At 42.5% G+C, this 124,033-nt stretch overlaps 3 protein-coding genes across 4 annotated transcripts; 2 read left to right on the forward strand and 1 right to left on the reverse strand.

Annotated features, from left to right (window-relative positions):
* Positions 1 to 15,587: 15,587 nt before the first annotated feature.
* LOC133421557 (golgin subfamily A member 6-like protein 24) lies at positions 15,588 to 24,221 on the reverse strand. Its single transcript, XM_061711211.1, has 3 exons — positions 22,455 to 24,221; positions 22,109 to 22,247; positions 15,588 to 15,598 (listed from the first exon to the last, which is right to left on the reverse strand). The coding sequence occupies exons 1-3, from the start codon at positions 24,219 to 24,221 to the stop codon at positions 15,588 to 15,590; spliced, it is 1,917 nt and encodes a 638-aa protein (XP_061567195.1).
* Positions 24,222 to 52,282: 28,061 nt separating this feature from the next.
* grapa (GRB2 related adaptor protein a) lies at positions 52,283 to 87,763 on the forward strand. 2 transcript variants are annotated; one of them, XM_061711314.1, is made up of 5 exons: positions 52,283 to 52,619; positions 61,232 to 61,329; positions 64,324 to 64,443; positions 75,186 to 75,354; positions 86,607 to 87,763. In XM_061711314.1, exons 1-5 carry the CDS (start codon positions 52,542 to 52,544, stop codon positions 86,790 to 86,792), a joined length of 651 nt encoding a protein of 216 aa, XP_061567298.1. In that variant the 5' UTR covers positions 52,283 to 52,541; the 3' UTR covers positions 86,793 to 87,763. The 2 variants fall into 2 exon arrangements, with proteins under 2 accessions (XP_061567298.1, XP_061567299.1); XM_061711315.1 differs by lacking the exon at positions 64,324 to 64,443.
* A 7,138-nt stretch (positions 87,764 to 94,901) lies between these two features.
* Positions 94,902 to 117,398, forward strand: LOC133422350 (mucin-2-like). Its single transcript, XM_061712313.1, has 5 exons — positions 94,902 to 95,498; positions 99,638 to 99,805; positions 104,921 to 105,045; positions 107,173 to 110,293; positions 114,539 to 117,398. The coding sequence occupies exons 1-5, from the start codon at positions 95,040 to 95,042 to the stop codon at positions 115,154 to 115,156; spliced, it is 4,491 nt and encodes a 1,496-aa protein (XP_061568297.1). The 5' UTR covers positions 94,902 to 95,039; the 3' UTR covers positions 115,157 to 117,398.
* The last annotated feature ends 6,635 nt before the right edge of the window (positions 117,399 to 124,033 follow it).

Genomic DNA, 124,033 nt, shown 5'->3' on the forward strand with positions numbered 1-124,033 from the left:
AGAATTGGAGGACATTTGGGCTTTAGAATTTTGGGAAAAAAAACTTGATATTTTACCATTTTCTGTTATGTACACATCAATACTAGGTAATAAACTATCAAAATCTTGATTGGCTCAGCTCAGACATTAAAGACACATTTTTTATTAAATGTTAAATTTATTGTTTGCTATAATTGGCGCAACCCTGTTACTAACAGCCAGGGACCTGAAAAAGTATCACAATTTAAATAAATAAATATAATTCCTTTACCATTAGGTGAAATAAGTAACATTCTCTCTAAATAACTATTTGATTTCAGATATGAGTTGATTTAAATTCATTTAAGAAACTTTCAAAATCTATTGTACTCAACTTTTCAATAAGGACATGTTTCACTTTACTAATATCAGTATGTATTTTAAGATATTTGCTCTACAACTTCATGCATATTGTTGGTTAAAGAGCTTAAATGACAATAGGTCAAACCCTTGTAAGCTGAGAAAGCCATTTATTATTATTTTTGATTAAAATTATATGGTAACAGGGTTGAAATTAGTGTAAGAGGGTTGTGGTTAAGTAACTGGTTTGCCATCAACATTATTTTTCAGCATAGATCATTAAATAAATGTGTAAAGTAAATGCTCAAGACAACAAAGATATTCTTTGAATGTTTTTAATTCTTTGAATTTTCTTTTTCTCATGAAATAATATAATATTTGCTTTTCTAGCCCCCCAAAAAAGTGCGGAAAAAAGTGCAAAACTGGAAACAACAACAAATGGTACACATTCTGTACATTGGCACATTGGTGCATTGGCACTGTAAACATTGGGGTCATGGTAGAACGTCCCACAGCAATTATCTCAACTTGCAAACAAAAACAGACAGTTTTTCAACAGATCCACATTAACACTTGGCGAACTTCTGCCACCTCATTTTCAGATTTACTTTTCATGGCTGACCAGAGTATTCCATATTTCGCTTGCAATGGCCAAGTGGCGGGAGTTGACCTTCTCTGGTGGAGGAATTATGGTCAGCATATCCTCAAATGGATACCAATGGAGATCATCCCTCAACGGCCAGAAAAATTTATTTTCACCCACTCTGTGCATACATTTCACCTGGCCGTGGGACTCATTCACCTCTTGGATAATCCCTGGGTATATGCGGACATCATATAGCAGGTCACACCATTTCCCAACAACCTCTGGAGAGTTCCACTGCTCTTCGTCTGGTCTGCTGTGTGTGGGGACTTCGGTGTGGTCATTTGCGGAATTAAAGCTGAAGTTGTTGGTTTTTTGGCGAATTTCGCAAACACACTCCAGATTCCCAGTTGCAGAACACATGCAGCTGACATCGCGGTAGAGCATTTTCCCGGGTGAAAGGGAAATCACCTGGAAAGATAGATTTAAAGAAAGATAGTAAGATATTTATAGTCCACAGTTCATGCACAAATCTATTCAAAGTGCTATACCAAAATAAGCAACATAGAAAAATAGTGAAGTGAGTACCTGGTGAAGTTTCATTGTGGATGGTACTGCAGGAAGGTCACCTGGCATATTCTTCACCGCATCGTCCACATCTTGCTCCTGAATGAAAAACAATTTCACCTTTGATTTTCGATCATTCAGAGCTTGGTACAGGGACATCGCTGTGGGGATATCAACTCCTTGGCTGACAAGTGTGTCTGCTGCCCTTTTCAGTGTGCACCCTATGCCATCTGGGGCACCTTTGCCATGACCGGCTTCAAAGAAATTCCAGGTTCCTCCTTTAAACCCCTTTTTAAAGATTTCAGTACAAAAGAGGTAAAAGTTCCCACGCTGCTTGTACTGTGTGCAGGGCCCATCGCTAAAGAAATGAATAGTTGTCACATCCAAGAACCTCCTGTGCCATCCCTGTCACATCTGGGAATTTTTCTTGGATTTCTTTTAGGATGGGCTCCAGGTGTTTCCATATTGCAGGTGGTCCCTTCAATCTTGATGATGATATAGTGCAGAAGGAGGTAGGAGAAGATTCTCCACCCACGTAATACACACCAGTGTGCAAGGTGGCCTGTTGGTGTGACGCTCCAAAATGGACAGATTGAACTTCTGTACTGTATTTGCAACCATAGTTTTCAGAGAAGTCGATGTGCACTGCACATTCACTTGCAGGAAGACTTTTCTTCAGGGCCCGTGATAAGGCATATTGCTGCCTGATGTTATAAAGATGGCGCCGGAATTTAAGGAGCAAAGTTCCAAATGTTTCCACCAGCTCTTCTTGTGTGGATTCACATTCTTTTTTCAAAGTGATCTTTGCAGTGGCTTCAGAATCTTTGTGTTTTTTGTCTTCAGTGGCCCACTGAAGGTAGGAGACATGTTTGGTAGCATCATAATGGCTCGTGAGTGGATAGGTGTTATTTTTGCATTGGTCACATTCTCCATACATGCATTGCTTGCTTTTTGTGTCGCAAGTGATGGCTGCTGTCAGACTCTCCAAATTAAAATTATCAATGACTTGAATCTGGTGAAGCTGTTTGGCAATAAAGCTAAGGTTTTCATGTTGTTTGCACAAACATGTGTCACGATCTGCCAATGTTGGCTGCACAACCCAGAAGGGGCGAAGTGTGCAAAATAGGGAGTATGACACATAAGGGATGCTGGGCTGCTCAGCTAGGAATTTCAGATGGAGGTTCTTAATTGAATCGAGAAGCAGCCTTTTCTGCATTTTCTTACTTCCTTCTGTCACCGTTTCCTTTTTCCCAGTCGTGATCCTGCTCGAATCATCACGTAGAAAGAGACAACCTCTTCTCTTAGTTTGGCACCTTTTCCATTGTGTTTCTTCCTCTTGTAGCAGCCGACATTTTCATTTCCCATGGTTTTCCATCTTCTCCTTGAAAATCCAAGAACCTCCTGTGCCATTTTCTGCAATTTGTACTTTTTCAGGATTTTGCTGGTGATTACTCCTGCGATGACTTGCCTGTGACTCTCTCTCCTTGAAGTTTTGTACTTTGTACATATTTCCTCAGAAAGCGCTGTATGGAACAACAGGTTTCTTCTTATTGATGTCTGCGAAGCTTGCCGAATCATATAGTTAACTTTGGATCTTGGAGATGGATGGGTCTTTTTCAATCGCTGGAGCCGTTTCCTGTATTTTTCTGCTCTCTGTTCTGCTCTTTTCAACTTTTCTTCTAGTTCCTTTTGTTTCCTCTGTGATCTTTTTTGACCAGCCCATCTTATTCGTCTCCCGTCACGTTGCCTAAAAGAAACACACAAACATAGATTATTATTCCTTAACCATTTTACATGTTGCAAATTGAACATTGCAACCATTAGCAGAATGTGCTTACAATAACATGCATTCCTCATTTACTTTATTGTACCCTAACCTTGAAGTCCCAGATTGAGAGGTGGAGCTAGAATCTGGCAATTGGGCCCTCAATGGGTTTTCTGGTGTGACTGGAGATTCAGGGCTCATAGGAGAGGTGTTCAATGCTTTGAGCGTCTTCTTCCTTGCGTTGCACCTCTCATGTGCCTCTTTCCATCCCTTTCGCTGGGCACGCTGTGCTCTCTCCGTGCGGTCTTTTTGCAATAGCTTCTTCCCTGTTTTTAAGTCTTCCTTCCATTTCTGTTTCTCTTTTTCTAAATATTGCTGTCTCCTCTCTGGATCAGCATCACGCCTAGCGCGATAGCGCCTTTGCTTTTCAGCAGCACTGAGGGGTGGACCATCACTCTGAAAGAAAAATAAAATAATACAATTGAATTGTTTAAAATATGTAGACTAAACTCAATTAGTTTACTATGTGTAAAATATTTATTTGGACCATGAATAATGGTTTTGAATTCTGAGTAAACTGAGGAGTTGCAATCCTGTTACTGCAGGGCAATCCTGTTACTCTAATCACAGCAACAGGGTTGCCCCTCACAGTAACAGGGTTGCCACTAACAGGGTTGCAAATCCATGCTAATGTTAGCTTTTTCTCAAAAGATGAAGCTAGCTATTTAGCTAACTGTTAGCATTTACCAAGAGAACACTCTTACATAAGTAAATAAGTAAAAACTTTTTTTTAAAGTATTCATATTATACTGGAAATATGCGTAACAGGGTTGTTGGTGGTAGATTGAGACATCCAAGCAAGAAACATAGAAGAGAGGACATACCTGTGCTCTACCCATGCTGAAGGTAAAGTGTTTAATGATGTAATTTCCAATGGATGATGTAGATTCCAATTTTCTTCTTCTTCTACCATGCTAAAAAGCTTAAGGTAACAGGATTGCAGCCAAAGTGTGGGACACAGATTACATTCGTAATAATGCTTATTTAAAATATTTTTTTGATAAAAAAATTGCTTTCCACATCTACAAGAGACATCTATGGACAAACAAATACAAAAGAAAGTAGATTTAAATGTAATTTTAACAGTTTTATCTGATATTCAATTTGGTCACCAAGGGGCTGGGACAAGGGGAAATGGCATATTAGGGGGTACTCCCAACTTATTTGGTATTTTTAAAAATATTTTCAAAACATTGTTTCTCCCAGATGATTTAGATTTGGTCTAAGGACTAGTAAAACTTACACAAAAACTTGATGATTATGTATTTTGTACACAGTTTATTTGAAATTTCATGGGTGGGACGTCAAATGTCCTCCAATTCTGGAATGACCCACGTCTTAGCTATGTTTTTTTATTTGTCAGATACCTGAGAGCTTTTTAAGGTATTTAGAAATAAAATATATTGTTCTTTTTCTTATTTTATCTGTGAGTTTTCATGAAATGAGAGGTAATAGTGTGTGTATTTATTTCAATCCTTGAATCCTTCCCTTTAAACCCAGAAAAAGTCAATGCAGACCTTAGAGATGAAAAGTCTTTGAAGTGTAGGCAATAACGTTTTGAACAATTTTAAAGGATGTACATCTGAAGATATGGTGGAAACTGACCAAAATAGCTTCGTATATCAGTGTTTGAGTCTGTATGAGTGAATTAATGTAATAAGTAACCTTTTTATTTATGTATTTACAGTAGCCATCTGTATTTAGATTAAAGCACTCTGACATTTTGTTTCTGTGGCAGGGTGCAGGATTGGGGCGTAGTCTGCAGGGGAGAGAGGGAGTGCGGGGGAGTGGCGCACAGGTGACGCGGCTGGAACAGCTGACGGTACACAGGTGTGTCTAATCACTCTCTGTGTATTTCAGTAGGGTGTGGGCTCTGGAGACGAGAGAGGACGGAAGCAGAGCGGAGCAGAGGTGCAGCTCCGATGACAGTGCATATGCACAGAGATCCTCTAAAAAGACGTGAAAACATTGTAGAAATAAAGATACATTTCTACAAATATCCCGGTGTCTGCTGTCTGTGTGACCCCCGTAGCAACGAACCGTGCTACAGTGGCACCCAACGTGGGGCGTTGTTGGGCCGCACCCAGTGATCATCTGGACTTATAAATGTATGAATATTTTGTGATTATGAGGACCTGTAAAACCAGACTTTGCCCCTTCTTCCTGAAGTCCTGCGACCCCCTTCTGCTAACTCCTGGTTATCTCGGCCTGGGTCGAGATAGTCCGTTTACGACCCCCACTGCATGGCCGGAGATCAAAACAAGGACCCAGCAGGGTTTCTGCCAGGGAAAACAGACTTCCTTGGGGTTTTATGACACCTAAGCAGGGGTCGGGACGCAGCGGAGCCCTAAAACCAGGCCTCTTTGGACAGACACAAAACCTATCAGCAACCCCCCCAGCATGCCTTGCGGGATGGGGCGGCGCCTACAGGAGGCCAGCACCCAATCCCGAGTGAGGCACCGATGACGTCACCGCAGCGCGCGTAGGATCAAAACCCCTGCCGCTGCTCCTTTTCGCTCTCTTCTCTTCCGATCAACCTCTCTTCCTGAGCAGCAGGACCAAAGATCCCACCTCCTCTCCCCCCGGGCTGGGGGGAGGCAGGAGGCCCGCACCGGACCGGGCCCTGCGGGGTCCGGCCGTTGAAGCCGCTGCTCCCCTTCTCTCTTCTCAACAACATCTCGTCCTGGAACAGCTGGATCTTCTTGGCTCTCGCCAAAGATCCCACCTCTCTCTCCCCCCGGGCTGGGGGGAGGCAGGAGGCCCGCACCGGACCGGGCCCTGCGGGGTCCGGCCGTTGAAGCCGCGGTCCCCCGGGAGGCTCCGATTTCTCACTAAACTCTGTTCCTCTTTAAGTTCACAGATCCAAGCTTCCGACGCCCACGCGCTCCCGGCAACCAGATCGGGACACAGCTGCGATTAAGTGCTCAGACTGAACCCCCCCTCCCCGCTCCGAGCCCCTGTCTGCGAACCGGCGCAGGGATCGGGGACGGACGGCCGGCGTCTCGCCCGGCGTGAGCTCTCCCGGGGCCCGGACGGCCGCGCGTCGGCGACCGGCGCAGAGAGGGAAGCACGGCGGAGAGACCGGTCCCCCCGCCGCGCCTAGGAATGCGTGTGAGCCTCCGTTTTGGTCCGGAACCACGGCCCGGCACGAGGCGGCCCCGCCGCTGTCTAATCCGTTTCAGGGGAAGGGACGGGACGCGATAGCCTGACTGCGAAACCCCAGCAGGACCGCAAACCCAGTCGACAAACCCGCAGGCACCCGATTCCGGATCCCAGAGGAGACGTGAGCCCGCGTAGCAGTGATCAGTAGGATTTAAGAGTGTTCAGAACTGTGTGTGAGATTGTGAGACCTGGGTTATCAGTAACTTAAGAGTGTTACAGAGCTAAATCTGTGTTCAGAGCGGAGATTACATCATCATTGTTATCATTATCATCATTGTTATCATTATCATGGTTGATTAATTTGTAGTCACTACTTTCTGCTAGTCATTCATGTTTTAAAGCGCTGTTTTCTGCAGTTGATCACGGTTTAACACCGGGATCACCATCCGGTCCGATTGCACGTGGCCCAGAGGGCGCGTCCATCTTTAAAAGACCACAGGAGCCTCGTTTGAACTGTAGATGTTCTGTATCTTCATTATTATTACATTTGATTCTTTTCTTTTCATTCCATGCATTTAACGTTTATGTTTCATTTTATTGATTGTTGTTTTTCTTGTTAGTTAATGGTTTTGTAATAAGGTAGTTTTGCCATCGGGATTTATTGGGTATTTATTTACCATCTTTTGATACCCGTATGTGAATAAATCCTGATTGATTTTTTTTTACGAGTGGTTGTTGTTATTTCATGCAAGATTTGGTCACAAATTGATTTGTTTAAGCAGAGCCTAGTGTTCGGACATCACGCCTTCACTGTTATTCTGTAAGATTTGCTGTCCTGCAGGATAATTCAAAAATCATATGAGACTGATTTTCTGCTGTTTTAGTTATCGAATTTCTCCGGATTTAAGGCAATCGGAGTGGTGCCCCGACGAGAATTATTATCATATTGGTCATTCAATTTGATAAATAGTCCACTTTATTAATTATTAATAATTCTTTAATAGAATTATCATTAGCCTTGATAACTGGACAGCCAAGCTACCTTGAGTTGCACAACAGCGTTATGACAGCGGAACGCGGAGGGGAGATGGAGCGGGCAGTGGCGTCTCTCGCCCAGGCGATGGCGGAGATGGCGGCCAGGCTCCAGGACCAGGCCGAGCGGCAGACGGCCACCCTGGAGGAGCTGGCGGCTAAGCAGGCAGGCAGGGGGGGTCGGGGTGGTCGCCCGCCCGCTCCCTTTGCGGGGGTCGTCCTGCAGAAGATGACTGAGGCGGACGACCCCCTAGCTTTCTTGGACACCTTCGAGGCGGTGGCGGAGGCCTGTGATTGGCCGGCGGCGGAGTGGGCGGTGCGCCTCCTGCCGCTCCTGTCAGGGGAGGCGCAGCTCTCGCCCTCCCGCCGGCAGCACGCGCCACCTACGGCCCGGTGCGGCGGGCGGTGATGGACCGGCTGGGGCGGTCCCCGGAGGACTACCGCCGCCGGTTCAGGGAGCTCCAGCTGGGGCTGACGGACCGCCCCTTCACCTTCGCCCACCAGCTCCACGACGCGGCGGTGCGGTGGCTGCGACCCGGCGAAGCGGAGGGGGAGAAGCGGCTCGTGCAGCAGGTGGTACTGGAGCAATTCGTCCAGGGGCTCCCCACCCGGACGGCGGCGTGGGTCCACTGCCATCGCCCGGGGACCCTGCAGGAGGCCATCACCCTGGCCGAGGACCATCTGGCGGTCCATCCGGCGGCCGCAGCCGCGGCGGGACCCGCAGCGCGTCCCACTCCTGCGCCGCGCCGGAGGTTCGCCGCGGCCGGGGGTCTGCCCACAACGAACACTCATGCTTCTCCTTTTTCTCCTCCCCAGAGCTCGCACCCGGTTCCACCCGCGCCAGCTGACCCGGCGGGGGCCCCTCAAACGCCTGGGCAGGGCTGCTGGCGGTGCGGCCAGCCCGGACACATCAGGCGGGACTGCCTGCTGATGGAGGTGGGCCAGGGTGATCCGGGTGGCCGGTCCGCCAGCATCCTCCCCGGACTAAGGAGGGACATACCGGGTTCCGGTAAGGATCCGTGGGGGTATACACTCGGCCTTGGTGGATTCTGGCTGCATGCAGTCGGTAATTCACCAAAGCCTGGTGCGACCCGAGGCTTTGATGAATGTGTCGTCCTGGGTTGAGGTGGTGTGTGTTCACGGTGATGTGCATAAGTACCCCGTGGTAGTGAATTAAGGGTGATTGGGACATAAGGTCAAATGGGACAGTTTAACTATACATGGTTTATTTTCTCACCTGATGAGTGAAAATAAAAAACCTTTATGCTGAGCCCTAGCTGTGAAACCACATTATCAAAATTACATGCCCTCATTGTTGTGACATCACGTAAGTGGGCGGGGCAAGCATCAAACAGGAAGTTGACCCTGCAATGAATGAGGTGAGGAAAATGACATAAGCTTTAGCAAGTTTTCATCATAAGGTCATAACATTGTCATAGCAAATATATTGCACAAACCTTTGATGGAAATATGAATATGATGTACTACTGCAACAAAATCAGTAAAAAATGTGTTAATATCATGTTTATATTTTTGAAATTAGGTTATTTTTATTTTTTTATTTTTTATTTTTATAACCTAATACTAGATTTAGCCTGGACCTCTTAACCCATCCCTAACTAATCCTGATTAATCTATTGCAGAGTAGAAGGCACCAGTGAGACAGGAAGAGAGATGCAGGAAGGCAGCAAAAGGGAAAGCACAGGGAAAGAACAAACAAACAGCAGGGAAAAAATACAACAATTGGAGTGAGGACAGGATGAAAGGAGCGATTGAAGAGTACAAGGAGATAGTGGAGGCAGGGAAAACACCCAAGTTAAGGTTCTTGGCCAGGGCCTGGAACGTGCCAAAATCAACTCTGCAAAGGCGAGTGAAGGGAGTTGTCAAGGGCTATAAGCACATTGCTGGGAGTAAGCCCTGCATTCCCCCAAAAGATGAGGCCCAGCTAGCAGAGCTAGTCAAGGATCTGAGCAAGAGAGGGTTCCCTATGAGAAAACCAGAGATACAAGTTCTTGCCGCCCAATTTGCTGAAGCCAATGGAATAAAAGGCCTTGCCCCTAAAAAGGCAGGTCACTACTGGTTTCAAGGATTTCTAAAAAGAAACCCAGGCCTCAGTATGAGGAAGCCAGAGGCACTCTCCTCTGCCCGAGCAGCCTGCTTTAACCCTGTTTCTGTGCAAAAGTGGTTTGCTTCTTACAGTAAAATTATTACTGAGCTCAGGATCGAGGACCTTCCAGGACACATCTGGAACTGTGATGAGACAGGTTTACAGGACCACTTCCTGTCTACAAGAGTTTTGGCTGAAGTAGGATTGCCCTGCTTTGAAATCACTGCAAATGAGAGGGGAGAAACAACAACGCTGCTAGCATGTCTCAATGCAGCAGCATGCTGACCTGGTAGATGTTCCCATCCGTGAGCGTGCTACCACAAGTAAGCGGTCAAAGCCCCCAAGCTTCCACCTCACAAGTGACGCACACTTTGAATACGTGGCAAGTAAGACCAAGGGAAAAGGAAAACAAACAACCCAAAAACCAAAAAGCCAAAAAGCCAAAAAGAAGAACGAAGAGTCATGTGTGTTTGTTTGCAGCAATATGGGGACACAGAGGATCCTAAAAAAGCAGAGGAATGGATCTCATGTCTAATCTGCCAGCGGTGGTTTCATGAATCCTGTGGAGAAGACAACGGGGTCATTGATGATGACACCTCCTTCACCTGCAAGGACTGTCTGTTTTTGGTCTGATGGATCAGAGGTCATTTTTGCCTGAGTTAAATGATGTGTTCATCAAACAGTTTGTGGGAGTGGGGGACAGTTTTTAATGAATTTTGGACCTGACACATTTTTTACTTCACTTAAACGTATTCAATGCATTTTGGACTTCAAGTATTTTTTAACTCAGTTAAATGTATTCAGTGAATTTTTGAACTTCAGGCATTTTTGTTTTACCTCAACTAAAAGTGTTCAATGAATTTTAGACTTCAAGCATTTTTTTAACCTCAACTAAAAGTGTTCAGTGAATTTTAGACTTCAAACATTTTTGTTTTACCTCAGTTTAATGTGTTAATGAAGTTTGGGGGGAGAGAATTAGCTGAGGGAGTGGGAGGGAGGGGGTTGTTGTGAGAAAAGCAGGTTTATATTGTATGAATTGCAGACGGATTTTCAAACCTTCAATAATAAAGTTTAACAGAAATGAACATGGAGTCTTAATTCATAATGCTGAACAGCAAAGGGAAAATGTGCATTTGAAATTATACCGAAGTATGAATTAAATTGTGCAGTAAATATGCTTACACTAGCCTAAATCAACAATAAGATGCTGTCCCAATCACCCAAAGGTCCTGTCCCAATCAACCAAAGGTCCTGTCCCAATCACCCAAATGTTACAAAATAAAAAGGTTTTGGGTCAGATTACACAAAAGGGTATGCCACTCCTCCTTGGAATGGTAAATGGCTTACACTTATATAGCGCTTTCCAGCTGTACTCCTACAGCCCCAAAGCGCTTTACACTGCAAACACTCACCCACCCACACACACACACACACACACACACATTCACACACCGGTCGTCGGCAGAGCTGCCATATACAACGGCGCTGGCCTGACAACCGGGAGCAACCGGGGGATTCAGTGTCTTGCCCAAGGACACTTTGGTGGACACAGGAGGAACTAGGGTTCGAACCACTGACCTTCAGGTTCATGGGCGAACGCTCTACCAACTGAGCCACCTACCCCTCCAATATGATATAATTGGAATATGATATAACCTTCTTTCCTCCTCAAATGGATAGGTAACATCTTCAGTATTACAGAAATGTATCATATGTTGGGCTATTTCTCTTCATTTAGGGCAAGAAAGCTTACACAAGGCAGAAATTCAAAAATTGTCCCAATCACCCTTAATTCACCATACCAGTGGAAATTAGACACAAGGGGAAAAAGCATAGATTAAAGGCCGCGGTTAGCTCCCGCCTTTTGCATCCTCTGATTCTAGGACTCGATTGGCCAGGGTTTGGAAATTTGGTGAGTCAGTGTGTGGGGATGCAATCACGGCAGACAGGGACATGCGGTATGTGCGCTGTGCTCAGCGGTGACGCAAGGTTGTCCGACACTGCAGACGGAGAGGGAGAGGGACCCGCGGAGGCTCCGGCGGAGGCTCGGCGGGACCCGCTGCACTCTATGGAAGATTTTCCACTCGAGCAGTCTCGTGATGATACTCTACGCTCAGCCTTCGACCAAGTGATACAGATTGATGGTCACAAGGTGCGCCCTGATGCAGCGCTCACATATCCGCACTTTGCATTGCATAGGGACAGGTTATATCGAGTGAGCCGTGACACTAAATCTGGTCGGATTATTACCCAGTTGTTGGTACCAAAGAACCGCCGGGAAATGGTTTTCCAGGCGGCTCATTATAACCCGATGGCTGGTCACATGGGGTGCGACAAAACACTGGCCCGCATAATGGACCGATTTTATTGGCCGGAGATTTGGGGGGAGGTGCGCCGCTGGTGCGCCTCCTGTCCCGTATGCCAGCTAGTTAACTCCCCGGCTGTGCCAAAAGCGCCTTTGCAGCCGTTGCCATTAATGGAGGTTCCATTTGAGCGGGTCGCCATGGACCTCATCGGTCCATTTCAGCGGAGCGCACGGGGATATCGTTTTGTACTAGTCCTGATGGATTATGCAACACGTTATCCAGAGGCAGTGCCGCTGCGCACCATCTCGGCAACGAGTGTGGCGCGGGCGCTGCTTCAGGTCATCTCCCGCGTCGGGATCCCGAAAGAGATTCTGACGGACCAGGGCACGCAGTTCATGTCACGAACACTGAGGGAACTTTACGGATTACTGGGCATTACGTCGGTTAGGACCTCCGTTTATCATCCCCAGACGGATGGTTTATGCGAGCGTTTTAACCGGACGCTTAAGGCCATGATCCGTAAGTTCATTCACGAGGACGCTCGGAATTGGGATAGGTGGCTTGATCCTCTGCTGTTTGCAGTGCGTGAGGTTCCCCAGGCCTCGACAGGGTTTTCCCCCTTTGAGCTGCTGTTTGGCAGAACACCACGTGGGGTTTTGGACCTGGTTAAGGAAAACTGGGAGGATGGTCCAAGCCCCAGTAAAAATGAGGTTCAGCACGTCTTGGAGCTGAGAGAAAAACTCCATACACTGGGGAGGCTATCACGGGAGAATTTGCTCTCAGCCCAGGAGCGGCAACAACGGCTGTACAACAGAGGAGCCAGGCTGAGAAATTTCACTCCGGGAGACAAAGTACTTGTATTGCTGCCCACTTCTAGCTCCAAATTACTCGCCAAGTGGCAAGGGCCCTTCGTGGTCACACGGCGAGTGGGGGACGTGGACTATGAGGTGGTGCGTCCTGACAGGGGTGGAGCGACACAGTTATATCACGTCAACCTCCTTAAAGCCTGGAGGGAGGCGGTGCCGGTCGCTCTGGTGACGCAGGTAAGAGAGAGAGATGAGTTGGGGCCTGAGGTGCCAAACTCGGCGAATCCAGCCTCGCTCGCTTGTGGGGACCAGCTCTCTGCGTCCCAGAGGGCCGACCTGGCCTCGTTGCAACAGCGGTTTGCTGATGTGTTCTCTCCCTTACCAGGATGCACAAACCTCATAGAGCACCAGATTGTGACATGCCCGGGGGTGACGGTGCGCTCACGTCCCTATCGTCCGCCTGAACACAAACGCAAAGTGGTGAAGGCCGAATTGGACGCCATGCTGGCAATGGGGGTAATAGAAGAGTCCCACAGTGGCTGGTCTAGTCCCATCGTTCTGGTGCGGAAGAAGGACGGGTCTATACGCTTCTGTGTGGACTATCGCAAGGTGAATGAGGTGTCACGTTTTGACGCGTACCCGATGCCTCGGGTCGACGAGCTACTGGATCGGCTGGGCACGGCTCGCTTTTTCACGACACTGGATTTGACCAAGGGCTACTGGCAGATTCCCATGTCTCCAGAGTCTAAGGAGATCACGGCTTTCTCCACTCCGTACGGTTTGTACCAATTTCGCACACTTCCGTTCGGCTTGTTCGGAGCCCCTGCCACGTTTCAGCGTCTCATGGACAGAGTGCTGCGCCCGCATGCTGCATATGCTGCCGCCTATCTGGATGACGTCATCATCTACAGCGACAGCTGGGCGGAGCATGTGCGGCAGGTGGGTGCGGTGCTCGGTTCACTGAGACAGGCGGGGCTCACAGCCAACCCGAAGAAGTGTGTGGTTGGACGGAGGGAGGTACGGTATCTGGGGTACCACTTGGGAGGCGGGCAGGTGCGTCTCTAGGTAGACAAGACAGCTGCGATTGCGGCCTGCCCAAGACCCAAGACCAAAAAGGAGGTTAGGCAGTTCTTGGGGCTGGCGAGGTATTATCGGCGGTTCATTCCGGACTTTGCCGATCTGTCCAGCCCCCTGACTGACCTGACCCGAAAGGGTGCCTCAGATCCGGTCCAGTGGACGGAGCAGTGCCAGCAGGTGTTTGAGAGGGTGAAACAGGCCCTCTGTGGGGAGCCGCTCCTTTATACTCCTGACTTTTCTCTCCCTTTTGTTCTGCAGACTGATGCCTCGAACAGAGGGCTGGGGGCCGTTTTGTCCCAGCAGGTGGAGGGGATGGACCGCCCCATGCTATACATCAGCCGCAAGCTGTCGGAGAGGGAGGGGCGGTATAGCACGGTGGAGAAGGAGTGCCTCGCCATTCGGTGGGCGGTCGGGTCCCTGCGCTACTACCTGCTGGGGCGCCCATTCACCCTCTGGTCGGATCATGCTCCCCTCCAGTGGCTCCATCGCATGAAAGATACCAATGGGCGGATCACACGTTGGTATTTGGCTTTAGCCCTTTAATTTCAGAGTGGTTCACAGGCCGGGGGCTCAGATGGCGGTCCCTGGGGGGGGGGGGTGTGGATGGCTAGGCCAGACGGTCCCCGGCCTGAGTCGGGCGATGGGGGTATGTGGCAGGGTGCAGGATTGGGGCGTGGTCTGCAGGGGAGAGAGGGAGTGCGGGGGAGTGGCGCACAGGTAGAGTAGGGTGTGGGCTCTGGAGACGAGAGAGGACGGAAGCAGAGCGGAGCAGAGGTGCAGCTCTGATGACAGTGCGGATGCACAGAGATCCTCTAAAAAGACGTGAAAACATTGTAGAAATAAAGATACATTTCTACAAATATCCCGGTGTCTGCTGTCTGTGTGACCCCCGTAGCAACGAACCGTGCTACAGTTTCAGTCTCTGCTGTAAGTTTTTTGATCATAAGTGATCATCATTTTGATCAGTGCTTATATCCTTGTTCAGAAAACACTTGTTCAACTCCACTTGAGTAAAACCTTCACATCCAAATTGGTGGAATGTAACCAAATTGTGTACCGAGTATCAAAAGCACAGTTACCTGGGCCTTGATATGGTATATTTTATATTATATGAATTATTCATTAAATCCAAAATAATAAAAGTGTTCGATATTGCAGGAGACCTATTATGGCATTTAATGTATATTTTAAACAGGCCTTGAATGTCTTAAGTTTATTAGTGTCAAACCACTTTTTCATAAAATCCAAGACCAAGCTTTTAATATTTGGAAACCAAAAGATCAATGAAGAAATTTCTATCAAAATCAACAATATTCCCATTGAAAGAGAAACAGAATACAAATTCCTTGGAACACTCATTGATCATAAATTAAAATGGAAATCACACATTAATTATGTCAAAAAGAAAATGTCTAGAACCATTGCAATTGCAAATAAATCAAAATAATTTTTAAACTCAAAGTCACTCAACATCTTTTATTGTTCCCTTGTAGTTCCATACATGTCTTACTGTGTGGAGATGTGGGGAAACACATACAAGACCCATCTAAAACTTAAAAATACGTATAATAAAGAGAAAAGCGTTCCATGAGCCCACCAATGCTCTTTTTATAAATTTAAATACTCTCAAATTCTGGGATATAGTCAAGTTGCAAACCTTATTGGTCCCATTCAAAGTTCACAACAATCTCCTTCCACGCAGCATCCAGGAGCTGTTCGAAATCCAGGAAAACAAATATGAACTGAGGAATGCTGGTTCGTTCAAAAACTAAAAGGCAAGAACAAAGTCAAAAGAACATTGTATTTCAGTAAATGGTGTAAAACTATGGAATTGTTGATAAAAAAGGACTTAAGAATGTGTAGTTCAATCCATACCTTCAAAAGAATGTTTAAAATTAAGACTATCAACGGGTATAAAAAAATACTGTAATAAACTGTACGGATATATTGTAATTCATTGACACCAAATTTCATAGTGTAACTATTATTACTGGGCTTTTGTTTGCTTCTTCGCACCCACCACCATATAATATACTGTATGATGGTCAGTGGTGTAAAGTAACGAAGTACAAGTACTTCGTTATTGTACTTAAGTAAGATTTTTGAGAATTTGTACTTTTATTGATACTTTCATTTTTCTGTACTTTTACTTTTACTTCGTTACATTTTCAAGGAAAAAAATCGTACTTTTAATCCGCTATATTTAAAATTGGACACGTCGCGTTACTCGCTACAAATTAAAGAACAGCACAGCGGGGTCTGATTTATGGTTCCGCGTTACACCGGCGCAGAGCTGTAGTACGTAGGGTACGCGGCTACGCACAACCTACGCCGTAAGTTGTGCGTCGATTTAACGCGGAACCATAAGGCGGACGGGAAGGAAGGGGGGCGCATGAATATACCGAGAAGGAGCCGCAGCTCCCGGGAGAGTTGCGCCGCAGAGGCGGGCCGGAAGGCCGGAGGAACCGCTGTTGCGTCGAGTACCGATGAGGACTGAAGCCTGAATTATGGTTCCGCGTTAAATCGACGCAGAGCCTCGCCGTAGGGTACGGGCCCTGCGTTGGTGTAACACGGAACCATAAATCAGCCTTGAGCGGAAGCCGACGCGTGTCCATGCGCACCATTCTTTGATTCCACCCCTTCTAAGGTGGTTTTGGCATTTAAAAATTCAAAAGTCTCATCCTTTATCAGCTGGGGTTGCTTAATTTTGTCACTGCATATACAGGCTGGGGGTGAACCTGTCAGCGGGGCCAATGGGGTACAGCAGCAGTGATGAGCAAAGGGAGAAATTAAAATGGGGTAATGGAAACAAACGCTAAAGGGGTCAGAATAATATCACCATTATTTAGAGTTGTAAGCAAATTCTTGGATTCTTCATTTCTTTGCAATCCTTTTGAAAATAATTTTGTACTTTGAATTTTGTACTTTGTACTTTGTAGTTTGTACTTTTTACTTTTGTACTTAAGTACATTTTACACCATGTACTTTTGGTACTTTATTATATTTAAGTTGAGGTACTTTTATACTTTTACTTAAGTAATGTTCTTAATGGGTACTTTTTACTTTTACTTAAGTAATTTTCAAGCAGAAAATTTGTACTTTTACTTAAGTGCAATATTTTTGTACTTTTTCCACCTCTGATGATGGTGTAACAGATGTATTATTGCAGTGTGTGTGTGTGTGTGTGTGTGTGTGTGTGTGTGTGTGTGTGTGTGTGTGTGTGTGTGTGTGTGTGTGTGTGTGTGTGTGTGTGTGTGTGTGTGTGTGTGTACTGATTGTATGATAATAGGGTAGGCATCCATCACAAGCTCATGCTTCAGCCTACACCTTTTCCCAGGGCATGTGGGAGGAAACCGGAGTGTCCGGAAGAAACCCACTCAACATGGGGGAACACCTGACTCCCACAGGTGGACTGTGAGGCTGCAGTGCTGATCACTGAAACCTCCATGCTGCCCGGGATTTTTAACATTTTTTATTTTGGTGTGGGGTTTATGGGAGGGTGGAGCCATACACATAGTTTAATATTTCTATATATTTGTACACACATGCCCATATAAATATTTATATAAATATAAAATCAACTGCAATATTTCAGTTGATTTGTAATGAATCCAGAATGTATGACATTTTTGCATTACAAAAAATAAAGGACTTTATCACAATATTCTAATTTTCTGAGACAGTCCTGTATATTAACTCAATCTGCTCTATATATATCTACTTACACACATATTCATACATACACACATATATATATATATATATATATATATATATATATATATATATATATATATATATATATATATATAATATATATATACATACATACATACATACATACATACATACATATATATTATATATACATAGGACGAGCGTGAGGTGAGGCTGCTGATGTTGGAGGTCAGACACAACCGTTGCTGCGTGCGTGGCTGCGTCGTATGACGTCTGATAACCACAATGCCCAGCCTTTTGAAAACTATTAAACCATCTACATTGTTTATACAACAAAATTCAACATTTAAAAAATTTCTCAGTCTTTATTTTAGTCTTTATTTTTTATTTCTGTCTTAAGCCTTGTACAAGTTAAGCCATTTTTACAAAACAAAAAATGAAAAAAGTAAAATAAACATTGCTTTTGCCGAAAAGGTGTAGGCTGAAGGTGTAGGCTTATACCCTTTTTATCTTGTGATCAACTTAAATCTGAAACATTAGCATTAATCCATGAAAACAAATAATGCATAAAGAAGACAAAAAAATAAATAAGACAAAATATAAAATTGCACTTCACATTCTAGAATGTTTTTGATAATATACTTTATAATAGTGTTTTATATTTATTCACAATATTTTCTTTAAACATTTTCTTGAATTTGTAGATAGAACTGCACATTTTAAGGTCGTTGTCACAACTATTTCATATTTCTTTGCCTTAATTGATGTACATCTCTTTTTAATATTTGTTCTTACTGTCGTCGTCTCAAACATGAGTTTCCCCCTCAGGTCATAGCGGGTTTCTTTTATTTGGAACAAATCCTGAATGCAGTTTGGAAGCAGTTTCTGCTGGGCTTTAAAGGCAATTAAAACCGTTTTCTGCTCTACTATATCATGGAATTTTAGAGTATTATTGTAATGAAGCCCAGCCAGAGTCAGCCCCTGTAAAATCTTATTATGGGCATGCCAAGTAATGGCATGACCATATTGCAATCGTCCAGAATGGCCCAAAGGGCAATGTTGCTAGCATTTTGCTAACAAGCTAAAGTCGCAAAAGTCCCACGTCACACCAGCGGGTGTACAGCATGACCCCGCTCGGATGTGGGAAAAAAAAATCCCCAAAAACTAAAACACGCCCGAAAAAATGAGGAAAAACATGAAAATGAAGGCGATATATTGGTATACAGAAAAGGTTTCCCTTTTCTTATTATTCTTATTCCGCACTTTTTTTCGTCCGTTAATACGGCCCGAACCGCAACGTGCACCCATGCATGGCATACATCGTTGGATGCGTCTCCATCGTGATTCGATGGGTATTACTTTTCTCAGTAATAGGGGTTACCGTGGCAACGCTAGTTGCCCAAAAGCAAAAAAAAAGGCGAAAATTCCCACGCTTATTGCTCGGCCGAACTTTATCGTAGAGACATCGTTCAAACTTTAAAACACTCGGCCCGATAGTCTTTAAAGGACCATACAACTTCATCATTCTAGTCATTACGGTTTTTGCGATATTTAACTTTCAATTTAAAAAAAAAATCCCTTTTATTTTGAACGTTTGTTGCTAGGCAACGGTTTATCGTACAGACATCATTACAACATTGACAAACCCGGGACGCTTTGTACTGCAACATATTTTAGTCTCGTCAAGCTTGCTATTACGGTTTTTGAGATATTCCACATTGTTCATTTTGATGCTAACGGAACTTCGGATGCTTGTTGCGCGGCAACACGATATCGTAGAGACTTTAATTTAACGTTAAAAGACTCGGGTTGCTGTGAACTACAACATACTAAGGTCTCATTACGCTGTCGTTTACAGCTTTTGAGATATTGAAGCCTAATTGTCCCATTCTATCCTATGGCGCTTGTTACCATGGCAACAAAAACCTATGCATTTGTATGGGGGAGCATGTGAATAAAACATCTGTTAATGCTGCCCAGACCGGAACGTGCACCCATGCATGGCATACATCGTTGGATGCGTCTCGATCGTGCCTCGATGGGCATTACTTTTCTCAGTCGAAAGTGTTACCGTGGCAACGCTAGATGCCAAAAAGCAAAAAAAAAGGCAAAAATTTGAACGTTTATTGCTCGGCCAGACTTTATCGTAGAGACATCGTTCAAACTTTCAAACACTCGGCCCGATTGGCACTAACGGACCGTCCAAGCTCATTATGCCAATTATTACACTTTTTGCGATAATGACCTTTCATTTTTTTCTTTATTTCCGTTTGACTTTGGACGCTTGTTGCTAGGCAACAGATTATCGTAGAGACATCCTACAAATGTTCCCCGACTCGGCACGCTCTGGGCTTCAACATATTCAAATTTCATGAAGCTGTTATTTAAGGAAATTTTATGTCAAAATCCATGCCAAATGGCCCCATTCATTCGAATGGGTTTTTTTACCACGGTGAAACAAAAACCTATCCATTAATGTAGCCTGAACCACAACGTGCACCCATGCATGGCATACATCGTTAGATGCGTCTCCATGTTGCCTCGATGGGCATTACTTTTTTCAGTCAAAAGTGTCACCGTGGGGGGCGCTAGACGCCAAAAAGCGCACGCCTTTAATAACTATTGGGAGCACAGGAATGAATGCAATACAACCGTAAACACCTCAAACTGACATAGAACCACCCCGAACACAACCACTACAGCCCTAAACCAAAGCAGCGAGAGGGGTCGAATGGGCGGTAGGGCATGCCCATATCAAAATTTCTAGAAATTTTCTAGTTTTTATATTATTAGTTTATTTGTTATATTTGGTTTATGATTTCTGCATGGAAAAGTTATATTAATGCCTTACATATGTTTTATGTTGCATTTTTATGTTATGCTGCGGTACTGTGTTGTGTGATTGTAGAGAACGTGATAGAATGTACTTTATTGTGTGTGTGTGTGCGTGCACGCGGGGAGAACGTCAACGGTCCGTTTGGTTCCAACGGGAGCCCGCGGGAGCGCGCATCGGCAGTTAAGACTGAAAAACAGCTGAGACTGAGAACAGCTGAGAGGAGTCGGCGTCGTGTTTAGCGGAGAACTGTTGGTCATTAAGTTGTGACTTTAAGTGGATAAGTAACGTTGCTTATCCACAAAGAGGAAGACACTTCCTGAAGATTGTACTGTCTCATGTACAGTAGTTTGGTCGGAGTTTGCTGGCTAGTTAAGTTGGACTAGTCAGCCAGTTAGCTGCGTTAGCTCATGCTAACGCATCCTTCCTGCTCACGGCTGAAACTCCGACGTCGGACAATCTGTGAAAGTTCCCCTGTCCTGAGGACCGGACCACCTGCCTGCCGACTGCCTTCACCAGCCCGCCACGCCCCCCTTCTCATCCCGCACGGACCGCGGACATCTCCACCCTCCCCTTCGTCTGAACAGCAGCGGGGCTTGGACGCCCCTCCCCCTGCTCACCCCCCCCCCGTCTGTGTTCGGGACTCGCTGTCATCTCCATCACACAGAGCTCCACCCCCGGGCAACATGTCGACATTAGAATAGGATTAAATAGGGTTAATTCGGCATTGTATATTTACATAAGGTTTAGATTAGATAAATCAATTTGTGTGTTGTTTCTGTTGCACTAATAATAAGAAATTATCTATTTGGAATTTGTATATATTTTGTGTGAGATTAAATTAGTGATTATTGTTTAACCCTTGCCCTCCCCATTCACTTTAGTTCCTTTAACTGGGTATCCACTAATATTTCTTAAGTCCATAGAGGACGCCAGGCAGCAGCAGCTATTTAGTTTAAGGTTTAAGTCCTTGTTTAAGTTAAGTTTAAGTAACTGACAATTTAAGTTAAGAGCAAGTAACTGAGTTATTGTTGATTTGTGGCCTCGTGGCTACAATTATATTTAAAAAAGATATTATTTGTTGGTTCATAATAGTAAGATCTATTAATTATCCTTAAAGCTCTTTTCTGTAATAAGAAAATAGGGTTTGTATTTGTTTTATAGGTGTTACCCCATACACTCCACAATTATTGCATTAAGCTGAGACTACAATGTAGGCAAACTTCCAGTTTAGCTGTTTGTATTCCACAAGCAGGTCCTCCTGGCCTCCATCTTGACAGGTCATGTTGTGTGTTTCCAGACACCTCTGTAAATGCTCCAATCTGGCAGAACCATGACTTTTTACCATCTCTTATGGACACAGCCTTTAGCGAGTGGAGCTGTAAGGGTATTATTAGTTTAAAAGACCTTTACGTTGGTGGACACTTTGGCTCTTTTGAACAACTGCAGTCCAAATTTTCTTTTTCAAAAGCTATTTTTTTCAGGTATTTACAATTGAGACACTATGTTCAACAGGCTACTAAGTCATCTGAATTACCAGCTGAAAAAATGCACTGTTCAAATCCCTCCTAGGCCCCCCCGAAGCAAAACACCTGATTTCAGGGTTGGTTGGTTACTTCTCAAGTACTCTGGACTCGTCTACTCTCAAAATAAAACAAGCCTGGGAAGGTAAGCTTGGTATTGAGATCGAGGATGAATGATGAATGATGAATGAAGCAGAAGGTTCTCTTGCACATCTTTTCTGGACCTGCCCGAAATTACACAACTTTTGGTCTCTCATTTTCCAATGGTTTTCCTCTGCCTTTACAGTTTTTTTCAATTGTTTACACGCTATTTTGAAAACTGATAATATTATATTAAGGTGGAAAAGTTACATAGTGCTTCTGTAATCTTTGATGCTTCCAGCATTTCTATTTCTCTCTGATGTTGTCTCTTGGATTTGACAAGTTCATCTTTCTCAAGGTCCAGTTTTCTCTTCTGCTCCATCAAATAAATGTTCTCTTTTTCTTTCCACTGTTTAATTTCATCCATATATCTTTTAAATTTTTCTTTTATCTTATTATGTTCATCCGTCTCCTGCATCAGCTTTTCCTTGTCCATCTGGAGTTCTTGGAGACCTTTATCCATTTTAATCTTTGTTTCATTAATTTCTCTTTTTTCCAGTTGCAACTTTTCCTTTTGCTCTTCCAGCTGTTTCTTGTCGTTCTCCATATTTTCCACCTGTTGCTGCAAACTCTCATTTTCTGCTATTAGTTCCTTCATAATTTCCTCCTCTTCGAGTTTTGATTGCTGCATCAGAGTTTTCATAATTTCAATTGTTTTATTTACCTCTTCAAATTCTTTCTTTTCCTCTTCTAGTTCTTCACGGTCTTCCTGCAGTTTCAGTTTGATGTCACAGACATTTCTTTGCTCCAGGTCCAATTTTCTATTCTGCTCCATCAAATACATGTTCACTTCCTCATTCCACTGTTTAGTTTCCTCCATACATCTTTTTAATTTTTCTTTTATCGTATTATCTTCATCCTCTAAGTTTAACCTCTGCTGCATCAGCTTTTCCTTGTCCATCTGGAGTTCTTGGCGTTCTTTATCCATTTTATTCTTTGTTTCATTAATTTCTCTTTTTTCCAGTTGCAACTTTTCCTTTTGCTCTTCCAGCTGTTTCTTGTCGTTCTTCATATTTTCCACCTGTTGCTGCAAACTCTTGTTTTCTGCTATTAGTTCCTTCATAATTTCCTCCTCTTTGAGTTTTGATTGCTGCATCAGAGTTTTCTCTATTTCAATTGTTTTATTTACCTCTTCAAATTGTTTCTTTTCCTCTTCTAGTTTTTCACGGTCTTCCTGCAGTTTCAGTTTGATGTCACAGACATTTCTTTGCTCCAGGTCCAATTTTCTATTCTGTTCCATCAAATAAATGTTCGCTTTCTCATTCCACTGTTTAGTTTCCTCCATATATCTTTCTAATTTTTCTTTTATCTTATTATGTTCATCCTCTATGTTTAATATCTGCTCCCGCATATTTTCCTTCTCCGTCTGGAGTTCTTGGCGTTCTTTATCCATTTTAATCTTTACTTCATTAATTTCTCTTTTTTCCAGTTGCAACTTTTCCTTTTGCTCTTCCAGCTGTTTCTTGTCGTTCTCCATATTTTCCACCTGTTGCTGCAAACTCTCATTTTCTGCTATTAGTTCCTTCATAATTTCCTCCTCTTCGAGTTTTGATTGCTGCATCAGAGTTTTCATAATTTCAATTGTTTTATTTACCTCTTCAAATTGTTTCTTTTCCTCTTCTAGTTTTTCACGGTCTTCCTGCAGTTTCAGTTTGATGTCACAGACATTTCTTTGCTCCAGGTCCAATTTTCTATTCTGCTCCATCAAATAAATGTTCACTTCCTCATTCCACTGTTTAGTTTCCTCCATACATCTTTTTAATTTTTCTTTTATCGTATTATCTTCATCCTCTAAGTTTAACCTCTGCTGCATCAGCTTTTCCTTGTCCATCTGGAGTTCTTGGCGTTCTTTATCCATTTTATTCTTTGTTTCATTAATTTCTCTTTTTTCCAGTTGCAACTTTTCCTTTTGCTCTTCCAGCTGTTTCTTGTCGTTCTTCATATTTTCCACCTGTTGCTGCAAACTCTCATTTTCTGCTATTAGTTCCTTCATAATTTCCTCCTCTTTGAGTTTTGATTGCTGCATCAGAGTTTTCTCAATTTCAATTGTTTTATTTACCTCTTCAAATTGTTTCTTTTCCTCTTCGAGTTTTTCACGGTCTTCCTGCAGTTTCAGTTTGATGTCACAGACATTTCTTTGCTCCAGGTCCAATTTTCTATTCTGTTCCATCAAATAAATGTTCGCTTTCTCATTCAACTGTTTAGTTTCCTCCATACATCTTTCTAATTTTTCTTTTATCTTATTATGTTCATCCTCTAAGTTTAATATCTGCTCCCGCATATTTTCCTTCTGCGTCTGGAGTTCTTGGCGTTCTTTATCCATTTTAATCTTTACTTCATTAATTTCTCTTTTTTCCAGTTGCAACTTTTCCTTTTGCTCTTCCAGCTGTTTCCCAGAGTTCTCCATATTTTTCACATATTGCTGCAAACTCCTGTTTTCTGCTAATAGTTCCTTCATATTTTCTATCACATGAGTTGTCCATGTCTTACACTCACATTTCATTTCCTCCATATCTCTTTTTGTCTCTTCCAGGATCTTAGATCTTAAGATCTGCTGCAGTATATTTTTATTCTCTGTCTGCAGTTGTTTATCCATTTTAATCTTTTCCGTTTTCTCCATTTCAAAGTTTTTCTGCAAAGCTGTTTCCTCTTTCTCATTTTGTGCATTGCACCCTTCATTCTCTATTGGAAATCCGGTAAACTCATCAATAGACGCGGGCGGACGATCCTCAGGTCCGTACACAATCCCAAAGCTATTCCTAATTCTTTCTCTCAGTTTCAGTTTGAGAGCCACCATTTCCGTGACTGCCAAAGCTACGGTGAGCATCGTATATTAGTTAGTGTAATCTAATTTTCAGAAGTGTTCTCTAAGTTGTAGATTGTCGTGTCCACCAGAGACAAGTTCGTGACAAGTTGCTCCTCGAACGTACAAGATGCAAAATGAGGATATCCTGGTATGCGATATCATATATGACGTCCGTCCGAAATGACGTCATACTCTTCGACGTTCCAGAATGGTCGCCATGGTGACCAGTGGTTAAGCCACGCCCACACCGCACCACCTCCAAACACACGTCAGAAAGAATTCTTTATCATTACAGGCCGGTCCGGTCCGGTCCGCTACGTTTTGTGTTTTGTTTCGTTTTTTCTTTTTTTTCTAAATTCCCTCCAATTGGGCCGGCCAATTGGCTACAGGGGGCTCGCAGTGTTGCCAGCATCGACATATATTATTGGTCTATTGTTTGGCATTGTCAACAATCAATCATGGGCTGACAGGCTCAAGGCTGATTTATGGTTCCGCGTTACACCGAAGCAGAGCCTAATGCCGCGTTCCATTTGTCCTCGAAGTCGGAATTTCCTAGTTCCCAGTCGTAATTTTCAACTGGAACGCCCCTCGAAGTGGGATTTCCTACTGGGAAAGTGGGAGAAGCTTCACCAACCCCCGAGTTACCATTCCAATATGGCTGCTATTCCCAGTTCCCAGTTCCGATTTCCGAGTTAAATGGAACGCGGCATAAGGCACGCTGTTTTCTGCGATAGCGTCCACACACGCTACATTTTCCCTGGAGTTCATCAAGCACTGGAGAGGTTTCTTACATTCAGAGTTTTCCTTGCTATCTAACTTCAGAACAGAACACCTTTCGCTGCACTGCAAAAACTCAAAATCTCACCAGGAATATTTGTCTTATTTCTAGTTAAAAATGTCTAATTTTTAGTCAAAAAAATCTCATTACACTTAAAACAAGAGTCATTACCAGAAAAATAACTTGTTATTTGAAAATTTTCACCTGTTTCAAGTACATTTTCACTTAAAAATAAGTAGAAAAATCTGCCAGTGGGACAAGACTTATCTTCTCATTACAAGCAAAAAAATCTTGTTCCACTGGCAGATCTTTCTACTTATTTTAAGTGAAAATCTACTTGAAACAGGTGAAAGTTGTTGTTTTTTTTTTTTCAAATAATGAGTCTTATTTTAAGTGTAATGAGATTTTTTTGACTAAAAATTAGACATTTTAACTACATAATCTAAGTCCATATTTAAAGGCATTGCTTGCACATCATTCCAACAAAGAGTGACAAAGGAAGAACTATTTTGGTCCAATTTGGTAGCTGTAAGTCAGTATAATCAAATATGATCCATTTGGGCATCAATAATGGCACAATACCTGTATTTACCTGCACAAGATGGAAATAAAATGATTTATATGAGTTAATACTGGTCATATAGTTTTAACTTGATGTTAAAAACAAATAAGAACAGCTATGACCAGTGTAAGAGGTTTTGTGATCTGTAATGTAATTGGTTTCAAGCTGGTTGAACTGGTGGCTCATTTGGTGTCCAGCTTAAACCAGCTAATGTCATTCTGGGTGTAGTGGAGAAACTAATAGTAAAGTTCAGACTGGGCACTTGTTCAGGGTTTATCACAAGGCTCACGCCGGAGTGTCGGCCAGAACATCACTTGAGGCCACAATTCAGAGTATGCGGGGAAATGAAAAGTTTAAAGGTTGATATGCTTTCAGTTTATTTTCCTTTAAAGCAGCACACAGACAGTTGGAGCTTACACTGAGTGTGGATTTCTACAAAAATATTAACAAAAAATATCATTAAACACTCATAATTACAACAGAAGTGAATAGAATTATGTTTTCTCACTCAATAAACAGAAACTCAAAACACTCATTACTCAAATATATGTAGCCGTGTAGTGCATTAATTCAGATATAATTTTCCACTGATGTGAGATAGTTCTCAAAGCTGGCCCAAGTGTTACTTGTTTTCTTTTGAGTGTAGATTCAGACAGTAGCATGTTGTTGCTGAATTTGGTCACAAGGTGGCAATATTGACTCATATCCAAGTATACAATTTGGTATTTTTCTTCCAAAGGTTTAGTTCCTTCAGTGTTTTTTAAATAGAAAGGTTCTTGATATAGAGGTTGGTAGAGCCAAAAATTGTACTCAAGTAAAAGTATTGGGTGATTTTCACCCGACGTTAGTGGTTGAGAGTATACAATTTTCGGGTGGATTTTACCCGACGTTAGTGTTTGTGTATTATATCAGATGATTTTATTACCACACTTATTGCCCCATATCATGCAGAGCTAGTTCCTGTCACAGGCTTGGTGACTCTGGGAGACAAAAGGGAGATCCCACAGGTGATGAAAGAAAGAAAATATTGCACACCTGGCTCCAACGCTTTTTCTTTTCACCAATTGGTGTCCTTCCTCCCTGAAACAGCTTCAAAAAAGAAGCCTGTCCTGCTCCTGTCCAAGCATAGGACCCACTCCCAAGCCCTAAATATCAATATAATATAAATATATAATATAATATAAATATAATATAAATATCTTAATTTTAAAGTCAGCTGGTACCCCCCCCCCCAAAAAAAATGGCAATTTGTTTTTGTTTATCTCTCCCACAGTTGTCAGTGATGTGTGCCTTCACCAGACAAGGCTCACATGTCCTAGGAATGAATGGACCAAAGACCACGTTTTTTAGGAATTTTTTGTTAACGATTCCCCAATCTTTCATCAATTTTACAGCTTTTTTATAGGGTCGCCCCATGATCCCTTTTTTTTTCTTCATTTTTTGTGACATTGTATAGGGAAAAATTAAAGAAGTGTACCTCAATATATTGTTGTACTTCGATATATTTTGACGAGAAGTATTTTTTATGTGGTATATTATAACGGTGAAAAAAATATACCCAACGTTAGTGATGGTGTTTCATGAAATGACGTTAGTGTTCTAGGGTTAATATAGTTAGTAATATTGTTTTAAAGTAACAATACTCTTACTTGAGTACAATTTTGGCTACTCTACCCACCTCTGGATACAGGTGAGAAAATTGCCAAGAGAAATGTGTTCTCTAGAGTCAAATATTATAGGTAGAACTCAATCTCTCTGACAGCCCTTTTAGAACCTTCTTTTTTGAGTGTGATGGATACTATAGGTGAATAATGACATTATATCTGCTTTTGTGTTTTAGATCGATCAAGACATTGTACAGCTTCTTATAGAAGAGAAACTCTCCAACTGCTGTACATTCCAAGATATGGAGAACGTGTCTTTGCGAAGAATTGGAAGCAGTTATCCTCAACTGAAAGTAAAGGAGATACAGATAAAAAACATTAATTAATAGAATAAGAGAAAAGATGAGACTGCCATCCAGCTCATCAGCCACAGCATCCGGCAGCTTTAACTCCAAGACTGCACTTCTTGGAAATAAGAATGGTGAAAAGAAGACAAGGAATATAGAACTTGGCTGGTTGAACTACCAAGATTCTATGTACAAACAAGTAAGAAGGCCAACTGGAGGTGGAACAAGAGAGATAGTTGTAAGCAAAGATGATACTGTATCCAGCATTATGGAAAAAGGGAAAACACTTTTTTTCCCCAATGGTACATCACCAAAAGGCAAATTAGAGGACTTTGAGTGCATGCTTTATGTCATTGGTTCTGAGGATATTAGAATAAATATATTTTATTGTTTTTCGTCGCTCAAAATAAACGTCATGGATGCTACTGGCCTGAGTGGCCTCCGATTGGCCTGGCCTGACTCACTAACTTAGAAAAAAAGTCAGATAGCCGGCGCTGCGGCGCACCAGTAGCCGTTAAAAAAAAAAGAGAGAGAGAGACGCAGGCCAGCAGGCCAGCAGGTCAGCAGGCCAGCAGGCCAATCCTAGACAGGCGCATCGGGAATACTCCCGGTTCTCCCTATGGCCAGTCCGGGCCTGGCGGCTGCTTACCGTAGTTGCGAGACCTGTTGCAGCTCAATATTGATCCATATATAAGGTGCACCGGATTATAAGGCGCATGGTCAGCTTTTGAAAAAATTGAAGGCTTTTAGGTGTGCCTTATAGTGTGGAAAATACGGTACTTCAAATCATCTCTTGAGATTTGTAAGAGAAAGAGATGAGAAGGAGCTTGGCCTGTTCCTCAGGTACTGCACAGGGTCTGACTTGTTCCTATGTAAGACCATTAAAGTTGCCATTCACAGCAGAACAGCTGCGGTTCGCAAAGGGCACCTTTGGCTCACACCTGTAGTTGTTCTTTGGAATTGGCATCTAACTACAAAGACTATGCAGATTTTAGAACAGAATTCATCTCTGTGTTGAAGAGTGGAGTGTGGGTGATGGATTTGTCCTAAGTCAAATCTATCTCACGTTTCACAGAGATTCAAAATACACAAGACTAAAATAACAATAAGAAACAACAACCTGGCCTATTACACAGAAATCACATTATATTGGTAAAACATTTCAACACAGCATCAACTGATGCAAAGACCAACAATACTTAAGGAATGTAAACTTTTGGAGAGGCCTCATTGCTGGAGATGCAATCATTGTCATTATTAGAACGATGGACAGCATCTGTCTGTATGCTAAAGACATCAATGATGAGGCTCTGGCAGGAGTGCCTTTATTAAAGGCCTTAGGTCTTTGTAAAGTCGTATACCCTCTGTAGCACTAGGACACAGTGCTAATGCTATGTTGTTCTCTTCCATAACCACCAAACAGAGCTCATGGATTTCATGGTCGCATGGAATGTCTGTTTTCCACAGACAGATGTCCTCTTGGAGAACAATATCCACTCTTTCATATGCTAGTGGATGCAAATAATCTTGTGCATGATAGAGCTCAGGTACATTGTACATCAGACATGGTTTTCCATGATACAAACAAAGCAAGTCCGTTTCCACCTGGTCGAATGCGATAGTTGTCCCACATTGTCACAATGGTGTCTAGCTCGTTCTGCAACACAAAAACAACAGGATTTCAATACATATGATGACTTCTTTTGAAAATGAGTACATAGCACCAAACAGAGCTGGATTAACTCAGTGTGGTTCCCCAGGGTGACCACACTTGAAGTGTCCCTCTCCTCCCACATTTTACGGTAAAAAAAGGGAAATTTATGATGGTTATAAAGACCATAGATTTACATGAACGTATTGCTGAAGTACATGCTCAACACTCGTACTACAAATAAATGTAAGACAAGCAACCAACTAAGAGTAACACCACAGATGAGTCTACAAACACCATACTACACTGATGCTTCAATCAGAATGCAACTCACATGCCAATTAACACCACATGTTAACTATCATCATTTCCATCATATATGGCCTGTGTGAGGACTACATGCAAAACTATTACAGCATATGACTAAACAATCAAACAGGCCTGAATGAGCTGATGTGAAGGTAGGGAACAGCACATCAATAAAACAGCAATATCTAGGCTTTTAGATTTAAGGTTGTTAAGTTGTTCTGTTGCAATAAAGTGTATTACTATTATTAATGAGGTAAAAAGCTCCCACCTCCCTCTCTCTCTCTCTCTCTCTCTCTCTCTCTCTCTCTCTCTCTCTCTCTCCCTCTCTCTCTCTCTCTCTCTCTCTCTTTACTGCTATCCATGGTACTGATTAGTTATTGTTGTCATGTATTTTTATTATATCATATATTACTGCTGCACCTGTTTGTTCCTCTTCCAGTAAATATATAGAGAAAATAACAAAATATGACATATATGGTCAAGTTAGTGCCCTGTGATAGACTGGTGACCTGTCCAGGGTGTAACCCCTGCTTCTCACCTGTAATTAGCTGGGATAGGCTCCAGCAGACCCCCGTGACCCTGCAAAGGATAAAGCGGGTATAGAAAATGAATGGATGGATGGATGGATGGTCCAGTTAGGCATTTGATTTGGTGCCCCCTCATTGGCTGGTGCCCCTGGGCATAGGCATAGGTGATCTGATTGTGATCAGAGGTACTCTTGGAAGAGACTCTACTCTTGCTGAATCTGTTCCACCGTTGAGGAACCATGTAGAAAAACACCTCAACTGAGATGGGCATCAGAGACTCAAAGTCCCTCAGTCCATCTACTACAAAACTGCCTGCAACAATGATGACAAACAATGTTTACTATTTGGTGTAAACTACAGTCTTTTAAAGATTTCATGCTGGCAGTGGTGGCATTTGAACCCACACCTCTTCTGAGAGTGGAGCTTAAATCCAGCATCTAAGACTGCCCAGCCACATTACCTCTGACTTTCAGAAGAAAACTGATTTTATTTTAACTTCATTTCAGTTTTACACCATTTCAGTACAGAGTCGTGTCAAACCTCTGTCCACTTACTCCTTCATTAACTTCCACTTCTATTGGATCAGTACTTTTATTGCAAAATATGAGAGTATTTGATGAATTTTTCACGTTAATTTGCACATCAGTCCTCCAGTTAGTGACTTGTGGTTGTTGCTCCTGTTCTCCAGGTGGAGGCGCTGCAGGAGAAAGAAAGTTCATTGGAGTTAATGACGTGTAGATTTTTATGAAAGATGTGAAGTTGGAGCTGGTGTGTTGTGACGGTAGTTGTTACAAGAGTAGAGGGAGTGTACAAAGAGTCTCTGTATCACTCAGGCTGCACTGCAGCATCTATTCACAGGCCCGATCCCACTACTGAGCGGCACGGGGGCTTTGGCCTGCTCCGTTCCCGGCCTGGGCCGATGCACCCCTCCTTAGACGACCTGCTGGTCCTGGACTCCCCCAGGATCACCATATCCATATCAAACTTATGGCTCTTTGCCACTAGTACCTAATCAGCACGCCTCTACTCGCCACGCCCCCGTCTTGCGCTTTTTCACTACGGGCCGAGGCGGGTGGACCCGTGCCGAGTAGATACTTTTTCTGTACCTATTCTGCTGAGGTTCTAAGCGTGCTGAGTCGGCCCTGTATCTGACGTCATCACACTACAGGCCACCGATTGGTCGGGGGGCCGTCAGACGTTTGAATCAGGAAGCGGGAGTCAGCAAAAGAGCGACTTGCAGCGATTTTATTCAACAGGCAATGGCAGCGCAAATGTCTGTTTGGTGATTCAACTCTGAGGTGCAGATGTTCACAAACCTGGTGGCTGAGGAGAGAAATAAAAAGGGATCTAGACGGGCGATAAGGAACAACAAGATCTACTGGGAGCTCTGTCACTTCTCAGCCGCTCGCGGCTCTCAGCTGATTTCTCTCACAAAAAAAAAAAAAACGTCGCCGCTTGAAGCTTCTTTCACTCTCATTTAACTTGATATCGAAGACAAGTCACAGACCAAGCAGCACATATATAATCTCCTCCAGGTTCTACATCTTTAGTGTTGTTGTCTTCTCCGTTTGGATCACACAATCAAATACATCACAGCGGCTTCGCTCCAACCCGCGCACTTCTCACCTGGATGTTTAAAAACAAACGAGGACGATGCGAGTGGAGGCGGGACGAGGGGTGCCGGGACGAGGCGTGCCGGTGTCGGTGCTTTTTTTTCCCACCTGCTTTTTTTTCCCGGCTCCCGGTACGTGATGACGTTCCGTCTTGTGATTGGCTTTTGACCGTACGTGATGACGTTCCGTCTTGATTAATAAATGTAATAAAGCAAATCGATAATTTAAAATGTCTATTAAGATCAAAATATTTAATATAAATGTATATGTATATGTTTCTTCTCCCTTTTACCTCCACTATGATCTGCTGCTTCTGACTTTACAGAAGTGTATGTCTCTATATGTTCTCATTGTTGAATCTGTAAATGTCTAAGCAAAATAGTCATAATACATTACATAAATATAATTAAAAAAATGTAACGTCAACTAAGCGCTCACTGATTAATACGCAATTGCCAAAAAAGACGTTTTGAATGTGAAGACATGGTGAAAAACTACCTTCCTAGCTTAACATGGCAAAAAAATACGATTGCGGGGAAAAAATGCACACTTCCGGGGAAAATATTGCAGCCCGATACAATCTGGTACCCACACCGGGACGAGGGGTGCCGGGACGAGGCGCGCTGAGTAGGTACTAGTGGAAAAGTGCCATTAGTGCGGACACCCGATCGGCATAGTCCACTGCAGCTCCTGAGCTCAAACCATCCGCCAGCCTCAGCCTCCCAGTAGCTCGGATTACAGGCGCGCGCCACCGCACCCAGCAGGGCTGTCACACACTTATCTGTGTTTTAACTTTTATTGCGGAGATTTCATGTTTTTTTCTCAGACCTACTAGTTAACTGAAAATGTGAATCCAACATCTAGAAATGAATCCAGTGAAAAACTTAACAGTTTCCTTTGAATAATAATTTGCAGCTTTTATGACAAAGAACATCAGAAAAGAGACAAAAAAGCACTTTTTCTACCATTATCCATTTTTTTTTATGTTCTTGTAAAATTATTATCCCCATGTAGGGGTTTCCTCTTATAGTTTTTTAATTGATTATTATACTTTTACAATCCATTTGTTTTTTCTCTCTGAAGGGTTTTCTTCAAAACTTTTTTTTCTCATCATAAATTGAAACATTTCCATTTTTCTTCTCATGCTCTTTTTTGTCCCCAGTGTTTTTATGTTTCAAGTCTTCAATCTTTCTATTAAACTCCTAAACTATAATATCTTCTCTTTTCCAAGTTCTTCATTCTCTCCCTGAAGGTCTCCGTCTCATACAGATGAGTTTGACACATGTACCCGAGATTCAAGATGGGAACCAGTTTGAGTTCATGCATGAACGAATCGAATGGAGACTTGAGATCACTTTGGTTGTGGATTGCGTGAAAAAGAGAAAATAAACTGATATTTAGTGGAAAGAAGAGCAGATTTCTTCCATCATTCAGAGGTAGGGCCAATCCCAATACACCCCCTACTTTCTTCCACTAGCCCTCCCTCACTACCACTACCCCTAAAAAAGAAGCCACAGATTTTAGGGCACTTGTAATCTTCCCAGGGCCCTGTCCCAATACTCCCACTACCCCTACTTTTCAGCACCACCCCTAAATTTAGCTTGCTACGTCACTGCGTGGTTTACGTTCGGGTACGTAAGCGACTGCGTAGTTACATTTGCACATACGTCACACCATATCAGGAAGCATAGAGCCAAAAGCTGTTTTAATTTCAGCTGTAGTGCTGTTAATATGCCACTTTATTAAGTTTTAATATTTTTTGAGGCGTAAAAGTAACCGTTAAGATCCCCAACCTGGGCTCAGTTTATCCAAATAACGGCTGTTAAGAAATTTGATCTGATGTTTTCGGCGATGATAAGAGCCGGGGCGCAGCAGCAGCTCACGGCCGGGTCAACCTGCACCGTCGTCCCGGGGAGAAACCTGCAGCTCTGTGGAGAATTACCGCTGGCTGAAATAAATCATTTAGAAAAATAAATGTTGGTTTAATAGATGAAATCTAACAGTTGCCTGTTAAGAAATTTGCTCCGAAAATTTCGGGATGATGATGCCTGCCGGCTCGGAAAACCCTCGTTCCGTAGGGCCAGATTCATAGCCACTACCCCTCGTTTAAGCCACTACCACTAGGTGAAAAGAGGAAGTGGGACACCACTACTCTCACGGGAACGCGCAAAATTGAGGGGTAGGGCTGAAGAGTAGGGGTAGTGGGAGTATTGGGACAGGGCCGTAGTGTGGCTGGGCGGTCAAGGTGCTGGACTAGGTCTCCAGTCTCAAGGCATGGGTTCGAATCCCACCACTGCCATCAAGACTTCAATGGAATCAGCTCATGATGGGTAACTTTGATGTTTTAAATCAGAGCAACTTCAGAGAATGAAATATGTGTTTGCAGCAGAGTAACTGTTAAACTCCACCTGGTTCTGTTTCACAAAGTGTTTTATGTTGAACCTGAACTCAGGGCTCAAGAGGGCTCAGTTCAGTCTGTTTCAGAGAGTGAACAAACTCATACTTGGAGTCTGTTACCATAGTAACTGACTCTGTTACTGACTCTGGTGAAGAAAACCCGGTCGGGAGTAGCTTTAATTCAACATACCCCAAGTTTCTTTCTGTCTCCTCCCCTTCATGAAGCTGAACACCAGTTTAAATTAAATAATTAAATAATTAACCAGTGTTAAAGTGTATATATATATATATATATATATATATATATATATATATATATATATATATATATAATATATAATATATCTGGTTTATACAGTACTTCTTAAAATTTGACATTTGACCCCAGAGGGGTATTCCAGAAAGCAGGTTCAACAAACTCTGAGTCTAAACCTGAACTCTGAGTTGACTTACCCTGAGATAGGAAACTCAGAGTTTTCGGTTCCAGAACAGCGGATATGAGTTAGTTCAATCAACTCTGAGTTTGTTAACCTTGAGTTAAGCGCGTGCATGAAGAAAATAAAAAGCCATCATCAATAGAGCCTTGATACAACGATTCACCATGGCAACCGGCGACAATAAAAGATCCACATACTTTTTTTTTTTTTTAAACTTTATTTAAAATTTTAATTTACAAAATCCCTTTGAGGAAACATTAGTTTGCATCTGAAGATCCACATACTTCACGCCACTGGAGTTAGAAGTGTTAATACGTGCGTATGGCGAGTATGAGAGCATATTTCGGAAAAAAAGAACAGCTGCAGCAGCAAAGGAGAGATAATTGGCGTGGGAGAGAGTTGCTGCAGTCAATGTGTAAGTTTGAATGCAGTATTCATTTAACATTTAAGCACACTGTCTTATAATATTACAGATGAAAAAAATGGTGGAATGGTATTGAATGAAATTTTATTGTCATTTAGATCAGGGGCGTCAATTGGGTAGCGCAGCCGCCACACCTCGGCTTCAGGGGAAAATGTAAATGTTTTTTTTTTTTAATACATTTATGGAATTACTCTGTGTCTATTTGTATTGATTTATTCTATTACTTAAAACATATAAAATAACTACAAATGCATATCAGAACAACATGATGGATTTCACTAGGTATTATCTTTCCCAACACTTGTACCCCCCCCTCATATCTTGAAATGGGATGTCCCAGCGTCCCTGACGACAGTGGTCACTATCAATCTCGTTTTTTGCGCGCTCTGCAGTGTTACTAACTTACAAAAATGAAAAGGAAGCAGACAACCACGCAATTAAAAAAAAAAAAAAGATGGCAAGTCATGGGTCCAATGTTGCCCAAGCAGCAGAAGATATTAACGAGGCTGTAGCCACTGATGGATTAATTATGCAAGTTCATTTTAAGGTAAGATATCAAATCACCCTACCTTCTTATAAATCTGTTTAAGGTAAATATTTGACTTTTTTTTTACTCTCTCTCTCTTTCTCTCTTCTGCTCCCTCCCTCTCCTTTTTGCATTTGGACTTTAACTGTTTGAAGTTAAACTCGGATGTCCCTGTGATATTGTTGCACTGACATAGTGAATAAAGTGAACCGAATGGCGTTTGTCAGATACGCTTTTTCTGCTCTCTAACTTTGCCGCTTGCTGTCCGTGGTGCAGAAAACGGATGCGTATTGCATAAAAGGCCCATTGGCTGAATTGACGCCACTGAGGGAGGAGACAGAGAGAAACTCAGGGTTTATTGAAGAAAACCTGCTAGCGAGCAGGTTAGGTTCACAGGGTCAGTTGCCGTAGTAACTGACTCAGAGTTTGAGTTACATCGCTTTCTGGAACTGAAAACTCCGAATTTTTCTGATCTCAGGCTTAACAAACTCAGAGTTTTCACAAAACTCGCTTCCTGGAATACCTCTCAGGACAGTTTTCCACTTTGCTCTTTGTCCATATTAAATTGGCTATGGCCCCTAACCCCAATATGGTAACGTTTCTGGATCACCTCCACATTAACTTCTTCTTTGCATGAGAGAGCGGAGGGTTACACGGTAACCCAGGTTCTCTGAGTGGAGAGACTGACTCTCCACTACAGATTAATTTCATTTATCTGTATGGGAACTGACCTCGAACGAGGCAGTCTCGTGGAATACCTCTTTAAGACACATGTACTGGTGGCCCTGCCTCCATGCCAATCACGGGGCTACATAAGCCCCCCGTGGGCAGTGCCACCCTGATTTAATTTTTGATTGACACGACGTTCAGAGCGGCTCTTGTGTGGAGAGTCAGTCTCTCCACTCAGAGAACCTGGGTTACCGTGTAACCCTCCGTTCTCTTTCGTGTTCGAGACTGACTCTCCACTACAGATTAATTTCATTTATCTGTATGGGAACGCTGTAAGACACACCGCGAAGAACGAGCAGACCAGCCGCCCCGCGGCAGCCAAAGCGGTTCAACCCCAAATGAGCCCGCCTATCGAAAAAACTCCGCCAGCAAAAGCCGTATAACTCGTGGCCTAGGCGCGAGACGCAACCTAGGCCCAGCTGACCCCGCCAGACGCGGAAGGCCAGTCAAATAAGACGTCACGGCCTAGGCGCAAGACGCAACCTAGGCCCAGCTGACCCCGCCAGACGCAGAAGGCCAGTCAAATAAGACGTCACGGCCTAGGCGCAAGACGCAACCTAGGCCCAGCTGACCCCGCCAGACGCAAAAGGTCAGTCAAATAGACATCACGGCCTAGGCGCAAGACGCAACCTAGGCCCAGCTGACCCCGCCAGGCGCAAAAGGTCAGTCAAATAAGACGTCACGGCCTAGGCGCAAGACGCAACCTAGGCCCAGCTGACCCCGCCAGGCGCAAAAGGTCAGTCAAATAAGACGTCACGGCCTAGGCGCAAGACGCAACCTAGGCCCAGCTGGCCCTGCCAGACGCAGGCCAGTCAATAAAGTAAAATAGCCGGCCAGACGCACGGCTAGCCGAAAACCCAACGTCACCCCGAGCCAAACCGAGGCGACCGGAGGCACGGTGAGAACGAGCTGTTCTACTGCGCAGCGCCCAGGACACGCTCCGCGAACGGAGTGCCGGCTGCCATATTCATGCAGTAGAACCTAGCAAATGTGGAGGGCGCAGACCAAGAGGCTGCCGCACAAACTTCGGACAACGAGGCACCCCGCCACAAAGCCCATGAGGTAGAGACGCCTCGCACCGAATGTGCGCGCACCCGGGTCGGGGCCGGCTTGCCCGCCTGCCTGTAAGCCTCCAGAATCGTCTCCACGACCCAATGAGACAGCCGGTCCTTCGAGACCGGCTGACCCCTACAGTTAGGCCGATAACAGACGAAGAGCTGGTCCGTCGCCCTGTAGGCCCGAGTCTGCTGAATGTAGGCCCTCAGGGCCCTGACAGGGCACAAGGACGTCTGCAATTCGGCGTCCCCACCCTGCGGGGGATTGAAGGGGCGCAGGACCAAGGACTGACTAGCCTGGGACTCCCACACCTTCGGTAGGAAAGCTGGGTTCGGCCGCAGCTCCACCCCAGCATCACCCGGCAGGAACCGGCAGCAGTCTTCATGGACCGACAAGGCATGGAGCTCTCCTATCCTCTTCGCAGACGCGATAGCCAGCAAGAAGGCCGTCTTGAAAGAGAGCCACTGAATCTCGACCGACTCCAGGGGCTCAAAAGGTGCGTGACGCAAGGCCGCCAGGACTAGTCCCAAATCCCAAGGAGGGGGGGGCGGTCTCGGCCCTCTAAGTGAGGGGCGACCCCGACGGGCGCCCCGAAGGAACCGGGCAATAAGGGCGCAACTGTCCCCCGACAGCTTGCGCGGCCCGACACGGGCTGCCTTTATGGCCGACACCATCCCCCTGAGAGTCGAAGGGGACCTACCCGCCTCCAACAGTCCCTGGAGGAACAGGAGGACGTCACCAGCCCCACAAGTCAGAGGATCTAACTGCCTCGCATCGCACCATGATCGGAACACTCCCCATCTGTATACGTACGCCCTCGTCGTAGACAGAGCCCGGGCCCCCTCCATAGTGCCCACTACAGCCGGGGCCAACCCCATGGCTAGAAACTCGGCCCTTTCAGGGGCCAGGCCCAAAGCTTGAGACCCCGGGGAAAAGGATGAAAGAGAGTCCCGTGGGCTTGCGACAGGAGGTCCCGGCACACCGGAAGCTCCCAGGGTTGACCCTGGAGAAGGGGCGCAATCGCCGAGAACCAGAACATCTGCGGCCAATAGGGAGCCACCAATATGAGGCTCACGCCCTCGACCCGGACTCTCTGAAGGACCGAGTGAAGGAGAACGAAGGGAGGGAAAGCGTAGAGGAGACCCCGGGGCCACTGATGCGCCATCGCGTCTGTGCCCAGCGGAGGGTCGTCCCTCCCCACGGAAAAGAACAGGGGACAGTGTGTTGTCGCCCTGGACGCAAACAGATCGGCCACTGCGGTACCGAACTGGTCCCAGATCTGTTGCACCACCTGGGGATGCAGTCTCCATTCCGTGGCGAGGGGGCCCCCCCGCGAGAGTCGGTCCGCAGCGACGTTCACGACCCCCGGCACGTGCATCGCCCTCAGGGACTTGAACCGTGGGTGAGCCCAGTCCCATAGTATCCGCGCCATCCTGCAGAGGCGAGGGGAGCCCAAGCCCCCCTGCCTGTTGACATACGCTGCTGCCACCGTGCTGTCTGTTCGCACCAGCACGAGGCGGCCCGCCAGGACTGGCCCGAAGTGGAGAAGCGCCAGGTATATCGCACGCAGCTCCAACACATTGATATGCTGGGCCAACCAATGACCCTGCCAGCGACCGCTGACGCCGCTGCCCTCGTGGACCGCACCCCAGCCGACCGGGGAGGCGTCCGAAGACACCACCTGGCGACGCACAACAGGGCCCAGTGTGTTGCCCCTTGTCAACGTGGCGGGCTGCTCCCACCAAAGGAGAGCCAGCCGCATCTTGCGTGTCACCGACACCCTGGCCTGCCCGTCTCTTTGTGGACAGAGACCCAGTCCCAGGAAGCGCCGTTGTACCGGCCGCATATGCAAGAGCGCCAGGGGCACCACGTGCACCGTGGCCGCCATCAACCCCAGCAGGCGGAGGCACAGCTTCCAGCGCACTCTGGCTCCCAGCCGAAAGTGAGACAAGCACGTCCTGATGGCAGCCTGTCTCACCGGAGTCAGGGACAGTGTCCCCGCCCTGGAATCCACACACATGCCCAGAAATTCCGTGGACTGCGACGGCTGAAGCCTGCTCTTCGCCAGATTGAGACGCAGGCCCAGGAGATCCAGATGCCGTCGGAGTCGAGCAACGTTGTCGCGACATAGCTCCGCTGAGCGAGCACACACCAGCCAATCGTCCAGATAATTCAGGATGCGCATGCCCTCCTGACGCAGGGGACCCAAGACCGCATCCATGCACCGCGTGAACGTGCGCGGGGCCAAAGAAATGCCGAATGGAAGGACACAAAACTCGTAGACTTTGCCGTTGAAGGCAAATCTGAGGTAACGTCTGTGACCCTCCCAGATTGGAACTTGGAAGTAGGCGTCCTTCAGGTCGATGGTGGCAAACCAATCGCCCGGAAGAACCGCCTGACGGACCCTCGGCACCGTCAGCATCCTGCAACGCAGGGGTCTCAAAAATCTGTTGAGCCCCCTCAAGTCCAAAACCGGTCTCAACCCCCCATCCTTCTTGGGGACGAGAAAATAACGGGAATAGAACCCAGCCTGCCGGTTGATCTGCGGCACCTCCCTGATGGCTCTCTTCGCCAGGAGAGTGCCGATCTCCGCCGCCAAAACCCCTCTCTGCCGTGCGTCTGTCACCACCGTGAGGGTGACGGACTCTGTTTGTGGGGGCTTGTGCAGAAACTGCACCCGATACCCCTGGGTCATGGTGGAAACCACCCAGGGGTCGGCCCCGATTGTCCCCCAGAACAAGGTCTGAGCCAGGGGACGGCAAGAGGGGGCTGGGCCCCACCAACTGTCAGGGACGAGACGAGGCCGCACGGGGACCCTTGCCCCGACCTCGACCCGAACGCTGCCCGCGTCCCGCGTTCCCGCGCCGAGCAGCATCCAGCTGGACCCTCAGGTCGCCCTGATCTGACTGCCGTAGTACCGGCTGCCGCCGCGGCGCCACCTGGGGAGCCCTGAAGCCCTGCCCACGGCCCCGTCGTTTCTGGAGGCCTCCTGACAGGTCTTTGGCACACTTGCGGGCCTCTCGGGCCTCCTCGAGCAGTGCCTTGGCGTCCGGGCCGAACATGGCAGACGGCACCACCGGCAGCTTAAACAGCACATTCCGGTCTTCCGTACCAAACGATGATTGGGACAACCACAGATGGCGCCTTGCCAGCCAAACCGAGGCTGTGGCCCTACCGGACGCCACCGCCTGCTCCTGCATCAGCTTCGCCAAGAGCGAGGACACCCGATGCAGCTCAGCCGCTACACTGGAGTCCCCGCCTACCAGTCGCTTGGTTAGGTGGCGCTGGTACAGAGCCAGGATGGACCCCGTATTGACCAGCTTAGACTGCACCGCCGTGGTTGCGTGCACTCTAGTAAGCAATGCGTCCAACGGCTTAGTGTATTTGCCCGAGCACTTCGGCTGCCCCAGAACCGATGCGGAGGGGGGGGTGAAGAAAGCCCTCATGGACTGATCCACCTCGGGAGCCGGCCCACAGCCAATCTTCTGACTGTCACTCACGTTTGACAGCTGTCTACACATCCCTGACCACCTGCGGGCCTTGGACGGGTCAGTCCACTGCCGGAGGACAATATCCTCTACATCCGGCAGTAACGGGACCATTCGGGGGCGTGGCTGCTCCTCATCCTCATCGGCAAACCGGGAGGCCCCCCGGCGATGCTCGGTCGGCAGCTCGACGCCCAATGCCTGAGCGGCGCGAGCCATGATCTCATGCAGGAGAGGTGGAGGGTCCCTCTGCTCCTGGTCCTCCCCCTGCTCTTGCTCCGCCTCCCCCTGTTCTCCTTGACTGAAGGGGTCTTCTCCCTCTGAGTCAAACCCAATAATATCAACCTCATACACTGACTCCGCCGCATCGTCCATAGGCTGCTCGACAGGCTGCTCGGTCACTGAGGCGGCATCAGAGTCTGATGCGGGCGGCGGCACGGACACCGTAGCCTCCGGAGGTGGCGTAAACAATGTGCCGTCCCCCACCGACCGCCTTTGTCGTTTGGCTGGAGCCGGACCACCGCCCGAGGGGTCCAGAGAGAATGACTCAGCTCTAGCTCTCCTCACCCTGGCCGGCAAGATGAAGCAGCTCATACATGCCGATGGGTCCCGCATGGACATACGGGCATGTTCCGGTCCCAAACACAGCCGGCACATGTCATGGGCATCCTCTGCAGGCATCCTGACTTCACAGGTCTGACATAAGGGAGCCTGTGAACCGGGAGTGGCCATTGTTCACAGAGGTAAACTGTATTTATATATAATATAATATATATATATATAGATATATATAATATAGGAGAATCCTGTATATATAAATGACAGTGGTAGCCAACCTACAAACTCAACGCGTTGCCGCGGTGTAGGCTGCTAACGCCGTTGCAACAATAATATGTCTATGTGTGTAAACCACACCATATATATATAACGCCAGGTAACAGCCAGCAAACCGCGGCACTGGCAACAGTGCCCTCTCGTGGACACCGGCCGCAGTGTGGCCTGCGCTCACCCCTCCCGCCGACGCTGACGTCACGCGGAAGCGGAAGACAGATGCCGGTCCTGCTGCTAATGCTGTCCCCTGGTCGTTTGTTTACAACGTGAAGCGTGTTGTACACGGCGCCACGAGCGCTCCACCAACTAGGTCGGTTTCACGCTGAGGAACGCCGCGTACAGTCAGTTCATGAAGCGCCGACTACCAGGTCTCCCCCACCTTAGGCGGGTTTAACACAAGCAGTACGACGCGACGAGTCAACGGCGACTACTGCACCTCCCCTGCCTGAGGCGGGTTCGGTACAATGTCCCGCTGTCTGACAAGGCAACAGTGCTTCCCCCGCCGCCGGCGGGTTCGACTACCGTGCCCGGATTTTCTATGGGAATATCTGTACAGCTGGGACCACAAAGGATCCTGAGAGGAGCCCCGCAGGACCTGCTCTCTACACAAAGGTAAGCTATGATTCACAGAAACGCTTTGAGGTAACCCCACGTCTGCCAACGTGGAAATCAAATGAATCAGGGTGGCACTGCCCACGGGGGGCTTATGTAGCCCCGTGATTGGCATGGAGGCAGGGCCACCAGTACATGTGTCTTAAAGAGGTATTCCACGAGACTGCCTCGTTCGAGGTCAGTTCCCATACAGATAAATGAAATTAATCTGTAGTGGAGAGTCAGTCTCGAACACGAAAGAGAACTTGAACCTGAAGTCAGTTATTTTCTTTCTTTTCTTAGACGTGTTGCTGCACTCGAATTCAAAATGAGCAATTGTTTTTCATGTACTTTAACATGTTCTTTTGTGGATAAAATGTGAGTTTGTGTGATTTGCAAGTCATTTCCCCCTGTTTTTTTCTTTGCATTTTATAAAGTGTCTCAGTTTATTTTTGTCTTTGCAACTTTTAAATCCATACAATCATGAAATAAAGAATTATGACTGGATATCATTTGATTCTGTAGTTACACTCAGGAAACAAGTCTGATTATTAGTGTTTTTTCCACAATACTCGTGAGCACAACAGTGGCATGTCACCCTATCTTTAGCACTATAACACTTATAACCTTCTAGGTAACATAATTTACATCAAGTTGTGTTATTTAAAATTTACAGGCTTTGCCTGCTTTCTAACTTGTAGACTTGTAGAATATTTGATACCCATAAACCAACAAGATAAGACAGAACCCAAACATAAAGAAGAAGAAATGCTCTCAAAGTTTGCACTAGTTATTTTTCAGGCCGTTCAGTGACACTACCTTTTGTGGGTTGTTCAGTATGTACACGAGGAAGGAGATGAGACAGAGGTGTGAAAAACCACTGAGACGGCACAGAGAGGAAAAAATGTCATGCGGACAATGCAAGAAGAACAAGCGAACAAAAGATGAAGATGGGCTGTGGACATAAACTCCTTCTTCTCTGAAGGGTGTATAAATAGAATTAGAAGGAAAGAAAAGGGTGTGGGAAGAGAAAGATGAGAAACTGTATTTCAGACTAAACAGGGGACTTTAAAGGGAAGTTGAAAGCATTTGAGCCCACCTGCCTTTTCCGCTTGGCTCTGAAACACACACATACACGCAAACCACCTTGTTGGTGTCATGGCTTCCGCATCAGTGCCCCTGACAGAAAGAAACGTGGTTAAAGCAGAAAAAAGCGTGCATTGAAGATGTACGTATGTGGGAAATATGTTCAGTCGGATTTCACTTAAAAGCATAGAAGAAGAAGCAACATAGAAGTTCATATCACGACTCTGAGCCACCGGCAGAAACCGTTACTGTGCATAGGTCTGAAGGGGAAGATAATGATGTCACATTGTCATGCTTTTCTTTTTTTTTTAACCTGTCTTATGCTGTCTCTACTAAAAACCACTCAGGATGTGATGTAATTGCTCCTGCTGAGCTTGAACAAAAGACGAGAGTGAAAGCAGTGAACTGCCCATGTGGCTCAGACAAAGAAGAGAACCACCTACAGATGCTAACATCTTAGATACAGTAAATCACAACGGGGGAAAAAAAGAAAAGAAAACATAAGCGTCACCCACACTAAGTTTGACAAGTGAGGCTGCAAAACTCAGCAAGCATGTCTGTGTGGGCCCCATCTGGAGTAAAAGCTGGCTACAGAGTGGACCTGGGCCTGAATTGGGAAATTAGAAAGGAAATTGGAAAATTAACCAGCTGGGTCCTACCTAAAACCCAGGTAGATCGCAGTCAGAGTCCATATGGGCAGGTAGGGCCCGCATGAAACACATGCAGGGCCCATTTTGCAGGCTTTTAGCTCATATGGGGCGTGTTGAAAAATTGCTGGAAGGTAACACGTCAGCATCCAGTCAACAGTCCAAGCTTTTGGGTTGAGGTCTTTTTATCTTTAATCAGAAATCAACATGTCAAGCATGCTGTGAATCATCACACACAAGTAGGGAAACGTGTATACAGGAAGAGTCTGTGCTGTGGCCCTTGAGCTGAAAAGCAGTTCCACTTCCTCTCCTCCTCTTCCTCTTCTATTCTTCCACCACCACACATCCAGCTGCCCTCTCTTCCCCCAGCAGCCCTGCTTCATGCGCTTGAGTCAAGCCGCCAGCTGACTGGGGATTTCCTGGACTTAAGAAACCACAGTCGCAGCTTTCCTGTTGTTCCACTTTGTCTCATTATTCTTCTCTTCGCTATCTGTAACGTCTTATAACGTCCTGTCATACATGTGCAGACCAGTTGATCAGATGCTTTGCTGTGTACAGCAAAAAGTCCTCCTGTTTAAACACTTTTTAGTGGTTTGACTTCTGACCTCCTTTGCCATGCGACATGTTGAAATGTACGTAAATCTAAATTTCTTAGATTGTGTTTATCAGGCTTTTAAGCTAAGAGAAACTAAAGCCGTATTGCTGCACTGAAAAAGCTCCAACCAGTTCTGAGAACTGTATCCCACCACTGATTTATGGTCATCCCTGGATGTTAACAGTCAGTCCAAGTGTGTGCTGTTCACATTTTGGCCTCTCCATGTTTTTCCTGCTGATAACAGCACCATTAACTTAACTTACTAGACAGATGCACTACATGTCAATCCCTATAGACTTTAATTACATATATTGCACTGTTCACTCTATTGACTTTGCCTTGTTTTGTGATACGATCAACAGGCAGTTTCTTTAAAGAAAAAACTGATTGTAGGTTATGACCTACTATTGTAGGTGGTCATATTTATGTCATCTGTAACAGTAGTTAGAAAGCACTAACAGTAGTTAGTAGTAGTAGTAGTAGTAGTAGTAAAGTAGTTCTTATAAACAAAAACCTGTGCAAAACATGACTAAGATTCCCTGATCAATCACAGTCCATGCAGTCTCTACATTGTCACCATCTCCAATTGTAGCCATAGACTATATGAAAACAAATCATCTGTGATGTCACTCACAGGCTTTTCTAGTCGGTTTTGAAGAGCTGGTTTGAAGCACGTTTTTGGGGCTCAGGATGATACCGAATTAGCCAAAGCTGTCTCCAACAAACATTGGTTAATTCAAAAAAGTATAAATGTTGGAATGAGAAAGCCTGGCAGTTGGTTGGAGCCAGGGCTATCAAGTTTTGAACTTCGCTTGGAGTGCGATTTTGTTTTTGGGGGGGTGGACGCAAACACATTTAGCCCCAAATGGGCCCCTTGAACGGTGGTGGTTGCAAGCTGCATCTACCCTTTAAACAGTGTTCTGCTCAAGCTTACAAAAACATCACTTTTACTTCTGTTTCTATCATATCTTCAATGCCTTTTTGCATTTCGGGTTGATGGTGCAAACCAAGACAAGAAAAATCAAATGGCATTTATGGTTTGATAACAACCAAACAGTGCTGGTGTGATGGACTCATCTTTGATTGTGTGGAATCAATGTTGCATTCAAAGCAAACAGAAATGATATGTGGCTAGAATCAGCAAAATACAGCTGGTCTCAAGACATGCGAGAAACAACGGGAAAACAATAGATCAGCATTAACAGTATAAACTGCATTCTTTTGAAGAGATGAAGGAAAGAAAATAACACGCAGGCTGAAATGCTCACAGGCCAGAGGCGATGAGAACGACATGTCTACTGCCTGCGTAACAAGCTTTTCACAGGCTGAGGAGTGGAAGGCTTGGTTTAGTTTAAACATATAGAGACAGGTCTGATTGCAACCTCAGACAGTATCAGTGCATGAGTCGTCCAGACAGGTGTAAAAATGTCTGCAATAGTTATGTACAATGATGCTAAAAAGCCCCTGGTGGAACGATTTAATTTCATTTTAAATTTCACACCTTCTGTATTACTCATCAAACAAAACATCTGCTTAGCTATTAGCCGACAGTTTGCTGGCCAGCTTCCGTGATGGTATATGGAGGCATCAATGCACATTGATGGGTGAGACGGAGCAAAGAAGACGCATACCTGAAAAAACTGTGTTTACTTTAGGATGATGCTACCAATCATTATATAAACAGTGTTGGTTCTGCAGGTTCCATATGGAGTTTATGAAAATCTCCTCCCCACTACGCAGTGTGTTCACTTTGTTAGTTGTTGTGCTGTACTTACATAAGTCCATCAGGATTCTAAACATATAAAGGTAATATATTGTACTTATTATACGTGTACGTGAGTGTGTATATGTCTATGTGGCTATGTGTATGTATGTGTGTATGTGTGTGTGTGTGTGTGTGTGTGTGTGTGTGTGTGTGTGTGTGTGTGTGTGTGTGTGTGTGTGTGTGTGTGTGTGTGTGTGTGTGTGTGTGTGTGTGTGTGTGTGTGTGTGTGTATGTGTGTGTGTGTGTGTGTATGCGTGCGTGTGTGTGTAGTGTATAGAAGATGTTCCCTGACAGGAAGCTTCACAATCCAACTTAATTCTCAGTTTCTGCTTCACAGGATGATGTACAGCAGTATGTGGTATGTACCATACTTTATCATCTTTGTGCATCAGACAACTGCACTGCATATCTTTTATGAAGAAGATCCTCCAAGAAGTCTATATATTCCTTAAGAAAGCAGCCATTAATGATGAACCTCTATTTCAGATTCTGCACTCGGTGCTCATTCTCCGATTATTTGACATGTTGACAATTTGGCTCTTCATTGGCGAACAAACAACATAGTGGCTTTTAACCAGTTTACCAGATTCCATTATCATGGCCATTAACTGGTGGTCTTCCTCATAGTTTCCTCCATCTGGGAAATCCATTCAAAACTGTTGAAGCCACAAATTATCCAGACTTTCTGCTGAAATATGGTTTGCCATGGTCTTAACAGGTTTTTTTCCCTTATCAAAGTAGCTGCAGCTTTCTCTCAAAGGCCAATTTGTCATCCAGCCAAGCTTGGTTCTAACTGCGTATACATTTCCAAGGCTGCTCACAATCTCTCCTTGGCTCCATGGCTTTTGGCACATTTGCTCCAATGAGCAATCCAATGCCAGTTTTAATCGGCTGTAGTTGTATGTCTTTAAGGTACGGCCACCTTTCAAGATCCTTCTGTTGTGGTATATTTTTCTTTCCAGGTATCATCTTATGGGTGTAGGCATCTGGGAGTTCAATAAACTGAACACCTGACAACCTGCTGACCTCCAGGCAAGACACCACATAAGTTTCAATAGGTTTCTCTTCCTTCATGGTTCTCAGCAGCATGTCAGTCTTCCGTCCGTTAATCTTCAACTCATTCATTAATGCCTATGTGCAAAAAGTAGCTGAGCTTCCTGGGTCCAGAAAGGCATACCATATTTTTGCGACCATTAACCGCATATAAACTTCTTATTTTTTATTTTAAATGTGCCGCGCACCGAATGACGCAATGCGCCCATTGTATTATAGTAAAGGCTGATTTATGGTTTTGCGTTATACCAACGCAGAGCCTACAGCGTAGGGCTGCGTCGACTTAACGCAGATTATACGGCGGACATAATTGAGGCCACCATGAGAACGTTAAAGGGGGAAGGGGGGAGGCTTTTGCAAAAGCCGGCATCATTTCCGAGGGGCCGCACGGCATGGAAAATGACTCGGCTGCTCAGCGCGGCCAGAGATATGCGGGCTCTGCCCGTCGCAGCGCAGCAGTTCTCCCGGTCTCAGCGCGATCAGGCTCGGAAGAATGCAGAAATGGAGGATGAAGATTTCGATGGGTTTGATTAATGTAATAACTTAAATAAAGTACAATCAAACTAAGTTTTGCTTCCGCTTTTTTTTTTTCTTCGCTTTATTTGTGTGTGTTTTGCGTGCGCTCTGTGTGTGTGTAGACGGCGCCTTTTCGGTCAGTGCGCAGTGTGTGTGTGTTTTAAATCCAAAAATGACACAAAAAACTGAGGGTGCGCCTTTCCACACGGCGCGCCGAATGGTCACGAAAATACGGTATGTCTGTACTATTGCACTTCCCATCTTTGATTTGACTTGGCTTGAACTATTTTGAGGTGCAGTGATCCTCTCCGACTCCAGTTAGCTCATGTCTGTCAGACTGGGTACAAACGAATACGCTCAAGACCGTTTGACCATCACTGTTATCTGCCCTTCTTTCTGCATTGGCAGTTAGGTCCTGTTTCTTAATCACTACGTTTACATGCACTAACAGAAAGTCGAAATGTTGCCTTAATCCATCCGATTTCTAATTTTTAAAAGCCATGTATACACTTTAGCCGGGCCAAATTGAAGCTCTTGAGATCGAGCTTTTAGTGCCAGATAATGTGGTCCTAATCCAAGTTATTCTGGACTCCCCCTTCAGGAAGTGACAAACCGCAGGAGCAGGAATAATAACAGCATCACAACAACACGGTAACAGAAGAAGAAGAGGGAGACTTTGTGTGCATCTTACCTCCAACATGATCAGGCTTAGTATTTAAAGAGCTGCTACATCATTAGCGTCCATTTTTTCGCATGTCGTTGTCTTCCTTTGCGTTTGTTTACTAATTGTACCATAAGAATGCAAGCGTGTATGGCGCCACCTAGCCTCCCGGAGTCGAACGCATCTCACTCAATAATTCGATTGTCTTCTCTCACATGTATACTTGGATTTCTCTGAACTTCCAGTTTAATCCTGAGCTATATTGTTGCCAATATCTTGATTTAGATGTACATGTAACTGCACTGAATGTGGAGGAGTGTGGGATGTGTGAAAGTACACACCTCACAGCTCATTTTACTTTTACAGAATTTAATCATGTGACCACGCTTGAGGCAGCTAAAACAAAGTCCCTTGCTTCTCAAAAATTCCAGTTTCTCTTTGTGTGATTTGCTTTTAAGCTTGTTAGAAGACTCTATGACATGTTCATCTTTTCATAAGGGACACACCGGTGTTATGGAGAAGGTTGGAACTGAGTATTTAGCTGGTTCTCCATCATTCTTGGTTCTCCATCATCCATTTGTCTATTTACTGTTTGCTATTATTTAAATCTGGGTACAGTGAGGGAAATAACCAGAGTCAAATTCCCTGTCTGGCTTGTTCAAACTTGGCCAATAAAGCTGATTCTCTTTATCTAACTGTATGGCTTGTGGCGAATGCCTTTTTTTCCCCCAAAAGAATGGATGAGGAGCAACTTTGGCTTACTTGTTGATTAACCCAGCCAAATCCTTCATCTTGCAAGCTGCACGCAACCCTTTTCCATCTCTCGCACATCTTGAATGGAAGCTCTGCAATGATAGCTTTTAACATTATCCAACTCTTCCATGTAAATCAACTCAGACAGCTTAAAGCTTTCAGTGCAGGATTCAACGCCATGATCAAAAGCTCTAATAAATTAGTTGTAATCTAGAGGATTGCTACTGAAAGTTGGATCTAATAGATGCAGAAACATAAGCAGCAACCATTTCAGGTCCCTGAGGCTAAATCAAAGCTAGGCTACTGCGATTATCTGTCCCCCAAAACTGCGGAGTGAGTATGTAGGTGAGTGAGCAGATGTGTATGTCTGTGTAGCTGTGTGTGTGTAACAGTCAAAATGATGCTCTACCTGAACTGTAACCCCGCCACCCGAGAGACTGGAAGCTGACAAGGAAGAACCCGGAACCCAGGCCACCAGCAGCCCCACGGATGGCCAAAAGAGGGTGGGAGGAAACCCCCGCCAGCAAGACCCGCCCCCTCCCAGCGGCGACAAAGGGAAGCCCCCATGACCACGGGAGGAAGCAGCCAGGGAACCAACGGTGATGGACCGGGACCCAGGCGAGCACCAGCCACCTGGCGGGGGTCGATCATGTGGCCAGGAGGTCCACCGAAAGCGAGCCCCGACGAAAGCGGGCCAAGCAAAAATTATTAGTCATGTTAAACGACAAGTCTCCTTGGGAGTCCTGATAATCCGGACGGAAGTTCTGCTTCACTATGTTTACATTTGCATCTTCTTCCATTAGCCGCTCAATCTCGTTAGCTTGGCTAGTTAGATGACCCAGTTTAGCTCTACAAGATTCAGTTAACTGGTAAACATGCCTTCTCTGTCATATTCAGTTTTCTCTCTCCACAAGCTAGCTCATTATATACTTTTTTCATATCACCAAGAGGCTCAGAATTAGCACGATTACCATGCATGGCTTACCAAGCGCCTCTCGTTTTCCTCTGATCCACCACAGTTGATAATCCACAAGGACTTTAATTAAATAACTTTGTCCACTTTGTCCGCAGAACCAGTCCACAGTTTTTATAGATTTTTTACCTTTCAGTGCTCTTTTCCAAAATGAGGAGAGTAAAGGTTTTCTCACTAGAATGTAGGTTTTCCACTGAAACCAATCCAAACTGGAGCTTATGGCTGACGCGTGCTCTCAAAAAAAAAAAGTCCTCCACAAACTCTTTTCTTGGTTTATTCAAAAAAGGCCATAACAATACACAGTTTCAATAAAACCACTGTTAAAAAAAACACAAGTGAACACAGTCAAAAAACCTAGAGGTCTGCTCTCTATCGCGAGCTGCAGCAAGAAAACCCAAACTCCTCACCCAGCCCCCTCGGTCAGCCACATGGCTTCCTTTAGTACAGCCTCTCATCTTTTGCCCATCTACTTGCATAATAATGTATAAACAAAGATCAAACATCTGAGATATTTTGTTTAAACAATAATAGTCCAAACAAAAACTCAGCAATAAATATAACTGAGATAAAACATTTTAAATGTAATTAAATCATGTCACAAGTATTGTCAGTCACGGACAAAAATTACCACAAAGTACATACATAATCCCTACGGCACCTACAGTACTGGCACTCTGGTCAATGACACATCTCAGTTACAGACCACCTATGGTATTTAAGTGGACTGCAGAGGAAGTGAGGTTGGTCAACGGCGATTTAGAGGGGGCCACTTTGGGCCAAGACCACCAGGGCAACAACCCTACAATTGCCTAAGATTTTGCATAGCACTGTATGGCTTTACTATTTATAGTACAGCAATTAACCAAAGGATGCCCTTAGCGTCCTCAAAAGAGGTCCGTCCTTTGTATATCACCCAAAACCCTAAGATGATGATGGCCAAATACTGATGTAAAGCTTTCAAAATGCTGAAATACTGATGTGGTCTCTGTTGTGTTTTCAGATTTACATCAAGCGATTTTTGTGTGTGTTTGTAATAAGCCTGTGGTTGTTGCTTTTATTCATGCACGTACCTCCTCCATGTGCGAGGTAAATGTTCTCCAATGTTCGATGTTTCTACCCAGCAATGTTGCAGATGGTTTTCTGTCAAATCCAGCATTGTTGGCATGTACAAGAACCCTGGTGTTTTAATTATCTCTTTGCAGTCCAAACCTGTCGCTGAAAACATTTAACCCTTTATGAGACACAACAATAAAAAAAGAGCCTACTTCTTTATTTTGTTACTTTTCAGTGTACCAACATCTTTTTATGTCACTGAGAACACTCAGAAAGACAAATGAATGGAGGCGACAGGAGCTCACTTTTCATCTTGAAAGTGTGGATTGTAAAATAGTTTGTGAGGTCACAGAAGTGCAGCAGCAAATGAGACAAACATATGCATATGCAAGACCGACTGAAGGAAGCACGCACATGGTCCGCAGAAATCACAAGGACTCTGCAAGACAAATATATACACAGGAAATGCCTCCCACTCTCCAACCCCTGCAAGCTCGCTCTCTCTCTCTCTCTCTCTCTCTCTCTCTCTCTCTCTCTCTCTCTCTCTCTCTCTCTCTGACTCTTGGAGTGTTACTCATACTCATGGTGTGTTGCTGAGCAGCAGCCAGTTGTGTTCCTTCCCCTCGCCGAGCTCTCTCATTCTCATCTTCCGCTCTGACTCTCTCATATGCTTCTTGAAGGACAAAAAAGACCTGTCCTCTCCTCTCATTCTTCTTTTCCTGTTTTCTCACTCTACTCTACTGTCTTATCGTTTCGTTTTTTGCATACCTTTTTCTTCCTCCCCCCCGTGCCAGGGGTATTAGTGGGGGCACCGGCGGGTGTGCTTGAGTGAGAGTGTGTGTTTGTGTGTGTGCCGTAGGGGCTCAGCATGGAAGCTGTGGCACTGTATACGTTTCGTGCCACGGAGGGCGATGAACTCAGTTTCAACAAAGGAGACATGCTGAAGGTAAGAGAAATACTTTTATCTTTCTATCTCACCTCTAGATCTACATCTAGAGGTGAGACTTACACCACCTCAAACTACTTTTTAAATGTTTAAATGTTACAATTGTAATCTAAAAAACTGTTATCGTTGCATATCGTTATAGGTTTATAGTAAATAGATAGATAGATAGATAGATAGATAGATAGATAGATAGATAGATAGATAGATAGATAGATAGATAGATAGATAGATAGATAGATAGATAGATAGATAGATAGATAGATAGATAGATAGATAGATAGATAGATAGATAGATAGATAGATAGATAGATAGATTTTCAATTTATAAATAGGAAGATTTATATTGCTAAGGTAAATAGGTTGTTGTAGCCATTATGTAATTTGCTTATGCAAACATAAAAACTGGAAAAAGCTGCTGAAAACAGTAGTTTGTGGTACCGTCATAGAAACAAATTTTTTTACAGGCAAAAAAGTCCAAATTCAGAGATTGGAGGTCGTATGATTGGTCCGTGTATTGTAGTTGGTGATCTGGGTTTGTCCCGTATCCACCACAAGGCTTTTTACACTTTTATTTCACTACCCTTTTTATCAGACTTTAAGACCACAGTGGTTTATATTTAGTCGAAGTCAGTAGACTAGCATCTTTAATTTAATTAAATATCTGACCATTCATAGGAAAAGGTTATGGATTGTACCATCTGTTGTTGCAGTGCCACCACCTTTACTTTTATAACTCACCCTGTATTCTATGTCTGGATGTAAAATGTAAAAAAGAATACGTAGAGAGGCACTGAATGAGTTCCTGCTGTGATCTCTCGTGCAAAAATAAAACTACATTCCAGATATTCCTGCTAAATGATCATCTGGGCTCCAAGTTCATTCATTTTATTTGCCAGGGATTATACATTACCCATTACCCTCACACTTGGAAATAGCTTTTTGGTTGTCATGATTACCCATTATGATATAGGGTAAAAGGTACCAACATTGACAACAGAAATCATTCCAGCAGCACAGAATCCAAGCCAGTGGAGGGAAAAGGGTCCAAAGTGTTTCAATGGTAAGGGAAAAAAAAGCTTAGAAGGAAATGTCAATAAAACAAAAGCAAAACCACATATATAACCAGAATTACTGAAATAAACTGCCACCAGTGTGGCACCTTTCCAAGAACCTCAAAACAGACCCACTCATGTTAATTCAAATGTAAATGTAATCTTTACATTTCAGCCAACAGATTTCCCATGTTTCCACATCTGTACTGAGCTAATCTGCAGTCTCGAGGCTACAGCTTGATATTTACATTACAGACATGTGATTGGCATCAATTTTGCAGTTCATCAATAAATTAAAAAACAAGACAATCCATCTTATTTTGCAATTAATATCTTAACACTGCAGCTGTTGATTTCTCTGTCTGATGGATGCAAGGGCAATTGTTCCTGCACAGCTGGAAATTATTGTGGTAGAAAATTGTCGCTCTTTGGCTTCTAATGTTAACCTCAGGGTTAAAGAGCGAGAGCGTCTCTCTCCTCTCACGCAGCGGCACCAGATGTTCAGCAGTCATACGCGGACAAATTCATGATAAGACACACTGGGATCAATTTCTCCACTGAATTTCGTCCCTGTAGATCAGTTTGCAATGCAGGTCAAGCTTTAAATTGCTATATTCACCTACTCCTTCAAAGCCCTTCTGGGAAAATTGAGAAACTTCTGAGTGAGGATGGAAGAAGTTGAACTCAAAATAAATGATGATGTGCCTTTGATACTGGCCGACGGGATAATAAAGCTTAAGGGTGGAACTTGGTTTTTACGCTCAGTGACACAGTCCAGACATGATCTCTTCTCATTAAACACATACGTAGAGATGCTTTTCATTTCTGTTAAGTCATTTGTTTATGTGGCTAACATGAGCTACCATTCAAGATAGATGAGTCTGTTATGTGAGGTCTATCTTAATGACCACAGTGATAAATGCATAGACACTTTAACATTGCTGGGTTTCTGTGCAACGCTTTCTTCCTTCATGTTAAAGTAAGCGGCTGCCTTTTCTTGTCTTCCGCTCCGATTCATACTTAGGTTTTGGTTTTGAATCATTCCCAACACTCATTCATTTTAACCCGGAGCACCAGGTGGCCACAATTTTACAACATATTAAACAACAGGAGCATGTCAAATGAAAAGCCCACTTGTCTGTTTCAGTGTGTATAACCCTACCTTTCTAGTTAAAAAGCATTTTGGTCCCACAGAAGCTCATTTTCGAACCCTTGTTTTCAGCATGAATGAATGTTTAATTTTGTTGGGCTGCTTTGTTTTGATCATGTTTTACTGAGCAGTGGTCATAGCTGGATCCATCAGACTGAGAGGAGTTCTGATGCATTAAAAAGAAAAAACTAAGATGAAAAAAAAAACAAAAAACTCCACAGATAAATTAGAAAATAAAAAAAGTAGTGGTTGTGGTATTCTGTTTAAAGCTTGAAAACTGAGTGGCCAAATTTGACACAAGGGGCACAAAAGCAGAAAAAATACATTTTTCTTTTGTACTCCAGCATCAAAATTATACTCTCACAGGGTTTAACTGAACCGGACATGTATTTCCAAACCATTCAGTCAAGCTAACATGATGATAAATACTTTTTAAAACTCAGGATGTGTGAGGTATGTTTATTATTACTGGCTTGCTCAGTGATCTGATCAAAATGACCCAAATGCAGCCAGGTTGCATCATCCAACAGTCCTTTTAAACAGTGGGCTTTAATCACACTGTGAAAAGAAACAATGGTATGAACAAGGAACACTTAACCCATGAGTAGTATCAGCTATATGAGGACTACTTTCAGGGAACAATCTAAAAAATGTGATAGGTCTAAACAAAGTTGGACGATCTCTGTTCAAGTAGAGTGGTAGTCTTTTACTCTTCCCTCCCAGAAGTCTCTGTGAGCAGTATGACAACTTTAATGAGAGGGAGACGGTATTGTGACTCCAACTGGGGTTTCATTCGGTAACATCCAAGACTCACAAAGTCAGAGTGATGGATTCACTAAGAATGAGGCATAGTCAGTTGAATAAATGAACAAAATGTAGAAAGAAAGATCCGGATGTAGAATTTATACAAGCAGTGTGCTCTGAAATTTGTATTTACTGCTCTGAAATATAGCAACAGGTTGTGCAACCTTAATCAAGGGGCAATCATCCACTCTCAATGAACACCGATTGATTCTACCAACGGCACCATTATAAATAGCTGATGCATGAAATTAAGTTTTTTAAAGGTGAAGAGGGAACAGGGCAAGCTTTTGGCAAAAGTCCAAAGTGTTAACAGTCAAAGTGGCACTGAAGTCCTTAATGACAAGATGTTATGCTGAAGTTTAAGACGAGCCTGGATATTTGAACCATTTCCTTGCTGGAGGTCCTTATACCAGCATCAGGCTGTATCTAACGGCAACATCGCTGAGCATCAGTGGAAGTCATCACAATCTGGTAGCCTCCCAGTGCTAAAATGACTAAAACAGGTACAACATATGACGGTTTCAAATAAATCTGAGTCTATAGACACAGAGGGACGTTATTTCATCTTTAATTCACCAATCCAGCTCAACATGGGTGAAAACCTGATAACTCCATTGCAATCTGGTGCACATGCCATCATATCTGTTCTTAGACTGAATGTGTGACTGACTGTCTGTGTTTGTATGTATGTATTTTTGTATTGTTTTTATGCTGCCATTTTGGCCAGGTCACTCTTGAAAAAGAGGTTTTAATCTCAATGAGCTTTTTTACCGGGTTAAATAAAGGATATATATATATATATATATATATATATATATATATATATATATATATATATATATATATATATATATATATATATATATACACAGGGTGCGATTTGCCGGTGGGGAAGGTGGGGATTTTCCCCCCCTCTGGTTTACACGTCCTACCCTCTGCTGAATTATTTTGATCCTCGGTGGGGACAAAATGTACCCCCCCCCCAAAGTATTTTCACCATTACATCGTAATTATTAACAAGTAATAACAACCAAAATACACAGAGTCCGTGTTCATTCTGCTTGTGCAAAGTCCGAGGTTTACACAAGAATTAAGTTTTTATATAGCCTATACTGTTGGCCCGCTGTTGTGTGGTAATTTTTCTGAATAAAAATATTTCTCAAAATTATCCCCACCTCTGGTTTTTTCACAAATCGCACCCTGTATATATATATATATATATATATATATATATATATATATATATATATTATATATATATATATATACATACTGCAAAAACAGTCCCCTCCACGAATAAGTCTTGTATTCATAAATCTAGTCAGAATTGTCTTATTTTAAGCAAAAATATCTCTGTCAATGGGGTAAGAGAAAATGTCTTAACTTGAATTCTTAAAACTAGCAAAATAGTCCAAATTAATCTTCAAATTTTCATGAAACAAGGCTTTTATTACTTTTTAGAAGTACATTTTTGCAGTGTATTTCTAGGTTAAAGACCAAGGCATATTATATAAGTGCCTATTATATTACTAGCATGTTGCAAAATTGTATGCAAACCTTGGACTAATGTTAAAAATAGTGCATTTTTTATGAAGCACGCAGCATATTTACAAAAATGATACGAAAAGATTTTTGAACCAGTATTTTTGTCAAAAGTTTGTCTTAAGCCCCTTTTACATCAGCGGATACCCCGCGTGTCGTGTGCCCCTTTTACATTGACCAGTGCTGAGTGCGTGTCCAGCTGCCCCGTGAATAACTCGCCTCCGTGGGTGTCTTATCCGCAGGTCAGGTCTAATGGAAACAGAACTAACGCGGGGTGGCGGGTCGTGAGAGGGTTTGTAGATCACATAACCTGAGTACAACCCACCAGGGAATAAAAAAAAAAAAAGTATTTTTGTTATTTTATAAAATAAGGAAATAGCTGATGAGAGTAACAGCAGCAGCAGGACATCACAGGTAGGGCCTATATTTACATGATGAGTAACTGGGGAGACGAGGGGATCCTGACCTACTCAGCCTCGGAGCCGAGGACGCCGTAAACCAGCATATATCCGGAACCACAAAGGATGGTCCATTGTTTGAATAACTGGCCACAAAGATGACAAACGGAGGCTTTGCAAGAAGCAAAACCCGCCAAAAAACGCTCATCCTGACGTCCATCCATCCTCGTTTTGAAAACTACACGTCTGACGGCGATAAATCTTGTTGATGTAAGGATAATACGTCATTCTAAACGCTGTTGCGGTCTCCCACACAAATAGTATTTAAATAATATGGCTCGAAATGGAAACCTCAACATAAAGGAAGGACATCAACAAAAAGCACAAGTTTTAACAGCTTTTATTAAAGCAACCTCCCAAAATAAATAAGACTAAGCATAAATCATAATACTCACTATAAGGCAAAAGGGGACCTGGAGACGCTGGCTGGACTAAGGAGGATGAGGGGGCACAGCCCATCCCTTTATAAGGACGTCGTTATAGCCGCTATAGCCAACCCAACTAACTAAAAACAAATATTGTAAGTGTACGACCTAAAATAAGGATTACCGGCCATCTCCAGGCCCAAACTAAAAATAACTAAACTAAGGATCAAACTAAATAAAAGCTAACAGAAGAGCATCTGGGTTTGGTGTTGCTTGGTCTCCGTCTCCCAGCACACTGAGCAGAGAGGGGTTGAAGATGGGAGTCAAGTTGATTAGTTCAGGCGTGCCAGTCCGGGTGTGGTACTCTGAGATGGGAGGAGACAAGATTGATTAGATGATTGGCAATGGTGTGTGTTGTGAGAGAGAGAGAGAGAGTGTCATGGCTACACGCAACAAACGCCCACACAGGTGACATTATATTCCGTTTCCCCTTCCCTCCTCTCAACTCGCCTTCAGGCCTGAGGTGACAAAAACACGCCTTGCGTTTATATTACCCAATGCAAGTTTAAAACGCATTCATCATGCAGCGATATTTGCATGATCCAATCTAGAAACGCCTTCAGTCCGTCAACAAAGCTCAGTCTGCGCTGATGAAGACCTAATATAAATTGGTTTTAGTTATGATGTCACTTTTGCCATCAAGAAACCAGTCCAAAAATGGCACAGGCAAATCTCTCCATAACTGAGTGTAAAACACATTTAACACGGTTGAGAGTTCAGTCTATTAGAGGGTTTTCTTTCTTAAAAATATCTGTGCGATTATCATACTCACACTTACTTTCTTATCTACAGAGTTTGATGTTACCGTAATTTCACTGTTCGAGTTGTTGAGCTTTACTGAACTGAATTTGTGGACAGAAATTGTAAAAATGCCTTTCGTCCCAAGGTAGCGGCAATAGGCCGCAGGAGACCCCCGTGACCCTGAATAAAAGTAAGCTGATATACATATCGGATCGATGTAAAAGATAAAAAAAAAAGGTTTAAGGGTTTAAATCCCTCTAATTTTTATATTACCGTTATTCTATTAAAGTTTTGCTGAAGGAACCCGCAGACAAGCAGTGAACTAGTGCTTGGTGGAGGAAATGATGGAGAACAAGAACAAGAAAGTCAGCATCCTAAATTATACAAATTTCAGCCACAGCTGGATTAAAATGCACTGACCTTTAAAGTTTACAGAGTAAAAACATAGACCCATGAATAATATAGATACATATTAAAGCATAGGCTTATAAAGAAATTGTGTGCCTTTCACAAAAATGTTTACAGCAATACAAGCTTCAGTTATTCAAAATAGAGCAGAGCAGAAGCTGCAAATCCTTATGCTTGCAAAAGTTATAGAAACACTTCAGCTTTTTAAAAGTGCTACTTTTTCATGTTTTACTTGTAATTTTTCTTTTTTCTTTTCTTTTTCACAATTTGTAACAGAAACACAATTCATCTTTTTCATTTTTTATCTTTTTACACCCCCTACAATGAGAGTAGTCCTACACATCCGGCTTTTTGTTACTATAAATGTTTTCCCCTTCTTTCATACATATATGAATTAAATTTAAATGCTGGAAACTCAATACATTTTTCATAAAACTTTTGTAGCGCGTAGCTTTAAAATCAATTCTCAAAACAAGATCCAGGAACTGCTGATGAGTAAAAGATGTAGCCACAAATGGCAACCGCATTGCATGCATTGTCAGGTCGTGTTTCTTCTTCCTATTCCTCAGCACAGTTTGGCTAGAAAGGCTTCAAAATGGTAAAATTAAGATTTTCAAACATCAAATACCTGAAAATGCTTTGGAATTTTTTTTGAAAGAACCCATCACGTGGCGATTTTTTTTTTTTTAAACATTCAACCAAACCATGAGATTTTCCTGAAAGAGTAAGCGGATGTGAAACTTTATGATGCTTTTTTGGGTCACCTTGCGATAGCTAGTACTGGCCCTTTTCCACAAGGCTGGAACTAGTTCAGAGCACTGACTTCATACATAGGGTTGCCACCTTTCAGAAATAGAAACAAGGGACGCCCTGATTGCAGCAGCGCAGGAGCCAAAAAAAAAGCCCCAAAACTTCTAAACTGAATAAAAATGTGTTTATTTTATATGAAAAAACTAAATGCTTTGATTTAAAGTTTAAAGTGCTTTAATAGCATTGAACCTGCATGACTGTACAGACAGACAACCATACTAGCAACTGAAATATCCTCCTATGCTATGTATGTCCACATCAGCCCAGATAGCCTACAGGTGAAGAATATGGTGTAAAAGTTAATTTATTTCAATAATTCAACTAGAATATGGTGTAAAAGTCAATTTATTTCAATAATTCAACTAGAATATGGTGTAAAGGTTAATTTATTTCAATAATTCAACTAGAATATGGTGTAAAAGTTAATGAAAATACGGTACAAATCGTGTCCCATATTAGTTCAATACGGGACGCAACATTTTTTTCTCAAATAAAGGACAATTCCGTTTTTTACGGGACGGGTGGCAACCCTATTCATACAGTAGCTATAGTAGCTAACTATCACTATTTCAATACAAGGCTATTTCTAGCTAACTGGTACAAACTGAGGCTAGAAACACATAACCTCATAGTTTGTGCTATTTTAGCCATTCTTTAGTCAGGAAATCCTAAAGTACAACAGAATGAGACGTTACATTCTGATGTTTTGACTTCATGTTTGATTTCGGGAAGATGTCTCAATATTATAGGCATATACAATATGTTGCCCAAGTCATTTCAATATTCAGACAGAGAGAGTGCAAGAGGTCTGATATTTGTTTGATTTTTAAGAAGGCTCTCTATTAAATCTAGTAATAATGACAGGTACAGTTTGTGGCTTCATTGGAGCATTTGTTTCATGCTTTCTCCATATTGGAATCCCATAGTTGAATTTGTTACCATAACTATCGTATGACCAGCTACGGCAGTTCTTAACACACAAAGGTTGTCCTGGTATAACAATGTCGTGAAACAAAAAATCAACTTAACTTGACAGCAACAGTAATGATACTGGACACATCACCCAGCTGAACACACGGGACATCAGCTTCCAATTATCTAATAATAGCAGAGATGTCACTGATGCGGAAAACCTAGTGGCCTTTCACCTTACATTTAACACCTCCACCAACATCATTAAGGGCAACGGTTCATTGTGTGCGTGTGTGTGTGTTGCCCCTAGATTACCAACATGGAAGACGATCCTAACTGGTACACCGCTGAACTCCACAACAGGAAAGGTTTCGTACCAAAAAACTACATCAACCTGCGGCCACATGCGTAAGTTCTCACAGACACATGCACACACACCCACACACGTCTCCGCCTCTTCAGTATATCAGCTGAATGCATTTCACACATTCATAACTGGACTATCTAAAAGCTCATCAGTGCAAATGTGTGCTGTGGACAGCTCCGGGCGGTTTCTGCTCTGCTTTGGACATCTGCACTCCAGCATAAGGCAGCATCCCCAAAGGGACTCTGACTTGCTGTCTTACATAATCATACGATGTAGCATGTGTGTGTTTGTGTATGTTTACAGATGTGCTGCTGGGTCTGTGGCTTGTGTTCGATATCAAGTTAAAAAATGAGAGTGAAAGAAGCTTCAAGCGGCGAGGATTTTAATTTTTTTTTAGTTTGTCTCGGCGTTGCTGAAAAGTCTGTTAGTAGCCGTGAGCAGCTATGAAGAGACAGAGCTCCTGGTAGATATTGTCGTTCCTTATCGCCCATCTAAATCCCTTTTTAATTCTATTTTTCTCTATTATAGTATTTATCTATTTATTTTTTTAGTACTGACAGAGGGCACTTTTAATGTCGTTGTTATATAACAATAACAAATAAAGATATGATAATCTAATCATTAAAGTAATGTTTTCATATCAGGCACCCCTTACGAAAAAATAAGTTTATTTAAGTATGTTTCAAGTATACTTCTAAAAATACGGGAGTATACTTTCATTTTACTTTTTATGTACTTTTAAAGAGTGTTACGTGTACTAGTATGGGGGGGCAGTTTGGTTTGTTTCCGGTTTCTGCTAAGTGCTGTCCCATTCTTATTTCTACCATTTGGAGCCCTCACACTCTCTCACACTTGATCACGTTCCACCTGACGTCACTAAAGTCTGTGAGGGTTCAGGGCTTGAGGTTTTAGGGTGGAGATTGGAATTCAGCGTCCTCTCACCACTGCTCTTCTCCCTCTACACTAACAACTGCACCTCAGGGTGCTCGTCTGTGAAGCTCCTGAAGTACGCGGACGACACCACCGTCATCGGCCTGATCCGGGAAGGTGACGAGTCCGCGTACAGACGGAGGGTGGAACAGCTGGTCCACTGGTGCAGTCAGAACCATCTGGAGCTGAACCCGCTCAAGACTGTGGAGATGACAGTGAACTTCAGGAAAAACCCACTGCCACTCCTCCCCCTCACCATCCTCAACAGCACCGTCTCCACCACAGACTCCTTCAGGTTCCTGCTGTCCACAATCTCCCGGGACCTGAAGTGGTCCACCCACATTAACTCTGTCAGGAAGAAGCTCAGCAGAGGTTGTACTTCCTGCGTCAGCTCAGGAAGTTTAACCTGCCACAGCAGCTGCTGATCACATTTTACACTGCCATCATACAGTCTGTTCTCTGCACGTCCATCACTGTCTGGTTCGGATCGGCCACCAAACTAGACATGCACAGACTGCAACGGACAATCAGGTCTGCAGAGAGGATAGTTGGGGCTAACCTCCCATCTATCCAGGACCTGTACCGGTCCAGGACCAGGAAACGGGCAGGTAGCATCTCTGCAGACCCCTCACACCCAGGACACAGTCTGTTCCAACTCCTCCCCTCTGGACGGAGCACTGTACGCTAAAACCTTCAGACACAAGGACAGTTTCTTCCCCCAAGCTGTTGCTCTGATGAACTCTCACAATTAAGAGTCTCGGAGAAATCCATCACGCGCAATAACAGTAATTTAATGGCACTATCACGTGCTGTAACAATGCACCAACAATGATCATGTCTGCCTCATTCTACTGCACCTGCTGCACCTTTCACTTTTAAAAATGGTACATACGCTATTTAAGAGCCTACCTCATACTGCTGCACCTTTTATTATATATATGTTAATAAGTGCCACATTTGTCTATTTACTGTTTGCTATTTTTTAAATCTGGGTACAGTGAGAGAAATAACCAGAGTCAAATTCCTTGTTGGGCAATGTTCAAACTTGGCCAATAAAATCTGATTCTCTGTTAAAATTTTGATCTCAGGTTGCACTGTTTCCATCCAATTGTCATGTTCCACTTGGAGCTGCTGCTTCTTCAGGCTCAACATTAACTGTGGTCTGTGTTATTTCTACCATGGCCTCCTCTGGGTCAGACACTAGGAAAGACTCAGACAAATCCACACCAGATTTCTTTCTCTGAGCTCTGGTAACTACACATGCCGGAAAGACACCATCAGGGCATTGCTGAAACACATCAGACACTGAATCAAGGGCTGGCTTGTCTGTCACCTCTGGTACTGGAACTACTTTAGCCCCAGCAATATCATTAGACATTATGAAGTCTACACTTTTCACAGGTAAAGCATGGCGGACTGCAACTTTGAAAACTCCACTCACCAAATCAGAGTGAACATGGATATTATGCAAGGGTACTGGAACAAACCCCATTTCAATACCTTGCACAATTGCACTAAACTGGCAAGAGGACCTTCAGGCAGTGGCAAAACATCAGTGAGGATAAAGGACTGTGACCCTCCAGTATCCCTCAAAATTCTAACTGGCTTCTGGTCTTTTGGATCTCCAGTTAGAGACCAAACCATTAAAGAGAAAGCAACAGTCCTCGTCAGGTTCTTCATCAAACCCTTCGCAACCAAAAGCTGTGAGTCTGATTAGAACTGTTCCAGGGTCCTCTACAGAGGCTCCTCCCCCTCATCAGGCATTAGATGCTTGTTTCAGGCCTTTCATCTTTAAAGGTTTTGGTCTCTCTAACTGGAGATCCAAAGGACCAGAAGCCAGTCTTTGTTTGATACTGGTGAAAAATAAAGTGACAACGTGATTATATAGGTCTATAGCTAGCAATCAGAAATTTGCAGAGTGTGACTATCGGCTCAGATCAAATATATTTCAAATATTAGAGTTATTCACCGGCAGGTCTTTTCAGACAAACGCACAAAAAAAAAAAAAAGAAATGAGTTGCTAAAAGAAGACATTTAATCTGTAAACTACAGAAACATCAGTGACCTTTTTATTCATGTGTCCTCTTTTTCTGACTTGCCTCCAGCTGGTTCGCCGGTCGCATATCTCGTGGTGTGGCAGAAAGTCGTCTCAGACACCGAGAGTGTGGAGCCTTTCTGGTCAGAGAGAGTGAGAGTGCTCCTGGGGAGTTTTCCATATCCGTCAGGTAGGAGATAATTACCCTGACACGCACCTACATGAGCTATAAAATCCCCACATGCACCTTTTCCAAAGTAATATTCTTTTTTTTTTGTCCTTTGAGTCATGTTTCTTCACAGCTCATCTAACTTCTCTTTGTATGTTCACTAATACCTTATGGGTGCATTCATGGGTCAGGATATATAGAGTTGGAGATAGTGCCATGGGACCATGAAAGCAGGCAGAGCGGATAAGAGGCAGGCAGAGGGTTAGAGGGAAGATCATCAACCCCTCTGGTGTGATGTGAGTTAATACTGTCTGGCACATGGCAGCATCTGGAGCCACCGGTGTGTCCTGTGATGCCTTGGGGGTGTATGTGTGTGTGTGTGTGTGTGTGTGTGTGTGTGTGTGTGTGTGTGTGTGTGTGTGTGTGTGTGTGTGTGTGTGTGTGTGTGTGTGTGAATATTGGAAATTGAGGCTCGGGGTGTGTAATGAGTCTGAATTCTGAGTCCTGGTGCTGATAAAAGCGAAAACTGGAATGAAATGTTGGCTCTACGCTGGGCACTTGGGGCTGTAAGACAACCTGGCTCGAGATGGGACTGAATAGTTGGATTGTTGGTGGGGAAACTGACTGGGCATGACATCTGTTTTTCAGGAGATTTGTCAGAGGATAGGTTTTTTTTTGGAAGCAGGAAAGGATGAAAGGATAAATGGAAGAGAGAGGACAGGGAACAGAGGAGAAGGGAGACACTGTGTATAAAATAAATCTGCCAGGAGGGAACAGAAAGGATTTTGATGTCTTGTTTTTTGTTGGGTTTTTTTTTTTTCTTCCTGCTGAGCATTGATGTCTGCCTGGCTGTGGCGGCTGTGTGGTGAAGCAGCTTGAACACTGGGCCAGGTGTTTGTGCAGCTTTTGTGTGCACTAGTGGCACAAGACTGAAGAGACATCCTGACAGCAGAAAGATGTCATTTTGAGCTCAGCTCGATTCAGCTCTGACAGCGACCTGTGTAAAATTAGATCCACGACAACAGAATGAAACCAGTGTGAGACTCGCTTTATTTACTTACTGGAAAATACCTGGCGAGGACAGAAAAAACAAACAAAAAAACAAAACGCAAATGAGATACTGTGATTTAGAGCTTAGCTGAATACCATTTTACGGGCTCCAGAGCTTCAGTAATGGTTTACAATGAATATTCAATGTGCAGAACTACTGCAGCCCACAAGCGCGGGACCAAGCAAATGTGGTCTACACACGTGCACGCCTGGGACCTAGAAGTATACGAGCAAGCAAGTTATTATATATAAGTGTCATTTTCATATATTCATATATTTGGGCAAAATATCCAAAAGCCTACAATTAAAAAAAAAAAGACTAAATATCACCAAAACCTTTTTACACTTTCACAAGGTGGTTTTTGAAATATGTTGGTAGTTCAGTTTATTGCAAAAGTGTAATGGAAACACTTTTTTCACAGGATGTGACGTAGGCGGTCAACCTTTACTAACCCAAATCTTGTATCCAGCTGTTCTTGGCCTCATTAATATGATGTAGTTTTGCTATAACACTTATTCATTATGCATTACTGCATTACGTAAGGGCTTCGCCTCTGAATAATCATCTGAATGATCATACGCTGCCCTCTTCTTCTGTTTTTCGCAACATCGGTAGCTGCAGTTGCAATAATTTCTCCAAAATTTAAGATGCTTATATCCATCTTCCAAGTTGAGGTTTTCTTTTTTTTTCTTGAAGAGAAGTGACAAGACACAGAGAGTTACAGAGATACCGAGAGAAAACGATGGGAGTTGTGTTCATAAAAAGGAAAACACCATAAAACACTGTATATCATTAAATGGTATACAGTTTATAAATACAAAACCTGAGTCCTAAAATCATAACTTTTTGCAATCTCATGCAAAACTAGCATGTATGCAATGTCAACTTTCTAAGGGAAAAACACAGTTTAAAATAACCACCAGTGGAAATTCCCCACAAGTTTTTGAGAAATTTCCAGACATGTCTAGAGAGAAGGTACACGATCTCTCGACTGTGATACAAATGGTTGAGAATGGAAGAGTAGATTTATTTCATTTTGCCCACAGACCATATGGGGCCATCGGTGTAAACTTCAGAATACTTTTTGGAGGACACAATATGTGCTCAGGGACTACAGCTTCAGACCATGCCACTAAAACTTTCCCGATGGGTTATTTAGTAGCTTAATTTTGGAAAGTGAACTGAAGCGATACCAAGTTAGACTTTCACAGAGAAATTAAGAACCCAATCCCGAGAAATGGACGTTTTCCCGGTTCTCTTTGACTCAGCAGCAGATGAGTTTTGCACAAGGCTGTAACTTAGATCAGTCATGGGCAGAGTAAAGCTGTGAAGAGGAGGACCCATATGCAGGCACATGGGCAGGTGGCAGATGGCTGAAGAATAAATGAACTTTATTGACTGAAACAAAACCAAAAGCCCTGAAAAGGCAGTGTGTCCTGAGACGAAAATATCAGATGCAAATCTGAGTGATGCAGAAACAAAACTTGGCAATGGCATGAAGAAAAACATGTACTGTATGCAATGAATAACACAGCACAGGTGTGAGGCAATCAATGACTGAAAAAAGGGAACCAGGACCAAAAAATGTATAAAATTCAAGATTAAAAAAGATAATGTGGGAGAGAGTATATAACATGTAAATGAAAGGAAAACAAAGAACTTACTGCACTGGCTTCTTTTTTTAATCCCATTTTGTTGTTTGAATGCTCTTCTGCAGCATTCACCTTCAATTTTAATCCGTACATGTAAAACTGAAAATAAAATGTGTGTATAGCCTCTGTGAATCATCAAAATACACCTTAGGCAATCAGTAAGTGCAGCAAAAAAATAGAAAAGAGATTCACAATAACTACAACAATGTCATTTTATGTTAAAGGTTTATTAGCACTTTGTTGATCAAGGTCTTTGAACCATTTAAATATTCTTTCACTTAATTTGATCCTGTTTTACCTGTTTTTTTAAGCCACATTGCTTTAGTAAAAGTGTTCTGATATTTGGAGATTGTCCTGTAAACAGTAAGAAGTAAATGGTATTGGGTGAATTGAGTAATTTGGTAAAACACAGTCAAACCTTTTAGCCTGAAACAGCATCTACAAGCTCTTGAAGACCAAGGCGCCATCCGATGTGACATGACCTCAGATATCCCTGCTTCTACTGGCTGAGGGCTCGTGAAGCACTGAATTTGGCTGTTATTCAGCTTGCCACCAGTCATCATTAGTCTCTTATCAGAGACATTACCTCAAAGAAGATCTGTTGAAGAGAACAGGACCCTTTGGGCTGTTATTTTTCCAGCTCCACGCTGTAATCTTCTCTGAGCTTTAAGTAACGCACAATGGGTGCATCGGTCTATGAATGTCATCACTTGGGGGGATAATTTCAGACCTGATGAACCTCAGAAAAGGCACAAGTTGATTAAATTAAGGCACGTGGGGAAAATGTGCCAAAAAAGTGATAAAATGAGTTCATATTGTGATGCCATGCCCATTGGATATTAATATGGGATTAGTGACGTAACACGTTATATCAATGCAACATTTGTTAGATGTCAGAAACTAAGTCACTTTTTAAGTTAAACTGATCTGTGTCAATACGAGTGCATTTTCAGTTTAAAATGGCATTTTAAAACAAAAGAAATATCTTTGTCCTCAACTCTCTGTTGGAGAACAATCTTTTCCCACACTAGACCACCATAAATACAATTTATTTTACATCTTTTACAATCTACAATGGGTTCTGCAGCAGCTCAAAAACTGCCATGTCCACCATTGCACTGTGCTGACGCTGTAGGTCCTGCCATGGGAAGTCCTGTTTGGACTTACAGGAGTTCTATATTTTCTCATCAAGTACGAAATGTTGTTCTTGATACCCTGAGAGAACAAACAAACCTCTATATTCTTGCAGAACATCTCACAACCTTAACTTCAGACCAAAGGAACCTCAGGGGTAAAAATGATGTGATTTGCTCACAAACAAGACACCAAACAGTGCGTCAGCTCAGGGTATCAGCCTGGTCGGTATTCTGGTTCATACAGCCTTGCATAGCGATGCTCAGATGTACAGCTGGAGTGTTGCAAACCATTTCTATAGCTACGATATGAAAGGCGAGGTACCCTACGTACAGGCCGCCAGTTCATCACAGGGCCACTCAAATGACAAAACAACCAGACTATTGACCACTGAGAAGCACCAACAATCCTAACATATCTGCGAGTTTGAATGGCCAAACAAGACCAACTTCTAAGTAAAAATCAATAAAACCAACATCTAACATTGGCACAAGCAAAAGAGGTGGGTTTTAAGAGCGCATTTAAAAATGGACAATGAAGAGGCTCGTCAAATATGTAACAGCAACTAAATCCACAATTTGAAAACCACAATGCAAATCCTGGTCCCTCCTGGGCCTCCCCTGCATCCTGGACACATCCAGGAGCAGCTGGTCAGTTCTGAGTGACCAGAAAGTGTTGAAGACCACAACATCTGCATAACATGACTAAATCTCAGTAATGTTTTCATCATTCTACAATTTTATATCAAACCTTTAGTTATTTCAACTTGCAATTAATATTTTCTACAAAGCTGAATGGACAGAATGCTGTGTACACCTAACAGACTTCCACTAACTTCATTATGAACTTGCTAGCATGAGTTTAAATAAACGTCAGGTGCATTTAGGAGATACCTCACCTAAGACATGTTAACAGAAAGATAAGAATCATATCATTAATCTTACCTCTTATTTTCTTTTCATTATTTTATTTTAAATATAAGTTTTGTGTTTTCTCTCTTTCCAGTGACTTTAAAAAATATATATTATTATTATTATTCACCCCACAGCTCAACTGCAAAATTCAATACCACAGTTCAGTGATCAAATGACAGTTGAGGGACAGGAAATTAAATACAGAGATTAAAAAAAAAGAAAAGAAAAAACAGAAAGTTACATGAAGAGAGACAGAGAGCAAGTAATGAAGATGGATTTGGTGTTTGATAAGTTTTTGTTTTACTGAGGACAAGCCAGTCCTCCAGGATATAAAGGCTTGAGAGAGGTTGATTGTTTTCCTTATTTCCTCTCCTTATTTAATCTTTATATCTTATCCCCTTGGTTTCATACCTTTGCTTATTTTATATTTACTTGTTGTCATAAGTTAATTTAAAAATAATTGGTAAAAGATAGTAGTAACACCTTATACACAATGTGCCTATCTGTATAACTGTTTATAGCAGCATAACAGTGCAACTCCGAGGGATCCCACTAACGACGCAGGAGAAAATCTGTGCAGCTATTACCACATTAATGACCAGAACAGATAAAAGACTATGGCCAGCTATATTAAACTCACAGCACTCTCAGTCTAGACTAGAGGCATGGGCGTCAGTTTGATTTCAGAAGTGCTGGGGACATTTACCATAAACCTGAGTAAGGTTTGAAAAGTGCTGGGTACGAGCTAGGCCCATTACTTCCGAATTGAGGTTTCATGATAAATAATAGGCATTGCATTAGATGATGCGTATTGACGCGATATTGTCCCCATATTAAAAGCCATCTGTGCGGTCTTATTTAGGTCGTCGGAAACATCATGGGTTGGGACAATTCGTCATGGGTAGGCCCTATTCGTATTTCAAAATCCGCATTTCAGTACAAGACACGATTTCGGTAATTGCGCATCACTCTTCAAGACATTCGCGCACATTCCAGTTCCAGTAGCACCGCGCTCCTGCCCTCGAATCAAATGTTCACGTGTGTCCATACTCTCACTGCGTGTGTCGTGTTTTCCAAACTCGGTGTGGAGGGGGAGGGGTAGCCTGATTATCATCCACTTCCAAATCACTTCTGTTCGAGACTTGCTGAAGGTGTTGCGTCACTAGGAGGGCGAGGCCTGGCTAGGGGAGGGGCGTTCTTGAGCAGCTTCTGAACCAAAATTCAGCTTCTGCACCAAAAGCGGCGTTTGCACTTTCTCTACTTAATTTTTTATTTTTTATTTTTTTTAAGTGGTGGGGACAAATCTGCTTGTCAGACAAAGTGGTAGGGACGCGTCCCCCCCGTCCTCGGCGGAAATGACGCGTCTGCATGGAGGAATTCTCGTGGAGAGCTAAGCTAAAGAGCTGTGAACTGTCACCAACTACAACAACTCAAACCTTAGATGTTTAACGGTGGTTAAATCTCAAATTTCCTCCCTGACTCTCGACACTTCTGACCGCTGTCTGCTGCACACCAAATACTCATAAAGTACTTCACACAACACTATTTTAGACAATATCCCTGAAATTGGTTGCCACATTTAGACATGCCTTTTCTGTTTTCAGTTCTTTCCAGACTTTCAACGAGGATAAGCAAACTAGTTGCAATCAGTGGCCTTATGCATCTTCAGTGAACTTGTTGTAGAACTTTAGTTATGAAGACCAAAACAAGACTTTAAAAGTGCTCCAAGCAAATATGTTTTTATTTCCTAACTTAAATTATTAAACTCGGTCGCCTCAGCTTAGCTTAGGGGTTACTCCTTCACTTCATTTAAATTTAAGAGTTTTTGGAACAATATATCTCAACTTATGGGAACATTGCTTCCCCTGAGCCAGCTGTAGGTCACAATTTATTTCATGACTATTATATATTTATTTTTACTATATTTAAAAGCAATTTTCCTTACAAGCTAACGTGAGCTGTGCTACACAGGTTCTGCTTGTTTAAATCAAAGACGTTTATCTGACGTTTCAGGTGGAGGGTGAATAACTTGAGGATTACAGTAAACAGTGTGAGCACTTATATAGCACACACGTGCAGACACAGGCACATCAACACATTTTGACTTATCTGCTGCTACCAAATAACCTTTATGGGTCTTCCACCAGTTGGTTAACACATGCTAACAGCTGGTTGGTATGGTACAATCACATGATGTAATCGGTAATTTGCCAAACATGGCCTCTTTGTCAAAAATGGACAACTGGAGGTATCGGAGTGACCCTGGAAATGATTACAGACGTCTGCAGTTTAGGGACGACCGGCGGGCTGAATGAGAGGTGACGAAAAAAGGGAAGTGAGAAGGGACCGGTGGAGGAAGTTGAGAGGCAGATGGATGGATGACTTCCCTGCAGGTTGGATTGTGCTGGGACGGAGTAAAAGTTATAAAAATAACTTCTCCTCAACCACAGAATATCTGTCTTGTTGCTTTACTACTAAATCCATGATGTTTCCTCTTTTTAAGTATTTCTCCTTCTAATTTTGTATGATAAATTCCCCCTGCTAATGTCCTTCTACTCACAAAAATAATGTACCTCTCCAGTGCTGCAGGCATTAATTATGCATGTTCAAAGAAATGGGTGGGAAATTAAAAAAAGAAAAACGTGTGATCGTGCATCTTATTACAGCAAACTGGTTCTCAAGTTCTCTACTGACTGTACATGTTACTTATATATAATATAATATAATATAATATATTACTTATATATAATATAGTGCAAATTATATGGCGCGGAATAAGAGGCAAAATTACAGCGCAATAAATTTCAATCTGATGTGCAGGAGGGAAGTCAATATCAGGTTATGGCAGAGTTTATGACATGAGGTTCCCAGTTTTGGTGGACTTATCTTGTCAGTTCTGCGTAAAAGCATATATTATTTTTTACCCCTCTCTCACAAGTGTTTGTTGGAAGCGTTTAAATGTGAAATACTGAATTGTGTGGTCATTTGAATCAAGTTGGAAGTGTTTGAAGCGTTGGTTGCGTTGCTGGTATCAGATGTTGAGAACAGTTCAACTTTTCAGTTGTCGACATGTGTGTCAGTCCATTAAATTATGGCTGAACACCCCAGTGCTTAACAATGGAATTGTACATGGGAGCGGACCACATTAGTAACATGGAAGAAAAGCGGATTATTTCACTGTGCAAACAATTTTGTGATCATATAGTGACTAATCCCAGAGTGTGTGTGTGTGTGTGTGTGTGATGTGATGGCAGTATCATAGCCCCACCAGTAGGGCGCAGTAGAGGGCACCAGACCAGGGACTATGTTGGGGTTCAGATCAATGTAGATGTGTTGGATGAGTGTAAAAAGCAGTGGGAGTTATTACGAATATAAAAGTGTTTTGCTTTTTCAATGGTACATAATGTTAGGGTGTCTGAGTAACTGTGAGAGAAGAGAAAGGCAGTAATGCAGGGTGTGAAAGAGAGTGAGAAGGGCAGGGCCGAGGCGTAGCTAAATGCCATCCAGTCACCGGGGAATCAGCTCTGCTTGTTCGGAGAGCTCAGGGCCCGACTACTACAGGGAAATCTGCTCATTTACAAGTCTGGAAAAGATCCAGTACAACTTTATATAGCAACATTTTGGGGGGGCTAACTTTAAAATACCTTATAAGCTTTATTGTAGCCTATGTCTAAGATGAATCTAATTAGGAGAATTGCCTATGTTTTAATGATATTGCACTAAACAAAACTGACAGGATGACATTTTAGCAATCATTAACATAAGCCTAACACAAACACCTACTCTGGGATGTGTTTAGAAATATGGGGGTGTTGTACTGATTTCCACTGCATATTAGATGCAGTTATGTAACCAAATAATCACGGGGAGAGGTCCAGATTCCTGAAGATAAGCTCACAAGTCACTTAGCAACCACACAGCAGGACAGGGGGAGCAGGTGACTGCCAATGACTCCTGGCCAAACTCTCTTAATCAACAGTGAAAGCACTCCAACGCAAAGGCTATTTTTGTCTCCGTCAGTGGCTATGATTGATTAATTAGCAGCACAAAATCACATTGTGCGTCAAGCAAAACCCTGTTCATACGTGAAATACTGCTCAATGCTGCTCAATGCTGCTCAATGCTGCTCAATACTGCCAACCAGACACTCTAACAGTTAATTTTTCCATTGCATTGCTCTGTGTGACAAGGTTCTGAGAAAATAACACAAATTTAGAAATATTTGCTAGATGTGAGAAACCCCAAGACCCACAGAGCAGCCCATGGAAATGTCATTGGCTGCTATTATAACTCCAGGAAATGGCACACACATCCTTTAAGAGCTATGGTTGCATTGGCAATTGCAGTGCACTCGAACGGGAGGTTTCTCTTCACAAACGTAGTGGCGATTTGAGCCTCTGTGTCTGTTTTCACATTGCTTTGTGGGTCTAAGTATTACTTAGTGTATTTCTTGTTTTAACCCTGTTAAAATTTAAATTAAAACAACAAGACTAAATTCGACCAAAGGTCACATAAATTCTTTTAATGGATAAATGGAGAGGAGCTGCACTGAGTGCATGCCAGCTTCAGCAGCTGACAGCTGTGCAGCCAGTGGGGAGCTTTTCAGACTAAAGGCCAACAGAGCTGGTATCAGCCCAAAGCTGGACTAAACGCTCGTGTCAAAAACAGTGTCATGGGAAGACATTGTGTCCAACTGTCCAGTTCTGTTAACGTATACAGTGTCAGCCACTGCTGGCATTGCTGAAGCATTCACAAAATAAAGTGACATAAGTAAAGCACACATACATTTTCATTTGAAAAACTCAGTTGCTCTCAGTAAGGAGGCACCAATTTAGAGATGACATTATCCTTGTTGTGGGTGAACTACATTTTGCTTAAGCTTTAAGACACTTTTAACTTTTCAGTAAAGAGTGAAGTATCATCTTAGTTATCATGCTGAGGCTTTATGTGATGAGTCACTGACTACGTTTACATGCAGTCAAAATTCAAGTTATTGCTAATATTCCGGTTACTGAAACATTCGGAATATTCCGTTTACATGCGTCAGCAAACAGGGTTATCCCTGTATACATGGTAATTAATCATTCGGGATATCTGGATCAAACCAGCGACGCGCGGAGAACGTCATGACGCAATTAGCGTCATTTCCGCTTCTTCTTCCTGTATCCAAATTCAAAACAAATGCTGCTTCGCGCAACTTTTCGCTCACCTTCTTGTAAATCTCGCTATCCCGGTACTTTCTACCATCTACAAATGCCAAAATGTTCATATCCTTCATTACATTTATGAAGTGATTAGTCTCCTCCTCACTCCAAAAGTGCGCCGTGGTCTTGCGTTTCTCCGTGTTTATAAGAACTTCCTGGACTCTAAAGACCAAGATTCCTTGTGAACAGAGCATGCGCAGAAAACAAATTCATGTTCCGTTTGATGGGGATATCCCGTTTGGCGTTTATATGACCCAATATTCGGGTTTTAAAAGGAGTAACCCAGGGGTCATATTCGGGTTTTTAAAAACCGGAATATGAGCAAATTCGGGTTATTCAAAGGGGTTATTGGTGTTTACATGGCCGTGCAAATTCGGGTTATTGCCAATATTCGGGTTTTAAAAGGGTTATTGAGTGCATGTAAACGCAGTCATTCAGAACCATCTACAGCCACTATTCAAAGTAGCAATGATTGCTGCAGAATTGCTGAAAACACCATAGATCAACAAGTTTTTAACTGCAAATTCGTCAACTGTTTCACCAGGATTCCTACCCCACTGCTCACGTTTTCAGATGCCTTTTGTTGATACCAGTCTGGTTGTCACTTTATCAGAGACAGTTTTGTCTGCGTCTGTTGGTCAGATCTAGAAGAACCAAGCTAATTCTTTGTATCGAAGACGAAAAGCACTACGACAGCTGGCGTAATGCTTGTTATGGGTACTTCAACTCATGGCTGCTAAAGTAGAACACAAATATCTACTTTTAAAATGAGGAACACTCCTTATCACTTTCTCTGTGTCTTCTGCAGTTACGGCGACCATGTTCAGCATTTCAAGGTACTCCAGGATCGCTGCGGTCAGTACTACGTCTGGGACGAAGGCTTCTCCTCCCTGAATGAGCTGGTGGAGTTCTACCATAGCAACAGCATTGCTAAGGAGAGGACGGTCTTTCTGAGAGACCCAGAGCACTTCGCCAGAGTGAGTCAACACTACTTACTGTTTCTTTTGTATAATTTGCATGATTGCCTGCCAGCTGAACCATAGTAACCAAAGTAAAAGACACAATATAGAGAGTATGTAAAGAAGCATCAATAATGTGTCTTTGCCAACACTAAGTTAAATGCGATGTTATATGGGTTTCATTTTGCAAAAAAACACTAAATGTGTCCGTAAATCTCCTCATCGAACCATTGAAAAAACATCTGCACTTTCCATCAGCTGTCCCTGCCTTGCTTTTCTTATCTTACACTGACGCATAGTTTAACTAGCAGGTGAAACTTTGAGGCAGAGTGAATTAATTAACTACTATACATCACTGCATCGTGACAAACATAACACACTTCGCACATACTAATTTTTCCACTTTGCTGTGAGTTAGAGTCTTGGAACAGGCAGGTTTGTGAATACTCATATGCTGGGTAAAACATCTGGAGCTGTGAAGCTGCAGCTTGTGAGCATAAAAATCTGTCATCTCAGTCATTGCGGTATACAGTAGGTACTGAGCTCAGCATGCCAAAGGAAAAGTGCTTTTACTAGCAAGTTTTCAATGTTTTCAGATGGTGAAAAGTCTGGACTGCAGACAGGCCAGTTCAGCACCCTGTCTGGGATTGTCTTGCTGAAAATTTCAATGCCTGCCCTGAAGAAGTCGTTGATGTCTAGATGTGAGCACACATCGCCCTAATGCTTATATGCAGCATAGCTTTCATTGTTGATTCTTCATTTCCAGATGTGCAAGCTTCTTGTTCCATATACTAATACATCATGTACATTACATCAGTTAAATTAAAGCAATCTTCTTTGGAGATATCTGTACATGAAAGCTTTTTTACTGAGCTCTGATAAGATGCCAGATATCATCTCCCTATTTTAGTCTGGGCGAAGCGGTGCCCATGTTTTCCAGCTGAAATCCCTAGCTTTTATTTGTCCTACCATTGAACAGTTTTTTGCCTCAGTCCATTTTAAATGAGCCTTGGCCCAGATCGGACCACAGCGTTTCTGGATCATGTTCACAGATGGCTTCTTCTTTGCACGATACAGCCTTAACCTGCGTTTATAAACAGGAAGTGCATGTAGAGTAACCGCATGGGTTCAGCAGTTACAGAGTCAGTCCTGCTTTCAATGTCTTGGCTCCTCTCGGCTTAAAGTTTGCGAGCATCTATGACTGATTTCTGACTATAAGATTTGAACGTAATAGATTCTGTTTTTATTTTTATTTCACTCAGTGTCCTAACTATTTTCAAGCTGTTACTTTACTGTAGAATGCTTTGATAAAATTAACTTTTAAATGATAAGATATTTAATACAGTACATATGACAAATATTGAGCAGGTGCCTCATGCACAGAGGCTACAGTCCTTCTGCAGCCTGCCCAGGTTTGAACCGCGGCCTGTGGTCTCTCTCTGCCCCTATTTCCTGTCTATCAAATTCTAATAAAGACACAAAAGTGAGAGAATCTTAAAAGAATAAATAATATAATAAATTAATAATGGTAGCAATAATATTAGGCTAGCCAACAAAGTTGTCTGTTAACTAAAAGTTGATCCCATGTCCCTTTCTGTGAAAAGGTGTCACTGTGGGAAAAGCTGTTGTTTTTATTGATATCAGTGCACAGCAACTATTCCTGGGAGTGGCAGACGAGCTGGACCCGCGGGCTTAACCGGAGCTTACGGAAGGTTTTGATCCAAAGCAATTCTGACATGAGAGTATGTTAGGATCACTGTAACACCAGCCGCTTGTTCATACTTATCCGATCATACCTCCTCCTGCTGAGCACCTGCCAAGCACCTGAGATTAGGAGAACAATCCAATCTGACTACCATGAGCGGAAACGCGCGGGAGACCTGCCAGGGTCAGACAATTTATCAAGATCATTGTTTTTTATACGTTTTTTTGCCTTTATTTTCAGAGTAATGTTTTAGTTTTTGTCCTTTTTTTTACACAACAAGCGTGAGATTTGAGGATAAGAACACAAGAAACCAACCAGTGAAAACAGCTATCTTTTATTTCAACCGTGCTTGGCTTTGAAAACTGTAATGTTGGTTAACTTAGCATTCTGCTGCAGGCTGAAATGTCTCAGAACACCTTCAGATGAATTCCCATAAATGTTACTGGAGGCACTCATAACCCTATGAGTAGGGATGAAGATGACATCAGTGTGTCCCTGTGAGTGTGTTGGGCTACTGATCTAAACATTTAGCTCAAAGCATAAATGTGCGTCCTGGGCCACTGACTAGCATGGCTGTTCTTTTATTAGTTAACGCATCTCACAATTCACTGTTTTTTATTTGTGTGTTTCTTTATTTAGATTGGCATTATACCTTCCTCAGTAAAGAGATTTCTGCCCATGATCATACAGAATGCATTGAAAAAGGAGCTCTCTGGTAGAGGGCTGCATTGGGATTGGGTCCCGCCGGGTCCTGCCGGGTCCCGCAGGACCCAACGCAAATCTCGCGGGAGTGGGCGGTTTGAACTCTCCTGCGGGCGGGAGCGGGCGGCCAAAAAAAACAATGCGGGATCGGGATGTAGTCTAGCGACAAGGTGGAAATCAATGACCTGGAAAATAAACCTCAAACGAGGTCTTTGCAAAACAAAGACGAAGCAAGGCAAGTCTGATATTTGGAGAAACTGCGTTTAGTGTCTGTGGCGCATCTTGGAAGAGAGACGCAGGGATTGGGACCGCAGTCGGTCAGCAGCATTCTCTTCCTCCACAACAATATAATGGCCAAGTGATTCATTTGTTAAATTAATTAGTTTTGTTCGTTATTTATTAGTGTTTGAGCCACTCACAGCCTACTCTCGTTGCTATAACGTGCGCGAAAGGCAAAAATGCGTACAATGATGACAATGATGGATTTGCATCTAACTTTCGGTCAGGTGCCTATGAACTGTCAATTATCCATCAAGCTCCACAATGATCATGTTAACATTAAATCAGATAGATTTGTCAAGTTCGTTTCTCTTGCGGGACGGTAGAAGACACAAAATCAATGCATCTCTATCATTGTGCGGGCATGAATTCTCAGAGTTTTGCAGGCAGGAGTGGATATAAACACTGCAGGAGCGGGCGGGAGTTTAACACACACGTTGCGGGTGCAGGCGGTAATGGTCAGAAATTCAGCGGGAGTGGGATGAAAAAAACAGTGCCGCGCAGGGCTCTACTCTCTGGTTTCTGTTACTAAAGTCTGACTAACTTTGGCTAGTCAGACTTTAGCTGCACGTGACAACAATCTGCTCCTAGCCAATAAGCGGTACAGAGAGCAGAAGATCTTCTCTATCTGTTATCCAGCATTACTTGAAGCCAGAAATATTTATGGAGCCAGTGACAATGAGACTTCAAATTGGGGTCACAGCGACTGACTTCTTTTTAAGAGGCTGCTTTCTGCTCTTTTACATAAGCGGGCAGAGTGAAAAGTCATTTTGTAGCTTGCCATCATTTTGGATGTGTTAACAAGAGACATCCGAAAATGGTGTGCAGTGAAGTGGAGAGGTTGGACAATGACTGTCGTCCTTTTGTAGGTTAAAAACCTGTCGAATTAAGATGTTACTAGCAATTCTGATAACACGTTTATTATTTTAAATTGTGGCGGTTGAACAGTCCTGCATGTCTCATTGCATAAATCTCTACCTATGTTACGATTGGTTCGGTATGTTTTGTACCATGCTATGAATCAGAGGGGTAACAGACCCATTTGATAATAATTTGCAGTAAAACATTATAATACCAATTTCAAATGTTGGAGAGAATGTAGGGGGGCATGTTTTAGGGGGATATATGTCATTCATCAAAACCTGAGGAGCACGTCTCCTTTAATGACTCTTTATGATCTGTTTATGTATTGAGTCGGTTGTCAGTAGTGCACAATATAATGGACAGTAAAATAATGTTGTCTTAATTCTGCTATCTTTGTCATAGAAGCCTGGAAAAGAAGCCAAATAGTAAATGTTTCACAGTTTGGCAGATGCATTTATCCAGACTGACTTAAAAAAAGAGGAACATAATCCCCTGCATGACCCCTGCAGTATCGCACAATAAACCACCTGAAATATATTTTGAATATATGAATTAACATGATATATCCTGAATAAACTGTGATTTAAAATGGTCAACAAACAAATAGAAAGTTATTGTTCATTTGTTCTTTTTTTTTAAAGAAGCCCTGCAGAAAACATAAAATTTTGATAACATTTCAATTGTTTTTTGATTTTTCTGAATCTTACATTTGTTTCAAATTTAAAGGATCTAGAAGGTTTATAAGCAACCTCATTAAGGCTTCATCATCCCAAAGCAAGTAAAAAACATAGCAGACCTACATCTATCCAGGTGCCACCATCTGTTTTAAAATCAGCTCTGCAGATGGGCTCTGTTTATGACCACTGCTCCTTTTTTCAGTTTATCCTTAAAACTGTGCGGTGAAAGCAGTAAAGAAAATCCGACGCTGTGGCATCTGGGGTGGTAGCGTTCAGATAGCTGGTCTCTGCTGCTCTGTCGTGTTTTGAGGATGATCAGATAAGGGAATGTTGCTAGAGGCCATCATCTCAGTGGTGCTATCACAGACCTAACTGAGAGAGGAAATTACTAATGTTCACAAAAGTACTTCAGGGCAGCTGACACATTTTATCTCCCTCACTTTCTTCCGTGTTTAATTTGTGTTCTGCTAAAGCCAAAAATAGCATCAGTACTACCACATGTGAATTTAATATGTTAAACACAGAAGTTGGTTTAGATCGTACGTTCATTTCAACATGACCCACATTTATGGATTTTTGTGATAAGTGAGATTTACTTCAGTAAATCTGATCGCTCAGACGATGAAACTCCTCATCTTGCAGAACGGTGATAAGCAACCAAAGCATCAAGGATAGATGGACTGTCCATCAACTTCTTTAAAGCCTAGATTTCATGGTTCAGATAAATCACTTCTGATCGTAGTTTTGTTATTTGAAGATGGTTCCATACTTCGCCCGGTGGAGCTGGAATCTTTCAGATGTGCTTGATGGGTTTAGATCCTAAAAATAGACTCCTGTTTCACACAGCAGATTGGTACAAATATAGCCGTTTTTAAGAAGCATTCTTGATTGCTCCTCAACGGTCAAACATGTCCCCATTCACTGGGGAGGAAGTGCATCGAGTTCTCTGAGAAAATCCATCTGGAGTAGGTGCGGGTGATGGATTTAGCTGCAGGCTGTTGTGATGGTGGTTAAACAGGCAAAAAATGAGAGCTGTCACATGGGAAGCTGATAAAGTGTATGGCCTAAATACTGTGGCGTTCTATCTCGATGGGAGCCAAAAACACAAGAAAACAAGACCACAGCTTTTAAATGGGGATGTACGAATCCCTGCAGATCCAGGTTAAGTCAATGGGAGGAGTCAGGAATCCCATCCTAGTACCAGGGCTGCCAATCACATCGCAGGGAGGATCAATCTTTGATTGGCTGTTATTGAGTCAAGGGTCAACATCAGAGGAATGTAAGAATTAAAATCCATTACATACGTTATTGATTTATTCACAAGTGCTATCCTAGCAAGTCAAAGTCATAGCATTCATCCGGAAGTGTGTGTGTGTGTGTGTGTGTGTGTGTGTGTGTGTGTGTGTGTGTGTTCTTTTGTAAATGTGCTTTTGCAGCATCTTCTGGGCTGTCATTCACTGAACCGTCCGTCAGCTTTCAGCATCTGTTGCTGTTAGCATTAGCATGTTACCCCTAGTGCCAGAGTCCAGGGCTCCTCAATCATCCCCTTTGCAACATGCCTCTTAAAAAAAATCTAAAATCGAAATAGCGGTCCACAGAACACATGTGAACCTTTCTGGCGTTCCCTGACGACGTGTAACAAGACAGTTTTAAATGAAAAGTTGCGGCTCTTGTCCCTTTTGAAAACTTGTCACATTGTCTCCGTGTTTGCAAACGCTTGCAAATTATTTATACAGTACTGATTTGCTCTACTACCATCAAACATTGTTTACTTCTCTTGTCACACTAGTGGCAAGCAGTGATGCTAAAAAAAATGAATGAAAACTAGATAAATCTTTCCATAAGCATTCTGAAATGAAAAAAAAAGTTAGATTTCTTGAATAATGAAAAATGTTTTATATTTTATAACAATATTTCCTGAAGTGGATTACCACAATGAAACGCTCTTATTCACATATTTCTTTTTTCTTTTCTCAGTGGAGTATATGGGTCAGTTTCTCACACACAAACTGAGTCTGTTGATGGTCGGTTTAATCATGTCAGTATTTTTCGTGTGTGTGCTGCCACTCCTATTGTGCTGTTAGTCTTTCCAAACTAATTCCTCTTCAGCTCATTACATGCCTCTAGATCACTTCTTATCTCTGCGTGGCAGAATGGAAAATAGTGCCCTGCTTTTTATTTTTTTCCCATCCCCAGGGATCCCATCCCATTCCCTGTGTCCTTGTGCCACTAAACTTTCTCTTCAAACAAACTCCTCGCCCATCCAATATGTGGATCCCTTTGAGACACCTTGCCATTTTTTTTGTCTGCAAAGGCAAACACAAGAGAGATGTAAGGTTTTGTTTTTTCTTCTCCGCCTCAAATGTCGCGTGCGTGACTGTGCAGAGACAAATTTAGCACAAAGCTGCACCTCATTGATGTTACAGATTAAATGATCTCGCTGTGGATGCTCACTCCAGCTCCAAGTGGATTGCAAAAATAGATGGACCTTATTTTCACTTCCTCACAAGCTGGCATGAAAAAGGGAAAATGGGTCTTCTTGCATGTGCCATCACATGCAAGTGCTTATATAGACAACATTCTGTATGCAAACACACACCCAAAGATTACAGAATCAGAATAAGAATCATGTTTGTTTGGCCAAGTCAGGTCAAACAAGACAGGGAATTTGACTCGGTTACTTTAGTTCACTGTACAGTAATTAGACAAATGGCTCTTATTAACATATATACCTTTTTTTTTTTAAGTGAAAGGTGCAGCAGTATGAGGTAGACATGGTAATTGAAAGGTACATTGTTACAGCATATGATTGTGCGATTCTGGTTATCATTATTATTGTTATTGCACATACCACACAGACTTGCTCACACCTGAGCTCTGTTCAAACTTGCAGTCTAGACGAGGTCAGGATGCAATAAGACGTAACACTGAGGATTTTATGTATTTGTAAGTCTGTGTCTCTTCATCCTCACCTGACCACTGTGTATCCCAACCTGTGTCCCCCCGGCTCTGCACGACCGCCTCCACCCTGGCCTTGCTTTGCGATAGAGTAGCTGCCAATGAAGCCAGAAAACCTACACACATTCCACAAAGCCAAAGCATTTATTTGGTATTCCTGCCAGAGTCCCAACTCGCTCACGGCTCGGGTCACATCCACTTCCCTCTGTGGGAGTGCAGCTGGCAGCTCAGAGGTTGGTTAGGTTCAAGATGATCCCCCTTAAAATAGCCATTTTTATGTGCTGCTCCTAAACTGCTTGTACTTCACCAGTCAACACGGATCTAAGGAGGCCGGATACCAGGGGAACACACTACTTTTGTTGATTTCAAAAAACAAAACAGCGAGATAAAGAGAAAATGCAGCATCTTCAGATTGAACTGAAATAAAATAAGGGCTTTTGGAGCCAGGCTGCTTTTTATTGTTTGATGTTCTCCTTAAAGCAGCACAACGTAACTTTCAGCTTTTCTGAGTTTGGCGGCATCTTTTGGACAAAAGCGGTAGTGCTTTACCAGAAAGAACACTACGTTTCCCATGAGCACCAATGCGTACTGCCGGAAAACTCCTGTCCCGTCGCTGCATTTGTTTTGAGAGAAGACGGGACGCTTTTCTGTTTTACCAAGTGAACAGACGGAACGCAAAAAAAAAGATGTTAAACTGTTGGAAAGGAACTGGAATTTACCGGGATACCTTAAACAAGGAAGCCAGGGAGTGGTAGATGGAGAAAATAATGATTATTAACGGTCTGGATCCATATGAAATCCCTACTGAAGAGCCATGTGTTTCAATAAATGTGTATAATAGTACAACATACAGTACATGTTTTGTATCCCTCTTACTTCTCTTTTCTTTTTTTTTTACTGCTATATTATGGTGAAGAGGCTCCGAGGCGTCAGCAACATTCTTGTTTTCCTCGTGAGATTATTTTTTTCCTCTGCAGCTACAAATAAGAGTTAATATTTTTTCCTCAACAAACTAGTTTTATCTGAAGATTGGGGTTAATTGCACCGCAGAGAGCTGGCCAGCAACTGCATTTAGCTGGAGAAGTGGGGAATAAAACCCGTGTTTTGATCCGACCCGGTCTGCGTGAGTGTTTGTGGTTTAAGGCTGATTTATGGTTCTGCGTTAAATCGACGCAGAGCCTACGGCGTAGGGTACGCGGCGACACGCACCGTACGTTGCGCGTCGCCACGTACCCTACGCCGTAGGTCTGCGTCGATTTAACGCAGAACCATAAATCATGCTTTACTGTGTGTTTGGTCGTTACAGCCGCGATCCAAAGCGAGCCGACGACTCTTTCACTCTTTTACTTTGTTATCTCAGATACTTGGCCTCCGTGGTTCTGCCTCCGAGCAGGAAACCGTTGAAAAGTTAAACCATTAGGATCTTTTCCCCACGTCTGTTGTGTGGAGCTGCTGCAGCCACAACGCAGCAACGGGTTACCAGCTCCTGCGGAGCTGCGCTCCACGCCCCGCCCATTTTCGTCTCGACTGCGAATCGGGAAGGAGGGGGAAGTGACGTATGCCGTAAAGCAGTCAAAGCCGTAAAATTTGTAGTTTTTTAGTGTGGCAGGGTTCCTACCATGCTCCTCAAAATTACATAGTGCCAGTGAAAGCGATACAGACCCCTCAGATCATGACAGAGGTGTCATTAAACCTGTTGGAAGTTGATGTACCATCACAATGACTCTGGAAATATTATATTAAGGTGGAAAAGTTACGTAGTGTCGCTTTAAGTAAATGTGCACATCACCATGTACTCTTATTTGACCATCACGCTCATCCTTCTGTACTTAAAAACGCCTTTGTGTCTGATCCTGGCCGTTCCTCGGTTTCTCTTTTATTTCTGTTACCCTGTGTAAAGTGTGCACTGATTTTCATGTGTCCTGATGATGCACATGGTGAGATCTTCATGAAAACCCACACACTGGAGTATCAGGCCAAACCACAAAGTTGCGCTGCAATGTGAACAATCCTGCCTAAATACAATATGTCCCAGTTTAATAAAAAAGAAAGATATTGCTGTTGTTAGGTAACACCATTAGAAAGAAAAACCTTTAGAAAATCCACAGTCTCAGAATAGAGATGGAAAAGTCGTAAGTTCCACCCACAGTGGAGGTGAGAACAAGGCACCGCTCTCCTCATTGATTCAGAAGCTTCCTCGTCATGTGCCTCTGGTTGCAGTCGAGTGAAAAACAACTAAAACCTCCTGTAAGTTGAGTGAATACAACCGCAAGGAATCGTCAGGAAGGAACCGGAAAAGTGCAAGCGCCGGGATGAGATGAGTGCGTGCTCAAAGCTGCTCAGCTCTCCCTCTCCTCGCTCGCCGTCTTGACTTCTGACACTATGGAGGTGGCGAAAGTGACCCATGTCGCTCCTTTCCTCTAATTGGATAATCTCTTGCAACACATTCAAGTCTAGCAGATTACATTGGGGGCAAAAACGCCAGCATTTCAAATAATATACAGCAAAGTATTAGTTGTGATAAAAAGGGTCTGGTAGGAATATGACTTCGCCTACCCCTCTGTGGCGGCACTAAACTATTCTTCTTCTTCAGAAGTGTCACAGTAGAATATGGTAGTTTTTACTATAACATTTTGGCTATTTATTTACAGTACAAGTAGCAAAAAAGGTTGCTGTACCAGTATCAGAAATCAAGATGTAGCAGTATTAATAAGAAAAACCAGGATTCTGTCACTATCACTGGCACAGTCTTATCGTTTCCTGTTTGAACATACGACAGAAGAAACTAACTGAGAAAGTCTTCAGCTGACGGCGCTTTTAATGGCCTCACAGGCCTCTTCCCGAGGGGCAATCGACGGAGAGACGCCACCTTCTCTGCCTCTGCGGTCTCAAAATCCAAGATAAAAGAGTGAACACGTGTTAGGGATGTGAGGGGCCGTGGAAAGGGCTCAGAACGCGCTCGTCACGGCTCCGTGCTCAACAAACCACATTTTTTAGCACACAAGCAAGACGTGTGCCTACACGAACATACTCTTGTCCTTGTGAATATTGTTCTGTGGGCTCACAGGGGCGAATGCCTCCTCATCAGCGATACTTTTCCATCTGTGCAGTTTATTCTTCCATGAGCATTGCCCACTTTATTATTTAAATGCACACACATTTTAAAACACTAATTTCCCCACCAAAGTTGAAAAACAGAACTTTGAGGCCTTTTTTGTATGTTTGTTTTGTTTTTGTCTTACTGCATATAACCTACAAATCCAATCAGTCTTTAGGATGTAGGTTCTCTGGAGTGCCCCCTAGTGGAAACGTCATGTAACAGGCGCAGGACAATTACAAGCACTGCAATCTTGGCCCTTCAACGTTGTAAATGCAGTTCAGTGACAGTCTGTGCTGGTCTTTAGTCCAACTGGTTTGTGCCAGTGTGATTTTCTCACTTATTCCTATTTTGGCTACAGAGAAGAGACTTCTTTTACTGACATTTGTTACTTGTAAAGATAGTGAACAGTGATAAACCTACAACTTTGTATCAGTGTATATACTCTATTTTTATTTGTTTCTGTGCTGCTGCTGAATTCAAAAGACGTCCTTTGTGGAAATGATGGGTGGAAACTTTTTTCGCTTTGAATTAGATGGTTTTTACACACAGGACCGACTGTCAAATAATTTATGGCATTTTTAATGTATGAAGGCCGTCTGACGGTCTGACTGGAACAGTTCCTCACAGCTCGTGCTGGAAATAAACCACTGAGTTTTTAAGCGTCCAACATAAAAGTCAGGAAGGAGAAATCCCTCTACATTTGATTTGACTCTGATTTGGGTCATTTTCACCAGAACACGCACACCAGACAATATAACACATGCAACAAAAAATAGCACCAAGACTGTGTAGGAGGTCCCAAACAGCAAGAGTGTGACAGGAAGTGGCAGTTCAAGCCGCAGCCTCGGCCTGAACCAGTCTTCATGTGCCACAAAAACAAATATTCCATTAGAGAATTCTCTGAAATGGTATTCAGCTGGCTGTTATGTGTTAAAAATTGTGACCCACAGCATATTTAACGCAAACCTTCTGTCTTCTTCCCCAGCGGCCCCATCATGCCCATGCTCTCTTTGACTTCACCCCCCACCACCCGTCCCAGCTGCGTTTCCTGCGTGGGGATGTCATCGAACTCATTGACTGCTCGGATTCCCTACGCTGGAGGGGCCGTTGCCATGGAAATGTGGGCTACTTCTCCCCGGAGTACGTGCAGCCCTTTCACCACGGCCAGTGACCTCACATGCCGAGCGAACACGCGGCCGTTCCTGCAGGTGCACCGTCCTGACCACACCTACTGTACCCAACAACCCAACAACGACAACCAACTCCGGTCCTCTTGCTCTGTATTTTCACTTTTGGAGCAAACGAGTGATGAAGCTGCAGCCGAAACGGACTCCTTCAAGTCAAACCCCAACCAAGTGAGCTGTGACAGCCTCACCCATCCGACCGTTCGACTCCACTTCTCTGTAAAAGTGAATAATTCAGACGTGGACCTACACACTGTGGAAGACACACCTACGTAGACTAACATTTACACATCATTTATTGCAGCTCATCAGTGCTCGTTCAGGCTCACTTACAAGTAACACATATGAACATTGATTTGATGGAAAAAAGGGGAGACGGTGTGATCCGTGGGAGCTCGTGACTGAGGGACACAGCAGGGAGCTGCAGATGTGCTCCAGTATTATACACCAGGAGATCCTGGAGCTGACAAGTGAGACACAGGAAGTCATTGTGTTGTGAATATCCGGGGTGGACGGCGAGGACACTGACCCAGCAGGTCCCTCTGACAGCGAGCCGACCGGTCCGAGGCCATGTGAAGCGGTTTTGCTCGTAATCTGCAGTCGTGTACATTGTTAAACCTTAGACTGCACAAAGCTGGGCTTGCCGAAGACGCTGAGGGTGTTACTGTCCCGCTGTGACCGGAGACTCGAACCTCTCAGCTCACACACTGCTTTGTTTTAAAATACACTGCTTAAAATATGAAACGGATCAGTTGTTTGTTGTATTTATTCTTATTCGTGTGTAATCTTGAAATATATTGCAAATAGAATTGCTCATGGTAGAAAGGTTTCATGTCCGCTACAACGGCTGATAAAGGAAACTAGGTGTTTGTGTGATTTACAGTGAGAACGTACACGTACGTCTTCCATTACCTGTAATGATAAATCATTTTAATAAAGTCATACGTACTCTTCTTTGAACCTACATTGTTCCTGTCACTTTATTTTCATTATTATTATTATCTGCAGTAGGATTGGTTGTCTGAAAAGAACAGACACATAACTCAACCCCACCATGTTGTTCGGGGCCCCCTAACAACTTATATGGGAGCTTTTGTGCTGTCCTTCCGGTATTTCAACAAAATGTCATAGACATCGTATCGCCAAGAAATTGTGAGCCGTTTTGAAAAATATTTCCCACTCTCCGTGGACTTGGCTGCTCTTTATACTTTTGTCAACGTTCTTAGCCATGGTGCTTGTTTTCAGAATATTTTTTTCAATATTTCAAATAAAAATGACAGTTATGTTAGATATGTTAAGAGTTTTCGAGTTGGTATTGTTTTCAAACAGCCTTATTTTTCCCCTTTTGGCATAGTTATGAGTCTGCAATGGCTGGATGTGTCTGATTTAGATACTTTTTTTGCTTAAAATGAGTAGAAATTACGATTTGAAATAAAATACACTTTTAAAAGCAACTTTTAAATTTCGTGAACAGACTATTACCTTGCCAGCATTTGTAAGTGAGGCCCATCTGAGCTATAATTGGATGATAAATGGGGCTTCATGGACCGTGCTAGGGATCCATGTTGGCTCTAGGGGAACTGTTAGCACTGGTTTTGCTCCAATAGATGGGTGACCGATGATGTCATATCTGGGTCCCACTTGGAACAACTTTGATAAGTGAACCAAGTGAGGTACGAGGTGGTCATTTTTTTGGTTTCAAAATTCCAACGTTCTCAGGTTGCAGCTACATCCAGGTCAGCCCTGTACCCCCCAAGCCCAGTGCTCTATGCCCTCATCCAACTCATTTCATCCTCATCACCTCCTGACCAGGAGACGTTGACACCACCTTTTCTTCTTCTTTTTTCCCACAATAAAGTTTTAATCAGCACTTATGGGCACAGCTCTGCACTGACATGATTGACAAAGGTTTCCAGTTTTAAGAGCTGCTGAGGAATTACTTTCACTTTATTTGTCTAATTGTTTAATGATATTATGTGCTGCAGGAAGAGAACTAAGAAAATAGTTTTTAAATATTTACAAAATTTCATCATGCATTTGTTGACAGTATGGAGATCTTCTGCCTGTATTCGACCTTTATGGAAATAAAAGAGTAAATCATGATTAAAATCACCCATTAACAATCCCTTTTTGAAACAAAATGTATTTTTTTTATTTTTTCCCACCACACTGGCACTAAATTGCCCCATCCTTAACAATGTAAGCAATTAAATGCAAAACTACCGTATATCTATACTAATGAATAAAAGGAAGTTGATAAGAAAAAACATAAAATGTCTCGGGTTTATACCCCACCCCAAAAAATAGACGCTTTATTTATTTACGGTAAAGTAGGCTAAATGTACCTTAAGAATTTCAGAGGTTTTTCCACCTTTAAATGTTTCCTGAATCTTATGACCATGTGATATTTCTGATTTAGTTTTTTAATACATTTTCAAAAGTTTTCTACATTTCTTTTTTTTCAGTCAAGACGTGGTGCTGAGTGTACGTGTATGATAAATAAAATTAACTTTTTTGATTTTAGCAAAGGCTGCAATGACACAAAGAGGGTGTGAATACTTTCTGAACCCACTGTATGTGGTTTTATTACAGACCAGTCACCAGACATGTAAATCTAATAACATGTCATACAGGACGGACTTCACACTGGTGTAAATATCGATGCCAACAATAAATCAGGTCAAGCATTACATGTCAAAAAGTGACTCTGAGGGGTGGCTGCTCTTACATGATAAATGCATCTCTCACTGGAATGCAATATTTGAAATGTAGATATAAGCCAAGCTGCAGCTTGTAATTCCCCGATACTCAATCACTCCCGCTCTCCTGCCTTTCACTTTCTTGTTTTAACAAAACAGTTTTTTCATTCCTCCTGGCAGAGTCACCTCTGGCTCTCTACTGAAAGTTATTCAATAAAGTTGCGGCATTCGGCAGGGGAGAAAAACAAAGACGCCAAAGGTCTACCACAAATAGTACGGGTGCTGTCTTACCCTGATCCTTTCAGAAGTGCTGGGTTACTTTGAAGTGACATATTTGTGTCACATGATAAAAGTTTGACAGCATAAAAATACTAAGTCTCACTGTCAAAAAGCAAAGTAGGAGATGAAAAGACAAAGAAATGAAGCGTAAAACATGAGGTACAGCCAGAAAAAGATAGCAAAAGATGCTAGAACGCAGATGAAAGATGGCCTAGTGTGGAAGCAGCGTGTCAGCTGCACAAATTAGATTAACAGTCAAATGGTGAATTGCAAGAGGAAGGTGCGCGTGTCATCAGTGCCATTCACAGCTGAACCGGTTTGAGAAGCTAGCTGGCCTCGGGCTGGTTAAGGAGAATAAAATCAGCCCATAAATCAGTCAAACAGTATAAGTATACCTGAAGAACCCTTTACATAAGAAGATGGGTCAGTAGGTAAAAATGAGGTAAGCAGCTAATAATGTTCAAATAACCTAACATATGAAACGCAGCTACCATAAAAATGGAATTTGACTGTTTCTTAGTTAATGTTTACATCCGTTGGGCTACGAATGGCCTGCAAAGTGATAGTGGATGTACAGCATCTTCATTCCAAAAACAGGTAACGCACGACATTGACTGTTTGTCATGTTGACCTAATCTCCAGGATTCCCAGGCCCATTGAAGTCACGTTTCCCTTACCCCTAGATTTGTGCAAAACCAAATATCAGAAATGTAATCCTGTAATGAAACGGCATTCCTTCGAAAAAACTTCAGAGTATTGAATAAACCCTTTTTTGCATCCAGGTGTTTTTTCAGGACATTCAATAATCCACTTATTCCCAAAAGTGTAATGGAAACGGTTTTTGCATGTTTCCAGGCGAGTTAAAAGTTAATCTAAAGTCATCAAAATCTAGTTTCCAGCTGTTTTTGGTCTCATTAATATAATGTAGGTGTCATTATTTATTACATAAGTGCTTAAGCTATGAATAATCATTTGAATGATCATCTGCTGCATTTATCATTGGACTGCGTGTGATGAACCCATTCTCAAAAAAGACCAAACAAAATCAAGATAACGCTAAAGTATGTTGAAAATCGCTCTATGTAACAATACCATTTCTGACCACATGGGAGCAAAAAAAATCAATGTGCTGACAAAACCACCACCGATGCTCTGCTAAAGACTGGAGACAATCCAGCATGTCCTTTAAAGGAGCATGAGGCAGGATTGAGGCAGGATTTATGAAAAAAAATCCTATACGTTTTAAGTTTTCTAGTAATAATGTCAGATGAAGCGTTCCAAACCAAAAAGAATGAGCCCTCTAGTGTATCTCTCCGTTGCCTTGAACAGGCTGTGTGCTGCAAAATGTGCTGCAATTGTGACCGGAATTTCCCGCGCTGTCCTGCGGATGTGACGTCACATGACGCTGCCTGCGCGTTCTCCCCATTCTCCCTGTTCTCTCGTGCCGGCTTCGCTGTTGGCTGCAGTACCCCCGACGGCCATCGTGGCGAAGGTGGCGCTAATGAGTCTCATTTCTTAAAAGGAGCCTCATGCCCCTTTAATAACCCTTTTTCCCCACTAGAGCTGCACTATGTTGTGTCTTACACCAGGGAGGGACACATGAATATTCTTGTCATGTTCTGTCCCTGCGTGGTCAGAAAAGGTGTGGTCCGAGATCTTTTTCCTAAAGCATTTTATTGCTCAATTACCTCACAATTCTTTTGACACACCGATAGCAAACCATTAATTTAGTACTCTCACGTCAAAATTTTCAGTGAACTGCTTTGTTGGAAGAAATCTATCACAGAAGTAACACAATTACAGAAATATAGTACTGCCTGCTGCGATGCAGTAAAATAACACATTACTGTCAAAATATTGGTACTATAGCGGATACAATCTCAGTAATGCACTAAAAATTTCATCAAAATGTCATCATAGCTCATAACTTTGTTCTATTTAAATTTTTGTTTAAATCTTCCAAACTAATACAACGAAAGATACATTTACAGATAAAATAGTCAGTTATTTCCTGTTGCTGGAGCTCAATAGTTGAGACAAAAGTGTTGAACATCTGTTCCAACCCAGTCTTTTAGATGTTCGTAGGCACACCAGAGCTAAAAAAGATCCACAAGAAAGGTCCAACGTGTCACGTTTTTTGAGTTAAGGTCAGGGTTTGAGTTAATGTAACGGTTTTTCCCAGTTTTTGTATTTAAGTTCCTGTTTTATTGTGAAACCCCATGTCTTTGTGTTTAAGTTCTGTCTTGACTTCCCTGTTCCCATCTGCCCTGATTGTGTGCACCTGTGTCTCGTCAAGCCTTTTGTGTTTATCTTGTTTTGTCTTTACCTTGCTCCTTGCTGGTCCGTACCGTTTGTCCTGTGTCCTGTCAAGTTTGGGATTTTGTCAAGTTTAAGCTCTTGTTTTTTTGTTAATCCTGCTCAGCAGTGCTTTAGATTTTTTTAAGTTAATAAATCACTGTTTTTGGAACTCCTGCGTCTTTACTGCAGTTGGGTTCTCTTCAACCACATCCTGACACTACGGGCCCACACAAATGACTGCCAACCAATACATGTTTCCTGCATGTTTTCCTGCCCGTCTTTAACAAGGCGTCGGACACGTCGGGTACAGTTGCATTAATCACAGGACTTTCAGTCATTGTTCTGTATCACACCACCCTCTACTGGAATAAACTACATTTTAGCAAGATAAAATACCTTGTCATATTTTTGCTTTTATTTTGGTAAAAGCAGTGGTGTAGTGCTGGGTATAAGCTGGTTTAGACTATACCCACTTATTTTTAAGGCAATATTGGGTATACCCACTTCTCAATCCCCTCTGCACATAATTTAGTGGCATCCGAAAGCCAAATTCCCCAATTTTCTTTGAGTGGATGGTGAGGGCATGACCCACCATACACTGTCTCTAACTGGCTAATTCTCGTTGCCTTCGTCGGTTGGATTGGTTACGTTTAGGCATGAGGACTGATGAGCCAATCAGAGGCAGAGTAGGGCGAGTACTGGGAAAACAAATACTGCATAACATTTGTTAGTTTTCTTTGAATTATTTACGTATGGAAGATGTGATGGACAATGAAGCTATTCAGATAAAATATTTACTGTTACAATTCAAATGTCCTTTCAAATTTACATCAACCAGCAGCTGAGCTAATGTTAGTGTTTCTAGGCCGTCATTAACCATCGCCTCGCATGCTAACTGTCCCACATTCCTGTCAAATAAGATGCCGACAGTGGAACCCGTGCCGCCTCTTCATCCACAGCCAAAGATGCCGGTACAATGTCAGAGGAAGATGTCAACAACGGTGGGTGGACCTTGTAAAATTATGGTAATAACATGTTTGGGCTGCACTCGACCGGTGATATTTGCAAACTGCTACTGGACAAGTAACTATGATAGCGGCACATTCAGGTCTATGCTATTTGTAAGCTGTACAAGATATATTGTACAAAAGAAACTACTAGTCTATCTGGACTGGACTGGACTGCCAAGGTGAGAGAATACTTGACCAATTTTCACGAGTGGACGGAGAAAGGAATAAGTAAGAGTTCACTCATGATTATGTACAAGCAACTCAAAAATAACACAACACTTGTTTAAAGCACTATAATTCAAGTTTACAGTGCTGTGTATGACCACCAGGTTTTTTACAGTATACTCAGGAGGATGGGCAGCTAGCGGATGGTGAGGAGATAGTGAATCTGATGAAAATGCTCTGGGTTACAAATTACATAATCACTCAGATCACCCTATCTTGTACTAAAATTCTAAATATAAGGAAAAATGCCACCGAGCATTTTTATACAAAGGTTTGTATGCAGCTGAGATAAACAGGTTTAATTTGTATTACCTTAATTCAAGATCAAATGCATGTGGATTATGAGAAAGTAAAACTCTCAAAACCTCAATACAAAAAATGCAGCATATATGACAAATAAGTGAGCTTGTGTACTGTGACTAATTTCAACATTACCTTCAATGCAGGTGATGATGGAGAAAACAAGTGCAACCAAGTATAATATGTCTTAAAAATAATTCTTAGCACACCTCAGAGCTTTGGTAGAACTATTAAAACCACAGACGGTCTTCAACGAGATCTGGCCGAGAGGGACTTTCTTCCTCACCCCCCTCAGCTCAGCCTCTCTGAACATTTATGAGGCATTTATACACTGCTAATAAAATCCTGACGCTACCAGAGGTTCTTTGTCAAATCAGCCTGGTTTACAGGATTTGTCCATGAGGAACCATTTAGGGTGCAACGGTGCAAAATAACACCCATTCCAACTTCATTAAAGGCAGCTATGGTAATGATCAAACCTCAGCTGCCCCGTGACTGATAATCTGGTGAGCCTTTTTTTTTTCTTTTTTAGGTTTTTTTTCCAAATTTCAAACGGGGTTTATTAAAATGTAAATAGATATACAGCCTAACTTATAAACCAGGGGGTATTTGGTGTTTGAATTGGAGGCTTTCTTTGTAATGTCATTGTCTTTTGCTGCAAACGATTGCATAAATGAAACCCATAATAATAATATTAATCGTGCCTGAAACTCTCACTTAACATTAAGTGTCAGTTACTGCAGATCATTGAGGAAATACTAGATTCAAAGCCAAAATGTGTTGTTGCTCCAGGCCAAAAAGTCTAATTATGTGCTCAATGGCACAGTTTGAGGCTGGCTGGGTAGTAAAGGTAAGAAACACGACACAACAGGCAGAACAGGACTGTTATGATTTGATCAGACATTATTTGATCAGACGTGATATTCTTCCTTGTCTAGGTGGAGTTGGCTCTAATGGTTTAATGGGGTTAAGAAAAAGGGAGGGGATGATCTCATGAATCACTCGTGCCTGACAGGTTTATCAAAGAGGCTCCTGCGTGGAAAGCTAAACGTCAGGTGCAGGTGGGTGGGTGTGTTTACCTGTCAAGGCTGATTTATGGTTCCGCGTCACACCAACGCAGAGCCTACGGCGTAGGTTACACGGTGACGCGTTCCGTACGGCGCCGTAGGCTGTGCGTCGATTAAACGCAGAACCATAAATCTGGCTTCAGAATCACACCTGTCTGGCGCGTCCCTCTGACTTCTTCATTATGGTAGAAACGGACAGAGGAGCAAAGATGACAGACGACAAAGTGTGGAGTAACTTGCAGAAAATATCGAGTTAAACCACTCACCTGGCTGGGAAATAAAAACTTTGAGGAGTTTCAAAGTTGTCCTTTTAATTTATTTTTTTTATTCTCAGCCTATTTGGGGTCGGCGCCGCCATGGCTCTGTCCCAGGTCCAGTGTCTGGATGATAACCACATCAACCCGCGGATGCACGAGTCCAAGCCCGAGTTCTTCTACTGCGAGGAGCAGCGTGTGGCCCTGGAGGCGCTGCTGGACGGCGGGCGGGACGCCTTCTTCCAGTACCTGGAGAAGCGCGACCTGCGCCGCTTCCTGTCCGACCCGGAGCTGGACACGCTGCTCCGGGCGGCCGAGCCCTTCGAGCCGGGCTCGGAGCAGCTGTTTCTCCGGGGCGAGGACGAGGACGAGCCGACCCCGCTGTCGCTGCGCTACTGGCCGGAGCTGTCCGACACGTCCCTCCCGCGCATGGAGCTGGGCTGGCCGGACTGCGAGGCCTACCGCGGGGTCACCCGCGCCGCCGTGTACGCGCAGCCCCCCGAGGAGGGCCAGGCGCACATCAAAGAGGTGGTCAGGAGGATGATCGCTCAGGCCCAGAAGGTGGGTGATGGTGCGAGTGTGTGAACACATTCCCGTAGAAAGAAGTTAGTTATTTAGTTTGTTAGTTATCTTTATTCTGGTCAATTATAAGCATGAAAAAAATAAGCAAGATAATAAACATTTACAGGTTTTTCTTAGGTCAACATGGTGATTATTTTGACCGAAAAGGTCAGGGCTTGAAGCATAAAGCTTATCTTGCTCACCTTTTAACATGATGGATGATATGCAAAAAGAACAAATGAAGTATCATGAGGTTACACAAAATAATAATAATAATAGCTGTAATAACTGTAGTAATAATAATAATAATGATAATAATAATGATAATAATAATAATAGCTGTAATAGATAGATATACTTTATTAATAGACTCAGGATCCATTTAAAAAAGACAAACACACATACAAATTTAAAAAAGACAGTCATGCCAGTGTTTCCACATTGCTGATTGATATCTCACTCAATAACTGTAATAATAATAATAATAATAATAATAATAATAATAATAATAATAATGATAGCTCTGAAAACAGAAAGTGAAAAGATGCTAAAGAAACCGACAAAACCAATTTAGGTTGTAATTTCATCTCATGCATGTGTATCATGTCTATACATCAAATCCTACATACTATACATGTTCATACCTGTACACACCCACACACAGGCACCCACACACATAAATTGTGTACATTCTTCTTTGCTTGCTAATTCTGCTTCTATAAATGTGCCCATTACTTTTGCTTTGAATAATATCTTATATGCTTTTATTGTTTATCTGTTTGCTGATTTAAGGTCGTTGTCTAATGAGTTCCACAGTTTTACTCCTAAAACGGATATACATCTACCCTTTGTATTTGTTCTTACTGTACTTGTCTTAAACTTTGCTGTGAAAACAAGAAAGCACTGCCAGGCTGGTGAACCTTCATCATTTTCGTTTTCGCTGCACTGTTGTAGATTTATTTGTATAGCCTATCTCGGTAAAGGCCAATCTTTACCCTTAATAGATGTCCTCATTTATAACTACACAATATTTTAGTATACAGATGAGTTTACTGTAAATCTCAAGGTGCCCAGGTCCTGTGGTTAAAAAAGCATAACAAATGCATATCATAAAGCCTCCACCACCGTGCTTTGCCCTTACTATGAAGTGTTTATGCTGATGTTGTTTGGTTTTTGCATATGTGATGCTGCACATTATGGAAAACTATTTTCTGTCTTTTTCTCTTTTCTTGTGCACCGAAGAACATTGCTATATCTCAATTTGTAAAAATTGAACTTTGTGAATCTACACTTCCCTGTCCTTTTAAAGAGAGAAGAGGTTGGGGGTTTTCTGCCCCTAAATCCCTTTGAACAGGCCACAGGAGTTGTACAGTCTTGTTCTAATTGTGCTGACATGAACTTTAAGTTTTAACTTGCAGACTGAAGCCTGATCTTTTCACAGTTGCCCTTGGGGTGAATTTTCCGGGGTAAAAGTGTTCCTGTTATGCAGGCTTTAGAAATGACATACTGTAAGATCCGCTTTCTTTTTCACATCATGTGTTTTTTTATAATACCAGAGGAACGAACAGTTTCATCAATATGTTTTTTTTTTAAACACTTCATATCCTAAATAAAACACATTCTCTCTTTTATTACAGGTATATTACAGGTATATATTATAGTTTTCCAAGTTCTTAAAGAAACATCTGTAGAATATTTTACTCATGATGACAGACCAGAACTCCCCTTTCAGTCATGAATGTATAGCTATTATGAGTCAGAGTCAAGCTGCTCATCGTACAGCCTTTCTTCAGTGAGATTTGTCTCAATTAAGGTCTCTTACAGCTTTGCACCAAAGTGAAAAGTACATTTGAACACATTCTTTAAATCAAGTTTTTACGGCATGAGAGAGCATGTAGCACCATGACCTGAGAGCACAGAATGTTGATTGGCGGTTTTCTTCTCAAATACTTAAATATACCTCTCCAGGTCGGCCACAAACCCTCCTTTAAAGGCAATCTCTTTCCGAATCATGTGTTAAACTGGCCACGGTTGGAAAGACACCATATCAGTTTTAGGAAGCTGAAGTAATATAACAGCCAGTTAACAGGCAACACATCAGACCAAAATCAGGCTGGGATTCCTGTATTGCATGTGGACTGGATAAACCCCCAAATTCTGTCAGTCCATTGTTCTGTGCTTAATTTAAGCCTTCAGAGGCTGATGTTAAAAACTGTTGTGTATATCCATTAATATTAGCATTTCACAAATTATTTTACCTGTTCATGGTGCACTTGTTTACAGGTTTGAAACCTGAATATCCAAGCTTGGCCAGCTATGGTTATTCTTTTCATCTTTGATACAAATAATTAGTGTGGTTCTTCTGGATTCAACTTGGATGTCCAGGGAGACAGTACCAACGGACACAGAAGAAACTGCTTCTGAGTACCTGTTGGATGGGTATACAGCTAATCAGAGAAATGAAGCATGTGATGTAGACAGAGGGACAACCAGACAAGTCTTGACAAAAGACATCCAAAGTGGCATGCAGTGGAATTGAAACCCTGTACGCTATTTTGAGTTTTGGAGTGAAAACTTGTTGATCCCAGGTGTTCTTTGCAATTCTGCAACCACTTTGGTTGTCTTGAATAGTGGCTATGAGATACTCCTGTGTCATTGAAGCCCATCCCCTCTGCGTTGTGATTGGCTTGGTCTGTTTTGTGCCAACGGAAATGGCAGTGAATAGGAACAGTACCAGATCATTTCATACAAGACAATATTTACAAAGTTGATGGATATGCTAGTCAGGCTAAGATCTTCTGATGCTGAAAAAATGAGAGAATAATGATAATGATAATGAGAGAAATGCTAATAAGAAGTCACATATTCTTGTTGAGACATTTGATTTAGTTCAGTTCAATTTAATGTAAAAAAAAATCTTTATTAAGTCCCAAAGGGAAATTGATTAATTACTATAAAACCTTGATCAAAGTATTTATGCAGCATTGTTGAATTTGCTGTTAATAGCAAGAGGAAAAAGGTTTTGCCATCCAACTCTCAGAGTACACTGCAATGCAACATGATTTAAGTTTAACCCAGGACACCCTAGAGGGGCTGTTTGTTTTTTTTCCCCCTGGAGTTTCTTAGTTGGAAGTGATTTCTGACACTTAGATACATTCTTGTGTATGGAAACAAACAAACAAAAGCTTTTATTTCATATGTCCCCTTTAAATTTCACCATGAGGCTGCTCTTTAGTGCATCTGTCATCAGGACTTTTTATCGTTATCGGGATAAATGCCAGAAATTATCGTGATACATTTTTTAGTCCATACCGCCCATCCCTACTTATCATGTGGAGTTATGAAAATTGCGCTGTAGCCCATTTACCTCAACTTAAGGTTTGAAAATCTCTGGGATAACCCATGTAGTTCTGTCTTTCCATTGACTGGAAATGATCTGTCATGTAAGTTCCCTGTCATTACAAAAAAGTAAATCCCACAGGCTCGTAATATAGTTAGATTTTATTAAGCAGTTGTACTCATTCCAAAGTCTGACCGTAGAGTTCATGATGAGATAAAGTTCCCAAGACGTAAGAAAGTATGACTCAACAGAGTTCCGACGAACTGAAACAATCAAGAGTAAAGTGCAGCTTGATTAGGCTACTTTATCAAGCTCTGAAAGAACCTCCCCACGTCGTAATCGTCCCAGCAACGCTGGCCCATGAATGTCGTGTTGGATATTTGCATGAGTGTGTGCAATATGCCACTGTGTGCACGTGTGCTTGTGTCTATTCACGCAGCTGACTCACCCGAGTCAGTAAGTTTATGGCATGTTTTATTTCACAGCAGCTGCTGTCTGTGACATTATTTGACTGAAGAGTTAGTGGATCATTTTCCTGATAAGCTTCCAGCATCAGAGAGCTATATACTTCCTTTAAGTAATGAGCTGGGAAAAAAAACGTATAGCCAAAGCACTTATTTCACTCCAACCTGTGGATTAACTCTTTTTTTGGGTGATAAAAGCACCAAATTGAGCACATAACACCATTCATGTTTTAATGCCTTTTAATATGTTTTTTTACCCCTTATTTTTAGTTAAGTTTGCGCATGATCTAAGTTGATCTGTGTGATCTAATTTTTGCATTTTTGTGGATTCCCAGGTAATAGCAGTGGCGATGGACGAGTTCACTGACGTCGACATCTTCAGAGATTTACTAGATGCTGCTTTCAGAAGGAGGGTGTCTGTTTACATCCTGCTGGAGCGCTCAGCGCTGCCTTATTTCCTGTCCATGTGTCAGAGGGCCAGCATGCATGCTGGACACCTCAAGGTAAGCCTCTGTGATCCACATCAGTCTTTCTGCACAGCGGTTTAAAGCCTGGCATCAGAGGAAAACACAGCTACAAAGCCAAAAGAAATGGCCACACCAGCTTTACACAGAGACATGAAACACAGGGAAAAGCAGGGCTACTGGTCTCAACTCAAGCTTGTATTATATCCAAACATCTTGGAGGATTCTATACAAGTGAGAATCATGAGTGTTTTTAACTAGTTCTTTAAAATTCTAACTATGGATCAAGTTGTCATGTTAGGACACGTGATTTCATATGGTGTTAAAGGGACATAAATCTTCTTGATCAGATTTCCAAACCCAAGTGATTACTAAGAAAAAAACAGATATGACTATAACTCTTTAATTGAAAATTGAAAAAAAAAGATTGGAAAAAAATTTGAATGATATGAAAAATGCAATAAAAAGAAATTGCAATTCTTACATGTTCATGAACTTTTATTTATTTTACAGACATTATGAACCCTAGGATTAATTTTTTTCCCGAACAACTTCCATTTTTGTAGTTAAGTCTTGGAAGGAGTCATAAAAAGGTTGGTACAGGAACAGTTTACGGCTCGAAAGGAGGTGAAAGAAAGAAAGAAAGAAAGAAAGAAAGAAAGAAAGAAAGAAAGAAAGAAAGAAAGAAAGAAAGAAAGAAAGAAAGAAAGAAAGAAAGAAAGAAAGCAATGATATTTCCAACAGGCGATTGGAATCATGAGTTGGTACAAATTTGATGAAAGACTCAAGTCTTGGGTGAGCAAAGGTGGGCAGAAAATCACATTTAGTCACAACATGAAATTACATTAAATATTAAACATTAAATGAATTAAACTATTTAAAGAATGTGGAGGAATTACAGTGCGTAAAGGACAAGGGTGCAAGTCTAAGCAAGATAAAGGGGATCTTTGATCCCTCGGATGGCGCTACCCCAGGAACCATTATAATCCAGGATCTGTACTAGCATGAAGAAGTATCAGTGCCCTCGGCAAAGGTCATTCCCACTTCTGTGATTTAATTCAGAAAAGTACGTTAAGATTTCAGAGCATCATAAGCTGCCCTTGAAATCCCCATGTTTTCTTGGGACATCTTGAATTTTTCAACAAGACAACTCAAAACCACTTTCTGCACACATAACAAGGGCTGAGGGAGAAGAAGTTCTGAGTTCTCGACTGGCCTGTAGTCCGGACCTAAAGGAGAATCTGAGGGGTGTCTTGCGTTATAATGAAATCTGATGGTGACGACCCCACACTATTGCAACCGTTAAGAGGTGTTTATTGGAAAAATGGAGCCAAATAGCAGCTGTTACACTTCACTGCTTGCATTTCAAGTGTTGTGTGTGGCAAAAGACTACCAACATTTTGGATTGAATTACAGAGTTGCAATTCAAAAACGTATACATAGAAGTGAAATGAAGATATGAAATCAAAGTAAATTTAATTTTCTTACCTTTTTATTTATATTGCAGCGTGATTAACATGTTCTCTAAAGTGATGACCAGATTTACTTGTGAGATATTCAGTAGTTGTCATGGACAGAATGCATTAAAGACGGTGAAGTCCTTTACCATACCCCTAGTACATTTGGCTTGAAAATGTTTTAGTCCGTCAATTTTGTCACAGTATTTGAAAGCAGATACATGTGAATTTACAGGGTTTAAATACTGCAGGAGTTCTCCTTGGTACACTTGCACAGCTTTTTTCAAGGCGCTGCTATTTAAGTAACTTGCTGCAAGCATCTCATAGAACCTTTGGAAGTGAATTGTCTCCAACCCTAATCCTTGCTGTGTGTATCTGGGATGCTGTCATAGAGTACAAATAAAGAAGGACCCATCAGAAACCTCCCCACGGAATATTGTGTGGTGGAAAGAGGATCAAAACATCTTAAATGTCTCAAATGTTTTTGCATCCAGAAACAGAGGACTCATAAATACCCTTCCTGCCAGTTGATGCTTTGTGAATCAGAGCGATTCACAAACGTGGCAATAGCTTGACAGAGTATTATCTGGGTTCAGACTGCAACCAAAACAACAGAAAGTGCCAGTGTTCTTATCAAAAACACGTGTCGACGTTGCACATGACAGGATAACCAAATGAAGCGGTTTAATTTTTTTTTCTGTTTCAGCAACATTATATTTCCCCTCACCATCAAATAATTATCAGTTTGCTTTCTGCTGCTGGCTTTCATTTTTTCCTCTGGAGAGTCTCATTCTTGCCTTTCTGCTTTGCTAAAAGTTGCCATGCGCAGTCCTGCCCAGAGTAATACATCTGCACAGTACACACTTAGCCTGAAGTTGTCCTACTTTTAAATTAGTCAAATAGGAGAAGGCCAAATCACTCTGTGCCGAGATGAAATGCAGTGTGTGTTATAGTTACTTTGTCTGGACTTTTTCAGGTGTTCTCTTCTTTTTGGATGGTTTTCTTTGTTGTTTTCTTTTTACATCACTAAACAGTCTTAAGCCCACCTATTCAGTAGAGATGGGCGGTATGGACTAAAAAAATTATCACAATAATTTCTGGCATTTATCCCGATAACGATTAAAAAATGACGATAAAAAAAATACCAATTCAACTCCACCTTTGTAACTATAAATCTAAAACACGTCATCAATGGGAATTTTTCTTTCTTTCTTTCTTTCTTTCTTTCTTTCTTTCTTTCTGGCTCATTTCTTTCTTTCTCTCTTTCTTTCTTTCTTTCTTTCATTCTTTCTGGCTCATTTCTTTCTTTCTTTCTTTCTTTCTTTCTTTCTTTCTTTCTTTCTTTCTGGCTCATTTCTTTCTTTCTCTCTTTCTTTCTTTCTTTCTTTCATTCTTTCTGGCTCATTTCTTTCTTTCAGGCTCATTTCTTTCTTTCTTTCTTTCTTTCTTTCTTTCTTTCTTTCTTTCTTACATTCTTTCTGGCTCATTTCTTTCTTTCTTTCTTTCTTTCTTTCTTTCTTTCTTTCTTTCTTTCTTTCTTTCTTTCTATCTTTCTGGCTCATTTCTTTCTTTCTTTCTTTCAGGCTCATTTCTTTCTTTCTTTCTTTCTTTCTTTCTTTCTTTATTTCTTTCTTTCTTTCTGGCTCATTTCTTTCTTTCTTTCTTTCTTTCTTTCAGGCTCATTTCTTTCTTTCTTTCTTTCTTTCTTTCTTTCTTTCTGGCTCATTTCTTTCTTTCTTTCTTTCTTTCAGGCTCATTTCTTTCTGTCTTTCCTTCTTTCTTTCTTTCTTTCTGGCTCATTTCTTTCTTTCTTTCTTTCTTTCTTTCAGGCTCATTTCTTTCTGTCTTTCTTTCTTTCTTTCTTTCAGGCTCATTTCTTTCTTTCTTTCTTTCTTTCTTTCTGGCTCATTTCTTTCTTTCTTTCTTTCTTTCTTTCTTTCTTTCTTTCTTTCTTTCTTTCTTTCTTTCTTTCTTTCTTTCTTTCTTTCTTTCTTTCTTTCTTTCTTCCTTCCTTCCTTCCTTCCTTCCTTCCTTCCTTCCTTCCTTCCTTCCTTCCTTCCTTCCTTCCTTCCTTCCTTCCTTCCTTCCGGCTTTACACAAAAACGGCATCAACGGGAATTTATCATTTTTACCTCGACATGACAAATTCTTATCGTGGGGAATTTTTTTGGCGGTTTATCGTGAACGGTAAAATATCACCCATTCCTACTATTCAGTGAAAACTACTGACGCCATACCTTGATTGGCTCTGTACTTCAGTTACAATATCATTAACTGCTAGTTTATATTTTACTACAACTGTATGGTTAATTTACACAATGTGATAAGAAATGGAGCTGGCACATGATGAAGAATGTGTTTACCCAGCATACAAACATCAGTTCTTAGTCATATATACATAGTTTCTGCTTGGTTCTGCCTGCAGGGCTTTGCTGCCTGATGTGTCGTTCAGCAATACTGCTGCTTTGATTCATTGGGGAGCTGCATCTGGAGCAGAGCCTGTTCAACCAGACCAAACTGTATAACCTTTCATGACATTAATGGTTCTGCATACAGATGGGCATCCCTCCGGTGTCTTTGCTGCAGTTCAGAAAATGTGTCCAGAGCATTGATATTAAACAATGAAGAGCCGCTAACGTAATATTTACAAATGTGGAAAGTCTGTCAGGAAGCTCAGGCTGTGCAAATGTGTGAGAAGACGGCTGGCGGGAAGAGGAAGACGAGTGGGACAAATTTAGATTTATCTGGAAGCTGTAAATGACGAGCTGGAGTTGACAGAGGGGCGGGTGAGCAGAATTGGGAGGGAGGGGGGAAAGATGAGCTGACATACGAGTGAAAATGAGAAAAATGTTTGCCTCAGTTACCTAAAAAAAAAAAATATGATTTTCTTCCTGCTGCTCAGCCGTTCAATCCTGCTTTAAGATCAGGTGAGAAATGTCCAGCAGGGACCCTTCAATCTGCCAAGATCAGGATCAGAATCAGAATCAGAATCAGAATCATCTTTATTGGCCAGGTTCGAACATTGTCCAACAAGGAATTTGACTCCGGTAATTTCGCTCTTTGGTGATAAAATAAAATAAACAATAAAACAAATGTGGTATTTCTATGATACAGAATATACAGTATAAACATTTAAGGTGCAGCAGTTTGAGGTGAAGAGAGAAAAGAAAAGAAAAAGAAAAGAAAAGGGACAGTTTTGAATAAAAAATAAACATAACCTATTTACAATTTTACAGGGCAATTATACAAAAAAAATACAAAAAGATTATAGATCCTCGTCCATGTTCATCAAGCTGATCATCCTCAGCTTAAAGCTTGCTGATTTATCTAGACATTGAACCGGAGGAATGCCCTGAGACAAGGAGAAAGTTCAGGGTGTGACCAAAGGACTGAAGAAGACAAGTGTTTATTGTGAAACAAGTCATACCAGTCACACTCTGTTGCATCCACACAGTAGTATGTAATCTGTTTCATAGGCAAAGATAATCTCCAGGTCCAGCTTGAAACTCCTCCCCTAACATGGTGCAGTTCAACACATTTGACAGTTAGATGCAGGATAGATGCTCCGAAAATACATCCCAAACAATCAAGAATGAGGAAAAAGATTTTATTTCACCTCAAAAATCTCTCTGTCCTTTTCCTTTATATGGTTAATATGTGGTTCTGATACTAGTGTGTGTGTGTTTGTGTGTTTCAGTATCTTCGGGTTCGCTGCTCCGAAGGTGAAGAGTTCTTCACTCGAAGCAGCAGAAAGGTCAGAGGGCGAATGAACCACAGATTCATGTTCATTGATGGAGACAAAGCCTTGTCTGGGTCATACAGGTCAGTTTACATTACTGTTTGCGATGGGACTTTAATTTAAAAATATATTGGTGAGCTGTACCTGTAAATGTTAACAGTTTACAGATTGTTATAAAAAAACACACTTTATTAATCTTGGTTAGCATTCTCTACGTAACAGGTTGGTAAAGTATCCAGTCTACAAGAGGAATAAATGTGTCTGTATTGACAAGTGGATCATTACTAAATTGAGTATTTTACACATCTGATGAAATATAAATGTAGAAATGTTAACCTTTATCTATAGAGGGTATGCATTGACGTCACTTCCCCACTGGACCAGCCCCCTTACTCGCACTGAGTGGCAAAAATGGCTGCAACTAGTGGAGAAGACGGGATAACAGCCGATTATCGACTTAAATTAAAGGCAGTTGGACTTGACAGTGACCCATACAGTTACCAGAAGAACCAGTGGTCCATGGACATTAATATTTGGCCAACAATCGAGTTTCCTGATATTTATATGTACTTAATTTTCTACGCCGGGGAAATACACGAAGCAAAGCTTGAAGGCTTACAAAAGTCTTGACGCTTGGTCCTACTTCAAGGCAGGATTTGTTGTAGAAATTAAAGTGATGAGGCGACCGAACTTTATGATTTGACCGTTTAACGTTAGCTACCCAAAAATCCAACATTACCTGATACAAAATGGGAACCGCAAATCCAAGTTTTGGTGCCTGGAATCCAGTTGTTTCTGCGAATTGCAGCGTCCATTTGTCTTTCTTAAAGGAGCATGAGGCAGGATTGAGGCAGGATTTATGAAAAAAATTTGTATACGTTTTAAGTTTTCTAGTAATAATGTCAGATGAAGCGTTCCAAACCCAAAAGAATGAGCCCTCTAGTGTATCTCTCCGTTGCCTTGAACAGGCTGTGTGCTGCAAAATGTGCTGCAATTCGGTCCCAATTTCCCGCGCTGGGCTGCGGATGTGACGTCACATGACGCTGCATGCGCGGTCTCCCCGTTCTCCCGTGCCGGCTTCACTGTTGGCTGCAGTACCCCCAACGGCCGTCGTGGTGAAGGGTGGCGCTAGAGAGTCTCATTTCTTAAAAGGAGCCCCATGCTCCTTTAAATGTATTTTTTCGGCAGTCTGTAAAACGATAACTCTGATTTCTTGCTAAATCTATGAGTACAGTCGATCACACAACAGCTCTTTCCCATTTTAGATGTTTTCCAGTTGCTCAAACTGAAAGTCTACGCTGCCACTCAGTCTTTCTGCCACTCAGTCTTTCTGCCACTCAGTCTTTCTGCCAATCAGTGGGCGTAACCCGCTGTGAAGTCGCATCAGTGACATCATGCGCATTCCCTCTATATACAGTATTTTCTCACTTTGTAGACTCTGATTTTGTTACCTGTAGTGAATATCAGCAGAAACGTGGAATTTGTCTGTATATTTTCACACAAAATAAATTTACAAAATGATTTTCTTTTTTTTTACCAAGTCTTAAAGGTTAATATAATCACAGGTTAACTTAATATCATGCATTTAAACAAAAAATAAGCCAAAATTCAGGAGCAGTTGGTAAAAAAAGACTTGATGTAATTGTTAGGTTGTGACTTCACCACTCTCTCACGCTGGTGTGCAGGAGTTTTGGCACCTGTAGTGTTGCTTCTGTTCATTGAGGTCTGGTGGAAGCATGCATTTCATATATATTGACAGCAGCATTTAACACCATCACTGCATATATCTTTCTTTATTTGTGTTGTATTAACATACCTAAATGTGTTAACTCTGTACTGTGCTGTACTGTTGTTGCACTTTGGCTTAGTTTTTGTTGGGTAAATCATGGTATGATGAAATATGTTATTATATATATCATGTTGTTCAACTGAAGTTGTATTTTCCTAATTTAAAGACCTCCAAAGGAACTGATACTTTAAACTTTCAAATTGATTAGGGATGTATATTTTTCACAAAATATAGAGAAGCTGCTCAGTGCTTTGACTTTATTGTAGTTGCTTTTTTATATATCAAATTGTCTTGAGCACAGTGTCAACACATAAGCTTCCTTAAATTGCCACCAGAATCCATCGATCTGGCTCATGTCTTGGTACTGACTTTATACCTTTCACATTTTAGATTAGTCTAACTTTATTTGTGCTCTCTGTAGCTTCACATGGATGTCGTCCAGGCTGGATATAAATCTCGTCACCGTGGTTACGGGCCAGGCTGTGGAGGCCTTTGACCACTTGTTTCGCTTCTTGTACATGACTTCCAGTCATGTCGACCTCCGGCAAGTTACAACAGCGCCTGAGCCTGAGCCGGACCCCCGGCACGAGCTTTCCTCTGTGAAGACTACTTCTGCTGCTGTTGCCAAGAGACTGAACACTCCCATATATGCTCTGGTAGCTTTGAGCAGCCCCACCACTTCTGTTGGCAACAATAATGTCAAAGAGAACTCGAAGGAGGAGAGCCAAAGGAAAGTTAAAGAGGAGGCTGAAAAGGTTGCTCCTCCCCTCCATCCTGGGCTAGCAAATCTAGAGAAAGCATGCTTAATGACATACCTGCCCACCTGGCCAGAACCTGACCCCCCAAGTGATGTAATAGGGTTCATTAACATTCGGGATACCAACAAACCGATTCAAGTCCATCTGCAGCGCTCTGAGATGTTTGAAACCAGCCAAGCAATCAGGTTTAGCAGTCCATTCAGCAAGCCACAGGAAGATTTCCCAGAGGTCGCAAAGCCCAGGCAGCTACCTGCAGAAAATGAAGCGATAACTAAACTCCAGCAAGGACAAAGTAAATTAAAAGCCGAACAGCTGGTAGAACACGGAGAACAGCCGGCACAGGAGTGTGAACTCGAAAATAAAGACAAGGGACTTGAACAGAAATCTCCCCCATGTACCCAAAACTTTGAACTTGACAAGGACAAAACTGAGAATAAACTCAATTTAAATACAGACACAAACCCAGATGTGGGTCAGAGTATATCTTGCGCCAGTGCACATACACAACCCCTTTCAAGTAGCGAGACACGCTCAGTTAATTGCGAGAGCCCTTCACACAAAGCCCAAAATGTCAGCCCTACAACTGGCTCATCCCCAGAATCAAACAGTGACAAAAAAGACAAAACTGTAACCAACTTAAAAACACAGAGCACTTTTGTGTGCAGAACACACACCCTGGACTCGGGCAGTGCAAACACCTCTCAACTGTCTGATCCCACTGCCTCAAACACAGAAGAAACACAAGAAACACAAGAAACGTCTACGGTGTCACATAAGGATTCATACACAAAGCCTGTTAACATGCAAGCTGAAGTCGCCTCTGAAATGACTCATCACCTCCACACTCCCAGCGTCGACACGCTCATTCCCACCTCCGTTGCTTCTGCAGTGCATTCTGAGGCCTCCACATTGCTCTCCAAAAGTAACCCCATAAAAACGGTGCCCTCGAGCACAGCTACTAGTCCTGACACCTCTCTTCCCTCCACTCCCTCCCCGTCTTCCTTTCTTCCCCCTGTCGCTTCTTTCGATAAAGTAAACCCCCCCCTTTCTTCGTCTTCCTCCTTTAAACCTTCTTTTCCAACCACAGCCCCTCCCATCCCAAAACCTCGTACTGTCCTGCTGGTTATCAAAGACATTAGCGTTAGCAATGGTCATCCCCCGGAAGAGATCAGTGTTGTTGGGAAGCCTGAGGCCAATGCAGGGCAACAGGTGGTCCAAAGTGGGCCTACGGTGCACACATCTCCAGTAGAAGAGCCTGAAAGTGCCTCAAAGTTGCGAGACAACAGTAACTATCAAACAGAAGATTTAAAAGACAGAGAAAACGCAAATAATCCCAAAGAAACTAACCAGGTAAAACATGGCATGATCGTTCAAGAGGTGATGGGTGAGGAAGTTGATGTAGGACACGATTGCAGCTCAAAAGCACAATCAGAACTTCAAACGTGGTCGGATGATGTCATCACTGGTGCACCGAAGACGGCCAGTGTGGACTTTCAAAAAACAATCCCTAAAGATGTTAAATCCAACACTTTGACATCAATTGATCCCATCCCAGAGACGGACTGTGCGGCCGAAGCACCGACAGATACCAAAACCTCAGAAAAAGTCCTGGCAGGCTGCACATTTGCAAAAGAACCAAACGGGACAGGCTGCCAAATTTATTTCGCAAGGGCTCATGAATCTCAGAGAATATCATATGGTAAATTAACTTCAAATAAATATGTGTTAGAGAGTGAGAAATCAATAAAAGATTGTATTTACAATTCATCACACAACCCATATAGATCCACAGATGGTGCTGATCTCAACATGTTCATATCTGGTGCAGAAACACTCAGTCAGGATGATAAACAGCTCACAGACCACATGGTAAATAGTGGAAACCATAACACAGACAGCACCTCTCACGAACAAACTCTGAAAGCACGAGGAGGCACCCACGCTCCTGGAGAAGCAATTTGTGGACACATCCCTGCTACACGTGAACTGGTCTTTAGTTCACTGATCCCCAGGCAAGAATTGCCCACACCTGCTGTACGAACTCCCTCTTCTGATGGAGTTGTGTCACTCCCTAGGCCAGACTCACTAGCAATCCCAACGGACCCGGAACCACACAAACCAGACTTATTAACACCTGCATCTGATATTAGTGATGGATACATGTCACCAAGAGGAGAATCCGCACTGTCCAGTACATCTGAAGAGTATTATGAATGTAGCAACTCTCCATTGCTTGAGTCTATTGTTGATCAAAGAGGCTGTGACAAGCATGCCCCACACTCTAAAACTCCTTATGCTACCAACAGTGGCACAAGTCCTGCATCAGTCCTGAATTATAGCCTTGATGCTGCAACGTTAGACCAGGACACGTCTTCCAGTGAAGGAGAGACTTTGTCGGCGACTTCTGGAAGATCTTTTACTTCTTTAATTGAGATTGTTGGACAAAAGAGTGAGCCAGAGGACACAAACGAAAACACTGGTAAAGCAGAGGAACAAAACGCAGCGGACACAGAAAGTGAGGTGGCGCAAAGAGTTATGGAACGCTTAAAACAATATGGTGCTGCAGCAAAGTCGATTAAATACAAAAGGCCCCAGGCTCGGGAGATTCCTGCAGCAGCAGCAGATGGGCCGGCTGACGGAGGTGTTATTGCTGGAGAACCTAACTGTCAGGGAACGACGCCGGAGCTATTGCCTGCTGCTGATCTTAGACAGGAGATGGTTTCTTCTGAGAGAGAAAGGCCGGGCAAAGCATCCTCGTGGCGGGAGAAGACACAGCTACACAAGGTATGGACCGCAGGGGAGCAGATGTTTCTTCTTTAGTTTTGAGTAATTTCATTCTTTCCCAAAAACAAATAGCCACCATGCATTTTAATGAAAACCATTTGTTGCATTTTTATAATATTTCTTGCAGCACCAGTTAGGACATTTAACAAGTTTTGTTCTTTTTAAGTGGATACTTTGTTCCACAGGTTATTTTTATCCAACAGGCTGCTCACATTACTATATTTTGGTATTATACAGTATGCTCGCAGACAAAACCTCCACATCAAAGACTCGTTTCCAGATGAATGCGACACCATAATGCACTTACGGACCAGGACGAAAATTAGATTTCCCAGTATTCTGTGCTGATGCATTTACTGAACCCCTTTCTAAAAGCCTGATAGCTCAGTGCCGTCCGTATGATGCATTCACTGATTGGAAAAGACGGACTTGTCAATACTGATATCAGCAATCTCCAGTCAAGACCAATCAGTCAAAAGCAATCACCAGCTAATCAACTGGCATGCTGACAAAGGGAGACAAAAGGCACTTTTTTTTTGCCACATTCCACATTTTTTCATTCAGGCAATAAACATGAAAAAAACAATGGAATAGTAATAACTACTAAGGCTGCTCTGTCAGGTTACTGCGAGGAAAACAACTAAAAGAAAAAATATATGTTTCTGTTACAATGATCTAGGTTTTCCATCCTCCTTTTCTCTTATGTTACCAAGCCAAAAGTATTTAAAAAGCACTTCCAACACTGAGCACTGACCAGGTTGATGCACGTGATTAACATTCAGGACACAATTGTATGAGTGACACTCAGCTTTGCTTTAAATGTTGTTTTTTTTTATGAAATTGGAGATGTTTTAAATGCTTTTCTATATTTATAAAAAATGGTGAAGTAGTTTATTTGTTTAGGGAGTAATGGAAAAGAGAGGAGCAAAGTCCCTTTCCTCAGCATTTTAATAATTTCAAGTAATTACAAAATTACAAAACAAAATAATTTCTAGTAAAACTTTACAGCTACTTGGAAAACCATTTCTTTCCCTCGACACAGGCTTTTTGTTTCTCCTCTTCTTCAGTCTTCATGTTGATTAGTTTAGTTCTATAACTTTATGTAGAGATGACGAGCAATTAAGGAGCTGTATTTGTCAAGTCGTACCGTCAAACGTTAATATGATAAATAAAACACACTTATATGAACTTATAATCTCATGAGCCCATATTTTTATTCATCAGAGGAAAATAATTCAAGTGTGGACACTAAGAAAATGTGCCATGTTATGACAAAAGTTTATGTTATTTTGAATTTGTTGGCAATAGGTGTCAACGTCTTCTTTTAACAGCAGCATATATATATATATATATATATATATATATATATATATATATATATATATATATATATATACCGTATTTTCGCGACCATATGGCGCACTGTGTGGAAAGGCGCACCCTCAGTTTTGTGTGTCATTTTTGGTTTTAAAACACACATACGGCGCACCGACCCAAAAGGCGCCGTCTACGGAGACGGAGCTGCACACACGCACGCTGCAGAACACACACGCGCTAAAAATACAGCAGAAGCAAAACTTAGTTTGATATTTTATTTCACTTTTCACATCAATCAAACCCTTCAAAGGTTTTTATTCTGTTTCTGCATTAAAGAATTTAAAAAAACCACCGGGTTGCTGCACAAACCTGTCTCAGCCACTGATCATCTCCTCATCCATCCAGCCCTTTTCATTTCACTCTGGCTGGAAAAGTCTCTTTAGGGAACGCTTTTCTTTTAAAAATCCCGACCGCGGCGGTCCCGGGTCCCGCTCCCCGTTTGCTCCCTCGCGCTGGACCGGGTCCCGGGTCCCGGTCCGCCCCCCCCCGCGCTGGTCCCGCGGCGGTCCCGGGTCCCGCGTCCCGGGACCCTCGCGCTGGACCCGCTCACACACACGCGCTGTCGGGGAGCCGGTACCGGGGTTTGTATCCGACAGGAGCTCCGTTAATTCAGCTGCGCCAGTCCGAATTTCCAGACCTGTCTCAGCTTCTTGATCATCATCATCCCTTCATCCAGCCCCCTCTTTTCATTCACCCTTATAATGACTCCGGCTGGAAACCTCTTATGCAAAGTTTTTCTTTTAAAAATCACCATAAGTTTCTGTCCATCAGCTGCGCCAGTCCAGCACCACATAGCCTACATGAGAATCTGTGTGTCGCGCTGCGAATACACACACGCGCATGTCGGGATCCGGTACCGGGTTTGTAACCGACAGATTTGGCTGCAAATCTCGGAAAGTGAAGCTGATCTGACCTGAGACAGACCCCAGAAATCTCTGCTCTTAAAGCGGCCGGGAACCAGGTCATCGGACCCGCTTGGGGAACCAGGAAGTCGGCTGCAGCAGCGACCATCACCGCGCTGCTGCAGCCGCTGCTTTAACCGGGGAATGTGGACGGTTCCGACCGGCCGGCGCTGCAGAACACTCACACACAAGTGTGCTTATTTAAATAGAGCGGAGCAAAACTTAGTTTGATTGTATTTTATTTCACTTTACACATCAAGCAAATCCTTAAAAGTCTTCATGATCTGTTTCGCATTAAACAGCTCAGTGGATGGTCTCATTCAGCTTCACCCGCCCCCTTCTCTTTTTACCTTCTCATGGTGGCCGACCTGACATTACCGTAATTCAGGTAATAGACACGGCGCACCGTTTCTTAAGGCGCCCGGCACATTTAAAAAAAAAAAAAAAAAAAAAAGTTGCGCCTTATGGTCGCGAAAATACGGTATATATATATATAGAGAGAGAGAGAGAGAGAGTATATGTGTGGGGGCTGAGGAGACCAGATGCTTGACTTTAGGGAGACGATTGTTGTCCCATTCTTGAGGAGCTTGAGTTCACACCAGCCAACAGTGCTGGGTTGTCTCTGACATATTTTCATGACATCCTAAACTTTGTCGGACTCTTCTACTATAGAGCCGTCTTGCTGAAAAATGCAAGATCTTTCCTGAAGAACATGCTGTCTATGTCAGTAGATGTTGTTCCAAAAACTTGTATGTACCTTTAAGCACTGATGTTTCCTTCCCTGATGTATAGGCTGCCCGTTACATGGGCTCCACTGCACCCCAATGACATCAGAGGAAGGATAGGGGGTCAGATAGTCCCTCTTCTCTTTAGTCCAGGCAACATCTTGTCCATGGAGATGTGGCCTTGCTTAGACAGTGCTGTTTGTGCATCACATTCCATATGGCTTCTACTTTGCTTGATAGAGTTTTAAGCTGCTTTGTGGTTGGCACAGAGAACTACGTGAGGCGTTCCTCAGTCCTGGCAATGATTTCATGTCAGTTTTTATTGCAGAGCTATCTGGGACATTAAGTATTGTTTTTTTCTGGCAAGGTCCCCTGTAAACAGAGATGTCTGCGGATTAACGGAAGCTTTTGATGGCATTATTATAACGTTGATGAGCCGATACTTTGAAAGGACTTGGCTAAATTTACATCCACTAAGACAGATCTGTAACTTTTTTCTTTTTTTTCAGATGCAAAGATTGTACAATTTGTAGACAGTTTTTCATAGATTAGACACTGCTTTACATCGACATTAAAAGCGGCAAGACATAATTAGACAGTAAATAACAACTAAAATGAAATAAAATTATGAGAAAAGAAGGTCAAATAATAAAAAGCAAAAGTTGCTGATTTAAGAGTACGCTTAAATAACATATAAATTAAATAAAATGATAAGAAAAGAGGTAAAATAATAAAAAGCACAAGTTGTTAAAAATAAGGGCAGTAGAGTACAGCAGGTAAGTATTTAATTTAGGAGTACGTTTGAGTAAACAGTAATGTTTTTAGGCCTGATTGAGACATATTTCCAGCAAATTCTGAATGAGCCAGTATTTTTTATAATAATGTTTAATACCTCACGTTCAAAATTTTATATTTCTATGTTCTCTTGTGAATAAACTATGTATTCATGAGATTTGCTAATTATTACATTCAGGATGAATTGGATTTTACACCATCTGTCTTAGAATCAGGGTTGTGCTTATCTTAATTATGTAACAAATTAAATGTAAAAATCAAATAGAATAAAACACAAATTCCCATGTTTATACTCAAGTAATTGTCACAAAACTTTATAAGACCTGTTTTTTTTTGCATTACATAAAAGCTCCAGGCTTGTTATGAGAATGAATCTAAGCAATTTTCTAAAAACTGTAACGCTGTGTCGTCAAACGTCTCTTCTTGTCTCTTATCTGTTCCTGTAGTCTGTGAATACTTTCACCCCCAAACTCCAGCGACGTCAGGAGCAGGACGGTGGGGCTCCTTCGTCTTCCCGGGCCCCGAGGTTCACTCGAAGCCTCTCGGCCTCTAATTTTTCCGAAGCTCGTCCTTCTGGAAGCCGCGGGCTGAACCAAGCGGAAAGCAAGGGCCTCCACAGTAGCGTCACGGCCTTGGACGGTGCAATATCTCCTCGCAGACCAGCATCTCCTCGCAGACCACCCCCTTCAGGAGCAGCGGGTCCTGCTGGTCCTGCGACTGGGCGGAAGCAGGTCTCCCCCAGTCAGCAAGGTCTCCCCCAACGGCCGCCTGCAGTCCCGCAGATCAAGGCAAGACTTGGTCAGCCACAGAGTCGGACTCCTTACCCCAAACCCCCGCCCTCCTTTCTTCACACGCACTCGAACCGGCAGCCCCAGGTCCCACCTCAGTCCCCGACACAGGTGGAGTCTGCACCGGAAGCACATGAGGAGAAAGGAAGGAGGGGTTCTTTTGGCTTAACCTTTAGCGGGTTTAAGGGCCTGAAGGACAAAATGAGCAGAATACCAACCGTGAGCAAGAGGGACTCCCGCTGCCCTCCAGCAAAGGGACGTAAAAGCTCCAGCTAGTGTCACGCCGTCAGCCATTCTGCTATGAGTTTTTCTATAACTGATGCTCATCAGCAGCTGCACAAGACGATGCTTATCACAGGGACGGGCAAAGTGTGATATTTCATTTCCTCGAAACGTAATTTTGCTGAATTTCACACTTTTACAACTCTTCTCGTGCTGACATCAAATGTCTTACAAGCTGGACTCAAAAATACTTCCTTCAGGTGGTCGTGACCACCTACAAGAATTGTGACTAACGAGACTGCTTGCATAGTTGTTTTTTTTTGTTTTTTGATTTAGAATCAAGCTAAATGTTATCATCTCATTAGCTCATAACACGATAAACAAGCTGTTTTCAACAAAACCAGCATATTATATGACTCCATCTCAAAGAAAAGCAATAGTTCCTTCAACTTTGCAATGGTTAAACATTACCTCAGTGTTTTCTTATTTGTCACTTCACTCATTTTGGGATGGTGTAATGTGAATTCTCTCTCTTATTGTATTTGTAAGTAGATTCTGTGCAGTGGACTCCCTCTGCATCTGCAGGAGGGCAGTTGTGTTGTGAAAGACAATCTCCACTTGGTCTTTTGCATGTATATACACTTAGTGAAGATGCCAATAAGTAAACATTCAAATGGTTTAACATCACAACTATTTTCCATTGCAAAGAACATGAAAGCAGTGTTCTTGTATCGTTTCAGATGTTATTTTTGATGCCTTCGTTTTAGCTATTTAGTGTCTTTGCATTGTTTGATGTATGTGACGGGACTAACGCGTCCAAGCTGCAGATTTCATCTTTCTTTACACCTAATTCCATTTATGTTCAAAATGCTTTTGGCTCGGAAAGCAAAGTCACCGTCCCTCTGTGACTAAAGCAAAGAAGAAATCGTGTGTGGAGATGAGCTGAATAAATTGAGGCCGGGTAGTGCACTGACTTTTTAATTTCTATCTGTATTTATTACACAGGATATGAAATTTAAAAAAACAACAACAAAACATTTAAACTGTAAAGTCTGGCCCTGTTTCCTCAGTGCACTGTTGCTTCACTGAGTATTAAAGTTTAACTAAAGTACATGCGATTGGTCCGTGTTCTACTTTATTAGTTCCTTCTCTGGACTTTTCGTAATAACTTTATCATTTTCAAGAAGAACATAAAGTTAAGATGACTGTCATGTCAATGACAGTTACTGTTGCTTACAGTTTTATTTATATATGCTTCCGCTTGGGGACGTCATCAGGAGGCACGGCATCAACTTTCATAGTTATGCTGACGATACACAGCTGTATATCGCCGTGTCTCCTGAAGACACAAAACCAATTGATACCCTTCTTAACTGTATTTTAGATATAAAGTCATGGATGGGAGAGAACTTTCTACAGCTCAACCAGGACAAAACAGACGTTTTAATTATTGGTCCTGAAGCCAAGAGAGAGAAACTTTTACCAAAACTACAAGGTTTGAAACCATCACATTGTGTAGAGAACCTGGGTGTTATTTTTGACTCTGAGCTGAATTTTATTCCTCATATCAAAAACACAACAAAAATAGGTTTTTACCACCTTAAAGGTATTGTGACATGAAAAACACATTTTTCTTGATTTTTTGTGTTTTGTTGGGTGTCTTGACATCAATTACACCTAAAAAACAACAAACTTTTAACATTCAGTGTATTGTGTGCTTTCTGGGATTTTCCGCATAACTATGCAAAAACGGCGCATCTGGTTTGGTGGCGGAACGTGACGCCACGGCCCGCTAAATCACCGCCCCCTCCACCCAGCTCCCTGCCTCCTCTCCTCTCCAGCGCACTATAAAGGCTGATTTATGGTTCCGCGTTACACCGACGCAGAGAGACGCGCACCGTACGCTGAACCCTACGGCGTAGGCTCTGCGTCGATTTAACGCGGAACCATAAATCAGGCTTAACACGGAGCTGTTTACAGCCTCTTTTGTTCTAATCATCGGAGGAAAACTGCTAAGAAGACCCGCGGCCACTGACTGGACTTTAGATAAGGGGACACTGCTGCTTGCATGCCTTTATTTTTATGATTGTTTGCGGTGGACTGCTGCTTTTCCGTGCATGCTTCGCCTGTCGCTCCCGGCTTAACTCTCCGACGCCGCTGTGAGCGTATGGCTTGCGGGGAGCTGCGGTCCTCTGGTCCCGGTTGGACTTCATCCCCGGGCTGTAGTCGCCCTGTCTGGGCTATGTGTGTGGGTGTTTGTGGTTCGGTGTCCGCGCGTATGTGTGGAGACGGCAGAAGTGTGTAGCAGTTGGGTTGGAGGAGGTTGGGAGGAGGAGCGGGGCAATGATTGACAGGAAAGGGGGAAAAGGACGCGTTTTTCACTGCACAAAAAAACACCGTCATAAAAAGCCAGGAATGGAGTAATAGAGTGAAGTTTTTCTTGTTACACTCTTTTAGACACATTTGAGGGATGTTGGCCAAGACTTTTAATAGTGTTAAAAGCATGTTAAAAATGATGTCACAATACCTTTAAGAACATAGCCAGAGTCCGCCCATTTCTCTCTCGGGCCAACACGGAGGTGCTGATGCTTTTATCTCCAGTCGTATTGATTATTGTAATGCCCTGCTTTCTGGTCTTCCTAAAAAGAGCATTTCTAGTCTCCAATTATTACAAAACTCAGCTGCATGTGTGTTGATGAAGACCAGAAGGCGGGCTCACATTACACCAGTTTTAGAATCGCTGCATTGGCTCCCCGTGTGCTTCAGGGTCGATTTTAAGGTTCTCTTATTAGTTTTTAAATCTCTTAACGGTCTTGGGCCTTCTTATCTGTCTGATCTGCTTTTACCCCATAAACCCTTGTGGACCCTGAGATCCTCCGGCACCGGCCTTTTAATCATTCCCAAAGTTAGAACCATAACTCACGGTGAGGCATCATTTCATTACTACGGCCCACGTCTGTGGAACAGCCTGCCGGAGAACCTCAGGGCCGCAGAGACTGTTGATGTTTTTAAAAGCTCAAGACGCACCTTTTTAATTGGCTTTTAGCTGATTCCTTTTAGTCTTTCTTGTATACCCTTGTTTTAACTAGCTGTTCTTTTTGTTTTAACCCAGGTTTTATGGTTTTTATGGTTTTAAGTTGTTCATATGCTTGTTTTAGCATGTCTTGCTTTTTAGACCTACTTTTAGGATACCGTTTCCTCACCTGGATCCTCAGTGCTCAGCCATGTCCACACCCATATTTATATAGATGTGTGTGTGTCTGCGTGTGTGTCTCTAACTTGTGTGAACTGTAGTGTGCTTGTGTCTGTGTGTGTGGGGGGGTTGGGGGGGGCATTAATAAGTTTTATGTTTGTTTAACGTTTTATGTAAAGCACTTTGTGTTGCATTTTGCATGAAAAGCGCTATATAAATAAAGATTGATTTGATTTGATACAGTGGTTATCAGCTCGCAGGAGATATCCTTTATTTGCTTCTTTATTCTCTCTGAGTTAAACAGAGAACATGAACAAAACTAACACACATATATACTGTATAAAGTATATATAAGATTGTCAGTAAATGTTTTCATTAGCTTTATAGTGTAAATCCTACAAACTTACAAAGAAAATAAACAGCACCAGTCTGTTACGTCTGAGCTGCATGATTTGCTGAATTTGGGTCTTTGCACTGCTAATATATATTTTACCGAGCTGTGTTATGTCTCCGTATCACTGTTCACGGATGTGTAATGTGTTCATGATTCAACTATTTTCCAGACTTAGTTTGAGCAAAGTCGTTTGTTGTTTTTTTTTTGGTTTGTTTTGGTTTGTTTTGGTACTAAATAGGGTGCCTTCAATGACTTTGTGAATCATTCATGGCTGCTTTTTGAAGCTGTGGCTGCTCTGTTGCCAACTGAGATACTTGATGCATCATGCAGACCTCAGAACCGAAAAAAAAGTGAGGATGAGACTTCAGACCTGTCAAAACAGACTGATATCTTGATGAATCTGTGTTATTGGAAACTTGTGGTAAATTTAAATGTCTGTGGCAAACATCAGCTTTAAAGGTGACCTATTATGGCATTTAATGTATATTTTAAACAGGCCTTGAATGTCTTAAAAACAATCTAAAGCTTGTTTTTTCTACATAAATCATAAATCCAGCCTGTGGGCCCTGTCACTAGTTTTACCGCTTCTAACCTCTTTTTCTGCGCCTCATTTTTAGGGAAGGGGGGGGGTATGATAATGAGGCTCTGTGCTGATTGGCTCCCTGAATGACGTGTAGGAGGGGAGGAGAATAAACCTCGCTCCGCCAGAGTAGCCCGAGCCTGTAAATTATCCCAACACTGAATTTTCACAAATGGAAACTTTATTGTTAAAAAAATAAAATATGAGTTGTATATAAATAACATTTATGCACTATTTAAGCCGGATCTACCCGGCGGATGCTGAACGCTGGCCCCGGAGCCACGCCGGGCGCCCGGGAGCAGCGCTGCTAGAGCAGCGCGCATCACCGCGGCTTTAACGGGGGAATCTGACCGGTTCCGACCGGCCGGGACCGCAGGAACCGGCCTGGACTGGTAGCAGGGACTCCCGGGGACCGACCAGCGGAATTTCAGCCGGATCTGCCCGGCGGATGCTGCGCGCTGGCGCCGCAACCCCGCGGCGGGCGCACAGATCGGCTCCGGAGCGCATCCGCGGCGCATCGCCCGTTATCGGGGATCAAACCGACAGATTTGCCTGAAAATCTCGGAGGGTGAAGCTGGTCCGACCTGGGACAGACCCCCGAGGACCCAGCTCCCAAACCACCCGGGAACCTGGATGATTTAACCCGGATCCGCTCCGCCGCGGCGCCACGTCCGACTGGCTGAAGGATGGAGCGCTCCAGCCGGCGGAGAGAGCTGGTTGTGGGCGTGGTTTCAGCAGCGGAGGCTGAACCTTTGGAAATCTGCTCCCGTCGTGATGTCACGACGGGAGCAGATTCTAATCGGCTCAAAAAAAACCACGTGACACTGGGGGACTCTGTCCGGCGGGGGTCAGAGAGCTTGCAGAAATTCATGGTATTTTGTCTCCCCTGTGCTGGCAGGGTGAGGGGAGACCACTTTATATATGTTAAAACAAGAAAAAACGTGTTTTTCATAATAGGTCCCCTTTAAGACATGTCAAATATGAGTGTGACATCACCGGTTTATGATGTCACATTTGCAGAAAAAAAGGAACATTTATAAATGGATGTATTAGAAAAGTGGGAGAATAGTCAAATATTTTTTTCATTTTTCCAGCCTTTTAGGCTATGTGCATATGGAGTTTATAGTTTTTTTTAAATTGTCATTGTATATTACTGTAATATACACCAAAATTCAGTTTGAACTTCACGTCTTAAAAATCAAAAAGACAGATCAAGATGAAATGAATATATGAAATAACCTTGCCTCTCTCTGAAGGAATATGAATGGTGACGGTGATGATTTCAGCAGCTGAATGCCTCGTCAATTTCTCTGATTAGATACTTAGAGAAAGAATAGCTGCAAAACAGATCTGACTCTGCGAAGTAGGTGTGCAAACAAACACTACCAAATACATTTTTCATCTCACAAGCCCTGGGTTTCTCGACACGTGTGTTAAACAATATGTTTGCTCGCAGGCATTTGGTCGATCATCATGGTTGATCAAACATGGACCGGTCTTACTCCCCAGTCACATCAACAAAGCCACGGACCACTAACCTACGCACTACTGCAAGATGTTCAAAATAGCTGAGAGTGTGTACTTTAAAGAAAAAGACATATTGTCGTCCTTTTAAACAGCTTTTCTGGGTCAAAAATCCAGATTTAGAATGAGTCACATGCAGTCAACAAAGACACGCTTGTTACCACATAAGAAGAATGGGGGATTGAGAGGAAAAATAAAGAAGCGGAGCACAAGGGAAAATATGCCCTTGGTGACTGAGAGGCATGTGACAAGGAACAGAAAGAAAATATGAATATGTAAGAGGCAGACGATGGGGAGGAAACTTGAGTTGTCATGCTTGTGAAACAAAGCTGTTGAAGTTGACAAATCTTGACGTGCATCCAAAATGAAACCTGGCTTCGTCAGTTTTGCTCCCTTCATCTGTAACTTGCTTTTTAATTGCAGTTCACCTGCTTCCCTCTCTGTGACCGAGCTCTCTGAGACTTAATTAACCCTCTGTTTCCTCTAACATGCTTTGTGCCTGTTCTTTTTTTTATATGTATATAAGTATCTTTCGGATTATTTTTGGCTTTTCCTGTCAGTAGTTCTTCTGTTTTGGTTTACTCTACCTTCACCTGTTACCATTTAAAATCTCCAAAACAGCTATTCACCCAAACTGAGCATTTTCAAATAAGTGCTGCAGCTTTAGCTGCCTCGGGCTCAATTCATTGTTTTGTCAAATGACTACAGAGGAATTTGCATTGTCACCTTCTTATAAAAACACCTTTTTCTGAAATGCAGTGTTTATTGCTTGCTGTTATCTTGTTTAAAAATTTTCATCAAAGCAAGGGGGTGGATACTGGATTGTGTTTCCATAGGGGGATAAAAGTGCAGCTGGAGTGTTGAATTGTCTTAGAAACAGGTAACGTGTAGTTGTGAATCTGTGCATCTTTCTCTGACATTGTTTACAAGGTGAGATTATAACCAGATGTGAAATATTAATGTTTCCTGTCAGAGCTATTTTAACATTTCAACTTTCTTTTCTTGCACCATGAAACACACTGTCATACCTACTTCTCTGACATTACTGCTGGTTGTACGCTGCTATAAAAGCAATGGCAATTAAAGCTGCGAATGGGCCCTCGCACTCACGGCTACTTGATGTATAACACACCTGGGTGCACGTTACGGTTCGGGCCGCATTAACGGCCGAAGGAATGGTATGAATTGCGCCAAAATTACACGATTAATTCAAAATGGCCGACTTCCTGTTTGGTTTCGGCCATGGCGCCAAGACACTTTTCTTTAAGTTGTGACATGATACAGGTGTGTACCGATTTTCGTGCATGTACGTCAAAAAGTATTGTGGGGCTTGAGGCACAAAGTTTTCTAGGGGGCGCTGTTGAGCCATTAGGCCACGCCCATTAATGCAAACCATGAAATATCAAATGTATCGCCAGGCCTGGCTTGCATGTAAAATTTGGTGACTTTTGGGGCACGTTTAGGGGGGCAAAAAGGCCCTCCTTTCGTCGGAAAAATAAGAAAGAAAGAAAGAAAGAAAGAAAGAAAGAAAGAAAGAAAGAAAGAAAGAAAGAAAGAAAGAAAGAAAGAAAGAAAGAAAGAAAGAAAGAAAGAAAGAAAGAAAGAAAGAAAGAAAGAAAGAAAGAAAGTTCCTACAGATACAATAGGGCCTTCGCACTGTAAGTGCTCGGGCCCTAATTAAGCAATAAGCACAATGGGAAAGTTACTCATAAATTGGAGGTAATTTTACCTCCTATGTTTTTACTCACACTGCAGACTGTGTAACACCTTGCATACAGCACACTATTTGTTAAGACAATCAGTATGCGCTAGAGGTTAGTACGTGGTTTTGAAAACAGCCTAAGCCTCCTTTCAGCAACTGGAAACGATTATCGTTTATAAGCTGTGACTAAACTACATGTTTTCAGAATCTATTAACATTGTTAAAGGTGATTTTAAGAAAAAAGACACCTGAAAATGAACAGACCAATGTCTTCTTAGGGTGATGAAATGATATTAAAGGATTTTTAAATGTAAGCTTAAACAGAAGCCATCTAGCTTTCCTCAGGTCATTTAGTTGTATGTGGGACAATTAGTTAGTGGCGTGATATTAACAAACAAACGCACAAACCTCAGGATGCATTTACAGTTCATTATGAGATCATGGCTTCTTCAGAACACTAAACACTTTTCATAAATGATAATGCCAGACTTCTACTGATAGGGATGACTTCCAATGAAATCACATAAACCAAGGTCTCTGTTTTGGGAACAGTGCCTTGCTGCTTTCAACTGCCAAAACACGTACCCATAGGTAGCCACACAATTGGATAATTCCTGTAACATTCACAGAGATACTGAGATCTGCCTGTAGGAGGGTGTTGTTGGACTGAGTATCTCGCTAACATCTCCCTCCATCCATGTGACTCATGTCTTTCTTTAAATAACAAACTTCATGCTAAATAATTTCACTTGCTGATGAAGTGTCCTGTTAGTCTGCTTCGTCTTCACAGATTAGACACGACGGGCATCTAAAATGAAGCTATTGAGTCTATGTAGCCTTCTTCCTGTCTTAGTTTTTGTCTTCTGCTCTACATTTACATAGATTTTGTTTCTTCTTCTTGTCTGAAATCAAGCTGCAGCAGATGAAGATGTCATGACAGGACACATTGATTGAAAATGCGTCACTTATTGAAAAGCATGAGTGTACGTAATGCTAATCTGTGACCGCACATTTAAACGTTTCCAACAGATAATAAAAACAAGATAAAACAGCAACATGAAAGCTGAAAGTAAGGACGAGGAAGGAGTTGTCATGCTTGTGAAACAAAGAAAAATAAAAGATTAAAAAGACAGATAACAAGATTTGAAAAACAAAACACCAAAGGAAATATAGTCTTGAGTGTCAATCAAAGCAAATTAATAGCAATTGCAGATGTAAGAACAACAAACTTCAAATGTTTTGAGTCATTATATATTAACGTGTATGATTTATAGCCCGTTTGGACCGTTACAAGACATAAGGCAGACGTGTCGTGTTTAATGTTTCTGTTGTGTTGTCTTTCCCGTTGTTTTGTTCCACATCAGGCTCACTATAATGACAAATATTTCTGAGATATATTCATAGTTCATAGTTATATTACTTAGTAATATTTCTGAGTTATTTGCATTCTGCTGCATGAGTCACGTCTTAAGACCCCAGATCTTGCCGTAAAAACTTGCCGTAAAAAGACACTAAAAATGTGCGGTGGCGTGCAGAAG

The sequence above is a fragment of the Cololabis saira genome, chromosome 21 (assembly GCF_033807715.1).
Source record: "Cololabis saira isolate AMF1-May2022 chromosome 21, fColSai1.1, whole genome shotgun sequence".
Taxonomy (NCBI): domain Eukaryota; kingdom Metazoa; phylum Chordata; class Actinopteri; order Beloniformes; family Belonidae; genus Cololabis; species Cololabis saira.

What these genes read in the sequence shown, in the direction of transcription:
- grapa (XM_061711314.1), top strand. Translation starts at nt 52,542, where the DNA reads ATGGAAGCTGTGGCACTGTATACGTTTCGTGCCACGGAGGGCGATGAA. An exon ending in ATCAACCTGCGGCCACATGC is followed by an intron (nt 61,330 to 64,323) that starts GTAAGTTCTCAC and finishes ACTTGCCTCCAG; the next exon opens with CTGGTTCGCCGGTCGCATAT. An exon ending in ACCCAGAGCACTTCGCCAGA is followed by an intron (nt 75,355 to 86,606) that starts GTGAGTCAACAC and finishes CTTCTTCCCCAG; the next exon opens with CGGCCCCATCATGCCCATGC.
- LOC133422350 (XM_061712313.1), top strand. Translation starts at nt 95,040, where the DNA reads ATGGCTCTGTCCCAGGTCCAGTGTCTGGATGATAACCACATCAACCCG. An exon ending in TGCATGCTGGACACCTCAAG is followed by an intron (nt 99,806 to 104,920) that starts GTAAGCCTCTGT and finishes TGTGTGTTTCAG; the next exon opens with TATCTTCGGGTTCGCTGCTC. An exon ending in AGAAGACACAGCTACACAAG is followed by an intron (nt 110,294 to 114,538) that starts GTATGGACCGCA and finishes CTGTTCCTGTAG; the next exon opens with TCTGTGAATACTTTCACCCC.
- LOC133421557 (XM_061711211.1), bottom strand. Translation starts at nt 24,221, where the DNA reads ATGGATAAAGAACGCCAAGAACTCCAGACGCAGAAGGAAAATATGCGG. An exon ending in ATGAGAGTTTGCAGCAACAG is followed by an intron (nt 22,248 to 22,454) that starts GTGGAAAATATG and finishes GAAATTAAACAG; the next exon opens with TGGAAAGAAAAAGAGAACAT.